General features: G+C 41.9%; 4 protein-coding genes across 8 annotated transcripts; 3 read left to right on the forward strand and 1 right to left on the reverse strand.

The window, feature by feature from the left end:
* Positions 1-15,823: 15,823 nt before the first annotated feature.
* Positions 15,824-26,565, forward strand: APELA (apelin receptor early endogenous ligand). Its single transcript, XM_044430833.1, has 3 exons — positions 15,824-15,931; positions 19,004-19,093; positions 25,467-26,565. Exons 1-2 carry the CDS (start codon positions 15,856-15,858, stop codon positions 19,090-19,092), a joined length of 165 nt encoding a protein of 54 aa, XP_044286768.1. The 5' UTR covers positions 15,824-15,855; the 3' UTR covers position 19,093; positions 25,467-26,565.
* Positions 25,431-55,048, reverse strand: TMEM192 (transmembrane protein 192). 2 transcript variants are annotated; one of them, XR_006414808.1, is made up of 7 exons: positions 54,931-55,048; positions 49,581-49,721; positions 47,936-48,200; positions 37,922-38,056; positions 33,525-33,627; positions 32,285-32,851; positions 25,431-25,441 (listed from the first exon to the last, which is right to left on the reverse strand). XR_006414808.1 is itself a non-coding variant. In XM_044430832.1 (6 exons), exons 1-6 carry the CDS (start codon positions 54,982-54,984, stop codon positions 32,728-32,730), a joined length of 822 nt encoding a protein of 273 aa, XP_044286767.1. In that variant the 5' UTR covers positions 54,985-55,048; the 3' UTR covers positions 30,533-32,727. The 2 variants fall into 2 exon arrangements, 1 of the variants encoding a protein (XP_044286767.1); XM_044430832.1 differs by lacking the exon at positions 25,431-25,441 and having other exon boundaries at positions 30,533-32,851.
* A 4,574-nt stretch (positions 55,049-59,622) lies between these two features.
* KLHL2 (kelch like family member 2) lies at positions 59,623-99,562 on the forward strand. The gene is made up of 15 exons (XM_044430857.1): positions 59,623-59,782; positions 67,392-67,517; positions 69,743-69,849; positions 71,441-71,562; positions 78,255-78,417; positions 82,958-83,067; positions 87,450-87,566; positions 88,831-88,980; positions 90,488-90,605; positions 90,830-91,027; positions 91,574-91,675; positions 94,930-95,058; positions 96,135-96,275; positions 97,684-97,827; positions 98,577-99,562. The coding sequence occupies exons 1-15, from the start codon at positions 59,754-59,756 to the stop codon at positions 98,603-98,605; spliced, it is 1,785 nt and encodes a 594-aa protein (XP_044286792.1). The 5' UTR covers positions 59,623-59,753; the 3' UTR covers positions 98,606-99,562.
* A 5,094-nt stretch (positions 99,563-104,656) lies between these two features.
* On the forward strand, positions 104,657-117,996 carry MSMO1 (methylsterol monooxygenase 1). Of its 4 annotated transcripts, none has more exons than XM_044430986.1 (7): positions 104,659-104,700; positions 105,637-105,701; positions 106,561-106,862; positions 111,794-111,942; positions 113,655-113,781; positions 115,033-115,187; positions 116,999-117,996. In XM_044430986.1, the coding sequence occupies exons 3-7, from the start codon at positions 106,611-106,613 to the stop codon at positions 117,204-117,206; spliced, it is 891 nt and encodes a 296-aa protein (XP_044286921.1). In that variant the 5' UTR covers positions 104,659-104,700; positions 105,637-105,701; positions 106,561-106,610; the 3' UTR covers positions 117,207-117,996. The 4 variants fall into 4 exon arrangements, with proteins under 4 accessions (XP_044286922.1, XP_044286921.1, XP_044286925.1 ...); XM_044430990.1 differs by lacking the exon at positions 104,659-104,700 and adding an exon at positions 104,759-104,893; XM_044430988.1 differs by lacking the exon at positions 104,659-104,700 and adding an exon at positions 105,103-105,152.
* Positions 117,997-121,896: the final 3,900 nt, after the last annotated feature.

The raw sequence follows: 121,896 nt of genomic DNA on the forward strand, positions 1-121,896 counted from the left end.
CCTAACCTAAATATGTAAAGACAGAATGAACTACAAATAAAATAACTTCATACTGGGAGACCCAGAAGCAACATGGTGCCACTAAATATCTTGCAATCTTCTAAATTGGGGATGAGAAACCTCAAGCCTACAGGCCAAATTTGACCTTTGAGACCACCAACCAGCCCATGGGACTTAAGGGAAGGCTCTTTTTTACCTCTTTTCACTGAAGGAGAAACATCCCTGCTGTTATCTCTCCAATGTTCTCTCTTAGTACACCCTTACTGCTCCAACTGAGAGGGTGAGCAGCATGTTAATTGCTCTGCTAGCCTTACATCCTCCCCGGTGAGGAGGAATGCAAGGCAGATGAAATCACGTGCCTCACTCTAGCTGGCACCACTGTCAAGGAGCTGGGCTTGCTCCAGAAGAGCACTCCCCAGCTGTGCGGGATGTGTCTGTGCCCCCCTGACATCATCCAGGCTGTGGAGGGCTTAGTGAGCGGTTGTCTGTCCCTCCATCCTCAGTTCAGCACCTCTGTTTTACCTTCAGCAAGAGTGGTGAATCAAACAAAATGAATTCATTCTTTGATGAAAACACTCATTTACATGGTGACCCAGTTTGCAGAGCATGGCTGATTCAACATGCATTATTTAACCCTTGAACTGCCCCAGCAGGTGTTGCAGCCATTTTGACTGTGCAACCTCTAATCAAGCCAATGTGGGGAGGGTTGTGTCATCTAAATTGAGATGTTGTTGAAACATGGTCCAAGGTTTGTCAGAGGAGTTAAGTGAGGGTTGCTTAACCCTAAAAACCCCACAATGGTTGAGTTTGGAAAACACTGTCCTAATTGGCACAGTTTGGGGTCTGCAATCAAAATGGTGGCTGAACATTACCAGCAAACACCACAGCTCATTGTGGATTAATAATCAACAGTGAGCTGGCCGTGTTATGTGAACCAGCCCTGTGCTGGATACTACAAAAATATTATTCTTCCCACAGGAAGACTATGGAAACTTGAGAAACGTGTAGCCTAAGAGGGCCTCCGAGTTGCTCTCATTTATGTATAGTGGTTATCTGTTGATTAAGCTGCATGCCAGAGATTTGGTTTTAAGAGAATAGTTCTTGGTCCAATATTTTAGTAGCCAACAGTATCATCTAGACTTTGCCATCCAGTTACTTTCTCCCCCTTCTGTAGTACCTGGGTGGCCTCACATTCCAAGAACCAAGGGTCAGGTTTTGACATCTCCTACTTTCAGCAACTCCACTGCCCAGTCAAAACATTCTTGTGGGATAAGCTGAAGACAGCTTTCCTGCTTCCTAGCCCACAAAATTAGACACTCTAAGGAGCCATTTCATCAAGCAGTTCTGTAACACGACATGCATTGTTATTGCTTTCCTTCTTCACAGACTACAATTGAACATACAAACCCACCAGCTACTGCATTGCAGCAGCATCTGCCACTCTAAATTATGTGAGTACAACCAGAGGAGCTGTGATGAGAAAGTAAAAAACAGGCATTTATAATGACTGGAAGTACCAAGGCCATTTTTTATGAGCAGCTGGTCTAATAAAGGCAACTTTATTTGTGGGGTGGGGTGGGGTGGGGTGGGTGAGAGAGAGAGAGAGAGAGAGGGAGGGAGAGACAGAGGCAGACCCAGTTTCATTAACTTCATGTATCATATCAGGACCATGTATGTTATCCTGGATGCAATCCTGTACATATTACCTGACAGTAAGCTACATTTACATATAGATATTTATTTCTTAGCAAATAAATACAGGATTGTGATGTCAGGCAAGGTCTTTCTCTCCATCAATGCCACATTTGAAGCTGCCCTTAGAGTAGCTAATCTTGCTACATGAACAGAGGCAATGATGTTGTCCACACTTCATGGCAACCTATTACAGATAACTAGACGTGGCGACATGTGAATCTGGACCACTTCCCACGTCTGGCTTGTTCATGGGCAGCATGCCATCCTGCCAACCCGTCCTTGGAGCTGTTGTATCTATAAAGACTTACTATGTGACCTGAACCCGGGTGACTGATCCCAGGAAAAGGACAAGTGAGTCGTGCAGCACCAACACCAGCAACGTTTGCTGCTCTTGCTGAACTTGTCCAGGCCATGGGCAGTGACAGCCACTCTATCAAAGGCCCAGATGGCCTTTTGGAGCATTGCTGGCATTGTCTGCCCTGTGCTGACCACAAGCCCTTTCACACTCACCATGGCTGCTTTCCCTCTTTACCCTTTTCTGCTTTTCTTTTAATTTTTTTAAAATAGAGATTGCTTTTTGCACTCTCCAAAGTGAAAGCCAGTGACAGTCCATCCAAAGAACCAATATTTGATTTTTTAAAAGTCCAATATTTACACAAATGTTTCTTATTTTGCTTTGCTTTGATTGGTAGTTCTCAAATGCAGAGGCTTGCTCATCAGTGCTCTGGGTGGGAAGCATCATCCATAGACTTTGACAAAGCAAGGCTACACATAGGTTAATTTGTTGTTTGGCTTCTGCACTGCCATATGGCAAGCTATCAAATGAGAGATGAAGCTGCAAGGGGATCTTTGCTGGTGAAAAGGGGTGAAGTGTAGATCACCCATTTCCGAGTGAGATGTTTTAGTTCTGGGGATTGGACTTATCTTTTCTCAGTGACCTCCATCTTTTCTCACCCTTTTCCGAGACTGTAGGTATTCAGGAAAGTGAAAAAGTACAAGCCAACCCATTTATAGGAGCACAGTGTTTTGACAGCTGTCAAAACTCAGGCCTCCTGTAAAATGAATTTTGACAAAGTCTTAAGGGGGTTTTTGCAGAGTCATATGCAGATTTTGTAGGCACAGTGCAAGGAGAGGAAAGGCAGGTCTTCCTGTGGAATTCCATGGGATGCCTGTAAGGAAAGAGCAGGTGACAAACCACAGTGAACCTGATCAGCTGTTTGGCAAACTCTGGGACATCTCAAGAACAACACACACAGTATTGTTTATTTGTAGGATGAGTTGATATGTCCCATGAACTCACCCAATGGTTTATGTGACCCACCAATATGGTCTTCCAAATATGGATGCTTTGCCTTATTCACGGGATATCTTCACTCATAACTCTGCTTCATTTTATCACAGCTTCTTTTGTCTTCTTTTCTCAGGGCATATGTCCATTAAGGAGAATAAGGCAGAATAGCTGTCCTACACCTTCTAAGTGGTAGCACAAGACGTTCTCCATCTGAAAGCAACCTATTTTTGCATTTAGAAAACCATAAACTGTCTTTAAAAAGTAATTATTTGCTCTCTGCCTCAAACCAAGAATGTGCACAGCCATTCTGCACTAAGCAATATGCAGTGGTAAGTTATTACAATCATCTGGTTCATTTGCTGAATGCTTACACAGCTGTTAGTCCTCCGTTGGTTAATGGATAACTGGCATTTTTCAGTCAGCTATCAGCAGCTTGAATAATTTCAGCCAAATGATTTGGAGTCACAAAACCATCAAAATAACAGGCAGGTTTCCACAGTCATTTTGACCCACAGTAACTTAAACAAGTCAATGTGTTCTGGATACCTTTGGGTACCAGTTCCATAGGTCAGGCCCCACTTGTGGGTTGTCACATCATCTGAACCCAGCAAGAGTAGGAAAATAACAAACCACCCAGAACCCTAAAACAGCCTATGGGTTCAGTGTGGTTTGTTACTCACATCCTCTCTGCTTTTGGATGACATGACAGCCTGCTAGCAGAGGGTGGGTAGGGTTACAGAACAGGCACCCACAGGTGTCCAGCAAGTGTGGCAAACCATGGAGGCTGGCCACTGTGGATCAAATGATCATGTGAACCAGGTCAGAGTGTACAATGTTTTTAAATCATTAAAATACAAACTAAAAAAGCTCCCCTTAAATTTGAATGATTTTTAAATCTAAGAGACTTTAGTCAAATAAGTATGAACACCAAACAGCTAGTTCAAAGTACAAGTACCCATTTTATATCAGCAGACTTTACAAATTCTGGAGGAGGACTATATCAAATAAATTTGCATACATTAATATATGGTGCTATTTACCAGTAAAACCAAGGACAGTTCAATTAATTTAAAATGATGCTTTCATTTCAAGGACAACCATTTTCACCTTGGATCAATGGTGTCTTACCAAACATGATACAGCTTGATTGGCAAAACAATAGAGTGATGCCTGTCCTCAATTCATTGTTCCACCTCATTTCAGGGACATTGCCCACCATCTCTAACTCCAACTCATAATAAATCACATTCAGGGTAGTAAGCATAACGACTACCATCTGGAAAACTATGCAGTGTGTGAATTATGGAAGCAGGGATGTAGGGGACTCATAATGAAATCTAGAAGGCTCACTAGAATGTTAAACAATCATGATTTCCTTGTGGTCTTCTAAAAAGCTAAGGAGGCAATGAAAATGTTCCCTCTGCCCACTCCCCTATAATTGGAGCACGGTAACAGGGTTTCCAACCCCAAATGTTGGAATTCAAGCCTGCTTTGGGTAGGTTTCTGATGGATATTTGAGATGAACTTCAGCTGGCAGAAACCAGCCAAGAAAGGATCTTGGATCAATTAAAATGTCAAGGTGCAGCTGTTGTGAAGGGCCAAATACTAAGTTGGAGGATCATTTGAGAAAGAAGTGAAATAAAAGTATCACTATCATAATAATGCCTTTATACAGGTGTGAACATGTCTGGAATACAATTCTGGCCACAAAACCTCAAAAAGTATATTGCATGCTGGAAAACGGGCAGGAAGGAAGCACCAACATAATCAAGGTTACAACTTTGAGACTTGGTTTTTTTAAAAAAACAACTTGTAAGGGGTGATATCATAGTCATGTATAAAATTAGGCATGTTGTGAAAAATGTGATATTATTTCATGATACTAGGTCCTACCAGAATGTTGGAAGGTGGGATACCTAGAAAGTAAATGGATTGAAAGTAGGGAGTACCTAACCATATGAAGTTGAGGGGTGGAAATTGTGGGGGTGGGAGGTTCTGTGCAACTTAAATTATCTATATCGGAGTAAGCAACTTGTGGCCCTCCAAATGTTTTGGCCAACTGCTCTCACTAGATCTAGTCAGCACAGGCAATCATGAAGGCTCATAGGAGCCTTAGGCCAAAACCCCTGGAGGGCCATCAGTTGTCCTTCCTAGATATACTTAGTGGGGAGTTCTCCTTTGTCAAATGATAACCTTATCGTATTGTGGCAGTACCATGCAGTTATAATTTGCACCCTTTTGATGCAAGTATGTAAGCTATAACTCAATAATGTAACAGATGGAAATGTTTTTCGGATGGCAGTGTTTGGTCAATAGTTCTAACCCAGTGGTTTGCAGAATTATATGAGAATCTGACTGTAGTAACTCGCTGCAATCAGATTGCAACCATCTGGTTGCCACCAGTTTCTATGAATATCCCATGTGCGGCATTCCTAAGAGATGTCTTTGCATAAAAATACTGTTATACATATCTGTAACGCAACTTGATGGCACATGTGATAGTTTGACAACTTTGATTTATCTAGATACTTAGGAAAGCACATCCAAAGTTTGAATAGAAGCCAGAATGGGATAAAAACAATTTGGGATGTGGGGGGAGAAATTACATCAGCTTATTTGTGTTTTATATATTTCTGGAGGAAATTTAAGCAGAGGAGGGAGAGCAAGAAGCTTTGGATGATATGGATGGATGATGAAACATACAACTCCCTTGGAGCAATAAATTACTTTTCTTGTTTTAAACTGCTGATTGTTCTAAAGCAGCAGCAGCAGCTCCAAAGCAAGGATGGATTTGTGTTGTTAAATTGTGCTGTAATGAGATGGTAGTGCAAGTGTGTGTTTGCAGCCAGAAAACAAAGCCCTCCAATGCAGTATCTCTTTGCCACTCTGGTGTCACCCAGATGGGCTGAACTACAACTCCTATCACTCCCAGTCAGCATATCCAGCTGAGAGTGGATATTGAGGATAATAGCCCAAGTAGTAATTTTAATTCACTATTTAGAGTCCCAAGGGATCCTTCTGTAGCCAAAACAATACCCCCACACAAAAGGACAGCATGAGCAAAACCCTGAGGCATGAGGAAGTTCAAAAATTAGGGGAAAGGAATAGAAAAACCACAAACCTACCAGAGGTGAACCCATACGAAGTAGATTCAGAATGCAGGCTGGCTGTCAAGCATGGAAAACTGGGATGAGGGGAGAAAACTGGAGGGGAATGAAATGGAGTGGCTGTAAGAGGGGAGGGGAGGGCTAGTGGACTGGAACTCAGCGGAACTGTTCCAGGCTGCAACGTTCTGTTGCAGGTACACGTGTCTGCACTATCGAAGGTGTGAGAGGGGAACTCCTCACCACCATCCCACCAAAACAAAACTTCTGTCACGGTCAGTCACAACCCTGGATAGGGAGGAAGAGAAGAATTAGTCCAAACAGGCTGGGTAGTACATGCCCCATGCGCTACATGGGGCCCTCATCTTTTTTTGCATCTGTCGCATACTATGTCACCATTGCATTGGCTGCAGCAGTGACCGTGGCACCCCACCCCCCAACACAATTTTTCAACAAAATCAGGAGTGTGGTAAACAAATGCTTAGTTGAGAAGCAGAAACTCACTTCTGGAGCCCTTTCAGGTGCATGATTCTGCTTTTGAACTAGGGATGCCCCTTGTTTCCATGCAAAAATCACAAGGTAGGGAGCAGAAGCTGTTGCAGTGTTCATGTGTGTGTGACGGGGGCGGACCCCAGGGGATTCTGGGGGGAAATTGGTTCCAGGACCCATGTAGGTTGCTCCCCCGTTGCAAGCAAAAGAGACTACTAGCACAGTTGAAATGATCCATTCACGTTATGTATACACAGAATCACCCACACGAGTGGCTGCTTAAAGCACACATGTATGGGGATGTGGCATATGAAGAGGCTTCCTGTATGGGTTACCCACAGTCAATCTTCTTTTTTTCCTGTTTATGTTTGCACAGTAAAAATGGTTTTCCTTCTCAAAGTGTGTGGGAATTGGTCACAGGACTGACTTGCCATGAGAAACTATCCTCATGCGGCTGGTTTCCAATTAGCTGTGTGCACGTACAAAGAGAAGAATGAAAACAGACTACGGAGAAGAGATGTGTCTCCCCAAACAACCACCTGGTGTGATCCTCCCATCTGAAAACCACAAATTCCTCTCTTTGGTCATGTTGTGGGAAAAAGCATGTTAAGAAATGAAGGTTTGGAAGTGGGTGTGAGCATTTATACTTTTTTCTGTTCACATTGTGCCAAGGTAATTGTCTTAGGTTGTACTAGGCATAGATGCCAGCTGGAATAAGGACGTAAGAGCTACTTTGTCTTTTAAAAAATGGACAAAAATGTATATAGTTCCACTGCAGATTGTAACACAAAAGCTGTTTTACAACTGGTTTTGAATTCCAGGAACCCCCTGTTGTTTCCACTTCACTCTTGCCCTTTGCTCAACCCAGTCTGATTTTGTGAATTGCGTCTACACTGGCAGACTGGGCCATCTTTGGGTGTGGATTGTAAACAGAGACTAAATCATCTGTGTATTGATTCTTTTTCTGTCTTAGAAATATCTTTATCATGTCTTTTCATCATTATTCAGCAACTTCTGCAGTGTTTTTTGTACTAAGGATGCTACTGATCCTTAAAAACAGACCAAGCATGGGAACCGATGATTTCAGTCTAAGAATGGTATGAATGGTGGCTATCACTGCCTTTGGTGGTAGCAAGTTCCATAGTTCAGGCAGGGGCAATATTACACAGTGTTTTTCTGAAGGCCAAGAGAGCACAGACTCAGGATCTCAATGATCAAGTCAAATGAATAATTCCCCCTTAAAAAGTTTCACTGGTAAAGGTTTTAGCAGAGGACAAAGGTTGTATTCTCTCTGTGTCTTACTCCCCCCATCACCCCCCAAGCTTTGACAGTGACATTAGGAGATGTTTCTTACCCAGAATGGACAAAGAAACAAATCTGGCAGAAAGATTTAGCAGCAGGTCTCAGAAGACAGGAGCCAGAGATACACTCAAATGGCCTTTTTGCTTTCTATAGAGGGCAAACTCAATGGAGGAAGCTATCAGGGACTTCCAATAAAACCTGGAGAGAAGATTCATATGTAAAATGTATTTGACACCTTGAGGCAGGGGTGGTAATTGTTCTTAGAATTTAGAACAAGATGATGCTTAAGACTGACAGACATAGACTTACAAATGTAGATATTTTTTGACCAGGGTTTAATAAGCAATCATTTTATCTGGCTCTACATGCGGACTTGATTTCTGGGCAATAGTGTTGCTTTATCATTATTCAGAGCGATACACAAATATTCAGTTACATTTACAAAGCCCATTTGTCTTCCTCTTTGGATGGAAAACAAAGACCTGAAGTAAACAAGAATACTTGTGTGTGTGTGCACCTCCCACAGTAAGGTAGAGGATATTTTATGTTGCAGCCAAGAATGAAGGGCAGAGTGGGGCAATTTGCTTCTGTTCTTCAATGGAAAAAGTATCTTTAGCTAAAAGAGCTAGTTCATGTTCTTCTAAAGTTAATGGACCAAATTTTACAAGTCTGCCAAGACTTTTATCCTCCTGGCCAGTTGCTGGGAGTGGAAACTATAAAGTCTAAGGGGCAGAGTTTGGCGTATGTGTCAATGTGCTCATTCTGAGTAAATGTAGGTACACCAATGAACTAACAGTAAGGTGGGAAGAGAAACCCCATTTTCTGTGTTGTACACTAGTATCAATGCTGGCACATTCTAAAAGAAGTGTACAAAGTTGTTTGTGTTATTTTCTGTCATGCTGCATGCATACACATTTCCACCTCAGTCAACTGCAAAAATCAGACTATAGTAAAATCCATTACAAAGAATCCAGGCCTGATTTTGATCTTCTGATTACTGTGTAGGGGCTGCTGTGAAAAAGATAAATTCCATAATTAGGAATGGAATTGAAAACAGAGCTGCCAAGATCTTACTTCCTTTATACGAGTCTATAGTGCAACCACATTTAGAATATGGTGTACAGTTCTGGTCACTGCAATGGCAATGGATGACAGCTAATTGAGCAGGTAGCTCATATTCTGTTTCCCTCCTAGACGCTACCAGAGGCAGCCTTCTCTACCTGGTTCACTCCAGATGACTTGAATTCTCCCAACCTGGTGCACTCCAGATGTTTTGGATGTCAACTCTCATAAGTGTCAAACCGCATGGCCTACGGTCATGAATCTGAAGTGCACCAGGTTGTGTCTTCCAAAAGTTCTGGAGGACCTAAGCTTAGGGAAGGCTGCCCTAAGTTGTGCTACTGAAATAGTAAGTCAACTAACCCTTTAAAGAGAGAAAGGTCCAAATTGGGAGTGGGGCGGTGGGGAAAGGAAACTAGTTTCCATAACTAGTTCCTGTGATGCGATTTCTCCTGCCTCTTCCCTCTACCTGCCTGCAATGTGAAATGGAGCTCAAGAGCAATTTGTCCCAAGCTGGTGATGCAGTGATGGAAAAGCTCACTCACATTATTCACTGGCTGCCTGACATAAATCTGTTAGAAACACAGCATACTGAAACGGGAAGATGTGCAGGTTATATTATGTTTTGCTGAAAGACCAGTTGCTTCAACAAAACAATGCTTAGATATATTGCAACACTTCAAAGAAATTTAATTTAGGAATTTAATTTAGCAATAGGCCAGTATTCCTTGCTTGGCTTTCATTTATTTTTAGCTTGCAGATTTCTAGCCACAGTCAGCTAATTCATATTGATATGGCCAATGAGCAGATCCTGAGAACATTGGCTGCAATGCTGTAGTGCAGAAGATTTCATTTAAGAGTTTAGATTTAATTCTAAAAGTTTATATTCCATTATTTGGTTTAAGCAACAATTCTATGGCAATAAGCTACTTCTAAAAGAGAGTGTAGTTTGTCAGGGTACAAAACCTTCGTCCTATAGTACTGGTAGAATTTATTGCACTAGGAAATCTTATTGCCATTGGCCCCAGAAATCCAGCACACAAATCAATGGGTTTATGTTTGTGTACCACTGTACTTGGGATTCAATTTCTATGAGTACTTTAGAAATTGTATCAGTGTCTCCTGAAGCTTTACTGTCAGGATCATGTGAAACAGAAACTCTTTTCAGACATCAGTCCTTGGTGGAACAGACTTGCACAGGGGGCGACATCGGAGCAACAAGCTCCATCTCTAATTGTGCGCACTCATTTCAGTGCCATTCTGGAGCAGGGGTCTCCAACGTTTTGAAGTTAGTGGGAGCATTTAGAATGTTGAGAAAGTGTCAAAGGTACAAGCAAAAAATTGCTGCCGTGGCAACATTCATAAAAATGACTGTTGTGATGAATGTGCTGAGTCTCAGAACACCCATTGCACAGAATAGCAAACTGAGGGAACTAAAAGACATGCAATTTGCCTAAGAACCTGAACACATGGCAGAGGTGGGATCTGAAACCCCAAACAAAAAAGCACTTCTTTAAAACCACAATCTGCTTATTCTTTTTATAAATTACTGCATTGCAAAAAAAACCCTCCTCTCCCTTTTGACCACACAACAACCCTGCAAAGTAGGCTAGGCTGAGGAACAACAATGCCTAGTGAACTTTTGGCCAAGCTGGGAGTGGAACCTGGATCTTCCAAGTCCCTATTGAACACTCTTTCCACTTTGCCATCTTCAGTCTCCCTACTTCCTCTTCTTCCTCCAGCAGAATCTTCCCCTAACCCAGCCTCAGTCTCCTGGTTCCCCGAAGCATCCCCTCCCCATTTCACTCTCTCTTGCTGCTTGAATCCATCATGAACCATTTTTGATGAGTGAAGCCAAAGTTGAAGTTGTCTTGCTTTCTCCACACTACGCCTATCAAGTCTGACCATCAATTGTTTTCATTTACCTTTTAGTCACAAGGGAGCCAGTGATCACCCATGGCAACCATCACTGTCCTGCTTCCCTATATCAGGGATGGCGAACCTTTTAGAGAACGAGAGCCCAAACTGCAACCCAAAACCCACTTATTTATCGCAAAGTGCCAGCACTACAATAAAACCTGAAAACTGTGATTTTAGTTTAGAAAAAAACAACTCACAACCAGTTCAAGCAATATATATATATATCCTTGGTAGCGCACTGACCGGCCATGTGAAAGCTTGGACGAGTCACAACTAATGAGTCGCAGCACATGTCATCACCTGGCGCTGCTACTCCTTTCCAAGCATGTGCATGGCCCCTATGTGCACTGTTATCCAATGCTTGGCTGCTGGGGCGATGCTGGAGCGACTTAGCTTGTGTGCTGACAGAGAGGGCTCTGAGTGCCTGCTGCAGCACGCGTGCCATAGGTTCGCCACCATTGGCCTACCCCTACCCTGGTGCACACCCCTAACCCTAATATAAGATCAAAATTCCATTGGCAAGAGAGAGATTTTGAAAAAGCCTTCCTTGAGGAGCTTTTTCTGCATAGCTCATCATTTCTGCCCATTCTAATCACATTCTAATCGTCAAAACCATGCCAGGACACCTCTTTTTTCTAACCCTAACCCAGTCATTGTGAACCTTTTAGAGAACGAGTGCCCAAACTGCAACCCAAGTTTATTGGGCATTCCCAGTAAACCCACTTATTTATTGCAAAGTGCCAACACTGCAATAAAACCTGAAAACTGCCAGTCTAAGCAAAATATACATATCCTTGGCAGTGCACTGACCAGCCATGCAAAAGCTCGGACGAGTCGTGGCTAATGTGTTGCGCCTTGTGACATCATCACCTGGCACCACTACTCCTGAGGATGCACAGGGCCCCTATGTGCGCTTGTTATCCAATGCTCAGCTGCTGTGACGATGCTGGGGCGACTTGGCTCACGTGCCGACAGAGAGCTCTGTGTGCCCACTGTGGCACACGTGCCATAGGCTCGCCACCACTGCCCTATATCCATCTGGGGCAAAATGCATGGAAAACAAGGTGGATGCTACAGCCAAGATTTCCTACTTTTGGAGACACTAACTGAATTACACTGTGCTAAATGATCATCTGTACTAATATTGTGTTATACTAATATTCTGTTTAGCTTTATGACTGAGGAGAAAATACTGGTATGTGGGTATCAGAAAAGTGCATTTATGGCATTTCCTGTAATTAGGATAAGCTGAGAACCAGTGCAATGTAGAAGAGATAGCGGGCAGAAGGTTGGACTGGAACTAGAGACACCTGAGTCTGAGTCCCCACTTGGCCGCGAAGCTCACTGGGTAACACTGGTCAGTCACTGACTTTCAGCCTGCCTTCAAAGGGTTCTTACCAAGATGAAATTGGACGGGGGCTGTCGAGTATGTAGGGTTGTACTCCTCCGAGGAAATGTTAGGATACAAATGTAACAAATACAATCAATCAAATTTATATGAAACAGTCATTTGTTTACCTATTACATTTAGAACTTGCATTATTTCCTCTCACAAGAGTCCAACAATTGGCCAAGAGTCAGCTAGTGAGCTTCAGAGATGAATGGGGACTAGGATCTGGGTTTCCCATATTGGCTCTCAAGCAAGAGCAGTGTTGTCCACAGTGTCCTGAAGTTCCTGTCCCAAAGTAGTTTATATTGCCAATTTAGCACTAGGTACATGCTATTGGTTTTACCGCATCTCCAGAACCCCTTGGTGACATTACATTCCCACCCCATTTGTACATATATTGCCATGCCACCTCATCCTGCCCAAAATTTTGGAGAAATGTTACTATATAAAGATGGTGAACTTTTAGTAGATGGGCAGAGTAATCCTGTGGCCTCTGGACAGTATTAGGGTGCACTAGCATCCTCCGCTTTTCCAGAGCTGAGCAGAAAGGAGCTCTGACCTTAGAGGTGGAGATTCACACTCAAATTGCCCTAATCCTCACAGCTAGTGTGGAAAGAACCTGTTCCAAATTCCTACTGGACCAATGTATTTGTTTGTTCTAAATCCTGGAGACACCTCTTTAAGAGGTCCTAGTACTAATTTCTTAAACTCAGGACACAATACTACTGATGTTAAGATAGAAACAATTCCTACAACTCCCAGTGGGTTCTTCTGTTCAAACATGCTCAGGATAGTAACTTTAGTGAGTGAAAAAATAGTTTCTTGAGGTGAATCCCGAATTAGGCCTTCGGGACCACCCTATATTTTTTCAGAGCAGCTATGAAGGAGTAGCAGGCAAATGCTCTCTCTAAAAGGGAAGAGCGACCACCAGACAACACCAGTGTTTCTAATTTAACTTAAATTTGTCATGCATTAAAGTGATCTTTATTTAAGGCAAACATCCAGCAAAATAATCTGCTATTTCTTTTTGAAGAATTTCTTATATTTGTGGTCAGTGAACACACACACATTCATTATAGCTTGTGCATTGTTAGGACAGTCAGGACATGCAGGTAGGTGTTGGAAGGAAACCACAATGGCCAATTCTAACCAGAATCGGAGCAATGGAATATATGGTCAAAAGTGTCCACCTTCATGGCTAACAAAAGGAATAGATGATTGACCACTTAAAAGAGCACAGAGCTCTATACTTCCTCCAGAAGTTTAACAAGCTTCTTTCCTTCTCCCTCATTCCATGTGCAAATGCTCAAGTTCAAATGATCCACCCTTTTGGAATACAACTCCCATAACTCCCTACCATTGGTCCCGCAGGAGGGTACCATGTTGCCAAGCTTTCCACCAAAGAGATTTAGGTAAGACTGGGAATGAGAATAGGCCTGCCTCAGAAAAACTGTAAAGTAAAATGTCCAATAAATGCATGTAAAACTAAAACAACAAACTCATTTTGTCTATGATCTTGCTATTTCACGAAATGCTGCATTGTGGGACTTTATATGGTGACATTACTGGCTTGCTTTGCAGGACTAGTAAGTGGCCTTGTCTCTCCTTGAAATAAAACCATTATCCTTGAAATTATTGCAATGGCTAGCAAAATACAGTAGCAAAGTGGTCATCATTCAACTTCAGAAAAAAAAGGTAAAAGAAGGGATGGAAAAGGGAGTGAAAGTGAAGAAAGAAGTCATTTGTAAAAAAAAGAAAAGTGGTGCAACCATTTGTTTCGGTACAATACAGATGAATCTAAAAAACAAGGGTTGCTACATTATACATAATGTTGTGCTCACCTGCTCCATTCCAAGGTCAAGATCAAGGCAACTGGCTCTGCAACTTGGAAAAGAATCCAGCTGAGTTGCAGAGGACTTTTTGATGTCACAAATTTGCCTCCCTGGAGCAGTTCTTTCCCTCCCTTCCTTTAACTCTTGTATATTTGTTGTCCTGCTATTTTTACTTTCCTACCTTCCCCAGCCTGGTGCTCTCTGGATGGGCTGGAGTACCACACCCATCATCCCCAACCAACATAGCACAGGGAAGGCTGCCATCTTTCTTTCCTACACTATCTCCCCAGTCTGTTGTCCCTGTGACCCACTTATTTCCTGTATCTCATGGATTCTACCATCTCAAAATGCACAAAGCCTACACAGAATACATACTCCCAAAGCCTGATTCTCTGATCTCTAGTATGAAGAACTTTTAAGGATTGGGGAATTAACTCAGGATTGTATCTGATGGCCTCACTGCACTAGCACAAGGCTTTCTGGTTTGCACAAGTGCCATTTTTATCTATGCACAAGTGTCAGAGCCAATACTCTGATTCCACTTGTGTACTATGTATTACACACATTGTGTGATGTGCTGGGCAATCTGTTCCTAAATCATTGAACAATTCATTATAACCTCAATAGACTAGGTCTTGCTTGTACTGGTTGTGCTAGATCTAATAACTTGCAACCACAAGTGTAACAAAGCCAACCAGGACTTCTTCCACTAGCATAAAATTGGCCATGTGCCCCAATCTGTAGTGCTCTTTACAGATTCAGCAATTCTTATCTAGAAATATCTTTGTTCACAGGAAGCAGAAAAGATGCAAATAACAGAGACACTGTATTCCTTATATTAATACACAGTGCTGCATACATCTGAATTATTAAAATCTGTGGTGTGATGTGCATGACTCACTTAAGAAGTGGTGGCGGTTCTGCACTAGAATTAAAATTATGATTTGGGTGGAAGGTGCTATTTTTTTCTTTAATGTGACAAACTTTATGGACAGTCCTCCAGTCAATGCTTGGGCCACACACACGCACGTGCGCACTAAGTCATTTTGGCTTCTTAGAAAACACTTGCCGCTGTCAAAGATATGCATTAGCTTGGCCCTTTTGCATTCTACTCGGCCTCCACAACTTTGAATAGATGCTCTTTCGCAGCTAGTTGAGAAGGGATAAAAATTTGTGCGGTGAGGCAAACAAGAAGGGGCCCCAAGTTGCTTTGGGTTCTCTTAAGCTTGCCTTTTCAGAGCGGGACAAAAGATACAACTTCCTACCCCCTTCCATGGCGTTTCCGCATGTGGGACCAGCATGGGCAAAATGCAGCCGAGCATAAACAGTTACAAATAGGAAGAGGAGGAAGAGCTCTCCTGGCTTGCTTTGCATATTTCTCCTTGCCTGGAATGCATCTCAAGAGAAGTTGGACCATTGTTCCCGGGGAGCTCCTTGTTTCCCCAACGTTGACAGAAGCTGCAGTTTACACACTGACTCCCCCCGCCCTTCCTGTTGTTGGCTTATGGAAAATAAGTGGGAGTGACAGAGAGGGAAACCCGGGGAGGCGCTGGCCACAGTGCAGGAAGAGTAACCTTGCCTTCTGCAATCGTTAACCTTGCTGGAAAAGGCAGTTGGTTGTGCCTTCCTCTGAGGCTGGTCAGGAGAATGTGAGCTGAACCAGAGAGATACTGCAGACGGGCGCACATTTCCGGGAGGGCGTCTCATTCGCTGCGAGTGTTAGGAATCCCGGATCCGTGCCGGGGGTGGTGTGGAGACCGCACGCCTGCAAGCATGAGATTCCAACGGCTCCTTTGGACCTGGCTTTTGCTCCTGACTGGGATGCTCCTTATCGACGGACAGAGGCCAGGTGGGTAAGACTTGTGCGCTAAGGATGGTGCCTGCTCCTTGGATTTCCCTATATAGCGCTTGCATATCTGTGCTGCTACGTTTGCCCCCCCCCCCCACCCCAAGCCATGGTATGGTTTAACCCATACCTCTCTCTAAGGCAGCAATCGTAGGCACACTGACCTGGGAGTAAGTCCCATTGAACTCGATGGGACTTACTTCCGAGTAGGCAACAGATAGGACCGCGCCGTGAAAGAATGGAGAGTGCTGCGCTTCAGCCTCTGCATGCACCTACCTTCTCACGTGCAGTGCAAACCCGTTTCTTTTGCTCGCTCGTTAGAAGATGGCAGGTTAAGAATGAATTATGATCATGGCAACATCAGGGCGTATGGTGCAGCATTAAACGCTTTCGCGAAATGGTACATTGGTCTAGGCTTGTCCTGCTGCTTTACCGTAATTAATGGAATGGGAACGGGAACTGTACGTTTGGTTTTGTTCTGTTCTGCTTGAGACCCGTCAATTCATCACTTAAGCAATAGAGCCATAAATTGAGTAAATTGGAACGGCCGAGGAAAAAAGCTTGGATCGTGCAAAACCTTCCGAAATAGCTGCTCAATGCATGCATGTTTACCGTTTTCCATTAGAAATTATCCGTAATCATTGACTAGTATCTGCCTGAACTGAGCTTTTATAACTTTCGAGGATGGTTTAATAGAGCTCTGATTTTTGTATGGAGGGGGATAGTTTTGAGCCTTTCTTCTTCGCTCAGTCAAATATACTGTCCCAGATTCCGACAGCACTCAGATTTCAGTATTTGAAAGCGCAAAAGGTAAAATTAAAAATGTTTTAATAAATAAATAAATAAATAAATAAATAAAATTTGCCCCGGTGTACAGAATTTCTAGAAAAGTAAATGTTGCATAAATACCCTACCTGCACGCCAACAGTGGGACGATTCACTTTTCTGATTAAAGTGGATATCCCCAACCAGTAATTCTGCAGCCATTTCATTAGCAATAACTCTAGAGCAAATAGCTTGGAACAGATGGTAGCCCTGGGCAAAAAGGAGCACTGCGCCCCAGCCCCAGCTGGTGATCAGCATACTTCTCCAGCCCTCTTCAGCTGGCAGGAAAAAAGTTGAAAAGTGAAGCAGGGGTAGGCAAGAATCAAAGAAATATTCCACCACAATGCCAACCTGTCCGTTTACAAACTAACAAAACCACTAGAGTCTTCCCCCCCCCCCCCTTTCTATGGGGAAAAGAGAAGAGAGCCAAAGGAGTGAGTTATCCAGAAGTCATGTGGTGCTCCAATCCTGAAAAGCCGTTCTCTTAATTACAGTGTAGAGAGGAAAAAGACTTGCTGGGGATGCTTTTCTGGAATGTTTCTAAAGCATCCAGGACCCCACAGAGGACTTAGTGGGATCTGGAGTAGGCATGACATTGGGGATCTGCCATGAGGGCCCATGCGGGTGTGTGGGAAGTGGGGTGCAGAGGACAACAAGGTACACAGAATGTAAGTTGGGATCCCCCATTTGGCAGGAGTCCAGGGCAAGTAGCCCCTGCTAGCCTTCGGCCAGCTTGTGGGCAGCTCTGGCAACATCTGGCAGGATGCTGGGACAAAATACAAGATTTCCCACAGCATATTCCCAGGTTACTTAAAGAATTTCAGGCTTCTAAAAATACAGAAGTCATTCAGGGTCAGAGCATCCTGCTGTTCCCAATAGTAGATCCAAAGGTGTTGGTAATACTATTGCATTTGGATTTGAGATTTCTTTTCAGGAAAATAGGCATTCTGGCTGCACACTTGGGAGACAGTTTACTAAGGATACCCAGTGACCATAAGTGGAGATTTGCATGTTTCCCATATCCCAGTCCAGTTCTCTGTCTTCTGCAATGGCCTGCAAAATGAACTGTGCCTCCTTCCTCCCTTTTCAGCAGCTCAAGGCACCAGGATGCATCAACGGTGCTTAGAATTTATTCAGCACATTCTCTTAAATGCTCAGACAGGGTTTGCACTGTGTTGCAATAACCCTGTCAGGTAGGCCACTATTACAATGCCAGGGCCAGAACAGACATTATGTTTACTCTAGAGTTGTTGCATAGATGGCAATCCAGATTCTAGCATGAGGTGCCTTTAAGAACTGGACTGGGGCCCCTCCACTTACTCTAGAGTAAAAATGTGGGGAGAGGTAGTTGCTAGACACAGATTTAAAGTAATGTCTTTGAGCCCCCAAGGGGAACAGTGAAGCTTACTGGATTTCTGTTGTCCACAAATGTAGTTTATCTTTTGCAGGGAACTGCAAAATATACTACTTCTGGTGGTAATTCTCTCCTGTTTTCAAGCACTGTAGTACTGATATTAGTCAGGTGACTCCTATCATTATTTATTTTATTTTCCAAACACCTTTTCTCATGTAAAATGCTCTCTAGGTGACACAGAATGTAAGAGAAAATACATAAAATCCTTAAACCACTAGTTTTTTTCTGGATGAATGTAAGAACTCTTATTTTCAAACATTTTATTTCATGTGCTAAAGCCAAATAACACAATCCAGTTACATGTAAACTCGTATTAAAGTTTAGTGGATTGTCCAGGGCAATCTTCTGCATGCTTACTCCATAAATTCTGTTCTGTTCATTGGGACTTATATGCTAGTAATAAAGCTGCAATCCTGCACATACTTACATGAGAGTAAAGCCCACTGATTATAATGGAATTCACTTACAAATTAGCACACAAAGTATTGCACTGTAAGGGCATTTGCATTTAAGTGGATCATGCCCATTGCCAGCTAAAGGTTCTGTAGTTACACAAGTCTAGCAAATGGTTATTACATGTGGCAATATCTGATTGTGGAAGATGATTTCTGAAGGAAAAAAAAAACAGCTTAGCTAGTGGAAGCCCATCAATGAACTTTTGTGCTTCTTAATTAGAATGAAATGACAGTATCACAGTAGGAATCCTGTCCATGCAGAAGATGGCATCCTGCAGCAAGTGGGCATATATGCCTTCCAAAAATATGTTAAACACCTTTCCTGCTTACCTGCGGTTATTTTTGATATCTTGACTCTTTTAATGCTCTCCTATCTTCCAGTTAACCTGGCTGCAAGACGAAAACTGCACAGACATCACTGTTCCCACCGGCGATGCATGCCACTGCACTCTAGAGTGCCGTTTCCATGAGGTATCTCCAATTCTATTGCTCTTGGGCTAAATTTAGGCATGGCGTATTCATAAGTGTGTGGCAATAACATCAGGCGCCAGCAGAACTGGGCTTGCCCAAGCCTTGCCCTGTAGCATTGCTTAAGGAACACTGTGAGGATAAGTGAATTGGTCCTCCAGAATATACCCATTTCCAAATTTTCCTTTCATTTCCAAACAGTCTGGGGAGGGGGCATTTTGCTAACCCCAAACAGCAAACAATTTCCTTTGGGCTCCATTCTTCGTGATTTTATTTGTCCTGAAAATAAGAGCAAAGGGGAGGGAGCAGAGGGGGGGGTGGGAATGAACTAAAGGGGGAAGCAGCATAATAAAAGTACTTGTATTATGTGAACTCCAGGGCATGGTTCCAAATGAGTGAGTAGTACTGGGCTCTCTGTCAATTATTTCACTCTCTGAGTGAAGCTACACAGAGAAAGGGACTCATTTGACGCCCCGCTGTCCTGCTGTGCTTTGCTACAAGACAGAGGCAAGTGTTTCCTCTGCATCACCCATGCAATGGCAAATATTTTGTGACTATGAAGCCTGAACTATGTACAGCCCCAGTAGAAACTCTCCTATCAAAATTAAAGTTAAAAATAACATGGGTAAAATTGATAATAAATTGGGTCACTTGAGCTTGCTAAATAGCAATGCTTTAGTCTAATCTTTCCCAGTCTGATTCTCTCTGGATGTGTTGCATGGCAATTCCTATCATCCCCAGTCAGCCTGGTTGGCTGGGGATGATGGATCATCCCACACACCCAGAGCGAACCAGGTCAAGAAAGGTTGCCTTAGGCCGAATGTCACTGCATGCAATTTCCTTCTAGTCTACATGCAACAAGATTCACATGAAACTGTCAAGAGTTTAATGCTCTTCTCTAAGATGTTCATACTTTGTGTTGGTTTTTTTACTGGTCTCCTCTTGTGCTTTAACAGTAGCACGTTAGTCCCCATGTCACAGAAAGCAGCCCTGAACAACCTGACATGGCGTAGCTACCCAGAGCAGTTTGGGTGTGGTTAACAAACACACACCCCACTGAGGCAATGACACCAGGTCTGGATGACACAAGCCACCCTGGAGCAAACAAACACACCATGGGATGTGTGTGACAACACACCATGGGATGTCCTGTCATGTGGACCAGGCCACAGAAATGTAGCAGCCTATAGCAAGAAAATGACAAAGGGCATGTTGGCCATGGCCATGCCGTAACTTTTATGAAGACTTTCTGGGCAGAAGCTGGTGGAGGAGAGGGAGGAAGTAAGCTTTTGCAACAAGCAGACATCCTCTACTGTTGGTCTCCCAAAGATACCACATGCAGCCCATTCTTGTTTGCCTATGATTGGTTCAGTTGGCCACCAAACTGGTACCCCATCATTGGGTCGGGTAAGTTGCAAGGTATAAGGGTGCTTGTCAGCTATAATTTAATATAAAGGAGACAACAGAATGGGCAGGTGGGCAACTTGTAGCCTTCCAGATGCTGTTCAAGTACAACTCCTGCAATCCTTAGCCAGCATAGCCAAAGGTGAAGAATGATGGGAACTGATATTCAACAACATCTAGAAGGCTTCTCCTTCAACAGAGGAAGTCGGAGGAAAGTAAACACAGGGGGAAACTGGGAAAGAATAGGTGTGATTTTAGCCATACATACTTAAGCTAAGTTACAATAGCAGATGTAGGATTTTGATAAGGGCTTTAGAAGCAAAGGAAAAGTGGCTTGTAAGGAGATACATCTGGGAACCCTACACTCCAGAAAACAGCTGATGTTTGTAAGCCTCAGTAAACAAAGCACACACACATACAGTATCCATCCAACTATAATCTTTGAGTATGGACTATGTTATAAGTAACAAATGTATTTTAAAGTCTTGGTGACTTTTCCAAGATCCAAACTAGCTGCATCAATGTTAAGAAATTCATTGGATGCATACTATTTAAACAGATGAACAAACAAACTTTTATTACCAAGGCCCACCTGCGAGTTGATTTCAACAGAGAACAGATTGACTGAGAGCTCTCAGTGGTGTCAGCAGAAGGATATCCAGCCAAAGCAATCACATCAGGTCACTGAGAATATAGAAATTTAAGAGCAGGGTAGAATTTTAAAGAGGATGTCTCATTGAGCTACTGCTGCAAAAGTAATCCAGTTCTTCTCACTTGCAATGTTTCATGACTGTGTAGTTTCTTACTGTGTCTTGAAATATTATGTATTTGGGTTAATATTGCAAGACCTGGGTGATAAATATGAGCTTAGGTGGATTCCCTCCCCCCACCTCTTTTCCAGAAAATCTACTTGCAAGCCTATTCTGTAGCAAGTTCCACTGTGGGAGCTGCTTGCTCATAACAAGTGGCAGTGAACAGGAACACATGCTCTTAACTGTAACATGGTGTAGAGATATGATTTTGAACAGCTGAAATGGCTTGCATGTCAAGCAGAGAGAAGGGTGGGACATGGTTCCAACTTTCCCATGAAAATTTCATGGCATCTGTCTACACTGATAGGACCTGGCACTTGCTGCTGTGAAAAAAGCAAATTGCATGTTGGGCATCATTGGAAGAGGAATCTAAAATAAACTGTCAATAACATTCTGTCCTTAAGCATGTTAGTGGTGTAACCATACTTGGAATACAGTTCTGGTTACCACATCTCAAAAACGGTTACCACACAGCTGGAAAATGCTCAGAAAAGAGCAACAGAATAATCAAGGGGCTGGAACAGTTAGGAGGAAAGCTTACAACATTTGAAGCTATTTGTCCAAGAAGTGTAGGCAAACACAATAGAAATGTGCAAAATGATGCATTGTGTGGAGAAAATCTATAGGGAGTCATGCTCCTCCCTAATACTAGAATGCTTTTCACCCCTGAAGCTAAAAGGTGGGAAGTTCATGGCAGATAAAAGAAAGCGCTTCTTTATGCAGCATGTTACTAAGCTATGGGATTTGCTCCTGTAACATGTGGAAATGACCACCAGCTGGTATGGCTTCAAATGAGGATTGGACAAATTAATGGAAGATAAGGCTCTTGATGGTTACTGGCCATGTGGTTAGTGCTCACCTATATGTGTTTCTGCATATGACAGTACCTGGGAAACACATGAAGGAAAACATTGTTGCACTATCCAGTTTGCTGACTTTTCATAGGCATCTGGTTAGTCATTGTGGGAAGCAGGATGCCTGAATAAGTAGGCCTTTAACCCAGTCCAGCATGGCTTTTTTAGGGGTTGGACTCAATGTTAATCTATGTACAGTGCATTTACTCTATGTAGGACTAATATTGGATACAACCCTACATTTCTTTACTGTGCATGAGTTCACAAAGAAGGCAGTTACGTACAGAATCCATCTATTTTTGAAGCTGGCTACTCGCAGGAATAGTAATTTTCTGAAACGTTAAGCAAGTGCAGAAGCTACCCATGGTTCTGAACTGGCCAATAAAGCACTGCTACTGCCCCTTGGACACTGAGCCACCAGAGAAACAGACATTTGAGCTCCTCCTGTCTGTTTTATAGGCAGTAGCATTTAGGATAAAACGGAGCTATGCCTAACAAGAAGGCTCCTCCTAGACATTTCCCTGCATGGCTATTAAGGGCTGCTAATGCACCTTCAGCACTCATTATTCCAGTTCCATTGACAGCTCATGAGGCTCAAGACTATCCTTTTGGCTAACTACTTGGAAATAAGAGTTGTGCTAATTTTCACACAATTGTCAGTGTTGGAGGAGGGGTGGAATTACATGTTAATGCAAGGTTTATTAAGTCTGGAATATATGTTACACTCTTCCAATAATAAAGAATTGCTACTTAAGCACTTCCATCGTTTGATTTTGGAAAAGAAAAACTGAAAGCTCCTAATGGAAGAAGGGTGGGGGACTCAGCTGAGCTCTCTAATGTATTCAGCCATTGCTCTAGCCTCATTTTAAGATTACAAAAGAAGCAGATGTTTCCCTGCCAGACTTTTTACTGTTGCAGCAGATTTATAATGTGTTTTTAAATCCTGGTCTGCTTTTGGAGGGTGAGGATGAATTGCCTGCAGACAAGATCAGAAGGTCAAAACCATGTCATGGCACTCAAATGGAAGTAGGCCCCATTGATTTGAACATGGAGCAGAAAGATTAAGAGCATTGATACCATGTCATGATCAGGGTACCATGGACTCTGTATATGGCACCTGACAGTTGTATATGCACAATGCATGTGAGCCTCTGTTCACAAGGAAATTAGGAAATGCATTATCATCAAAAATGAAGAGCTTATGAACTGCACTGTGCCAAACTGAATTCTCAATGCATAACGACCCCAAAGCTGGTATGATCTTGAGTGCTTACAGTGCAAAGGCTCCTGTAGCAATAGATTAATATACAGAAGTAACAGATTTGCTGGTTTACAAACTAGCAGGGTTGGTAGCCACTCAGGTGCATCATACTAATGACACTTTAAATTTGCTTACATAAAAAGGTGTCATTGCAATTTATAAACAAACTGACCAAAAGTAAAACAAATTGATCAATAGATAACAATATCAGAATATAAGCATTTCTTATTTTCTGGAAACATCAAGTATAATTGTAGCAGTTTAAATACCCTTCAGAATACCTAGGAGATGATACGAGAAATATTCAGGTTAGAGCATCTTAATGTCTTTTCCAAACTTTTACAACACCTGATGCTTCCTACAGTTAAAGAAGTAGTAGAAATAAGGGATTTGCATGCTTTCGAACTGCAAGGTTGACAGGAGCTGGGATGGAGCAACGGGAACTCACCCCGTTGTGCAAATTCGAACCAGCGACTTTTCGATCAACCAGCCCAGCAGCACAGCAGTTTAAACCACTGTGCCACCTACATCCCTAGAAATAAGGGATGGATGTCAAATATTTAAATTGTAAATTGATGCTAGTTCCATCTTAATTCAACAAGCATAACTTTCCTGCTCTGATCAGAAATAACTGGGAAAATGTAGCTTGCTACAAGTGGTAGGGATTCTATTGGAAAGCTCTGCAACAAACCAACCCTGATTGTATGGCAATTCCTAGGGTTCCTTTGGGAGACTGAATATTAAAGCAGCATTGTCTGCAGTGTAGAGCCATCCTGAAAAAAAGGGAAGTACTTATACATTAAAAATAAATAAGACTTGGTATTGTTTGTTGCAGGTAGGTCCTAGGATTCAAAAGGATGAAGGCTGTTCTATATGCAGGAATGCCTGAATCGTGTACTGTGACTTGAGGGCCTGTCCAATCCTATGGTTCTGTCTTGCTTGAGAATGCATTTCCCTTTTCTCTATAATACAGCAAATATAAAAATGATAGCTCTTGTAAAACATTTACTACCTAAGCATGCAATATGCCTTTTTACAGAGAGGAAACTGAGCTACAAGGGCATTGGACATAATGTTCATTTCAATAGAAAGTTCATCAGGCACTCTAATAAAGTCCCAGCCCCCCCTCCCCCATTTATGGCAAATTTTCTGCCTGTTTCACAAGCAAAGTTTTTTGGACATGCAGCAATTCGCATGTTTGCTCAAGGACCTTCTAAGCACCTCAGTTAAACACAAACTTGAAGACTCCTCTAGGCATCTGTAAGCAGCAACTGTTGTTTGAATAATACACCTATTTAACTTGTTTCTAAACAAAGTGTGAGAGGATAGGGCAATTGTATCCTGTTTACCTGATCAACCCCAACTGGCACAAGCAAACTGGCGATGGCTCCTCATAAAACCATGAGCATTCTGATGCTAATAACACACCAGAATAGAGTATAAATGAACAACCCCCACTTTTCCTTAAATGCAGCACATACTGCCCGATGCAGGTTTATAGTACATGATACAGATAGCTATTTTTCTTGGATAACAAGTGAGGAATATTTGCATTTATCCATTATAGCCCCTTGCAGTCACACAAGAAATCCAGTTGTCCCAGTGTTGCAATAATAAATGTGAATGGCAGTTGCGTTTTTTTCCTGGCCACCAAAAAGTCAACTGCAATTAAGTCTTTTGTGTGAAGCTCACTTCCAAAACATCAATTCTACATCCTACTGCTCTTAAAACTTGACAGCTCTACATATACAAATAAACTCTGCAACAGAATGTTACAATGTATCCTCACATCCCAACAGGAATATGCCAGCTCATAATTGTAGGCAATCATGTCATCTTTCAGGAAACTCTGTTCCATTCTCTTTGTATTATTTGTTGGCTTTCTCCCAAATGATACTCTACATTCCACAGCTGCTAAGCCAGCTTGGACTACATTGAATGGTTTGTGGGAGGGATGTTTAGTCTTATGTGATTGTTTAAAAGTTTGTGTGGCTTAGCTTTTCCCAAAGCATACTGATACCTTCCTCTTGTTTTTTGTCCTCTAGACCTGCCTTGGCTACAATGCTCAGCACCCGACTTCACTAGTAGAGTGGTATTTTGCTTGTTTTGGTAAAGAAATGTTGACTATCTCAGTACAATAATTTAAAATCCAGTTCAGTTTCCACTCCCTCAGAACACTGTCTTTACCAACTGCTGGGACAAGAAATGAAGAAGGGAAGTCCAAATGACAACATTTGATAGCAACACTGTTGTAAGTTAGGCAGGTGTCCCATAAGCAATTATCAGGAAGCATTGGAAAACCTTAATATAAGCCTGTTGTAACAAGCTTCACAGAGGTTTAAGGTTTCTCTAAACAGGGTGGAAACAAGGAAGAACAAAGTGGTCCTGCCTGGGAGCTCTGGAGAATCATCAGTGCAATACGATAGCTATTCTTCTTTGTGTGTCAACAATGCACTCTAGTAGCCAGGAAGCAAACTTTACAATATTAGAACAGCTATGGTGTCTTTTAAATAACTATTGGTGTCTTGTGTTTATTACTTAGCCATTCATGTGTCTCTCTATATATTTAATACCCAGCTAGGAATATGCAAGGATTAAGCTATTGATTCATAAATATGATGGTTAATATTGGTAAAAATGTATATGGGGCTATTAAAACCACAGCTATTCAACTCAGCTGACATTGCTAGTGCATTCTTATTTTCAAGTGGAAAATTCTTAAATACTAATTAACCTTACCTTGAAAGGCATACATGTATCTTTGAACTTTTCTTTGGGAGTGCAAAGGTTTATCAGCTAGAAAACTTTGCAGGACCAGGATCTTAACAGATTTGTTTTCCTTTACATATCCTCAAGTGTCTTTGTACTAATTTTAACAAGTTTACAGCTATTATAGAGCATATGTTGAGATTCATTTTTTTCTTTAAAGCATGTTTGTAACTGTATATGTTGTAAAAATTATACTTCAGATAGCATAGTCATATTAAAATGTGTACATTTTTTAATTTTTGTATTCTGTACATGAAAATTACCCACATGCAAAGACAAATTAAATATGTGTGTAATCTGTTTATAAATTTCATTAAGGGATCAATGTAAACTTTAATAATCTATAAGGCAAAATAAAATATAGCTTGAATCATGCTATTTCTTTGATTTTATGCTATTTGGATGGGTGGCTGTCTAGATTCAAGTGAAATAAGAACAAGTAAAAGTATATTCCACCCCCCCCACGTACTCACACACACTTGCACAGAAATAAAAAAAATGCTGTTTCTATGTCAACACATTGTATTTCATATACGTTAGTTAAAACATTGGGTTGGATCCAGATTTAGCCATCTTAGTATAGCCCCATTCAAATCAATGGACCTTGGCTCAGTCATGATGAATTAGTTCTGTCCCAGTCACACCAGCTGCTTATTTGTTTTCAGACCCTAATCAAAATGCTGCCCTTTGCCTTTAAAGCCCTAAATCAAAGGAGGGCAGCATGTAGCCAGACCATGAATCGCATGCCACCTACCACGGCCATTTGTGCAGATATCACTGCCATGCTTGTTTGTGCTAACCCCACCAAAAGTCATGGTGATTCAGCTGAAAACAGGCATGCTAAGGTGCCACAAGACACTCAGTGCTGGAACTAGAAGAGCTGCTGTCGCTGCCTGTAATTGTTATGAAGGTATTTGCTCCTTCCTATAAATAAGAACAGACCAAAGCAGTCGTGGTCTGCAGCAGATCTTCGCATTTAGTTTATTTATTTTTCGATTTATATCCTGCCTTTTTCCTACAAAGGGCTCAAGGCAGCTTACATCATTCTCCTCCATCTTATCCCCACAACAACAACCCTGTGAGGTAGGTTGGGCTGAGAGTCTGTGACTGGCCCAAAGTCACCCAGTTGGCTCCATGGCCGAGCGGGGACTCGAACCCAGATTGTCTGAGTCCCAGTCCCACGCTCTTAACCACTACACCACACTGGCAAACTCCTCGTGCATCACCCCAGGACAAGACATAAAACAGCACCTTCCTGAGCAGGAGTTGCATCACACCCACAGAATACTTTCAAAGGCAACCTTAATTTTTTGAAGTGTTCATACACAGGGATGCTTTTTGTTATTCTGTGCCTCTTGTTCACCCGTATTGTGTAATGTAGAGACATATTTGAATATGAGCAACATAAAGGTGTTGATGCATCACCAGTTGGAATTAAGATTGCTGGGAGAAATATCAACAACCTCAGATATGCAGATGATACCACTCTCATGGCAGAAAGTGAAGAGGAACTAAAGAGCCTCTTGATGCGGGTGAAGGAGGAGACCGCAAAAGTTGGCTTGAAACTCAACATTAAGAAAACTAAGATCATGGCATCTGGTCCTCTCCTTCCTGGCAAATAGATGGGGAAGAATTGGAGGTAGTGACAGATTTTATTTTCCTGGGCTCCAAGAACACCGCAGATGGGGACTGCAGCCAAGAAATTAAAAGACTCTTGCTCCTGGGGAGGAGCGCTATGGCAAATCTAGACAGCATACTAAAAAGCAGAGACATCACCCTGCCAGCAAAAGTGCGTATAGTCAAGGCTATGGTTTTCCCAGTTGCAATGTATGGCTGTGAAAGTTGGACCATAAGGAAGGCTAAGCGCCGAAGAACTGAGGCCCTTGAATTGTGGTGCTGGCAGAGACTCCTGCAAGTCCCTTGGACAGCAAAGCAATCAAACCAGTCAGTCCTAGAGGAGATCAACCTTGATTGCTCTTTAGAAGGCCAGATCCTGAAGATGAAACTCAAATACTTTGGCCACCTAATGAGAAGGAAGGACTCCCTGGAGAAGACCCTAATGCTGGGAACAATAGATGGCAAAAGGAGGAGGGGACGGCAGAGAATGAGGTGGCTAGATGGAGTCACTGAAGCAGTTGGTGTGAGCTTGAGTGGACTCAGGGGAATGGTGGAGGACAGGAAGGCCTGGAGGAATGTTGACCATGGGGTCACGATGTGGCGATGGGTCGAACACGACTTCGCGACTAACAACAACAACAAAAGGTGTTGGAAGACTTGGGGCAGAGGGCGGGCGGGAGAGGAATCAAAAAGACAATTCCTTTTAGGATATAGTCCTAACCTCAGTAAACAGTCAAACATGGGAAGGAAGCCCTCAAATAATTTTCTCAAGCAAATGGAAAACCAATTGATATGTTTTCTTTTGTATAGTGAACATGTGTTTTCCAAAGTCTAGTATTTACACACAGGGAATGTGGTCAGTCCATAGGTCAGTTCTGTCTCCCAACACATTGTAAGACATCTGAGGCATTTAACCAGTTCCCACAGTGATACCGCTTTTATGTCTCTTAAGTTATCTCAGGATTAGGCTATAGATAGCCTTATCAAAGCAGAATTACCCTTCACTGATTTAAAAAAAAGTTGTTTCAATTGAGGGTTCTATAGAAAATTCTCTAGCAGACTGTATTCACATTTAAGGCCTTGAAGTAACTGGGCATGAATGTTTTATGGAAACTTAACTCTGCAAGTTCATAAAAAAGGAAAAAAACAGAAAACATCCACAGATGCCATGGAAGCATGTGTATTCAGACATTTACTTACTGCATTTGAAGCTTTCAGCTTTTCAACATGTCTTTTAGTTAAGGAATTGTAAACACACTTAATAAAGAGCAGGGAGCACTTTGATAATGAGGGAGTTCAAAATGCATTAGATAAATCAGTTAAGCCTAACTACATTAGTTTTTTTAAAATCATTTTAATGGTACCTTTGGATGTTTTCCTATTTTTTCCTTAGAGAAGATTAAGCCAATCCAAAGATTTCAACCTTTCATCACTGAAGCATCATCCCAATGTTATTTTGATATGTCCTCTCTGGGGCATAGAGACGAAATATTTTTACCTTGGAGTCAAATATATAAGAATTCAGTTTTGCTTTGCCTTTTAACCCCAACAGCATAGCAATGAAAAATACACTGTCTGTATTCCTGCACCAATAACAATTCATCTACAGTTCTAACTTTATATCTCATGTGGGTGAGAAACAATAGATAATGGAAAATGGCAATAAGGCTAACTAAAGTGAGCTGAGCTTCAGTTTTGTTTCCCAACCATTGTTATTTCTAAGTCCACCACCATGAGTTGAGTCAAGGAGTAACACTTCTACAAAGTTTCAGCACATGTACCCATTCAAGGTGGGCTCTCAGAGACATGGACAAAACAAAAACTAAGCACATGCACTCAGTGTTCTGGCTACATCTGAAAGGAAGTGTGCTGTGACTGAAAGGGGCATGGGTATGAGAGGGCTCTTGAACCACTGTAGTTTCCTGGAAAGTAACTTGTCAACTTTAGATGTGAGACATCTGTGTATTGATTAATAGATAGCTACGGGGCTGAAACATGTAATCCCAGTTTTTTCTCCCATCACAGGGAGAAAAAACCTCTCCTGGGGTTTGAACCTCTTTCATCCTGGGGCTCAAATTCCACCTCACAGAAGTTATAGGTAGGCACATTCCAGTGGTTGGTTGAGTCACAGGCAAGATAGGCAGGCCCCAAACAGCAGTATTTTTGGGAAGCTACTTAACAATTTGGGGGCCTGAGAAAGAAAACAGAAATGAGGAAAGGAGGCATGGTCATCTAGGGAATCTTGGACTGGGATCCAAGAGAAGCAAATGTGGACCACACCGCCGAGGTTTAATAATACACCTTTGATAAATAAAGGCTCAGTTGTAACACCTGCAGTGGACTGGCAATGATTCTGCAGCTGGAGTAAAGCAGTTGGTTTCATACTTTTAAGGCTATTAGAAATGGGCTTCATTGCAAATGAAAACAGTTTTTTTTTTAAAGCAAACAAACAGCATCTGGGTACAGATTCGGCTGGGAGAGGACATCTGTAAAAAAAAGCAGATTTAACAGACTAGCCTCCAGATGTGCAAATTCATGAACAGGTGAGGAAAGGTCAATATTCTGGAAACAATACTTCAAGCTGATGTTGATATTCTAATAGTACCAGGCTCTTAACTGCAATCTGCTAAGCAACCAGCTCAAGAGAAAACCAGGTTTTTGCTACTTGTAAAGGCATTGATTCTCTTGCATCCTGCATCAATACAAAGCCAAAAGCAGCTTTACCTTTAATTAGTAATAATGACAGGTTTGTTGCATTTTATTATTATTTCACCATATTTAGTACAAATATATTGAACAAGTTACGAACAAATCACATCAAAACCTGAGTGTCTTTCAAAAGGAAAGTTATATATATTCCTTCTTCAGCTTCTATATAAAATCCCAGCTGTGTTTTTATTGCACAGCCAAAAAGAAAATCACCTGTTAGTGCTAGAAGTGGCCAGCTGCAGCATTCTTACAATGTCCCTTATATACTATATATGTGTTTCACTGAGCAATGAAGTAACAGTCAGTTCACACCAAGTATAACAGAGTAGGTTGCTTTTGTTCTTCCTAAACAAGATCAGAGCACATGTTTAGAGTTTCCCCAATTTTTAACATCTTTATCCTTCTATCAAAAAATGATCAGAATATTCACAGCAAGAACAGGCTTTGTCAGCAGGAAAGAGGTAAAGCAGACAATGGGAAGCTGTTTATAGTTGGATGGGGAACTTACAAATAGAACATGTCCTAACAGTTACCATCTACAAAGTTCAATAAAATCTAGCAACCACATGGCCAAAGCAGACTATGTGAACATTGTGCTAACCATTTACCTTTTTTTTTTGGGGGGGGGGTGGGGGGGACAATGACATTTTCAAAGACATCAAAGGGAGAAATTCAGTGTCACATGTGCAAATGTCAGCTAACACAATGGGACTTTGTCCTTCTCTCAGCTTCCCTCCAAACCTGCTCTAGATCTCACAACCTTCTCAAGCTGATCTCTGAAGCTGCTATCAGTACAGCAGAAGATGATTCTACCCAAAATATAAAGTATTTGCAGCAATAATCATAGCGAGTTCAGAGTGGAAGGGAAATAGTACTTTCACTTTTAAAGTTTAGTTTGACCCATTTCCAAAGTTCAGGATACAGAAACTGCTATGAACAAGGTTTTGTTTGTTCTGATTTGCATACATCTGATATGCATAATTTTAAAAGATATAGCAGAAGTAGTTTTCCTGGAGAAAAATTTAAAGCTGTTTAAGCAGCACACACACATGGTTTGTTCACAGTAGAAGCAGTTCACTGATTTCCTAATGACATCACAAACACTTAGGATGCAAACACTTTACCGGCAGCTTGTTAACGTGTACATTCATAAATATATACACATGCACTTTCCCTTAATTATGCTCATTTATCTCCTACGAGTAAGATATGCAGAAATGCATAAGTAGCTTGTAAAATAAAATCTGAAGGCAGCAAGAAATTAGTGTTGATACCTTCATTACGCCACAATTTCCTAACCATGGGATTTGAGAATTCACATGTGAACAAACCAGAGAATTTTCAGGTCATTCACCTCTTCTTTGCATATTTGTGTTACACATTATTCTAACTGATACAAAATCTGTTTTATCTATATAACTATCATCAATTAACCACTGAATCCTTCAGTTCTTTACATCCTTTTTTTCAGTTGTGCAGGGCATCCTTCACCAACTTGGGCAACTCCCAACAGCCCCAGCCACCATGTCTAATGGTCAAGAAACCTAGGAATTGTACCTCCAAACATCTGGAAGGCGCCATGTTGGGAAAGGTTAGTGTAGGGCTTTGCCTGTATTTCCACTGGCATTAGTCACTGAATTTGCAATGCTATTTTGTCATTGATGTGTCTACACTGGTGGATTCAACAAGTTTTTGATGGCGACAGACCTTTTCGGACATTAGACAACTTCTTAGCAACCCATCAGATAGATGTGACAGCTTTGCCCACCAATAACATGATGACCTTACTGTTTACAATACAGGATATTACTATTTTGATGCCTCAGAAATTAGGGTGTTTTCTCTATGTTAATTTGTGAAAAGGACCAAATCCCAAGCTACTACAAAGATCTTTGGCAATTTGCTATAGTTTCAATTAGAGAAGTTCAACAACCATTAACAACTGACCAAGGAAGAGTTTTTCCTAGCTAATGTCATTTCCTGTACTGCAGGAATTTTTGAAAACACTTTTTTAAAATGAATGTCCTTTAAAAACCAAGATGTTTTAGCACCGAACCAGAAGAGATCAGCGAGCTTTTCAGAACCTGGACTGCAGACCTGGTTCGCAGATCAATTTGCATAAGATGCACATTCAACATTGAAAGGATGAGTCAAGATTAAGGTCATTCCAGTGTTTTCCTCTGTTGTCCACCCACCATTCTGTGTCCAAAACTAGCCTCTGCCCTGCTGGGAAGTTACCGCCAACAGTTTCTTGCTAAGCTGGGCATTGTGCCGTCGAAGGTATTCAATCACATCACCTTGTTTTTCAACTATTTCTTCCAAGCTTGAGGTGTCCCTGAAATACAGAAAATTCATGCCAAGTCTTTCTTACGGCATTATTTGTTGCTTTACTCCTGAAAAGTAGGCATAGCAACTTAGGAAGCTGCTTTAAACTAAACCAAAGCATTCATTCATAATGATACTTGACAGGAAAAGCTTCTCCAGGGTTTCAGGTAGGATTCCTTCCTAGTTCTACCCAGAGATGCCAAGGTTTAAAAAACAAGAGATGCCAATGGGACCTTCCACATACACAGCAGATGCTAGTCCATTGCACTATGGCACCTTCCATTAAGTTATACCACAGGTGGTCCCTTACTGGTTTTCAACGCATTCCGATTCTCTGAGGCTTCCTTCTTTATTATCAGTAACAATGAAATCTAATCTAATATGAAACTATCAGACTGCAAAGACACAAGAACCTGTGCCAAGGATATAGCTGTCCCTAAAGAGTTTTATATAGATATGCCATATCCAATGGTCAAATGTAATACAGCATGTCTCATGAACCATTATCCACAACAATACCAAATCACAGAGGTATCCGTTGGGTATATTGCTATAGCATAAAATAGCAGCACAGCAACTGCTGATACCCATTAAGAAATCTATTCCTAGTTGCTTTCAGTATGAGCTTTCCAATAAATGTCATTCTTGACCAGGTACATAGAAATAACAACTGCAGAAGTTACCTGAATCCAATTTCTGAGGTTACATGATTAGGATAAGCATATATCTTCTCTTCTTCTATTACATCAGGTCTTGGTTTTGCCCGATTAAAATTGCTTACCTTCACTATGATTAGAAAAGGGGAAAAAACACTTTTTAAAAATGTGTACAAAGTTCTCTATCCTGCTTCTTCCCTGCCCCCCCACAAAAAAGTTGTTCAAAGCAGCCAACAATTTCTAAAGCAGATATCAAAATAAATATAATCCAACATTTAAATCAGATTACCAGATTAAAACAGCACCAAGAAAAAATACCAAGGACCAAAATAATAAGTTAAAACAGAATCAAAATCTTGCTTAAAATGTTTTCAATGGCTGTAAAGGAAGCGGAAAGGGAGTTAAGCTAAGTTCTTGGAGCAAGGAGTTCCAAAAATAGGGTGTCACCAAAAAAGAAAAGAAAGGCCCCCTTCCATACTGCTGCCAACTATGCTCCAGAAGGCAACAATGCACATGGGCAGGGCAACAGCTCATCTGAAAGGATGGGCAGATTCGCACAGGAAGAGACAGGCCTTCAAGTGGCCCAATCTCAGGCTGTTTAGGGCTTTAAAGGTAATAAAATCCAACACAAATGGGATGGCACCACAAATAGGAAAAAAGAAAGGGGGGAACTTTAGGTTCTGGGGGCTTATTTATTTAAAAATGTTGGCCCAAGGCATTTCAGCAGCATGTAGTCTACAGTGATTCAGTAGAGCATCACCTGTATTGGTAAATCATTGTAGGAAACATGCCCCTGCGGAAGGAGCTTGTGAAATATGTTGTGCAGACATTTTAAAAAGAAAGAAAAATTATGAGCACCTGGAGTTTCTTCCCCACTTTTTCCTTTAAAGGTAATAACCACCACCTCTAAAAACTGATCTACCGTAAGACAAATAACTAAATTGAAAATGCTTTGTGCAAACAGACCTTTCTTCTGGCCTTGTTCTGTACACCAGGGAAAGCTGACTTGAGTTAAAGCACACAGAAATGGAGGGGAGTGGCCGCAGGGAGAAGAATGCTAATACCATATTCTTCCAGATCTTGACCTCCCCATTCAAATGTGTGTCAGGTGGACTGTATTATTTCTGGGTTGTCTACAAGTAACATGGTTATTATTTGCCCTGTTTACACAACACCATCAGCATGCATGGCTCTTTACACAGGACCCTATCACAAGGAGCTTACAATTTAAAATTTGATACATAAATAAGAAAGGAGGAGGGTATTAAACTGAAGACAGCCAAACACAGAGACAGTAAGCAACTCTTTCTCTTACATGTGCTTAGGCTTGCTTACAGGTGGACTTATTTATCCTCAGTGAATTGACAGCAGCCCTTGATTACTGAGCCCTGCCTTTAGAACATACACTCTGCTCCAAAAATGTGCAGACATAGTCTACATGGTACCCCCAAAGTTATTTTATCTTCTCAGCTACTTATACTAAAGTCTGACATCAATGTCCTTTTAATCTGTTCACATACCAGGGAGGAAGAGTTGAAGCACTAAAGATAAATATATCCCCCTCACTTTATGGGAAATACAGAATGTGGAATGGCACAGATTAGAGGGAAGCAGGTTTCTATGTTTCTACACCACTTTGGACAGGGACAACAAAGGTTTAGGGAGGTTAAGCTTATATACCATCATTTCTTTCTTCTCTATTCTAGTTCCTTAAATATGTATTTAGAATGTGTGTTTGAATTTAGCTGTTCTCTTTAGCAAAAGATGATGGAAAGCAAACATACTGGTGGGGAGTAAGTTATTATTTTAAGATCTATGTCCACACTACACTTCATTCTCGTTTAGTCAGTCAGCAACTTTCTGTGATCAGGACCTCTCCCACCTAGGATTGCTTTACTAGACCACCTGCTGTGCAGAAGCAGGTTGCATGAGTGATCAGAGGAATAACTAAGGCATGTGTGTCAGCAAGATATAATCTGATGACTTTAACTCCCAACCCACTTCAGAATTCAGCTATCTAAAACTGAGTAAGATTCCTCCAGCTAATGCATGCCAAAAGATTTAAGGCAAATGCAAACCAACAAGTTTCCAAAGGATTCGGGTATGCAATTCTGGATACGCATTGGAAGATGAACAAACAAACAAACCAAGTTGGAAAAGCTCAGGACTGATAATGATCATGAGATGGAGATAAAATCTTTTACTTCAAATCCTGCAAGACTAACAGCAAAACATGAAAAAAGTTATGAGACAGATGGGGTACAAAGCATGAAACAGACTATGTAGCAGGACACATTCGCAGGCAAGAGAAATAGCAGGGAAAAACTTTTGCAGGCAAGACTACAAGTTGAATATTAAATTACACAGATACCATACAAAAGTCAAAGAGTGCATGCAAAGAGATTCAATTACTGAGATGAACAAGACAATGGTCTAATAATGGACTAGTTTTAAGGTAATGTTCAGGCAGGTTTTTGGCATGAACCTGGCCTATCATTTACAAGCAGTATATTCACTAACACTGCCTGATCACTCCTGCTACAAGCTGAAGCAACTGAACTATGGATCTTCCTTCTATCCATGGCTGCATGTGAGTCAGGAATAAGCCAGAGTCATAAGGCCACAACAAACCATGACTGCTGACCCTGGATTGTTAGAGGGAGAGACAAGGAGGCATTCCTGTTCATACATAACAATAAACAAACCAGTGATAGCACGTCACTGGCTTATTTAGCAACTCCCTCATGCAGAAAGAGCAGCTGGGCAGCATGCAATTCATTCATTACATCTAAATGAGTGAGAGATGTCTTTGTCACCATGAAGCCCATTCTAGAATGAGACTGAGCCCATTCTAGAATGAGACTCCAAAATTAGAGGTTCGTGGTGGTCTAGTGTAAGGGCAAAATGGTAATACCTATATAAAATCATGCTGTTTCTATTCTTCTGGCAGTAGCGACACAAAGGCAGTACCCACACTGGCTAAGTTGATCCAGTTCTACATATGCAAATCAAACTACTATCCTATGTAAAGGGTAGCCCTGAAAGTTGGCCAGGTTCATGCTTGTGACAACATACTGCCTTCTGAAGTGCTCTCAGTGCTGAACTACAAAGAAGCTCAGAGAGCAGAAAGAGAGACTGACACAGAACTCTCATGTTAACTCTGCTACCTTAACATAAAAGATAATTCCTGTAATATAGAAGTCTAGTCCTGTGTGTGAATACTTAATCCATAGACTGCTGGCACTACTTAACGTCTCTCAGGCCTGGCTTTAACATCAGCACTGTTACAACATTCTTCACCCAGTTCCTTTTTGCAATATTTTGTGTCACATTAGGGCTCTCTGTTGCCTTTCAAGGAATTTCAGCCTTTTAGAAAGAAGTAGCTAATGCACAAAAGCTACAAAAATAGCAAATGACTGATGGTCAGAGGGGAGGTTTCTGAGGAAATTAGGAAAACCAGATTAGGACCTTCTAAGAGCTAGTGTTAAGCCCCACGTCTAGTGTTTTGCACCCATCTCATCTATATCACGTTGAACTTGAGATTTATTATTTAACCTATCCCATGTTTCCTCCAGAAGTAGTACTCAACCTGGCTAATAAAGTACAGATTGGAAATAAAATCTTAGTTAAAACATAAACATAGATATATGAGCAACACAGCAAAATACACAGCAATAAAAGAAATAAAAAGCTCACAGTTGATTAGAACCGTTTTCAGCAGATCAGCTTTTATGCCAAAGGCCTGCCTGAATACAATTGCTCTTGCCAGCCAGCGGAAGGACATGGGACTGTAAATTGTGCAGGCAGCTCTCACCAGAAGCATCTTGCCTCCTTCCGCAACTACCATATGTACAAAAATGAAGAGCCTTGCACTATGTGGGCAGAGATGGAGCTGCATATCAGTGCCAGGCAAGAAACCCCTCGAAACAGCTGCTCTGCCACAAAAGATGGCTCTCACTGCCAAGTGAAGAATTTTCCCTATCAACAGCTGCATCTTGTGTGCTCTCTTTTTGTGCTGTAAGCTGCCCTAAGCCCTTGGGATAGGGCAGCACAAACAGAGAAACAACATTTTAGTGTCATGCAAACAATTGTGTTTGGTGCTCTCCATCTGAGCATTTCTAAGGATGACTGCAATAGCAGAAAGTTAGAAACGGTTGAATACATTTCAGCATCTTCGGTTCATCCTGCTGTCAATAAGCTTTTTGAGCATTTTAAATACACATTGTTAGCAATGTAGTACAGAATAGTGAAGAACGGAGTATTATTATAATACCATACTCCTCCTGACTTCAGGCTATTAATTTTCTGACCTTTACTACCAATCTTAGATCAGACTACTTTAATCATGCATCTCCCAAAAAAGGAGGGGGAATCATGTGACCTACTGCTACCTACAGCACGCAATACCATGCAATAATTCTTACCTGTGTAGACAACCAGGCATATCAATGTACATATTAGCTCCACGCTCAATATTCCAAGAATGAAGCAGAGATACATTTTATTGTGGTTGAGAAAGGAATGCTGTGCTGACAATATCAGGAGTAAGGCAGCATTGCCTATTAAAAAAACAGATGTGAAGGTTAGAAACTCAGCTAAGAAATTACTCCAGGTGGCTCAGTAGTACCACCCCCCCCCACACATACACAACTATACAAAGAATAAAAATACCTCTGAAGTAACAATCAACCCTGCTAGAACTGACTAAAAAGAGACTGTGCACTTTGTTCCTGGAACTAATTGGGCTTTGTGCAGATAAACAGTAAAGCCACCTGTCCAGGGTCTGGATTCAGCCCGCTTTGTCTTGAACCACTGTCTGATAGGACTTGCTGTTTGAGCGAGGATACTGGACTGGGCTCTCTGGGAGAGGTAACCACCACACCAATGCATCCTTGTTACAATGGGCCCTTGTGTGTATTCACGTGCATACAAGAAAAATTTGTATTTAGGCTTAAACTAAATGTTGCATAAAGAGTGGTTTACATGTTCTTACATTTACAAACTTTGTGTGACATCTGTGGATCTGAGTAGGCCAGAGGGCTAGCTTGGTTACTATGCATGGGAGACTTGTGGTTGCTTTCGTTATGGTGGCTTATGATGGGCAGCTTTCTGGTGCTACTGTGTGGGGTGGGGAAGAGAGAAGATACCTTTGTGTTGACTGGCCAGGCAGGTCAACAAAGATGACTGGGAGGAAGCTCTACTGGAAACACTAGGAGACTTCAAAGGCCAGGGGAAGGGGCCTTGCTTATAGTGACTTATGATGGTTAGGAGCAAAATATCTGCCAACTGCACCATACACATTCAGGAAGGAAGGATTATTTTGAATTTGCAAGAAACTCCATCATGCCCTGTATTAAATTCTTCCAACTGGAGCAAAGATACTGAAACCAGCCTTTTCCAACCTGCCATCATACAGAAGGTTTGGAATTTCTCTTCCATCAATCCCATGCAGCAGGGCCAAGGGTCAGGGATCCTGTGTGTTTTAGCCAAAGACATCTAGAGGACACCAGGTTAGGGAAGTCGGTTCAAAGCCAGTAACCTTATCTTTATTCCCAGAGCTCTATCTAGTGGCCATACCTCAATATTGCACCTACAGCATGAGAAATGGTGCAATGATGTTAAGACAACCAATTCCATCTCTGGTTCAGACAGCTGATGAAACATAGAATCCCATGTTTCTCCTTTTAGAAAACATGGGAGCTTAAAATGTTAGATACCGGTATTGTTTTCTCCCAGTCCATTGGTGCTGGGTATGCCCAGTTAACAGGGTCTGTACATTATGATAAGCTATCCTGAGAACAGGACTGGGCTTGCTGTAGCTTGTTCCTCTGCTCAGTTCTCCAGCAAGTACCCTATGCTTCACTGATTGTTCAAGTCTCAGAAATCTTCCTCCAGCCTCTCCTGGCATTGCAGCGCTACAACTGTACCAGTCCATTCTCCTCCACGAAGACCCCAGTGAGGTGCAGCTCCAGAGATCTTTACTGAGAAACATGTTTTGCCAAAAAATGTTGCCACCACAAGAAATGGTAAAAAAAAAACCCTACCTTTTATTTGGAAGGCAGTATTGGGCCTTACTTGTATGTGGGGCATTGATGAAGTGGTTGCTGGTTCAAATGGGAAATGCAAGAAACTGGACTATAACTGAGGAGAGCAGGGCAAAGGGTGATGAGTTTTTGAAAGGAAGTTATAAATAAAATTCTGCCAAAATAGAGAAGCAAGAGTGTAGACAAGAAGCTGTAAGCTTATTATTCCCACAAAAGACCCTTCCTTAATGCTAGTTTCATTTCTCCTTTTAAGAATGTTACATCCTATAAAGCACAGAGGTTTATTTATGTAGAGGAGACAACCCAGACTACTTATGCAAATATAATACAGATTAACTGCAGTTGATCACCTGCAATGTATAGGTTAAATAAAGGCCTAATGGTTGTTGTTACATGGTCTTAAGTCATCTCCCATCCTATGAATGAATGCTTTCCAAAATGTCTTGTCCTTGACAGCCCTGCTCAGCTCTTGTAAGCCCAAGGCTATAGCGTCCTTTATGGAACCAATCCATTTCATATTTGGTCTTCCTCTTCTGCTTTCAACTTTCCCTAGCATGGTTGTCTTCTCCAAGGAGTCTTGCTTTCTCATGATGCACCTGAAGTGCTACAGCTTCAGTTTTGTCATTTTTGCTTCCAGGGAAAGTTCTGGCTGGATTTGATCTAGAATCCACTCATTCATCTTTTTGTCTGTCTGAAGTAGTTGCTAAGCTCTCCTCCAGCACCATGTTTTGAACAGGTCCATTTTCTTCCTGTCCTGCTTTCACACCCATACATAGTAATCAGGAATACAATGGTGGGGGTAATCTTGGCCTTTCAATTGATTCTCTTTTCTAATTCCTTCATTGCTGCTCTTTCAAGTTTCAAATCTTTCAATTTATTGGTTATTGAGTCAAAGTTTAACAAAGTCTTTCACAATTTCAATTTCTTCACTGTGACACTAAGATCATATAAGTATTCTGTAGTCATTATTATACTTTTCTTACTGTTCAGATGCAGTCCTGTTTTTGCAGTTTCTTCTTTCATCAGCAAACAAGCTTTGAAGAGATTCCAGAATGGTGCAGGAGGTATACAAAGGTGGCTACACTTTAAGGTAGGCTTATAGGGAAGGGATGCTTATAGGCAAGCAGGGAGAAATGCTACAGCATTCCACCTGATTCTAGCAAGTGCAGTATAGGCTGATGGGAAAGTCACTTCTGCAGTTTTAAGTCCTCAGTGGTAGTACCCATGTGGGCACCCAATCCACAGATAGCTGAATTGATATTTCTAGTGTCTGCCCAAGTTGCTGATTCAGAATCTACATTTTAGGATAATAGTAAGGACTCGTTCACTCACCCACTGATGACAATGGCATTATTTTCAGCCCCTGGTCACAGCATCTCAGGGTTGATTTCCCTTGCCTCACATATATCAGAATCATTAAAAAAAGTTGGAAGGGGCCAATAAGGTCCCTGGGTTCAATGCCCTGATTCCCTGGAACCTGGTACAGTGCTGGAAGCTGTGCCTGAAGTGTAAAAGCCTAATATCCAGGAGTAAAGGGGTCACACGGGGAGGCTGTTTAGCATGTGGGGCAGGCTGGTGAAGAACCTGCCAATGGAGAGTTTGTTTGTCAAAGCTAAAGTCCAGGAGATAGGTATGTCATGGCTTCTCCACAGAACAACTATGTAAGCCTATATAGATCTCCCTTTGGAGTCCACAAGTGCCTGGACAACTGTGCTGTAAAGGCATTTGCAGTTGAGAACTCCCCGCCCTGCTTGGAGGAGCAAAAATGCACATGAAAGTGAAATCTAAAGCCCTCTCTACTCAAGAGAATCCCAGGTTACAGAAGCTCCTGTATGTTCTTTATCCCATCTGCCACCTTTATGATATTGGTGAGGAAGAGCTTATTCAGAATGTGCAATGTCTCTCTGAAGATTTTACATGCACTAGACTTCCCTACTTTAAAGGTAGTACTGAATGGGAGGCACCCAGTGCTGAAAGCAAGTTTGTAGATGATCAGCCCATACCTTTTTTATTACTGATATGGATTTCCACATCACTGTGTCTAAATGATGGCCTTTTCAAAAGTTGCTCGGGACAAGCAGAAAATGACAGAAGATCTGGGATCATCCCAAGCATACATGTCTAGAAATTATCCACACAGCTTCAGTGGATGGGAGTGACAGCCGGCAGACAACGCATCTGTCTGTGGTGGGCTCCTGCAGCACTGAGGGAGCAACTGTGGCATTCTCCATCTCCTTCCCTGGAGACAGACATTTGTATCCCCTGTAGATTGCTGAACAGCAGAATAAAAATTGCTCCATATATGCCCTCCCCACCTGGTCTCTGAACTTGCTGCATACGTAGTTCCTTCCAAAGTACAGGACAGTGGGGGAAGTAGCCACATTTTTGCACTGATTCAGCAACTAACAAGAGTAGCAGGACAAGAAGGCGTCAAAGGCCTGAGAAGTGTACAATTTGGATTCAGCTTCTTAGTTTGGTCTTGGGGGAATGGGACTGAGTATTGGATGTTAGGAGGCAGGGAAAGGTGAGGGTTTACTGGGGCCTGAAAACCACACTCCTCAACCCATGCACTCTACAAGCTGCAGGGGGCCAGTCTTGGTTCACAGACTAAATTTGGAATCCATTCTGTGACAGGCACCTGTGAAGAAGCAGGCACCATTCTCAAAGTTCAACTATGACTGTCTAAGAATTTGGATTATCCAGGGTGGGAGGAATGAAGGTAGGAGGAGAGAGAGGCAGAGAGGCTGAAGAACCAGAAATAAATGCTTCTGAATGTGGGAGCAGTGATCACGATTCAAGCCACCCACACACAGCATCCCAGATATACCACAGCAGGTGTAAATGCACCTTTGTGCCTAATGCACAGTATGCACCAGGTCCTGGCAGATGGTTCTACGTTTTAAGTAAGTAACGATACTTTCCCCGCTACAACAGGAATCCATGGTGGCAGGCATGCAACCGAGCCGTTCCAAGCTTTCCCTTTTGGTTTCCTGTGCACCAGTGGAAAGCCTACGGCACAATAAAGCTGCCTTTTGTTATCTAGAACTGTCCTTGAAAGCAAAATAACTCTTACTTTTAAGAAACCAGCAGGAATGGAAATAGGGTGGCATGACAGAAGGGGGGGAGTTACTGAGCACCAGTACTTCTTCTATTTTGATATTCTTCTTCCATCTGGGCCCCCATCAAGAATGTGGTTGGTTATGAGTACTCCACTGGTATCCCCGAGGCACTGAGTCTTCCTCTTCCACCTTCTGCAGTGGTGGAGGGCAAGCAATGAACCCACTATGGGCCCCACTGGAAATACAGGCAACTGAGCGGCATCTTCACAAGGACCTGGGGAAGAAACACTTGCACTGGCATACAGGGATCTGCCATGTGCAGAGCTTGCCCTTGATGTTTCTGCATTGCTCCATGCAAGGCTGCTTGTCAGTGATGGCTGTTTGGTTCCCCAAACAAAGCTGAGGTCTGAGGCTGCCAGGTGTTTGTGCATCGATTCGCCCAATTGCTTTTACCTTATCCTCCAAGCTGACCAGATTTCCACTAGATGCTTGCTGGCTCTTCCTGCTCATTTCTTTCCTGAAAGGGGCTCTGGTTTTGCTCCCCTGCAACTTCAGCAGCTCTGACCAGATCTCTTGAGAGGAGCACCAAGTTGTTTTTACGTTCATTGCACAAGTATCCTTGGTCGGCAGCGGCACCTTCCCCACAGGTTCTTCTTTCAGTTCCCTGGGCCCTGTTGTAGTGCTGGTTGCTTGGGCTGCCCTTCTTCAAGTGCAGTTTTCGGCTTCAGCTTCTTCCCCATCCCCTCCGTGCAGAACCTCAGCCTTCTCTCTTGCAGCCTAGCCTCCTCTCAGGGAAACCCAGCTTGGCATGGGGAGACCCGACTCTGTGAAGAGGCATGCCAAACCACACTCCTACCCTCACTTGAGGCAGTTCAGGAAGCAGTGTCCCTGTGAGCTCAAGTCCCAGATCTTCCAGTGGTTCTCCGGCAGGAGTAAGTAAATCATAAGCACATCTAGATCAATAAGACTGTCCCTGCTTGAGGGCAGCTGCCTGAGCACTACAGGCAGGAAGGGCCTGATGTCTCGTGGGTAATTTTCCATACCTTCCATGTGGAGGTTCCATGCCAGATGTGTTTCCCTTGGGAAAGTACTCCAGACCACTCCCCGAATAGCTGTGTTCAAGCTCCTTTTTCCCCTCAGAATATATCTAGGCTCAGGCATCCCTTTCCTTTTCTCTCAGCAGAAGGAAAACTGATTGAGCTTCTTGCACTAGGGGAATACGTTGCTGGTGAAATTGTCCCCTGAAAGCAAGCAAGCTGGTTTCTAGGGAAGCACGGACAGACGTAGATGTGCTGCTGGCTCAAATTGGAATACTTTTTGGAGCAGCCCAAGATCTGAGGGTCTCAGTATACTTGCAGATGGGGCACTGCACATCTTGGGAATACTGGAAATAAGACTCAGAATGTCTCAGTGTGGCTGGAGAGGGGAGGACGATTCACAGCCTGGAGACTGGAGGCTCTCCATAGACTGATACTTGACATTCTTTGGGTGGCTCAGAAATCCTACTGCCAGCAGTATGAGCAGGCATCAGACCTAGCACAATGTGTTACTAGGCAGACTTCAGGGAAAAGGCCACTTATGAGCAGAAGAGTAGCAATGTTTCTGGCCCCTCTTGCCAACAGATTCAATAGGACTTTTCAGCAAATCATGATGAAATCAGCCTCCCAGGTTCAGATGACTTAGCAACCCACAATGGTCATGATAACCCTCACCACAAGCCATGGATAGTCAGGATGGCTTGTTCACAAAAATTAAGCCACTCTGCACCAGACACACTAGGCTTACACAGCACAACAACTCATCAATTAACTGCCCATGATGGACTGTCATGTTGTGTGAGCCAGAACTGTTCAATTCAACCAAAAGAATACTTTTTTCCAAAGGCGAGCACATTCATTTAGTACTCATAAACACAGTTCCAACAAGTGACTAGAGGGCCTGATTCACATGTAACAATATGGTTTATTTACTACATGGGTAGTTGCTCTAACCAGCATTTATTTAGAAGCCAACTGAAAAACTGTGGTTTTCTTTCTCAGGTACAGGAAGGATAGTTTGCTGTTTTTTCCCTTTACCTTTCTCTTGCTTCCTCTTTGTAACACAAATGCTTTTCTGGTGCAGCTGTGCTGACAGGTGAAGCGAGGGTGTTTGTTCGATTTTACTCTGCTCTTGTCTGCAACCACAACAAATCATCCCTCATCCACGATCTGATTGTGAATGAGGGGGACGACCTGGCTTGCATAACAGAGACCTGGGCGGGAGAGGGGGGGATGTCTCCCTCTCTCAAATGTGCCTGTCCGGGTATCTGGTCCAGCACTGTCCACGCCTGGAGGGGAGGGGGGCTTGCTTTGGTTTACCAAGCTTCCATCTCCCTCACGGGGCTTCCAGTCCCCTCGAGGCCGGGTCTAGAGTGCCTCTACTTGGTGTTGGGAGACCAAGACAGATTGGGGATTCTGTTGGTGTACCATGTACCCTTCTGCCCAACAGACTCCCTCTGCCTTAGCTGACGGAGATCGTCTCGGACCTGGTGTTGAGGACTCCCAGGATGTTGGTCCTGGGGGGCTTCAATCTCCATGCCGAGACTGGTCTGACCGGGGCGGCTCAGGACTTCATGGCCTCCATGGTGGCCATGGGGCTGTCTCAACATGTCACAGGCCCAACCCATGAACGTGGACACACACTGGACCTGGTTTTCTCGACGGGGAAGGAAGAGGGTGATCTGAGGGTGAGGAATTTGTGTCTGACACCCGTTATGGTCAGATCACTTCCTCGTGAGGTTTGAGCTCAAGAGCGGCCTTTCCCTCTGTAAGGGTATGGACCCAATTGTGTTGGTCTGCCCCCGGAGCTGGACGGATCCGGATGGATTCCTGAAGGCCCTGGGGGAATTTCCGGTTGACAAGACTGGTGCTCTTGTCAAGGCTCTGGTTGAACTATGGAATGGGGAAATGACCAGGGCTATTGACACAATCGCTCCTAAGTGTCCTCTCCCACCGGGCAGAGCCCACTCCCCCCCTTGGTATACACCTGAATTGTGGGCGATGAAGCGGGTTGGGAGATGTCTAGAGCATAGGTGAAGGAAATCATGGGGTGAATCTGACTGAACACACTTAAGAGCCCATTATTGGGCCGATGCTGTGGCGGTGAGGGCGGCGAAAAAGAAATTCTTCTCCGCTTCCACTGCCTCCTCACAATGCCGTCTGGCGGAGTTTTTTCAGGTGGTACAAGGGCTGGTTCATCCTGGCCCCAAGAAAGACCCTGTACTGCCCTTGACAGCCCGCTGTGATGACTTTGCCAAGCATTTTAAGGAGAAAATCGCTCAGATTCTTCATGAGCTGAACTCCACTAGTAATTCAGAGCCTTCAAGGGAGGAACCAATGTTGCCGTCTGGTCCTAATTTATTGGATGAGTTTCAGTTATTGCGGCCTGATGATGTGGACAAGGTGCTTGGACAAGTATGTCCCACCCCCTGCCTATTGGACCCTTACCCATCTGGGCTACTTAACAACGCCAAGCACGGGATAGGAACCTGGATCCTGGAGGTCATCAACGCCTCTCTGAGGGATGGCCAGGTACCTGTCCCTTTAAAGGAGGTGGTAGTCCGACCAGTCCTAAAGAAGGCAACCCTGGATCCAGAGATGGCCACCAATTACAGACTGGTGGCCAACATCCCGTTTTTGGGAAAGGTGTTGGAGCGGGTGGTGGCAGGACAACTCCAAGCACTCTTGGATGAAACTGATTATCTGGACCAATTTCAGTCTGGCTTCAGACCCGGGTATGGTACTGAATCTGTCTTGGTCACCCTGTATGATGAGCTGTGCAGGGAAAGAGACAGGGAGAGTGCGTCCCTGTTGGTCCTCCTGGACCTCTCAGCGGCTTTCGATACCATCGACCATGGTATCCTTCTGGATAGGCTAGTGAGACTGGGGGCTGGAGGCACTGCTTTTTAGTGGTTCCGTTCCTATCTCAATGGCCGATTCCAGAAGGTGGTGCTGGGCGACTATGGCTCTGCACCATGGCAGTTATGCCATGGAGTTCCGCAGGGGTCCATTTTGCCCCCCTTGCTATTTAACATCAACATGAAACCGCTGGGAGAGGTCATCAGGAGGTGTGGGCTGCGGAATCATCAGTACACTGATGATACCCAGCTCTACCTCTCGTTTTCAACCAATCCAGGTGAGGCAGTGGCTGTACTGAACCGGTGCCTAGCCAAGGTAATGGGCTGGATGAGGGCCAATAAACTGAAGCTCAATCCAGACAAGACGGAGGTCTTGTTGGTAGGCTGTTCGGGCTTCGGAGAAGGGGACTTTGACCTTGTCCTGAATGGGGTTGCACTCCTTCTGAAGGACAAGGTCCACAGCTTGGGAGTGCTCCTCGATCCAAAGCTTTCACTGGAAGCTCAAGTAACAGCAGTGGCGAGGAGCGCTTTCTTTCAGCTTCGGCTGATTCACCAGCTGCGCCCCTACCTGGAGAACGACTGCCTGGTGACAGTGACTCACACATTGGTAACTTCCCGACTAGACTTCTGTAACGCGTTCTACGTGGAGCGGCCCTTGAAGATGGTCCGGATACTTCAATTGGTGCAAAACAGAGCTGCCAGGTTGCTGACGGGGACTGGGCATTGTGCTCACATAACTCCAGTCCTCCGTCAGCTTCACTGGCTCCCCATTGAAGTCCGGGCCCAATTCTAGGTGTTGGTTATCACCTATAAAGCCCTTAACGGCTTGGGTCCTGGTTACCGAAAGGAGCGCTTACGTCCATATGTGCCCTCCCGCCCCTTGAGACTGGCTGCAGAGGCCCTTCTCCAGGAGCCCTCCGTGAAGGACATTAGGAGGGTGAGTACCCGGAAGAGGGCTTCCTCTGCGGTGGCGCCCAACCTATGGAATGTGCTCCCCAGAGAGGTCTGCCTGGCACCCTCATTATTTGCTTTTTGGCACCAGGCCAAGACCTTTTTATTTAAACAGCATTTCAATTGTTGATTTTATTTATTGATTTTAACAACTTTGGCCAGGATGTCTCCAATTGCATTTTATTGCATTAATGATATTTATTTATTTGTAAGCCACCCCGAGGCTTAGGCGAATGGGGCAGCATATAAGTCCGCTAAACAAACAAACCTCTGTAGCCTGGTGAAAAAACCCAGAAACCCACCATGTATATATGGGTGAAGATGACTATTCAGGCAACCTTGTCCCAAATAGGCCCCAAATAGAATAAAAGTTGGTACTAACCAAGTTAATACCAGCACTTTGAAATGAGCACAGAAAAAGGACTGGAATTCAGAGTAGTCAAAAGGTTAAGAAGAACAGACAAAACTCTATGATAAGTTTAGGCTCACCTGTGGACTGAATTAGTAATGGGAGTCTTTTGAGATTTCTTGTAGTTCGGTAGATCAGGAGATAGCCTTTTCTTCTGACCATGCTGTGATGGAAATGAACATACCGTTCAAGTACCACATACAGGATCCAGAGAATTACTTTGGCAATGATGATAACAGTTTGCACTTTAAGTGGATAGGTGTAATTTCCAGGACAGATGTCTTCACTTGAATCAGAATAAAAACAAGACACCCCTGCCACAAAAGCCAAAACAACAAAAGTAACCTGAGGAAGCAAAACAGAAATCAAATCATTAATGTTTGTAACTTTGTAGGGGACTGGAGCATCAACAAAGCCAAATACCACCAGGATTAACTGCCATGTTTAATCTAACTTATTTTACAGAGCCATCTCCATTTTATTAAGTTATTTCCATGGAGAGATTATTCCCATTAAAAAAAGTTTTCCCATTGAAAGTCAGTCATGACACTATTCCGTCAAGAAATTCTTAAGCTTTCCAATGAGGCAGCAGAAGTAATATTAGCCAATTTCTAAAAACTCCACTAACACCATCCCATTCTAGCCTAACCAAATAGCTTGAGTGGGTGGGTCTTACTGCTTGAAGAGATTTATAACAAGCCAGGAGCCTGTGAAAACCTGAGGAGCTCAGACTTCCTCATTCTCCCAAAATGAGCAAATGGGGTTAGTGAAAGATTAAGGAAGGGATGGTAACAAGAGCAAATAACTAGAGTACTTTAGGGCAAGGACCTGACTGGGAGAGCAGATGATGTGTGTGTTATCCTAATTCCCTCTATTGTCAGGGAAAATCTTACTTATCAAAAGGGGGGGGGGGGAGAGAGAGAATTAGCCCCATGAAGCCAGAATCCATCCCCCTTTGCTTTTGTCACTGTTACGGAAGGAGTAGCTCTCATCTGGGGAGGAGCTTGTTGTAATCTCATTTGGTCTATACAAAGCAATTCCGTTTTGCAGACATGGGACTCTTGAAGCATACAGAAATGCCTAGTTCCTCTCTAAGTGACTGCTTTCATTTTCTTAATTGGTACAGAACCACAGAGCATGATCTTGGAGGGCAGGATTGTGCAAACTTGATCCTCAGGGGTTAGGACCAAAAGGGGCAAGGAACCAAGTGGATGGGGTCTGTTTTATAGAAGAGGGAAGCACAGAAGTATTGCCCTTCATTTTCATGGGGAAATGTAAAGCTAGGATCCTTGTTGCCTGCTTGCCTACCATCACTCCCTATAGACACAGGGCATTTTTCTAGTTTTTAGTAATGGTCAAGTTTTTCCTTAACTGAATTGGTTTAAGACTTCAAGGTGTGAACAAAGGATGTTGCATTCAGGTCCATTGTTTCAGCTTTCCGAAGCCTGCCTGCCTGCTATGTATAGGGTCTTCCCTTAGCCTCAAAAAAGCATATTGCCCTAATGACAAGGGATGACACCAAAAAGGGCTCAAGGGAGACAAATCTGGGTGTCTCTTCTATCCTTTGCTGATCAAGAACTAGGACAGTACTGTAACACACTCTTCTGCTGGCAAGAAAGCTGTTGAAAAGGTAACACAAATGGTGTTAGGGGAAGAAGCTGGTGTCACTGCCCTTGCATCTGCACATCTTTGCATTTCTGCCTAAAGAAGATCCTTGTAACTTACATGCAAAAGCAATAACACATTTGCAAAGCAGACTGTAGGGATGGTGTGGAACTTGGGGTGCAGCCTGGTATGCAATGGTGAAAGGAGGGCGGCATCAAGTAGAGGATCATCATCCACACTCTGTGTTATCTCCAGAGATCCCTGAAATAGATTTAACATGGCATTTAAACCAAAAAGCCAAGATAACTTTTTACACTTGGAGAGCAAGGTCGCTGAACTAGCTATATTTGCATAGTCAAGTTTAATTTGCTTACAAAACCAGGATTCTTCAATAAGGACAATTCTAAAATATTTTCAGCAAATCCTATAGATGTTTACTTGGAAGCAATTCGTACTGCATCCAGAGGAATTTATTCCCATATGCGTAGGACTGGAGAGACAAGCTGCAACCCACACACAGTTTCCCCACTCCCCATCCTGTCTTTCCCTTGTCTTTGCCCTTTGGAATTCTGCCCACCTCCACATCAGTAGGATGGCTCAGTTAGGCTCTTTGTATGACTTCCAGAGGCATATTGTCCTGTTGGTACTAGTGTAAGTTGAGACTGTTTGTCCTGTTTGGCAATAGCACCTATATATGGCTTTAGCACAAGTATCTCTGCTCCTGGAAGCTTTACAAAAGGTTTAATCTTTGAAATAAGATGTTTTCTAAGAATTCCGACTGCATACATGCTTTCAGGCTACAGGATTAGCTCATGATGCAAGAGCAAAGGAATTGTCAAAATCCTAAATTATGAAATAATTACAGCAGACTTCACAGCTCATTTTTGGAAAACCAATCAGCACATCCATGAATAGCTAAATCAATGAAGCGTAGAAGCATGCACCCCAATATTTTACTTATTTTAAGCTGTGTATGCACTGCATGAACTGTTGCCATATCACATTTGGAACTGCATGATCCAGCTGAAACCCAGAGTTTTCATAAATCATTTAACAGTAACTGCATAGTCTTTGAATCCATGTTTATACAACAGAACACAAACAAATGATCTATACAATAGTGCTATCAAATTCACCTTGAGTCTTGCTAGTGCAGAAGGTAATTTTGTATGCTGTTTTACAAAACCCTTAATGAGCTTAATAGATAGGCAAAAACCTCAAACCTGCACTTAGTCTATTTTTCCTAATCAAATATTTTCCTATGTTAATGCAAATTTTCCATTAACTTCTTGTAAAAGGGAAGTGAAATGATACCTCCAACATAATTATTTAAAATATTCTCATGTTGTGCCATGAGATTTACTTCTTTGTAGACAACCCCGTGACTATACCTGCAAAGCTGATACCTCACCATAACTCTTATAGGGAACAGTCCTTTACCAATAGGCAGTGGGGTAATTTAGACTACCTAAGTCATTAAAAAGACTATCCTCAGCATGCTACTAACCCTTAATTGTTTGATTTCAGAATACAGATAATTTGTAGATACTTCTAGCTCTTTGTTTTTATAACACACCACTTATTATTTGAATAATTTATTATTGGAGGTGGGTAGAGACCTGTTCTCCCCTGCAGAGGAAGGCAGGACGCACTCCAACGGAGCAAAGCTCAGGGAACCAAGGTTTCATTTAGATGCCAGGAAGCACTTCCTGACAGTTAGGACCCCGAGGGTATGGAATGGGCTTCCACGGGAGGTAGTTGAGGCCCCATCGGTGAGGGTGTTCAAGGAAAGGCTAGACATGCACAAGGTGAGCATGTTGTGAGCAGAGCTGGCCGGAGCCAGTGGTCAGACTAGATGGCCCGGGAGACCCCTTCTGACTCGTTGTTTCTATGTTTCTAAAATGCTTTAACTTCCCTACATCCTAAGATTGCAGGACATTAAAAGAACAAAATGAGCTCCAGTACAATAAACCATTAAATGCTCCAATAAAAATGAATGAGAAATGTAAAAAAACAGCAGAGAAACTGCACAAGTAACATAGTAATTTAAATACTTGTGCAAATAATTAAATATCAACCTGGCACTAAATTTACAGAAGTGCTGCCTGCAAATGAGTAGCATTCCAGAGCTGAGGCACCATGAGGATCTCTTCCTAATTCCTACACAATGAGTTTCCCTGGGAAAAGAACCCAGAGAACAGCCTCCTCTGACAATCTGGAGACTTGGGCAGTTGGTATAGGGAAAGGAGTTCCTTCGGAGATTTAGGTGCCAAGCTCTTTAGGGTATAAAGCTAAGTACAGCTCTTCGAATTGAGCTTAGAAGCAAATAGGCAGCCAATGTAAGCCTAATAATTGGCATATTATTGCTTCTACAACATTGCATTTATACCCCACCTTTCTTTCACTTGTAAGTCACCTTGGGTTCCTTGCAAGGTTGCCCTGCTCTTCATTTTATCACCACAACAACCCTGTGTTGTAGGTCAGGCTGAAAGGCAGTGAATGGCCCAATCTAGCGCCCAACCTATGGAATTCACTCCCCAAAGAGGTCCGCCTGGCACCGTCGTTACTGGTTTTTCGGCGCCAGGTAAAGACCTTTTTATTTAAACATCATTTCAATTGTTAAAACATATGATCTGGCCAGGGCAACTTCTTCTTCCTTCTCTTTCTCCCCCTATATTTTTATTTTATACTGATAATTTTAATTTTATATTTGTAAATCAATGTATTTTTTGTATTTTTATATTTAATGGTAATTTATTATGTACTATTGTATTTCAATGTATTTTATCATGTTGTAAGCCGCCCCGAGGTTTCGGCAAGGGGCGGCATAGAAATGTTATAATAATAACAACAACAACAACAACAACAACAACTATGCTAATACTCTTTTAGCAGGAGTGCAACCTCAGAGAATCCTCTGTGCTATTAAGGTAGTATATAAATGCAAATAGTAAATAAATATAGAACAAGATAGACAAATCCTATCTTATACAAACAGCCTTCCCCAACTTGTAGAGGGGTTTTAGACTTGCCATCCAGATGTTCTGGACTACTATTCCCATAATTCCAGCTTACCTAAATGGTCAGGAATGCTGGGAATAGTAGTCCAGAGCATTTGGATGGCATCTGACACTAGGGAATATAAAATCATTGTGTGTCAGAAAACAAAATAAAGGATTATCAGAATTATAGCTATGATACAGCTTAAAGCTAGATTCCACATATATCCACTTAATCATCATTCTAGGATGGTTCAGTGAAATTCCATGTATCCATGCAAGATACATACTTAGGCCCAACATGTGACACACCTTTCTTAGGTTCCCATAGCTCCCACACCTATTTCTTCTACAGTACTTCCTTGACAAGGCAGGCATAGAACTGACAAGTTTAAGCAAAAACTAGAACATTCTGCATTGCCATTCGTATTGCCAAATTAAATTTCCTAGTGAAGCAACAAATATCCCAGAGCGGGGATATAAATCCAACAGGAAAACAATACTTAGAATTCAGAGAATTGTTTAAATGTTGCATAGATGAGGATGTACCTACACTGCTTTTCCCAATTGCAAGAGGCAGCGAGAAGTCAGTTTTAAGAGTGCAGTTATATACATGCATACTCAAAATTAAGGCCTACTCACAAATATTATAGTCTGTATCTAATTGATATTTTGGTTACATCTTGTTCTAACTAAGGTTTTAGCATGCAAAACATGAGGAAAAAACACAGTGCAAATCAAAATCTTTGGTTGAACCACTAAGTTCTTAAACATTGGAAGCCAGCATTTGAATCTCACAGAAGTCTTTGTCGGATGCAGTCATTCAATGCAAAAATGCAAACTATTGCAAGGTCATCATGTGAGGCAGGTAGTTTAGCACGGAACAGAAAACTACCACCAGACACATCCTCCCCCTTAAAATCTACAAAAAAAGGAACCTCTTTTCCCCCAGATCACCCTTATTTTCACTCTTATTTTTGATGTCACAGGCCAAATATGAAATACTGCTCCCAAACACAATTAAGTCAGGTGTGACTATATCCCAATCAAAAGAAATGGCAAAACTTAGTACTGTTTTCCAGTGGGATTAAAGTTTAATTGGATGCAGGTGCAAATAATACAGTGTCTCATGTTCCTAACCTCTGTACAAGTTTCAAGCAATTTTGGCCAACTGAAACAATCATAGCTAGTTTTGTCAAAGCGTGGGGAAACTTCTGCAGGAAAACCTGTGAACCCACTAGGGAATACCAACATTGCTACGTACATTCATCGATTCATAGAATAGGAGGAACTGAAGGTGCCAAGAAGGCCACCGGGCCCAACATCCTGCTGGCGCAGGACACCAAGTCACACCACCCCACTCAGATGACTGTCCAGTTTTGCCTTGAACGTCTCTAGTGTGGGAGAATCCATGACCTCTCTTGGCAACAGGTTCCACTGTTGGATTGCTCCGACAGCTAGCAATTTTTTCCTGGTGTGCTGCAGTTTAAGTTTGTTTTTCCATGTCCTACACTCAGGGATAAGTGAGTAGAGGTATTTTCCTTCCTCTTTGTGACAACCTTTGAGGTACTTCTGGAGTGCTATCATATCCCCTTGTAGTCTTCTCATCTCAAGGCTAAATGTGCCCAGCTCTCTCAGCCTCTCAGCATAGGGCTCGGTTTCCAGACCCTGGATCATCTTTGTTGCCCTTCTCTGAACCCTTTCTAGTTTTTCTGTGTCTTTTTAAAACCTGGAAACCCAGAACAGAACACAGTATTCAAGATGAGGTCTGACAAGTGCTGAGTAAAGGAGAACTATTACCTCTCGTCATGGAAATGGTGTTTCTATTTATGCATCCCAAAATACTGTTTTTAAGTACTCACTGCATTGATTCATCCCTGCACATTCAATGAAAAAAAACTGGCACAGTTCAATCTTCACTTTATGGCAGCCTTGCCTAATTCAGTGTATCCACCCAACAAGATGTACTGGTCTGCAACGTCCATCACCCCAGCATGCATGTGGGTTGGGGATGATGGCAGCAGTAGACCAACGCATGTGTTGGACAAGACTGTGGTATGACTTGTTTAAAAAAAAAAGTCACATGCCTCTCAGCTAGGTTAGCTGGAAATTGGTGAGTTTCGGTTCAACACATCTGCAGGCAGCAGCTTGCGCAAGGCTGTCCCGTGCTCAAAATAAAAATCACGTGCCTCTTTCCATTTCCAGGGACAAGACCGACTACGATTCCCCGCGTCATATGACCGAAGGAGCCTGCCTATTCCATCGCTGCTACGCGTCCGCCTTGCAAACCGACTCCAAAGAGCGGCATTTAATTTGCCTCGAGAGCAAATTAATTAGCACGCTCATTCCCACCTGCAACTGCCTGCAAAGCCACCCTGGCCAAATCGCGGGGATCTCGGGCTGCCCTTGGGCGCCGGCGACACGACGCTGCAAGCGCGCGCTTGGACGCGACCTCCGCCGCCCCGACTCACATTATCCTGCTCCCGTGGCAGCCGTCCACCCATCCCGGCCTCAACCCTCGCCATCCTCGGCGGTTACCGCGGATACTTCCGGTCCTCCAGCTGCCCACACCCTCCTCGCTTGCACGAAACAGCCCGCCCCCGACGCCCTGGCAATGCACTGTCGCCTCCGGCCCTTTTCCGCCCATAACTCCGCCCCTCTCACCAACTTGCATTTCTAGTGGAGGAGGTTTACCGTTAAAATAAGCGCCTCTCTCAATAGCTCCACCTCCTCCACGAGGTTGCAAATTGAGGTCAGAATGCGATGGTAGAGAAGATCGCTGGTGTTAGTCTTGCTGAGAGTAGACCCGTTGAAATAAACAGTTTGCGTAAGACTAGCATTGGAGAGAGAGAGAAAGCAAGTCATGCATGCAATTATAGTCTTACTGAGTGTTAACCTGTTGAAGGAATAAGATCCAAGTTACGTGTGTCTTTGATTCCGCACAGTATAAAGGCAAATAGTTTTACTCCTCAAATGGAGCAGCTGCAGACAGAGAAGCAGCAATGACTCTGGAATTGTTGTGAGCACGTGCAATCTAATGGTTGGTGGGTGGTCCTTTCTGCTCTTGCATCTAGAAGTCCAAGATTACCTGGAAGACTAAGGACAGCAGTCTTATTGTGGTTTATACATATAACCTCTCTGCAATTCTGGTATTTCTCCTGCCAACTGCAAAGGTTTGCATCCTAAAAGGATAAAGTGGAGAGAGCAAAAAGAGCATTTGGGTGATTATGAGCATTGCCTTGGCAGATCGAGGCCAAGAGAACATGACAATTACAGTTATTTCTTGCTCCTTGTCCCAGACATCTGAGGTGGAGATTCAGTACCACCTAACATGGAAGTTGTTCTTTTTAGCAGTTTGCTATGGATATGACTGCCCTCATATGAATTCATGTAATGCATTCTGCAAGGGACTTGAGCTATCCCATGGCCACCTTGTGCTGATTTAATTCTCTATTGGTTCCGGAATGTACTGCCAATCAGCTTCAAAGTACCATCCTAGTATTACTCTTGTCCCCACAGGTCTGGCTGTATATCCTCCACACATGCATTCTCTGCAGGAACTTTCTCTTTATTTGCACATTTTTCCTCCAAAGCAATGGTTCTAAAGGGCATTAGAGGGCTTCATCCTCTGCCTGCAGGGATCCTGAGGGCCCACCATAGTGCGAGCATTTCTTACTGCCCTCCCTGGGGCTGATGGAATGGGAAGCGGTATATGTGGTGATGCAACCATCATCATGAGTTCATTGGCTGCCTTTGTGCAGGCATGTCAGTGTCATTGCCAGCAAATGATTTGTGGGCACTGTTGATACTTAATTTCCTCACCATTTTTGTATTTTCTGTTTGCATTTCCTCTCCTCTCTTCAACCAAGTATACACTGGATACAAGAGCTCTTCTGACAGTAGAGAGATGGTATATCTCCTCACTCCACCCTGGCATAATGTAACTTGCAGAGAGGATCACTCTGACAATGTAGTAAGAAACAGTGATCATGGATGTCATCTATTCTCAAGCAATACTGTTGATTCCTAGAAGTAATACTCCCAATTCCCATCTGTCTCTGCATTAAGGTCAGAAGATGCCCTTTCTTGTATCCCATCTATAGAAGTGTATTATTCTGCTAACATTTAAATAAGAATTTACAGTTAGCGATTTCATATAATGCTTAAACTCCACATACACTCGCTGTCACTTTCTCTCTGGAGACTGTACAGCACAGGGCAGGAAATCAAGAATATACATGTGAAGTATATTCCTGCTTTGAAGTAAGAAGCATTCCAGTTTAGTGCAGGCTGAATTCTACAAGCCATGAGTACTGTAATCAGAAGTAAGTCCCACTGAGTTGGTGCTTAAGATTTCAGCCTGAAACCATCATTTCCTCATCCCCACCCCGAATTGAGACCTATTTGATTAGCTGGCTTGAAAAATATATTGACTGGTGTCTCATTTTGTTTATTTTTGGTTTAAAAACTAAACACTGAAGAGATGGGTCTACAAAGATTTTAATTATTTGTGATTTTCCTAGAACAAAAAAAATGAATAAACGATAGAAGTGAAGGCTGAAATGAATACTGGCTATGGCAAAGGTACTATGACTATGAGAGACCAGAAGATGGCATTATACCGCACACAAAAATAATTTGATCTGTATGTAGATTGTAAATATGTACAATTAATATTATTTACAAATTCAAACCTCTGCATCTCCTTACTATTTGCATAGTAACTAATAAATCATCCCTCCCATAATTTTCATTTATTTTTTGAGTACAGGACCCTGTAAATACAGATTAGAGCAGAATCTGTATTGATTGCTATATATAAACACTTAACTTGCAGGGGGCATTAACAGCTGAGATGCACGGAAATTATCCTTCTGGAATTGCATACCTAGAATTAGGGAATTTTTGGGTGCCATGTTATAACTTCTGTCCTTTCCCCCTGATATGGAAAACCAGCCACCAACCCGTGTTTCCCCTTTTTGCTTTCCTTGTTGCAGTGATACCTTACACCCAATTTGCTGGACTGGGAACAGCTGCACAGTGCTAAGATATTATGTGCACACATTTGGTGGGTGGTACATTCTACTGAAATGGAACTTGCTCTGATTTACTTACAAATAAACATGCATAGGATCACAGTGGGCAGGATACACAATAAAAAGTTGTGATACTGGGAATACTGTATTTGCTGTTGCTCTGGAGGCTGACTGCAGCAGGTCACTCTTGGTGAAATGCCATCATGTACTTGGAGTAAACTAGGCTAGCCCCCTGAGAGTACAGAGGTGAGGATTCCCTGGGTGAATTCAGCACCAACAATAAGTATGCAGCGATTCCCTCTAGATTGTATTATTCCATAACAAGAAATACCTTGGTTGTTTTATTATATTTATTACCAGTTTAGTGTACTGTAAGGCACAGTTCATTCAAATGCCATGGACAAACGGTAGGGCTACAAACCTTATGTTACAGTTATTAAAAAACAAACATTAGGAGACAGTTTACAAAACAAAAGAAGTTCAGGAAATGCAGAGAAGACACTGTGTACATGCTTGAGGCAATTTCTCATTTACTGGAGCTACATTATTCCTTCTTCAATGGCTGTCAGTGTGAGTCCAACCAAACTAGACTTGAAGTTCATCTGTGGGTCAGCTGTTTTCTTGATTCAGGTTCTATGAATCAACTTTGGAGGACTTCCTGTGGTTCATTTTTTACAAAGTTCCACAGTGAGAACCAGCATGGTACTGTAGATAGTGGACTAGACTTGGAGTAGAAGGCATTTAATGCAGTCCTAATTATGTTGGGGGAAACTGAAATCCTATATCCACTTCTGTAAATTCCCACTGAACTGTGTGTACAAGATTATATGGATACAGGGCTAAGATTCACTGATTTCCTTGAGATGTGGAGTGCAAGCCCAATGTATCTTTACTGAGAAGATTAAGCTTGATGGGGCTCACCCACCTGTAAGGGTATTTAGGGCTGCAGTTTTATTTCCAAAGTCAGTTTAGGTTTGCAGTTCAAAATTCAAATCTATGCTGTACCATGAAGATATATGGGTGGCCTTGGGCAAGCTAAGCCCTCCTAATCTGACATACCTCACAAGGCTTTTGGAAGGATAAAATGGAATGATCCAGTTACACCACTGTACCCCAGGCTGGTGTTCTCACATCAGCCCGTCAGCATGGCCACTGACTATGAATGCTGAGAGTTGTAGTCTAAAACATTTAGAGGACACCAGGTTGTGTAAGCCAATTTATACTACCCTCTTATCATTTATTAATACTGTGTAATATAATATATATTAATATAGTGCCATCAGGCTGGTGCTTTTCCAGACAGTGGAAGATCAGGTCCCTGCCTGCAGACCTTACTCACTGAAGAAGTAGGAAAGATGGAGAAGGAAGACAGGTGGAAGGAGGGAAACAATACAAAGATGGTCATTAAAAGGACAATGCCATATCTAGCGAAAGTCCAATTCTGATCTTCACGATGCCCAGTTTTTGAACCTAGTCAAACCAGCATACTTTTCAGTGCCCATTGTTTATTACTATCTGCCCTGAGATTCACAGGCAATTTGTGGCAAGTCAATTTATGCCTATCCTCTCTCATTCGCACATGCATCGGACTTTTCAGCCCCCCTCACCAAGACTGGTTGGAGCTGGTGGGAACTGCAGCCCACAACATCTGGAGGGGCTTGAGTGTGAAGAAAGCTTTTCGGCGAAGGGAGCGGCTCCTCGTTCAGCCAATCATTCTTAAAGCAGCGAAGCCCCCCCACACCCGGCTTTCGCGCTTCCCGTCCTAGTCCGTCCAGTACCCCTCGATCCCCAGCACCGGCCGCTTCTCTTGCAAGCAACGCGCGCCCCGAAGACCAGGCGAGGAAGAGCTCGCACGCAGGAATCCCTCCTCCTGCTCGCCCCCTCCAAAGTTGCGTGTTGACGTCACCCCCTTCCTGCAAGGATATTCGTGTTAGGTCCGCTCCGCCCGGACCCCGGAAGTGGCGGGCTGGCAGAGCCTGGGAGAGAGAGAGAGAGAGCGCGAGCCGAAGCGGCAGCTGCGAGGTATCTCCGCTGGGCGGGGGCAGCGGCGGCAGAGGGAGGCGGCGGAGGCGGCGGCTGTGTAGTGGCGCTCGCCGGCTCGCTCGCGGGAGAGGCCAGGCTGCTCTAGTCCAGGCAAGCCTTGCCTCTCTCTGGGCATTCCGCCGGGGCTGTCCCAGCGTTCGCGGCTGGAATGGTGCTGGCGCCGGCGATCGGTGCCTGCGTTCTGAGGAGGGAGCAGCCCGAGCGGAGGAGCCGCGATGGACATGCTGCTGCTGCAGCCGTTGGGGTGAGTGTCAGGCGCGCGGCAACCAGGCGTGGACGCAGAAAGAGGGGGGGAGAGTAGCCTTTCCCTAACCTTGTGCCCTTCAGATGTGCTGGACTACAACTCCAGCTCCTTCTTGTCAGTTTAGCTGGTGGGGGGATGCTGGGAGTTGTGGTTCAGCGCATCCGGAGGGCATGGGGGCGGGGAGAGGGAAGGCTGGTGCAGGCTGACAGAGTTGGCCACAGCCGGAGGGCAGTGCTCTTCTGTCACGTCTGCTTTCCTGCAAGGTATCATGTCTTGAGCTAGGCCTTGGTTCCACCACCAATACAAAGGCTTGCTTCTGAAACATATGGAATAATGATTTCGGAGTATCTGACCATGTGCAGAGTGTGCTTCCAGCTCCACAGCAGCCTGTCTGGGGGCACCTGAAGCTATAAAGAGTAGGGCAGTGGCTCATCTCAACAGGTGTGAGAGAGCCGGTGCTATGTAGTTATGCCCACGATGATAGCCATGCCTTATTTGGCCTGCAAGTCCAGATTTGTCCCTAACCTCAGTTCTGTAGGAGCTGGTTGTGGTTGTTTGTCTGAAAGAGGCAACATGCACTGTGTGGTCAGAGGTTCCCTCCTTATGATTCATATATTCCAGGGCAGGAACCTGATGTTTTCAACAGCTTCAGGGGATGAACCCTAGTTCAAATGTAAAGAATTATGCTAAACAAAACTTATAATCTAATTCTAGATGAGAGGGAACAGCTGGCAGGCTGGCCTGCTGCCTTCTTGTGTGTTTTGGCTGTCCTTGATGCTAACCCATCTGTCTGTGCTAACCCAAGCTCAGTGGTGAATCTGAGACAGACTAAGGCAGGGAGAGCCTTAAAGGAGTGTGGAGTTTCCCTTGTTCCTTCACTCTTTTTTTTCTCTGCATAAAGTTGATTACTTTTCTTTCCCCTTCTGGACATGGTTTGAATAACTAATAACAACAGATGTCTAGCGAGCATTGTGCCAAGTCTTTTATAATGCCTAGAAATGGTTGTCTCTGCCTGGGATGGGTGCAGACTTGGTCTGTGTGAACTGTTTCTCTCTGGCATGGTTTGCTGCTAATGACCATCCATTGCTTGTACTTGCTCCAGTTTGCATGCCACCATTTTGACAGACTTGGAAATGGATGTAGCCGTGGCACCATCTGGTCCTGTTGTTAGGGGCATTTTTTAGCTTGTGCAACCTGAGGCTGGTGACAGACTGCTTGGACAACTGAGGCTTCCCGTCTGTTTTTCTGAACCTTGCCCCTCTTGGCTACTGAATTCTGTCAGAACACAGTTTACAACTTGGATATTAATGCTTCCATTAACTGTTCACAGGGTGTTTCTAGCAGTCCTAAAGAAGGGCCCCTGTTGCTGAGGAGGGGCCAGTTCTTAGTTCCCTTTTCTATGGAGAAGTACTGCCCTGCCATCAATCTATAATGTCTGAGCAAGGTCTTAGAGGAAGTCCTGTCTTGCTGGTTCCGAGCAGTTTTAAATCCATTCTAGTCTGGCTTCCAGTTTAGGTTTGGGATAGAAACTGCCTTGCTCAATGTGGTGGATGACTTGGCTGTGGGAAGGGATATGGGCACTTAACTCTGTACTAATTCTCCTGGACCTCTCAGCACCTTTTTATGCCATTGACTATTATATCATTCTCTCTAGAATGGGATCTGGGGTCACAGTGTTGCAGTGGCTTCAGTCCTTCCTGGGTGGGGGAACCCAGATGATGGTAATGGGGAGCTTTTGTTCCATTTTGTGGCTGATGACAGTTGGGGCAGGGTGGATAAAAATAAATGATTTTTTTAAAATTAAAAATTGGACTTTTAAATTTTAAACCAGATTTTTTTTAAATTTGATTTTTTAATAAAATGCTTTTTGAGGAAAAATCAATCTAAAATAGTTTTCTATTTAAGATAAATTATACTCCAAAGGTTATTCATCATGAAATAAGCATTAATTTTTAACTATGTAGCTTGAGGTTGTATATTCATGCAATGTTTAAATTTTGGGGTAAATGATTTCCATTAATCCGTTCACAATGTCATGCTCTTCCAGAGGTTTCTGTAAGAGTATTGGGCAGTTTTTCTATCTAGAATATATTACCACAGATGCTTGGTTTACAGTGCTCCAAACTGAATTTGTGTCTGCAGGGATCACGTGCCTCTTCTTCACAGCAAAAATGTTATAAAATAAACATACAGAGTTGAGAAAAAGACCTTAATCCCATTGTTGTTCTGCAGACCTATGTATACAGAATCAACCCCTCACCTCTTAAGTGCTAAGTTTCCAAAACTTCAATGAATAGAAGAAGATTGTAGGGAGTGGAATAGATCTGCACAAGAAGCTAAGTATGAGGATGGAGGGACAAGTAGTTTAAAAAACTCCACAATTCTTTTGATCTTTTTGTGCATAGCCTGAGGTTTATCATATTATTCTTTTCCTGGAGGAAAAATCCTATAATGGCAGCAGGCCGTAAAAAAGACCTAGTTTGGGAATATTTTAATCAAGTCCGTCTACCTATGGGTAAGGCAGGCAAGTGTGCAAATTATGTGGAAAGCCATGATTTAAATCTAGTATTATTGACTAGTGATTTAAATCGTGATGGGTTGTCCCATATTTTGCCTTTTCCCCATGCTTTTCAACATCTAGATGAAACAGCCTAAGACATCCTCGATGGTTTGGGCTGAGGTGTCAAAGGTGTACAGGTCTGCCACTGTTTTCCATCATCTAATCCTAGACAAGCAGCTGAAAACCTAGATGGGTCTTGGAATGAATGAGGGCTAGCAAGCTGAAACTTTATCCAGATATGATTGATCTGTGGGTTGGGAAATCTGCTAATCTAGATACAGGTTTAGATTTGAATCTGGATGGGGTCACATTCTCAGTGATGAGCCAGGTGAACAATCTGGGAGTTATACTGGACTCAGCAATTTCTGTGGAGGCACATGTGGCAAGAACTGCAGTAGAATCTAGAAAAAGCTACACTGATATGTATCTTCTTTACGTCCAGGACAGATTACTATAATATGCTCTTGTGGAGGATTTGGAAGTTGCAACTAATACTTAATGCAAAAGTTAGAAGATTTGTAGGAGCTAAGCTTTTCTGTATCATTAACGTTGGCTGCTTGTTAGTTCTGGGGTCCTGTTTTGGCCCTTAAAGCCCTAAATGGTTTTGGACCATGTTATTTGAAGGACCACCTGCAGCTGTATGAGCCCAGCAAAGCACTGAGATTGGCACTAGAGGCCTACTTACTGGTCCTCAAGACTCAGCTTTTGAACTCTCCTTCCTAAGCGAGAAACATATGGTTTCATCGTGACTGACTTGAAAAAAACCAAACCCTGAAGATTTATTCCAGTCTGCATTTGATACTTAAAAATCATGAGCTGCTTCTGTGTGTGTGTTTCTTGTAATTGTATGTTCATGTTTTTATAACATTATAAGCTGTGGTGTGAGCCTAGTGTGGAATAATAATAATACAAATATAATCAACAACACCAATAAATAAATAAAGGGATATAAAATGGTGGTACCTTGACATTGGAATAGTCTCACATAGTGCCTCGCTTGGAGAATTTTAAATATTGGGCCACAGCCTTCTTTTCCCCATGCTTTTAACAGTGGATTTGATACTTCTACTTCTGAGGCTGGTTTATTACTGTTTTTATCTCCTGCTTCTGTGTGTTGTTTCTATTATTACTGTTAATTTGTTATTAACTATGTTTTGTAAGCTGCCTTGAAAATACACTGCTGCAGGCAAAGAAAATATGATAGGGCATAGGTGTCTTTCCCCATGTTTCTCCAACCTCATCTTCCAACTGAAAGAAGTGGTTAGGGAACATCAGGGCAGCTAAATATATAATGTATAAAGATAATAAAATGTGTGCACTGTAAGACATGCTGATGTACAAAGTGTGCATGTGCTATAGGACCCACCATTTGCTTTGTTTTTCTGATGCACTGTCATCTCTATAAGTATACAGCGTATAACATAGCCCTAATCATGTTTGGCGGTTGTCTGCATTAGCCCTCACCTGAATTGCTGAGAAGCCAAGTTTGGTGGTTTTGTGGCAGTGGGGAGAAAAATATTGGAGAGGATGGGAAGCTGGGATAGAAGCAGATGAGGCAGCTCATAAGATCTCCTGTGATTTTGAGGGGATAGAGAACATGCTTGAAGAAATTGCCCTTTCATAAATTACTAAATTGTTCAATAATTTTCAGTTTAAGTAATGGATACAATTTGTGGCCCAAAGTGATCTGACTAATGGTCCACATAGTCCACCATAATGTTTTGCAGGTGGGCTACTTTAGGAGTTAGCTTTCTAAAAAAACAATGCAAAACAAAAAATTAAACCACCTGCATTCAAAAGCTACCATGTTCAGAGCACCCCCAGAAAGACATATAGCTAGATCTGCAAAGAGTCTTGCAGCGTCCTAAGTGCTAATGCATTTATTATGACATAAGCTTTTGTGGACATGAGCCCATCTCCATCTTATGAGGCATGTTATAGTTCATGAAAGCTTATACCAGAATAAACGTGGCAGTTTTTAAGATGCCAGCTGGTTGTGTGTGTGTTTCATGCAGCAAACAAACAGCTTTCCTCTGGATACAATTGGATGTTTGTCTGCTTTTGAATTTTTTACACATCTTCTATCCCCAAGCTATGAGTCTAGTTGTTATTGTCTAGTCTAATGATTAAAAATGGCATCAGCCCCCTTCTCCATCCCACCTACCAAATTGAGCATCCTGGTGGAGTGGGGAAGAACATTGTGCTGGCTGTTGTCTTATAATCGGGCATCCTCTGCTAAATGTTAATTTGTTTATCAGGATGGATTCCTGGAATAGTGGGTGCCAGGAGGCAGAAATGAATGCCAATTGTATGTTACCTCCTTATTAAAATGAGTTATTGGAACATTCTGAGAATAGGTTTAACACAACATCATTCTGAAATGTAAAATAATTTTGTTGAAGAAGTCACACAAATATTGCCAGGATATTATTTTTTTGCATGATCATCTCATGCAAAAACATATATGACAGTAGCAAAAAGGTTGCAGAATCCTTGGGGTGAACTTTTGTGCTCTAGGGTCTGCACATGCTTTCAAAGACTGGTCTCCCCGCCAGTCCTCCTTCCAAGCAGATGGAGACTGGAAGTTTCTGACTACAGGCTTTATCACATGGGTCCTCAAACTACAGCCCGCGGGCTGGATCTGGCCCGCCATGCCCATTCATGTGGCCCGCCATATCTCGCCATGTGTGGCGAGGTGCTGACTTGCTGGCAAGGACTTCGGTTTGGACTCGCTCGGAGAAAAGGATCTCCTTGCGAGCAAGCTGGCACCTTGCCGGGAGATCCTTTTCTCGGAGCGAGTCCAAAACGATCTCCTTGTGAGCAAGCTGGCCCCCAGGGCACCAGCTTGCTCACAGGGAGATCATTTTGGACTCGTTGGGAGAAAATGATCTCTGCGCATGCATGCCCCTGCCTTTCTGCAGGTGGGCACGCCCTTGCCCCAGCCCACGCCCATTGTTGGCACCTTTCAACTGCCTCCCTGTTCAAAAAGTTTGAGAACCCCTGCTTAATCATGTTGAATGGGCCAACCAAGCTGGCCTTGTGTTACAAAAGAAGTATTTCTGAGATCATGAGCAAAAGACCCTAAGGAAAGTTAATGAGCCAGCTAATTAGGGGAATGGTGTTCATGCCAAGAAGTGGATTCCAAATGAAATCCCTCTATTCCCTTCCTAGCCAGCAAAGTTAACTCCACCCTCAGGGAAGTTCCTGCTGCTGCTTCTGAACCAGAGAGTGGGAATGCCGGGCACTACGCCTTTGGTCTGCTCTCTTGATCTGGCACCACATGATAGGTCTGGTTATGTCACATAATCCTGATTTTGTAACATCTGCCCTTATGTCAAACATTTGCTTATTCAACAGTATTTTTCCTAGAACCAGAAGTAGTGTGGTTCTCGCCAGGCTCTTGGCTTATCTTGGGGCAAGCTGGCCTTGGCATTTCAGCTATGCATTCTCACCCCACCTCCCAGTACAGATTCAGACTCTATAATTCCCTTGGAATGCTGCATTTTGGGAGAAGCAGTCCCAGTTCCTACACATGGTTAGGGAGAGGCAGTATGAAAGTTGTCCCTGTGTCCATTCCTTCTTCAATATTCTTGGGTACTCTTTCTGTCTCCTATCCTCTGCATGCTCTAGAAAAGACTATAGTGTTCTCAAGGGTTTGCAGATGGTCACTACTGCCTATCTATAGTGGGTTGCTGAAGGATCTGCTTATAAAAGAGCTACTTGATAGTGTATGTTTGTTTATTTTATTATATTTGTGTCCTGCCTTTTTTTCTTCAAAGAACTCAAGGTCATTTACATAATCCTCCTGCTCACAATTTTTATTCTCATAACGGCCATGTGAGTTTGGTTAGGCATAGAGTCAGTGACTGGCCTAAAGTCACTGAATGAGCTTTGTGACTGAGAGGGGTCTAGAACCCAGATTTAAGTCCAACACTCTAACCATTACATTGTGCTGGCTCTCACATTGGCAGTTAATATCTCTGTTTTTGACACTATGGAGCTAGAAATGGCAGCTTTGTAACAATCACTTTTCTTTGGTGTTCAACCAGAGTATCTCATGAGGATGTAAACCATGTTCTTTTTGTTCTAGTCCCCCACTACAATATTTGGGCATGGTTAGAAGAAATATCCTGCCTTCTATTGTTCTGCATCTTTACTTTGTACTTCTACTTTGCTTAGAAAGCCATTTAGTTAAGAATGACTAAATTACTTGATAAGATACAAAGGATGGCGCACTGTGTAAACTGGGCCACTAAGCTGTCCCATGGTAGCAAGTAGCCTCACTTTGTGGCATAACACCTGTGTTTGCTTCTCTACTCAAACTATTTACTTTTGTGTAATAATGAAAATGATGAATTTTAGTTCAGAACAGTTTTGTTTTAGCAAGTAAGATATTTTCAGTGATTGTCCTCTCCATTGGCAGCTGTGGGTGGGGGTGTTTTATGTGTATGTAATGCCTTGAAACATCATGATACTTACAAGGCCACTGATATGATTCAACTATCATGATTATTTGCAGGGACAGGAAAGTTGTGGTGTTGGATTTTTTTCTTTTAGGTTTGGCTAAAGTACCAGTATTCCACTCCTGGCCCTCCAGATGCTTTGGTCTATAGCTCCCTTCATCCCTCACTGTTGGCAGTGCTGGCTAGGGGTGATGAGAGTTATAAATAAAAAACAATGTAGGCTACACTTCAGCTGAAGGGCACATCAATTTTACATGTTTTTCTGCATGCTGTTAACACATCTGTGCTGAGTATCCTGCAGTATACCAATTTAAAATTTATACTTGCTCTGATTGGTTACCAGTGCTTTAAATCCAAAGATATTTACTCTTAGGAATCTTTCCATACAGGTGCAGATAGAAATTGCTTGGGATTCAGGTTATATGTCTCAGGCATCAGGGGAATATTCAAATAAAAGTTCTGAAAGCATATTTCACTTGGTTGACTTCTGGGAATGTCGTGGGAGTAGCAGAGGTATAAGAAGTAAACCTATATTTGTGACAGACTCTCAAAAAAACAATGACTGAATTAACTTTCTTGTTCGCAGATGTACCAAACTGTGCCAGCAGAAGCCTCTGGATCTGAAAGATGATAATACTGAAAAACACTGTCCTGTTACAGTGAATCCTTGGCATATGAAGAAAGCTTTCAAAGTTATGAATGAATTAAGAAGGTATTACATAATTCCTGAACTACAGCTACATCTTTTGCTTATCTGGTTAATGGTTTTTGAAGTAACTTTGCCTCTTTCATATTTGCTAATATTGCAAGTAACTATGCCATTTTTCTTGCTAATGCCTTGGTAATACACACAGCTTTCTACAGACACAAGGTACATTTACATTTCAGGCAATGCACCCTGACAGTAAGCTACAGTGGCTGGTTGTTGGCGAAACAACCCACAGTGAACTTGACAGATGATTGGGCTTCACTGGGTTGTTGCCCCCTCCTTCCTCTTCCTCCCCCTTCAGTCCCTGAAAGGTATCCCAGGGGACAGCACAGGAGGGGCAAGTTGATTTCCCACTGTGATCATAGGCTGTTTTGTGATCATGGGTTTTTTAACCTGTAACCTTTTTTCCCCTTCAGATCTTGAAAATTAGCTGTCAAGTTGGCTTTTGCACTTTCCTTTTTGATAGCTGCTTTTAGTCTTTTCAAGTGATCCATCAGCATCTTAGAGTAGCTGCATGTGGTTGTCAAGCCCCACTTTTTAATATCCCCTCCAATTTTTGCAAATAACTGTGATTTTTTTTAACCACACTTTGTGGGTTCCTTGGGTAGACAGTGTACAGGAGGGTTCCTGTTGACAAAGCACAGCAGATAGTCACTCTGGGCATTGCCTCACAGAGGCTGCACATAAGTTTATTTTCTCCTTTGGTTAGATATGACAGCTGTCTAAAGGTGTTCATTATCTTAGCTCGCAAAAAGGGTGGTAGATCATTCACCCACCTACATGCAGAATCCTTGGGTTTTTTTCTTTCTTCCCCCTTGCTGCCTGGCCATTCTCTTTGACTCATTTGTCTGAATGATGTGTTCACTTTTGCACTTGTTCCACCTCAAAACATGAAAAGGGGCGAACCACCCCATTTACTTGGAGAGGCATCAAAGATAAAACTCAATTTTTCAAGTGGGTTTTAGATGGCTTTTTTAATCCATTGTATAAATAGACAATGTGTGCCCTATGCATAAAAGTACTGCTCATGGAAATCAGTTGCATGTGTCTCTGTCATGGATGCTTATATGCGTATAAAATATGCTGTTTTAAAAGAAACCCTTCCTTTTAACGGCTGCCAAAAGTGAGTGCTCCTGTAAATATGTTGGGTTATACTGTTCCATGTTACTGAGCTTTTGAAGGCTCAAGAAAGGGTGGAGAAAGTAGAGGGCACTGAGAGCTACACTTAGAATGTAGAAGATCTCCATGCAAAAGGGGAGGGTGAACTTTTCATCCTGTTTCACAAGCAAACTCCTCCTCACAGTTTACTTTCAGTTGACAGCTGCCTGAAAGCACAGTTACCTATTTGAAACTGTCTGTTTCAATATCCATGGATAGTGCCTGCTTTGATAGGCAAAATTTCACATTTTGAGTAGTTGGGAGTTACATACTTGTGCAGTTCTGAACAACTCACCCCTCATTTTTTAAAACTGACTTTTAAATTCCTTCCTGGTATAAAAACAAACAAACAGAAAAGTGATAGATTGGGAGTGGCTGCTCCAATGTACTGTGGTACTTCAGATCACAGAAAAAAACAAGGAAAGCCATAACAATTGCAAAAGGGATTGTGCTAACAGTAGGAGGGAAAATAGGTTCTGTCTTGCAGCTCCCTGGAATACTTGTGAGAAGACCAAGGGGGAAGTGGGGAATCAACTTACGGTGAGTCTGATTGTTAGGTTTGCTGCTGAGTGTTCCATGAGCAACTCACATTGTGTAACTTATTTGCAACATGGGTTGCCATGCCATATAAATGTGGCCAGTGTAAACAAGCATGTTCTGGTTTGGGCGTTTTTTTTCCTTGTTGTCGCTAGACAAAATTTAGAGCCCTGTCACAAAGCAAGCTTTATCTGAGCAGTCCAGGAAGGATGGAAGTTTAATTGCTGGCAGGAGAGAGAAGGGATTAAGAAACTAGCAGTGCCTCATAGGATGAAGGTAAAATTACTGGGTAACTGGGTACAAATGAGACATGAGAGGCACAGTTATATTAACGTATCACCAGCAAGAGGAGCAGTGCAGTAAGCATCTGCCTCTTCTGTTTATTTTATAAGGTTTTGGAGAATGAAGATGTTTACCAAAGCTTATTCGCAAGCAATATCCTTCATCAAACTAGAAAAAGTATGTTTGCTGTCTTGCATATGTTGTGTTTTATTATAAAATTCCTGTTTTTCTGCTGTCTTTTTCCCATGTAGTCAAAATTTGCTGTGTGATGTCATGCTAGTAGCTGAAGACATGGAAATTGCAGCTCATAGAGTTGTGTTAGCAGCTTGCAGCCCATACTTCCATGCCATGTTTACAGGTACCACACTCCTCTTCTTGCTTGCTACAGATACATTGGGGAAGACATAAGCAAGATATTTGGGAGGCTGGAAAAATGAAGGGCACTGTAAAATGTTTTAATAAGTCAGTAGGTCTTGAAGTTGATTCACACATACATGCACCACCAAGCAAATTTGTGTGAACTATATCCCATCAGGAGTTGATACTAAATATGAAAGTTTCATTTGATGACTCACTTATATGTGTAAGATCACTTGGCATTCATCAATAAATAAAACATTCCTGCTCAAATTCCTGATTTTCAGGCACAAAATACTGCAGTAGAAGTAAATATAGAAATGGTAGACACCAGCTACAGTTTTTGGAGGCGGAAAATGTTAAAAGGTGTGGAAGATTTAATGTGAACAGTGAACAGTTTTGGCATCTTACTCCTGGAGTGCATCTTCTAGTGTCTTTTTTAATAACTACGCATGACAACTTAATTGTGTCTCTTGCCATATGTTTTCTGTGCCACCTGTATTTTTGCCTGTTCACTCTCTGCATTGATCATGCTGTGGTTTTAGGCAGGAATGTCAGTGGCTTTGCAGGATGCAAGATTACTTAAATTTGGGTTGTCAGCTCAGTTGCTTGAGTGGACTACAGTGTGGCTTATGGTAAATGATCAGATGCTATCAGGAAAGGGTGTCCAGAAAAGGAGCGAGATACTACATCTGTGCTACTGTATACATGTAGCACCTGGGTAGTTGTCAAGCTCAGAGAGAGGTGTCCTTCCAACCTTATGTTCCCTGACTTGTAATTCTACCTCATACTGTGGCCCTTGAGTCTGGGGATGTGCTGTGAGTTGTAAAAGCTGCCACTGAGTAGCATTGCACTTCTGCACTATTAAGTAGCCCTAAATTTTCTGGCCTTGGTGACTTATTCTAAATCCATTTTTGTAAACATTTACTCTGGCACTACAGATGATTTTTATGATCAGTGTTCCAGTCTCCCAAGCTGGTACAACATTTCCCCTTTCTTCCAGAAAGAGGTGAGATTGTTTAGAGCAAGCCTTCGTCAGATGCTGCAAATCTTAACCTACTTGTGCTGTGCTGGAATTTACTAAGATAGTTTTTACTGATCTCAACTGAACTTACTAAAATTGATTATACCAAATTGCTGGTGTTCTCTTGTGTGTGCCATGTGCAGCTATCATGTGCGCAGTTCTATGTGCCCATGAATTTTCTAGCTGGAATTATGAGTAGATTTAGAAGCTTGATGCGAACTGAAGGTTTTGAAAGATTTATATAGCCTGAGTAACTCAATTTTGTTGTAAATCTCCCAGACAGTTTTGGCTGTAGGGCTGTATAGAAATAAAATGAGTGAGGACATAAATAAATAAATTGAAGTTAATGCCTTAATTTTTTTTGAGTACCACATGATTGTTGAGAGGTAGGCCTGTCTTTCTAAAGGAGACTCTAATCCACATATAGCTTCATTCTGGAGGATTAGATTTTTCTTTCTTTCAGAGGAAGTTGGGAGCTGAATTTTTATGCTATGTGATAAATCTGTCTGGTGATGCCAGTTGTCAGTATATGATTAAATTAACAGACCTATACAACTGTGTATTATAGGTGAAATGAGCGAGAGTCAGGCAAAGAGAGTTCGAATAAAGGAGGTTGATGGCTGGACCCTTAAGATGCTCATTGAATATGTTTACAGTGGGGAAATTCAGGTAACAGAGGAAAATGTACAGGTGAGTGGGAGGATTCTTTTAGCTCATCCTTTAACAGTATGTGCTATGACACAAACAGTAAGGCAGTCTCTTTCCCCGATAAGGGTAATGACATTTATTTTTAGATTCTTAGTCACAAGATGGATATATGGATTTTAATAGCATTTACATGATCTTGTAGTGCTGCTTTCTTTAATTTAAAGTAATTGATATCTGACTTTGACTTTGAATATATTTTCTCTTTTTCATCACCTGCTGTATTATAGACCTCGACAAGCTGTTTTGTAATTGTGCAGCGAATGTAATGGCAAGTCCCAGAAAAGCTAGACAGAGCGATAGTTTGAACGCATCATATTTAAAATATGCTACATTCAGATGTAAAATCACTGCTGATACTTGTAGAACTTTTTTGTGAAGAAAGTGTTAAGATTTGTAGCCAAATAACTGAGCAAAACAGAAGCTTGCCTGCATCATTCCTAAATCCTTTATGGAATTGGAGTTGATGCCATGTCTGATAATGTTGTTTTAAACAGCTTTGTACTAAAAGGAAGTTGCAATTGCTTGTTGGAAAAGGTGAGAGAAGATTTCATTCAGAAATCACCAAGAAATTAATACCAGGCTAACATTTCCATATGCTAAAAGATGGTGTAAATTAGGGACTTTTCAACATAGAGAACATGGTGAATATGGCAAGAGTACTGTATTAGAACCTGAATGTCTTAGAATAGGGGTGTTGAATCTCAGGCCAGTTCTAGCCTGCCTGTGGCCCCACTCCAGCCTTATATGATCCCCCATATGGTCACCTCTGCCTTAGACTATAACTCTCCCTGTCCAGTCAGGGTGACTTGTGAATAGGTAAGAAAACAGGAGAGAGAAAAGCCTAAGATGAAGGCTTGCATTTAGTTTGAAGGGAAGTATGGGCTCTGCTGTTTGCATCCACTCAATATGCAGTCCAAAGGAAATGGAGTGAATTGGCCAGAGAGAATGCATAGGCAAGAGTTCTCTGAGAATAATTTCCTCTCGCCATAGCTCTAAACTCCCTTTGCAGCTTAAGGGATGAAGCAGCAGGAACTGCATTGACTGAGGAGCCAGTGGGCAAAAGGAGAGTAATCCTATAAGAAGCTGTAAGGAGTCTTCTTCCATTGCTGCTCCCCTGAATAGTGGCTTTGGTTGCATGTGCTCAGATGACATGACAGCCTCTTCAACAACTGCTAGAAAACAAGCCATGGGTTGTCAGCATGATTTGTTGCTCACATACAAGCCACCCTGTGGGTGGCTGTGTTGTGTAAACTCAGTCTATATGATTGGCTGGGATTGCCTCAGGCAGAATCCATCTTCTGTTTCTGTTTCTTTTAAAAAGTAGTTCCAAAGCTGTAGATCCGGGAGAGAATAAGCAGTGAGTATTGTGCCAACTAAGCAGGGGATTTTTGGAAATACTTTTATTACTCTTTCTGTAGCAATACCTTTCTGTTTGTATTTTGTCCTGACCTATGGCTTTAAAACTCAGAATTTTGAATTGAAAATAATTAAAGGGTTTTCATTTACAGCTGTGTTGGGCACTGGCATTCTCCAACTAGCAGCATGTCAGTAGTACTCAGACAGCGCAGCCTTGTAACAATGCATCAGGATTCATTAGATGTGAAGAATGTCTTGGCATTCATCCTATCAGGCTTCATCCCGTCAGGTGTTCTTTAGTTCCTGTTGCTGAGCCTGCAAGGTTGTCCATAGGAAGCATTGGAAGGGAGCAGTAGGCCTGCTCTGGATGACAGCTGAGCTTTGGATAAATCCCTGCAGCTGGCTCATACTATGCATCCCTGTGGTATCTAGTGTGATTTTAATTTTTGGAAGCTACGCATGCATGGGGCACACTGGAAGAAATTAGGTGGAGCTGCAGGTACAGAAACCTGAGCATTTTCAGAATGCCGCCTCCTGGAGATCTTTTTCTACTTGCCAGTAATAGACTGAGCATTCTGTCCCATCTGTGAAATGTGGCAGTTTATACTCCTTTTCAAATAATGGCATAAATGCTCTTTATTTCTACTTGGGAACAAGCAGGCCATACTTGATAAAAGAGTGTTGCCACTGTGAAAGGTAGAATGACTTCATTATATACAATTCTAGCTGCTATTTGTGTGTGTGATCTCAGTGATCTAATGATCTCTTTTACTGCAGATTGTGTTCTACTTCCTGTTGTTAGGTATGACTTGCCAGTATTTTTCAGCTCATCATCTAGTACAGCATGTAGCATTTCTAACAAACTGTTTGGCCAAATGTTCACTAAACACTACAAAATGTCTCAAGCTGTTGAGTAATCACACTTATCTGCCTCAATAAGGATTTTAACACCTAATAACTTACTGGATTAAAAGAAATCTTTAATGGACCTGATGCAGTTGGCATAGATTAAATCATGGCAAGTAGCACCATTAAAACCACTTTCTTTTTCTCTAAAAGTGGCCTTTCACATGTATTTGGAGCTCTCTGGTTAGGGTCTGCTCTGTGGCTATTTTGAGGCTCTCTAGATCCACTAGTTGCAGTTTAACATTAGGGCATGCTGGTGGTGGGGTGGGGAAAGGATGTGGCAGGATGGGTTCAACTTTTGACATTTTCAGTAGCTTGTATTTTTAGGGGTGCATTTGAACTGCATTTTCCACATACTCCATAACTTATAGGTCTTCTGTACCATTTAATCATTTATTTTGTTACTTTAAAAATATTTCAAAATTTCAAACAACCAAATTAGGACACAATCCTATACATTTTAAAACAGAATTCTGGTTGGCTAGGGAATACTAGGGTTTGTAGGACCTCATTCTTTCCAAAGAAGTACCCTTAGTTTCCTTAACCGATTTCAACAGACATCTCAATTCTACAAGAGCTAAGCTCAACTCATTTAATCTGGATCCAGCTATTTGTATCTATTTCTGGTCTATACATCTGAAATTCAAATTCTGAAAGGGTTCTAAGGTATGCAGTCCATTGCATTATATGAAGTGTGCCTTTTTCCTTCCAGTGTTGTAATATTGGCCTTTTAGCTGTCCAAAGAGCACAGAGAACACATTTGTGCTTACCCCCTGATAACTTTCAGGAACCAAGTAGATAATTTAAAAGAACATGTACATCAGTTTAGATATATAATCACCTCTTTCCTAAGGTAACTGCTGGGTATTGGTTGCTTGAAAGAAGTATTAGCAGTATTCCCTCCAGGAATTAGCCAACTTAGACAAATGCTTATTAAAGGAGCCTTGTGGCATCTAAAGGACAACAGATCAGGAGTGTTTTCTGTATAATGTGTAATCTGAAATCCATAGATACTTCAGATGCAGGAGCCAAAGCAATGATCCATTGATTAAGCAAAATGGGACATTCAGTTCCTTATTCCTAGTTAAGATCTCATGTAGCATATTTATTCTCCTAATTATTAACAAGGAGATGGATTGACTCCATAAAGGAAGCCACGGACTTGGATCTACAATAGTTGAGCAGGTCTGTCATGGATAGGACATTCTGAAAGGCTTTAATTCACAAGGTTGCCATTAGTCGGAAGCAACTTGATGATACATAACAGCAATGTATACATAGATCATGGGTCTAGCTGATTAGCTTCAGTAAGTGATTCCAGTAGTGAAGGAGATTCTGAAGTTGTAAAAATGGCAAGGCCAAAACTAGATGTATAAAAGCAATATGGTTGACAGGAGCCGTATAAACAACAGAAAACACTCTGATATCTGAGAAGAAGGTCTTACTTCAGATTCTCCCATCTTGAGAAAAGATCCACAGCACTTCATGTTTTCAATGTCAAGGCTTCAGCATTCAGAAGGTTGAAAAGGGAGTGGATTAGGATATGATGTGAGGAGATGAAGTGCCTTAAATTCACAGGATCAGAAGATTTCATGATCCTTGAATGTACCATCAACACAGAGAAAACTAAAATGCAGCACTGGGATTGTCACAGATAATTTCCTTGTTATTTTTCACAATGGCAGGGTCATAGTTAAGGGTTAGGGTTAGGGTTAGGGAAAGGAAGGAAAGAAGGACTCCATTCCTTCTTCCCTTCTGCACTCCTCCCTTCTGGCAGGAGTCTGGAAAGGCTTTAGATAAGTCAGACACTCCAGCCCCTGGAAAGTTGAGGAGGCCATCTCAGCTGTGTGTGATTAAAAGAGCATTTAATTTGGCCCACAGTGAGCAAAAAAGGGCAAATGAGAAACAGCAAAGCTCCATACAATTCATTGAGCTTTTCTCACAGGAAAAAGAATACTTTTATCTTTTGGCAGATACTTATTTATAGTTATTGGTCTAAGTTCTTGAAGGCTTCACAACTATTAATAGTGTGTTCATGGGAAGTAAGGAGGTAGTTCTGCTGACACACCCTATGAAATATAAATGCCAAACATGTCTTTGCTGTAATCCCTCTGAAAATACAGAATCAAAGTATTTTAAAAGATCTATAGCAGAAGTGTTTTGCAGAGTAACTTATGGGAGCCTTTCCCAACCTGGTGCCCTCCAGATGTATTGGTCTATATTGGCTATCATCCACAACCAGCAAGACAATTGAGCATGCTGACTGGTGATGATGGGGTATGTAGTCAAATGCATCTACACTTCACTATTTTGGGGAAGGCTGAAATAGACCATATCAGTTAGACCATATGGAAATAGACTATATGGAAATGGAGCCTATGGATAAAATGTAAAACCCTAGAACAGGGGTGCAAAATGTGCGGCCCTCCAAATGTTGGACTTAACTTCTCATCATCCCTCACCATTCGCTATGCTGGCTATGGCTGATAAAAATTGTAGGGAACCATCTTTGGAGGGTCATGTGTTCTCCACCTGCAGAGGGCATGCAGTCTATTTATGAAGAACTCCACATAAACAGATAGCAACTTCTTCCTGAAAAATGTTAGTGGGGTTTGAGCCTTGCTTTGATTAGTTCCTGCATGCTTTAGACAGACTTCACAATTAAAAAAAATACTAATGCCAGTCTCTTGAATTGCTGCCAGAGGACAGCATGCAACATGGCACAAGCCCAGTTGTAAACTGCTTGGTAGGAAGGAGACAAGTATGAAATTGTTAGACAGGGTTATCTATGCAGCATACAATGCTTGGATTTCAAGCAGAGCTGAAAGTTGATTGCTAAAAAGTCATGTTTTAGGAGACATTATTCACTGCTTGTAGTGAGCTGTTCCTAAAGTAATTTACATCTGAAATGAATGAGTGCTAATAGCATTCTTGGGTGAAATGTAAAGTGTTAGCTTTTAGCTTTGTGCTACAGATGTCAAAATGTATTTTTAGCTGTCTCCAATGCCACCCACCCACCACTACAGCTGTTTATCTTGACTCTGCTTTCTTGAAAGATAGTGCAAACATGAAGTATTTCTACTTGAGGCAATTTCTGCTGTTCTATGTTGGTTCACTGAATTCATTAGAATTTGAAAGCATCAATTTTAATCTGTCATTGCCTATGGAGGAGTGAAGTTGAATATGGACTAGTAACTACCTGTACCCTTTCTTGCAAAGGCATTTCTGTTAAAACTAGCAATCTTTTGTCCTGTACTTGAATTACAAAATACAGCATGCAAATATTGGTTGCAGTAGAGATCAAGAGTGTGTATGTACAGTGTAACCAGTTTTGTATAGTAGATGGTACATGGAAATAGAGTGTAGGCTCCAGTTGTACTTATCCCTCATACTAATTAGGCAGCTGTGAGCTCATCCAGCAAATAGCAGTGTATATCTTTCTCCTTTTGATATGAAAGTTTTAGAAATAGGAAATGCATGCAAATGCAATCTACTGGATGAAAACCTATTGAGTGTCACAGTCCTCTATTGAACCTTGGTGAATCCTCTAGAGTCTGTGGCTCTCTAAGTGGGTACCTGGAGATTTGACAAGTACATAATCTTATTTCTCCTAACAGTCTGATCTGAACATAATAGTAATGATTTCCAGTCCTATAAAATGTAAATGACAATTAAAGAAAACCAGTCTTTGAATTCCCTAGGCTCAAATTACCACTTTCCAACCTGGCTCAAAAGTTCTGGAAAAATATTTATCTTCCTGTCTTTTCTGCCTCAAAGGTTATTTGAAGCATCTTTTAGGGTACAATCAATGGTATGTTGTAGTAACTTGCATTTATGGAACACCTATGGCTGATGGCTATCAAACAAACCAGGATTTGGAGCTATGTTTTAAGACATGTGACTTCTGAAGTCATTAGCCATTGTTTCATAGTTCAGACATAACAGGAAACTAGGTTAACCTAGCTTTCCAGATTGTTCCCCTGCTCACACATAGGGAGAAGTGAAGTGGGACCAAAGGTGTTGCATGAAGTACACCAAGTTTATAAGTATCTTGCTTCATAAGATGGATTTTTGAATGCAGCTTGTAGTTTAAGAGGCCAGATGAGTAACTGCTTTTCTTTAGTGATCTATTTCTTGGCAGCTAAACTGGATTATAAAGCTAATGAGGATATTAACAAGGAAGTATAAGATGAATAGAAACATTAGTTGTAAAATAACTTCCCCAGAATAGGTTCTGTAATAGCAAGCTTCATAATACACTAATAAAGCAAGGAGGAGACGTTAAATTCCGCCAGTCATACCTATCTGTAAAGGCTAATACTTCTAACGTGTGCATTATTGTCAAGTTTTTTACGTCTTTTTGTCAATAATAACGCTGACTTCAAGAACTCACTTAGTTTTGGTTATTGTAGGTACTTCTCCCGGCAGCTAGCTTGTTGCAGTTGCAGGATGTAAAGAAGAGTTGCTGTGATTTTCTGGAAACCCAGCTCCACCCTGTCAACTGTTTGGGCATCCGTGCTTTTGCTGACATGCATGCATGCACAGACCTTCTGAACAAGGCCAACACATATGCAGGCAAGTGCAACACCAATTGTAAAAATAATTTGGTCAGTCTGCAGTATTGTCCAACATGGTTGTCTTGTAACATTAAGTTCAGAAACATAGAACTTAAGCTAAAAGTTAAAGTCCCAAAGCTGACTATTATAAATTTTTGTAGGCACAAGCAAAATTCACAAAGCAGCTGGGAAGCTGAATAAATTTCAAAACTAATACAGGAAAGCATAGTAAAATGATAGGAACCCATACCAAGATACAATTTGAGTACAGACAACTAAGCACTTAGAATTTTTCATTTACCCAAAATGTTGTTAATGTAGTAACAGTATATTGACAAAATTATATCTATAATAGTTACAATAATGGCTATCAAAAGGCAAAAATAAGTATAAACATAGCAAGTCAGCATCTGTGTTTGGAAGAATGTGTATCTGTGTTACTATGAATGTGTATCTGTGTTACTATGTTTACAGTCCTAAGGCCTGGCACCATGTTAGCTTCCCTCCTTTTCTTTGTGAATATGCTAAACCAGTTTCTAATACTGCCCATTTAAGAGGCCAGTATTTAATTCGTTATTCTATGAAACATAAAGAAACCAAACCACCTTTTCCATGTTTCCTGGTTTACTGATTTTAATCATGTACTCATTTTGAAGGGCATTCATTCACAGGGTCTCCATAAGTTGGAGATGACTTGACAGCACATAACAGCAACAACAAACTCAAAAGCAACCATTCTATGACTATAAAGTTTTAAGTTAGGGATTCAGCATTGGGAGTAGCAATGTTGGAAATAAAGCTGAGAACTGGCATGGAATTCAAGAAGCTGCAGCATGCAAGCCCCATGGCATTCCTGATCTGTCTGAACTGAAGCAGTAACTTGCCACATTGAGATGACTGTAGATGACAAATGATTTTTCATGGTGCTTCAGTTTGTTGCCCAAAAAGAGCCCTGAGGGTGGCAGGGAAACTATATTTCTGGTCTACAAGGAATTGCAGGGGAAACTGAAGATATTCTTTGCTTACTGAACATTTAGTCAACACTTCGCAGATCAAATGAGCAAGTCAACGTGTTAATTAAAACACTATGCTAGTTCTCTTCTTGAAATCTTCACGAGAGCCAGTGTGGTTAATGTGTTGATTTGCTCATTTGATTTGCAAAGGCCAAAGCAGGTTTGTGGTTTGTTCAGTATTTGGCTGCACTGCTGTATTCGAGGACTTCTGTATTTGAGGAGAGCATCTCAAATTCTAGTTGCTTATTTCAATCTTTCAAAAAACCAAGTAGGATAGACACCTAGACTTTATTCTTGAATCCTAGAGGCTATTTCAGGGGCACTGTTGAGGAAAATTACAAATATAACTAATTCCAACTTGTGTATAATTTCTCCACTATAACCCACCTTGTATAAATTTGTGCCCATAATTAACTGTGGAAATTTATAAGAAGGACTAGGATAGGGACTATAGCAAGCAGGCAAATCAGAATAACCAATTCAATTCTTCATTATGGGAAACTTTTCCATTCATTGTTGGATGTGGCTACAAACAGCCTCATGGCTAATGGGATGGGCTAAAGGTCTAATAAAAATCTCCCACAGAACAGCAAAGTCCATATCACTTTAGCATGAACTGTGCCTATTATCAGTTCTCAGTAGCACGTTAAGTCTCATCAGATGTTGGCTGCATTCTAAGTACTTGTGGCAGCCACTACCTAGATGATATATTGGAGGCAATTGGCAAGGGCATGTAATTATAAGTTAAGCCCTGGGATGAGGTGGTAATTCCTGCTCTATTTATCAGTGCAACGTTTCGCTAAATATTCTTTAAATCTGAGCAGAAGTCTTTAAAGCCAGCGTTTCATCAAACCAACCACCAGCTGGTACTTTAAAGCATTAGCTTCAGTTGCTATGCTATTTTAGCTTTGTTACTATGGTTTTTATTCTTGTATGTGTTACTGAAATACACAAGTCAAGCTGATGAGATATTTGAGTCTCCTTTGTTCGCTTCAGTTGTTCTGCTTGCCTAGTAAGTAGAATCATGAGACTTGGATTACTACAGTACACTATTACTAAGGAGATAAATCTTTCATATATTTATGCTATTTGTGCTGAAAAATTCCCATGATTGTCTTGTTGCAAAAGAACAATTCCTTCCCCCCCACATCAAAATAATCTCAGTGTTATCATAAAGATAGACTTGGTCTTCTCCCTAGCAGGAATATACCTTCCTCTTCACATCACTAGAGAGGTTCATCAGAGTCAATCAGGGGAATACTGTCACCCTTGGGGAAACAACAGTCACTGGAAAAATGAAACAAGCAAACATCTCTTTCAACATATTTTTCTTTCTGTTTATCCCCAGGTTTTATTTAGTAAATTGGTCTCTGCTCTGTGTGTGTGTGTGCGCGTATGCACACACACATGAATATGTATGTACAAGAAAGGGTGAAAGATGAGGGCTAAAACTTTATTTTCCTTTCAAAGCTGCTCTTCTTGGTTGGGCGCCTTCCATATATCTCTTCTCATCTTGAGATGGAGTCTCTAAGTTAGATCTCTTAGAGCCTACTTCACTGGCCAAGGCCTTCCTGTGCCTGAAATCAGGACAGCAAGATATTCTTGGTTATGGTTTCTAAGCAGTGTCAGGGAAGTACATGGTAAACAGGTTGGCTCATCATAAATTAGATTTGTTTCAGCATTTGGAATGTACTGTTAGTACCTGAAGTATTAAACAGAGAGAGAACCTTGCCTCTCTCATATTACTGATAGCACTTTTACACAGCCAAGGTGTAGGGAAGCCTTGTTATCCTCCTGCCTCCACATCCCCTGTAAGCAGCAGATTGGATTAAGTGGTGGGAGGCATGGAAAGGTCTCTTCTGCTCCATTTCTGATTCTCAGTCCTTTATTCAGACCATTGCTGGTGGGTGTGGGGGGACAGCTGTTTGCAGAGCTGAAATACAGATAAGTGTCAGAAAATTCCTTTCTCACTTGTCATGCCACACAGCTTTGGAATGTTTTATAAACCAGATGCAAAGCGGAAGTGGTGAGCAGGTGAGAGACATGAGTTTGCCCACTTCCATGCAGTCATGTGCTAATTAATTGGTCAATTAACAATTAATTAATTGTTGATACGTGAAATTGGGTGCACTTATTTCCTCATTGCTAACAGTACTGCAATATCTCCTGGCTTTTCGGCCCTATGTGAATACTCCCCCCACCTGCCAGCTTTAGGACCCAGTGTCTTCAAACTGAGGAGGCTGAATCGGCCCTGTATGACCAGTTTAGGTGCATTATTCAGTATACTTAGTTTAGCTGTGCCTCTTTGCTTACAAAAGGAGATATATTAAACAGTCCACAGGATCTCCTAGGCAACCAACTAAATTCTGAACAGGTGGTCAATCATAGCATTGCCTCTTCAGATGTCTTGTACTATTTCCTGGGGAACCTGGGGAGTACACAGAGGAATTGTGTATGAGAGTGTGAGTGAGAGAGAAACACCACTGCTGGGTTTGAATAGCAGCTCCCCTTAAGAGATTGGCCCCTCTGAAACCAATGAATTAGTGATGGATTGTTTTTGTGAATAATGCCTCTGTTTTAGTGTTGCATTCTTTCAGTCAGCCATGCCCTCTTCCTTCATAATCTTTTCTGTTTCTTCTTCCACCCAGTAAGCAGTGGCTCCCTGTACCTCTTCTGCCAACTGTATCAACAGTTAGGGGCTACTGAATATTCCTACTTCTCATTGGATTGTTTTTGGGGTTCCCCAAACCCAGAATCTTTTTTCGTGTGGGGGAGAGTTCTTTTGAGTTCTTCAATTCCTGTGTGGTTGGTGCTATATTCTCTGTATATGCTATGTAAGGTACATGCCTGCACATCAGCAACAAAGAAATATAGGGCAGTTCCCCAGTTTTAAGACTGCAGAATACTCTGACTGTCAACCTTCTGTCCTTTCTATCTTTAGATGATGTTTGAAAACCTTTATTTCAACCAGCTCTTCAAATGTGGTCAGCTGTTTTTAAAGAATTGTAGGTTCTGCTGCTTTTAAATGGTGCCTTTTGCTAGCCTTGCTTAACATAGTAGTGTTTCATTTTAGCATTTGTTGATCTTTATTTAGATGTAGTACTTGTTGATCTTTATTTTCACTGTAACCTGCTTTGGAAAAGAAGTTAAAAAAAAGGTCACATGTTTCTTGGCCCTTAGGTTCTGTTTCCTACTGCTGCGGTAGAAGCAGGGTTCCTGCACCAAACTTGTTTTTTAATACCTGTGTCATCTTTTGTAACAGTGATCTTATTGTCAGTTATACTTCTAAAATGGAGGAGCATTTTATATGAAAGGCTATCATTCCATACTAATCAAAATGGATTGGTTTTACAAATTCGGCTTCCATGCTGTAAAATGCACTAGATTGCTTCATAAACATGAAGTCTGCACTGCAACGTATAGTTACAGCAGCTGGAGTGGAAATTAACTGTGTATTTACTGAATCTCTATAAAGATGAAATTGCTCTCTTATTACTGATAACATTCCAGTAGTGTGTGTGTTTAAATATTCCCCCTCTCAAACAGAGCAGCACTTTACTGAGGTCATACTTGGTGAGGAATTTCTGAACCTTGGTGTAGAACAAGTGTGCAGCCTAATATCCAGTGACAAACTGACAATAACATCAGAGGAAAAGGTAAGATAACTTCTCCCTCATTTGGAAGTAGTTTTATGGATTGTTGAAGCCAAATCAGATGTGATGGAACAATCATTCACATGTCCATTCAATTACTCCTACTAAACTCTATCAATAAAAGCAGCAATGTGGAAAAGTTGATTGCTCTCTTGCTTTCTTATTTATATTATTTATGTATTAGATTTATAAATCACATGCTTCACCTTCCAGGCACCTGGCTTGATGTTAAATAAAAAATATCAAACCTTCAGTATATGCAGGACCAAAATACAATAAACTGTGCTGTTAAAATGGAAAAATGACAATCCAACCATCCATTTTTTAGTGGTAGAGTGTCGGACTGGAAGTTGGAAGACGCAGGTTTTAGTTCCTGCTCAGCTGTGAAGCTCACTGGTTAACTTTGGGCCAGTCGCTGACTCCCAGCCTACCTTGCCTCAGAGCTATGAGAATAAAATTGACTGGAGGTGGAGTATGTGTGTGCTACCTGGAGTTCTTTGGAGGAAAGGCAGGATATACTTTTAAGAAATAAGAATAAAATTAAAAGGAGCTTTTTTTGCCTTCTCTGTCAGGTGGTGTTCCTAAAAAAGTCCTATCTCGGACCATTGACCTTGCCGCTCCAGTTTGCATAAACCTTCTTTCTCTTTCTCATATTCCCTTACTGCACTCTGTCTTCTCAATTCTGGCTCCAGTATCATAAAAGAGCCAAGAGGGAAGAAATGACTACAACAAAGGCGTGGAAGGCAAGCAAGACTATGCGGGGGTGGGGGGAGTTTGTTGCACTTTTAATGCATTTTTTAAATGGTTAAGCCTCTCATCCTCTGTGGATGAAAATTAACATATGCCCACCACTATCATATCAGGTTTGGCTCTGAATTTTGTTCTGGATAGGTTTTACTGATCAATCATAGGTTGAATTGACTTGTCAATTAATCAGTATACCAAGTTGTAGAAAATTTACAATCATTACAATTTTTATTGTTTTCTAAACAAAGCACTGAGTATGTAACAGAATTCCTTTTAGCTCTCCTTACTCACCAAACAGAGTAACAACGTCATAACAATATAAATGATAAAATATTACTAGTCTAGAGTTTTTTTCTTTTAAAGGAGAAAAAAGGGAGGGAGGAAAAATGGAAAACAAGAGGAAGAGAAGATCAGATGGGAATGGTGAAAAAGGAGGGGGAAAGGCAACATCAGAATTAGGCCAAGAATGGAATAAAGGTGGCTAGTCACTGCTCAAGGTAGAAGCAATAATATTCCTAACAGCAGAAATGAACAAAAGCTGAAAGGTGCAACCCCCAGACCTTCTCACATTTACTTATTGTTTCAGGGTGCTTTACAGTAAGGGAGATAAGCTGGGTTCAGACAACATGGTAGGAGTGTTGTTTTTGAACTGTGAGTTATCATTTTGTCTGAAACCAGCCAAGATTAAAAAGCTCGGGTTGTTAATCCTGAATGACCCCCAATTCCCAAACCAACAATTAACCATGGATTCTTTTCATGAATTGTTTGTAGTTAACAAACCATGGTTTGTTATCTTGGCTGGGTTCAGAAAGCATGATAACTCACCTTTTGGTAGTCTGTGGTTCAGGGAGGACCTACCGTCAACACATACACAATCCCTGAAGGTGGGTTATCATGTTGCCTGAAACTAACAGTGAATCAAAAAGCCAGTAAACATCACGAAACAATTACAGAATGAAAATAAAAATAAAATAAGATGATATATTTTCAGATAATAAGCTCTGGGCATATATGGAAGCAGAAGACATCACTTAAGTCCTAGATGAGTCTCTGGCAGGTGGGCAGTGCCATAAGTGAGATGCTATAATACAGAAGTCCCTCTCCTTTGTCACTTCCCCCTCATCACAGATGTTGGGGACATTCAGATAAAAGCTTTCAAAGATGATGGTAGCACATGTGCTGGTTGATGTGGAAGCAGACAGTCCTTCTGTTCCTTGGTTCAGACTTGTATAGGTTAATCTGAAAATCAGCATCACCAGTCCGAATTGGGCTCAGAAACTGTCAGATTACCAGTGAAGTTCTTTCAACATGGGCAAGATGGGTTCCCAACAAAGGTTCTTGTTTGTATCCTGGGAATTACATTTTGTAAGAGAGCCCTATGTATAACATTTGCAGTAGTCTGGTCTAGAGATTTCCAGAGCATGGATAAATGGGTTAAGAGGATAAAAACACCCTAAATAAAGAGGAGGAAACAGTATGCAAAGATGGCATACAGCTAACCACCCAAGGCAAGATCATATGACATTGAATGTGGGCTGAGATGTAGACTAAGCAAACCACGTGCTGAGTTTGGGCATATGGAGAAGCTGTTGTGATGTTTTGTTTTACCACATGCCCAGGTCGTGTGTGGGTTTCCTCCCTCAGTAAGGGCTGACACTTTACTGCACAATCATAATCTGACTCTGAGACTTGGCAGTGATGCAGTGCTATCAGCCCACATCTCGGCCTGCTTTTAGAGTTGTGTAACTCTTATCCTTAAATTAAATGCTCAGGTTTTTCAGTAGCCTAACTAAAAGTTTAACAAAACTTCTAGGAAGCATCCACATAGAGTGCAACTATGCTTAGTACGGTAGTTTTATATAAAATCCTCCGCATAGTAAATTTAGGTAGTGAGTGCCAACAGGACTCTAGCCAAAACAGAATCAAGTTTGTTTTGAGAATCAAGTGGGGAGGTATCTGCATACTCAGAACAAAAGTACAGAAACCTTTGCAGGAAAAAGAAAGTCCTGGAGAGTTAAAGAGCATCTAGTGAGAACTGAATAAACTCATCTAGCCACAGAATGTCAACTGTCAGTTGGAAAAGAGGAACAGAAAACTGGGTCAGGGGAAATGGAATTGCCTGCAGAAGACATTGCCAGCTCCTGAACAGGACTATCCTTATTAGTAGATGAAAATACTGTGCAAAAATTTTTGCTGTTCACATTTATAAATAAAATAGAGCTAACTGCCCAGATTTTTAATTGATTCTACTGCATAAATGGGCACCATCCAGTGAGTTTCAGATGACTGTGATATAGAAATAGAATAGATAAATCATAATGAGGCATTAAAAGTGCTCTTATACTTTTCGTTAGTAAGCTATCTTGAGATCCAGTTTGGATAAAGATGGGATAGAAATGTTTTTAATACATAAATAAGTGAGGTAAGTACCACTGAAGTCAGTGGAACCTACTTAGAAGAAGACATGTATAGGATTGTACTGTAAAATAATTAGGGCCTTTTAGCAAACACATTTGTAAATATATCTGCTTGGTTTTCTGGAAAAGAATAGCAAACAAGAAATTATTGTGGTTTCCTGGAGCTATGGATAATGTGGCTGTCTTGATAAACTCAGCAATAATTACATGGAAAGGTGTGTGTGTGAGTAACTCGTAATACCTTCAGTGTGTTAAAAAAAAAAGACAGTATCTCTCTTCCCCTGTGCCATACCCAGGAGTGGTATGAAATGAAATCCAGTACTAGAAAATTGCTTTCTTTATAGTTCAAGGTTTTCAAATTAGCATCCATGCTCAGTTTCTCATTAGGACAGTCCATAGTTTAAAAAGATGTGATTTATTAATTAGTTAAAGTCAAATGTTTAATAGTTATAAATTTAATGCCGTCACATATTGCCAAAATCTTAGTATGTGTACCTTTTGAAGATTAGTGTAAAAATTATAATTTACTTGACAAGGGTTTCCACTCTTGGAAAAAAGCTACCTTAAGTATTATTACAGTAACACACCTGACCCAAAATATCAAAGTATTCTGTCAGTAACTTAGAGCTCAGTTATTAAGATCTTCCCCCTTCACTGTTCAATAGATGAAGCTAATTCAAGCTGACCACCTTTGTTCTCACTTTTATAGCAGGTATGCTGTTGAGTCACATTAGCTGAATCTCAAGGCTTGTTGGTGTGGTAAATACCTGCTGTAGAAACCATGATGTTATATAGTTCATATCTGCTTCTATTAGTAGCTTCAATTTTGAACCCCTTGCTGTGACCTCTTCTTGTGCCTCACACCAGTCAAGGAAATATTCTCAACTGCTACCATGTCTTGTTCAATCTGTTGGGATCTCCTGTGTCTTGAGGAGCTTTGATAAGCCTGGTTTTGTGTGACCTTTCTAACTCATTTCTAGGATTAGCAGATTATTTGTAGCAGTAAAAGTCTGGATGTCACTGCAGATAAGTTAGCAAATATCCAGACTGGGGCTGTTTTGTCTGCCTCTCTAGCCTCTGCTGGTGTACTGGCCCATGGTGGAAATTTCTTTGTCTTCCAATCTGAATTCCAGAACCATCGGAGCAGGACCCATTAATAATGTGTGTGTCTGCCCAGATAGCAAGTGTGCAAAACTCATAGTGTTTCTTATGTTGTGGAAGGTATTTGAAGCAGTGATAGCTTGGGTGAACCATGATAAAGATGTGAGACAAGAGCTCATGGCACGGCTGATGGAACATGTCCGCCTGCCATTGCTTTCCCGAGAATATTTGGTTCAGGTAAGTAAAAAGTAAGCATTTGTGTACTTTTCTCTCTCCCATGCTTCTGTAAGATAACCAAGCTGTTTTGTAAGTGGGTAGACTAATAACAGTAAGAGTAACATCTGTTGGATAAAGGCAAGGGAAGTTCTAACCATGAGTAGCTTTTCTAGTAAAATAGTAGCAATTTACTTCAATTGTCTATACGTTTGGAGAAGCTATTTTAAAATGTAATTTTCCCCCCTTGTTTCTGTTGTGCCTTATGGTGAACATGAGACTTTGAAAATATTTTAATAGTTGGAAAGATACAGTGCTCTTAATTTGAGAAAAAATTGGGTGCAATCTTATGTCCTTTCCTCAGTCTTGGAGCTGAGATTCCAGAGGCCAGGCCTCTGCCCCACCCCTCACAGCAGGAGCAGAAAGACCCCCCCCCCCCATCATAACTAGGCTTCAGTGCAGTTCTGCCAATTCCTGTCAGCACTCCTGCCTCCTCCCTTCTATCCCTCCCTGATGCTAAATCCAGATGTTCGAAAATGACCCATCTAGAGAAAATATAGAGTGCATGGTGCTGTGCAGATCGCCGCCACCACGCTACACAGCTTGCTTGGTCGATGCAAGTACATCCTTCTTTAGCCCAACTATCAAAACTCCCAGATTCAAAGTATTCTACTTCAAATCGCTTTTGCTAAAGGATCTGAATGGGCAGCTATACCTAACAAAATTCCTTGATTTATACTATACAGCTGTGTGTGTGTGTGTGTTTTTTTTTTAAACATTTGCTGCTGGTGTCTTCAAAGGCAAATGTATTTATATACTTTAGCAGTACCTGTTTTTTTTTAAAGCATCTTAACAAATTAGAAATATAAATTCTTCCAGTTTTGTTTCACTTGGATTCATTTATTTGACTAAGTTAGCCTGATGTTTTCCAGTAAAGTTTTGAAGAATTATTTACATTGAAAAAAATTACAGTATACTCTTACAAACAGAATTCTAAGTTGTACTTAACAAATAAAAGATACAGTTTACAATTTTGCAGGTTATGACTTCTGTATGTTCTGATTTCTGGTATGTCAGTATCCTTCTTGAATATTTGCCTCCAATTCATCTTTTTTTTGTTTCTTTGTTTTGGTGTGGAAAACATTGTGCTTCTGTTTCTGATAGAACAAACTGAAAAGACTTGGCAAACAACTAGTACTGAAATAGGAGCTGCACTCTCAACTTATTAGTCAGTCTACAGTTTTATTGCAGAACTTGATAAAACTGTATCTGTATTTCTACCCTGTAGAGAGTTGAAGAGGAGGCACTTGTTAAAAACAGCAGTGCTTGTAAGGATTATCTTATTGAAGCAATGAAGTACCATTTGTTACCACTTGAACAAAGAGCTCTGATGAAGACCACACGGACAAGGCTCCGAACACCTGCCTGCCTTCCAAAAGTAAGGTCCATCATGGCTGGCTTGCTTCTCCTTTACATTATGCTAAGTGCACTTTCCGAGGAAAAGTTAAGCACGCAGTACTGATGCAACACATGTGGTCATTATATTAAAGGTTCTGCCACTCAGAATAATTGAAGGTATCAAAGCAACACCATGAAATGATTAAACCAGAGAAAGAGGTGTGCCACTATCCAATTGCAGCCAAATGGGTTCTGCTCTATTTTAATGAGTAAATGAACTTGAAGTACAGCCTAAAGAAGAGTTTTTAAACCTTTTTCGGTCCAAAGCCTACATTCCATTTTGGAGATGCTTTCAGGGTAGGGCACATTTGAGTGGTGGGTGGGACAAAAGGAGTAGGGCTAAAATGAAGAAAATCAACAATTTTTAGTTTAAAATTCTTACTGCCCTAACTTGTATGGAACCTGAAGGAAAGACATTTCATTGTTTAGAAAGAGATGGGCAGTTCTTACTTTTCCTGCACAAAAGTCAGGAAAACACCAAAAAATTGGTTGGGGAACGGTGGGTAGAGTCATGTAAATAGGGCATGGTCATCTGGGGAAGTCCAAGGACTGTATTGAGAATCCAGATGGGCTGGATTTATTTATATCCCATCTTTTTCTTTTTTAAAGAACTCAAGGTAGCTTGCATCATTTCCTCCTACTGCCCTCAACCTTATCCCTACAACAACAACCCTGTGAGATAGGTTGGGGGCTGACAGTCTGTGAGTGGTCCCAAGTCATCCAGTTGACTCCATAGCTGAGCAAAAACTAGAACCCAGATCACCTGAGTCCCAGACCCATGCTCTTAATCACTATGCCACACTGGACCTGGACCTGAAATTCCAGAGCATCCTTATTTATTAATTTCATACTGTCAGATTTTATCAATAGGGATCTACTTATACTTTTCCTACTTGAATTTAATAGTATTCATGAACTGTTGTCTTTCTGAATCCAGTTGGTAACTGAAATATTAGAATGATTGCTAGGACATGCCTCCACATTAATAAATTTGATTATGATAGTTCAGCAAATATATCTGTCCTGTTATGAGCATATACCTCCTAGTCAATGTTGTTCATGATACTTGGAGCCAAATGCATGACACAAACAAAGACTGTCAGTTTCCTTAATATGAAACTCTTTAATAGTTTTGCCACAGACCATGGAGAAACTTTTCTCTCCCCCTCCCTGCAAACATTTGGGGTTATGTGGGTAGGTGATATAAGAATGGAAGAAGGTTATCTTCAATTTTGTACTGGGGTCTCTGATGGTAGAACTGAGAATCTCCTTGGGGCAAACAATCTCAAAATAAAAGGGCAATGCAAGATATTGAAGGACTTTCAAGAACTGAGAGATATATATCTGAGCTATAGGAAAACAGGTGGCTGGTTCTTTCTTTGTCATATTCATTATGTAACAAATGATAGATTATCCATTTTAATTTTTGGTTTCTGTTCATGTGGATGAGCAATTGGGTTACTTACTGGATATTGCTTCCTTTGAAGCTGATGGTGGTGGTTGGAGGACAAGCGCCCAAAGCTATCCGCAGTGTGGAATGTTATGATTTTAAAGAAGAACGTTGGCACCAGGTTGCTGAGTTGCCTTCCAGAAGATGCAGAGCAGGTAACTACATCTTTTCTTAAGTTGAAGATCTTGCCTAATTAGCTTCTGCCATATTGTTGACAATATTTAAATCCAAGTCAACAGGTTCCACTGAAGAAAGATGAGTTAACAGAATTAAAAAGCATGCAGCTCTTATGTTTTTAAAATATTGTTTGTAGAGACTGAAATCTTAAATATAGGTGGTGAAACAGGCCTCTTTTCTTTTGTTTTTTCTTTTCTTTCAGGAGTAGTATACATGAGTGGCCTTGTCTTCGCTGTTGGGGGTTTCAATGGCTCTTTGAGGGTTCGAACAGTGGATTCATATGATCCAATAAAAGACCAGTGGACAACTGTGGCTAATATGCAGGACAGACGAAGTACTTTGGGAGCTGCTGTATTAAATGGGCTTCTGTACGCTGTGGGAGGATTTGATGGAAGCACAGGTATAAAATCTTTTAGTAATACTATACTTCCCCATTTGGGTGTTTCTTCCAAGGAGACGGTTTTCAGATTGTGGAGCTTTTCTGAAATCACAATTCTTGTTAGCCTTTTTCTTTAAAGCTAATGCTTGAAAAACTTTGGGATGTTCATCCCACCCTGCCCAAGAAACACCTTATAACATAACACCAGGTATCTATGCTTCAGCTAAGACCATAAAAGATCTACCATTTGTAGTATTCTGAATATTCCATTTTTCCCCCAGGCCCTTACTATGATGTTTTCCATTTTCAACACAAAATTCTTATTTACCCACAGTATATAAAATTCATAACCTACCCCCCATTATATAAAAAACAAATTCTGCGTGAGTTCTTCTTTAAGTGTATACACACAGTATTTCACCTAAGACCAGCAATCTAATGCTACTATCTGTTAATAGCTAAATGATGTTTGTTTATTCATGAACTAGTTCACAATTTTGAATGTTTATGAAAAACTAGATAAATAATACTTTCATTCTATCTACTTCATTTGCTACTTTATTACAGGACTATCCTCAGTAGAAGCATATAATATGAAGACTAATGAATGGTTTCATGTGGCTCCAATGAATACAAGGAGAAGTAGTGTTGGTGTAGGTGTAGTTGGAGGTAAGATCTCCTCTTAGAACTAAACTGAATTTACTGTGATTTACTGTGCAATTCAAAGAGGCTACCCATAATCTCAGAGGATTATAGGAATCCTGTGCAGAGTGGGAGGAGTGCAAAGGAAAAGGTCTCCTCTCCATGTTTTCAGCTGTGCAAAGCAGCTAGACAGCCTATTTTAGCTATCTAGCTGTGGTGCTTCAGAGGTGAAAGCAAGGAGTATGAGATGCCACCAGAATACTTTGTGTCTTGGTGAGGCTGGTCCCCTCCCTGCCCCCAAAACCCCTTCTACAAGTAACTCCTGCAGCCTTGGAGAAGCAGTGCTGGCTCTCTTTCTGAGCTAGCAGCAAAGAGGGAGGGGGATTCCAAGCATGGATTCAGAGCTCTTTTCCAGCCTCACACCTGGGAATCCAGCACTGTCTAGAGACCATAGAATTAATGTTTAGTCTGTTGGTCTGTCCTTCCTTGCTTCCTTCCTTCAAACTTTGAACTGGCCTACATCTGAAGTTCTCAGGGTGATGGACATAAATTAAAAACACAATAGAATTCAGTTAAAACAACATAATACTAAGGGCAGACATAAGCACTGTTCAGAATAACAAAGACTAAAATATTTAACACATCAGACATTAAAAAGGTTTTAAAATATCTACAATGCTACAAACAGCTCTAAGACACAACATTTATGATACATCAAGGTAGTGGAGTGATCACATAGCTTGTTAAACATCCTGAGAGAATAAAAAAGTCTTTGCCCAGTGCTGAAAAATCAACCAGGTGGATCTCTCTGGAGGAGGCATTTCACAATTGTGGGCTACCTTTGAAAAGGCACATTCACAAGTAGCAGCCTACTGAATCTCAGTATTTAGCAGCACTTGGGAAAGGGACTCTGATGATCTCAGAACTGGCATACAGCTGTATGTGATGATAAGATCTTTCATATATTGTGCACTATGATGTGAACTGCTTTATAACTTAAAGCTAGCACTTTGAATTGAGCCTGGAAATGAACCAGCAGTTGTTATAAAGTATGGATGTAACATATGATGTTGACATGAATTCATTATTATTTCACAGGAGTGCAATTTATTATAACCTCTGTGTGCTAATTGTAAGTGCAGAATTATTGTTGAGGGTCTGTCCATATAAACACAGTTTTCTCTCTTGGTCAGATGAGTCTCAGGCACACCTGTTCAGGTAAGGGAAATAAGCTAGTTCGATGGAGTAGGAATGATTTAGACAAGTTTGCACTGTGCTGGTCAGATAGTGTAACATCCAATTCCAATCAGTATTCTTGCTACCATATTTTATACTATCTGAAGGTTCAAAGACAGTTTTCTTCACAATCTTAAACCAAAACACAAGTGAGCAAAATTATAATTAAGGTTGAGAGAATCAACAATGTTCAAGATCGCCATAGATCTGAACTCTGCTTTGCAGCTCTGGTCACTGCACTCCTGTGTTCAGTTGCAATCTGTTTCTCTTTTTGATCAAACATGAAAAGTACACATTTTGGTACCCCCTTTTTTGAAAAGGTGCATCCAAATGTGCACTTGCCCTCCATAGACTAGAATGTGAACATTTGTAATTTTTGAGAAATGTACCCCTTTTAAAGTGCGTATTTTTAAAAAACTGCATATTTTCAAATGCAAGGACAAGTTCAAGAACATCTAAACTCCCCCACCACCAAAATGTCCTTGCATTCATAGGTGCGAACAGGGAAAATCCAAGTAAAAAATGATGCAAAATGAAATTCTTGTACAACTCTACTAATAACTTAATGAAGGCAGAGTGCAGTTATTAGGCTTCAGATGCAGTTATTAGGCTCAGGAGTGCCCTCTGCTGTGTCCTGGTGATGTTTGTTTCCTATTCACCCCCCCCCCCTTCTTTTAAGCTTTACTTGGAACTAAGGAAAATTGGGAAGGTATTACCAGCCATGAATTTGAGTTACTATAAGCAATAGCTTTTTGCTGGCTTCAGCTGGAAAGCTAAATAGTACTTCTTCTGAAATAGCTGTTTAGGTTCCAAAAAGTATTCTTGAATAAATGAAAATTAACAATTAGACAATTTTGATATTTATTCATTATTTGAATTGCAGCAGAAGCACCACACCTCAGCAGATGAACAGCCTGATTAAAGGCTACCTTGCTTTCATTGAGCATCCTTTTCAAGTTTTGAATATAAAAATTGACAAATTTGGTCAGATGGACTGAAGAGAGGAAGTCTGACTTTACTAACCCTTCAAAACTTCAGAAATTGCCCCTTTTTTACAAATTAGTAAAAATTAGGATTATAATGTTCAAAGGTTTGTGTATATTTCAGAGATAAAAGATTCCACGATTAGTTTAGCATACTACAAATCACTTTGACAGATAGCTTTATTTGGGTAGCATGTTACAACACATATCACAAAACAAAATGAACATTTCCATTTAAAACAAACAGAATTGTTAAAACTGTTCCAGTTTCAACTGGACACAAAACAAGCTTTCAGGTATGTTGTTTGTTTACCATTAGCTTGCTAATGTAAAATTCCAGTATCCAAAATAATACAATAATCCACATATAAAATCCTTACTGTTTTATGCACAGAGTAACATAATTTAGGTAACATATTTGAGGGCAAAAGGCTATTGAGTGGCTAGTAGCTAGATTGTTGCCAGAGGAAGGGCAGAGAGGATTTTCCTTCCCTGTCCACCTTTTCTTCTGTAGAGGACACTTTGACCCCATCTAGTGGAGTTGTGCTGGCAGGAGTGGGCCAAAGAGTTGCGGGGGGGGGGGGGGGGGACATAGGATACAACATATCCAGGCCTTTCTCTATCATTGCTGAACGTGGTGACGCATTGGAAGAGGTGCCACTGTGGAACTTTGATGGGTGGGTGGGGGCAGTGTAAAGATTGGAGCAGGGAATTCCACTTTCCAAATTGTAGCTCTGTCTGTTGCCTCATAGGTGTACATTTAATCTAGTAGATAATAACTCTAGTTTAAGAGAATATGAACACATATGATCTACAATACTGTGAATGTTGACTACAGGATTGTCTCCTGTAAATAGTTTTACAGTGTTCACTATTCAGAACAAAGTGCAACTGCCTTGTATGCTTAACTCATTTACATGATCAAAATCTGCTATTTAAATCTTCTTAGATTACTGTTTCTTGGTATAATCCTCAGTGCCTTTTGCGGAAGACATACAGGATATTGTGACAATCTACCTATGTATATAATATATCTATGTAATGTATTAATTATATTTCTAGGTATGCTGTATGCAGTTGGCGGCTATGACGGTGCATCACGTCAGTGCCTTAGTACAGTGGAATGCTATAACTATAGTTCAAATGAATGGACCTACGTTGCAGAAATGGGCACTAGGCGTAGTGGAGCAGGTGAGCAACGAAAATGCAAACTTGAGAACTGTGTCATGGAAACCTTTGAAGGCAAATAAATGCATGAAATCTTGGTGGTCTCTGTCAATCAGGAGCTGTGTTACTTTTATTCCAGGACTAGCTTAAAACATCCACTGGGCAGCAGATTACACAAGTACGCCTCAATTGTTTATACATACAGTGAGTCTGAGGGCAGGTCTCTAGTTTGCATGTGCTTCCTCCATTTTGCATATATTTAACCTCTGGACCAGAAAATAATTGCACTTATCTCACTGATCCAGATGAATTTTGGCATCCAGGTCTTTATTGCAGAATCAAGGAAATCTCATGATATTGCACAGTTCAGGTGGCGCCATTCTAGAAGTAGGGAAGGGTGGTTAGGTGCACAGAGTAAAAGATCTGCCACCAGATATAAACACCCCAAATTAGCTGCCAGGTATACATAATCCATGTATGGAAATAAGGTTAACTTTTATGGCATGAGGTACCCAGAAAAGCTGCATGAAATACATAGTGTCTTCATAGATGGCTACACTTTAGTGCAGGTAAAAGATATAAAGGCCTTCTTAAAGTTAAGAGATTTTTTACATGTGTACCCTTCTGGATTGCAGTTTGTAAATAATACTACATTTGTGGTGCTAACAGGAAGCATATGAAAGGTACACAGTACTGCTCTATCTGTAGTTTTCTGTAGCTAATCTTAAAACTGCTGCTTAAACTCCTCTGCTTTTCCAAACTGATTTGAAGTTTTAATGGAAGAACTGGTTGTTTTCTCCCTGCCTCCCTCTCTCTATATATAATGAGAGAATATATATACAAAAGAGGTGTGTGTGTGTATTCTTTATAGTGCTACTGAACCACCTTTATTGTTCTAAGGATTACAGAAAAATGTGTGAAGAAACTTTGAAAGCTGAAAATACTATGTGAAACTTAGTATTTGTATGACTTCTGTTGTAAATGAAAATATTTACAATTCCCAATTCTCAAGGTCTGTCAAACTTAATAACATTTCAGAAGTGGACATTTGGGCTTTCCTTAACAAAATGCTAACTGCTTTTATTATTTGCTCCTTACAGGTGTTGGTGTCTTAAACAATTTATTGTATGCAGTAGGGGGTCACGATGGCCCTTTAGTTAGAAAAAGTGTTGAAGTATATGATCCAGCCCTCAATACATGGAAGCAGGTTGCAGATATGAATATGTGTAGGAGAAATGCAGGTAAATATTGCAACTGGCAATGAAATATTTCATATAATATTTAAATAGACAGCTATGGAAGACATCGAATGCCCATATTAGCACCTAAGGTATATTTCTGTACCTGATAAGATCTGGCTTTCTTACTGGAAAAACTGAACAATATGTGCAAAGATATATGCACCCACATTCCTCAAAGTGAATGGCTAAAGTCTGGATACATTGCTGCAGTTTTGGATGTTGAAAAAAATGACTAGCCCCAAACACAAGTAAAATGGAAAAATATATACAGTGGTACCTTGGCTCACAAACTTAATCTATTCCACGATTCTGGTTAATGACCCAAATTGGTTATGACCCAAGTCAAATTTCCCCATAAGATTCAATATAAATAAGGGTAATCCGTTCTGGCCCCTCCGAATGTGGTTGTGAGCCAGATGTTGGTTGCAAGCCAAGTCAAATTTCCTCATAAGGTTCAATGTAAATAAGGTTAATCCGTTCTGGACCCTCCGAATGTGGTTGTGAGCCAGATGTTGGTTGCAAGCCAAGTCAAATTTCCCCATAAGGTTCAATGTAAATAAGGTTAATCCGTTCTGTAACTATTTTTTTTAATCAGAAAAATTTGAAACAAAGTGACAAAGAACAGCAAAGTACAGTACAGTACAGTGGAGAACACTAACCTAGGTGGGGGCGGGGGGATATTATTGTTGTGAAGGAGAGTCCCCCTCCATAAGGACATTGGGGAGATCTCTTTCAGGGGTTTCCTCTCTTTGTCTCTTAGCTGCAGGTCAATTTTGGTGAAAAATCTGTCTATAGTCACTTGTTTTTTCCTGCGCTGTATAACCCTCCAGAAATGAGAGACCCGTTATTGTTCAACAGATTCAACACTCTGTTCATTACATTTATGTCGGGGTGGTGCTTCTCAAAGAAACCCTGGCATGGGTGCACTCCTGCAGGAAAGACAGGCGCAATCTCAGCCATCCCCCCTCCCCCAACCAGCACGATCGTGGCCATCTCCCCCTCCCGCCCAACTGAGATGGCCAGGATTGCAGTTGCGTTCGTGCAGGGAAGATGTGCATGATCACGGGTGCGCTCCTGCAGGAAAGATGGGCCCAGCACAGCACAGCCGTGATCACGCATGTGTTCCCTGCACGAATGTGACTGTGATTGTGGCCATCTCCCCACTCAGCGGGGGGAGGGGGGAGGAGATGGCTGTGATCTTGGTCGCCACCCAAAGTGGGGTTCGTGACCCTAGTCAAAAATTTCATGAACATTTTTGAAATTCATGAAATTCGTGAGCCAAGGCATTCGTGAGCCAAGGTACCACTGTATCCTCTTTGACAAGTAAGAACCTTGCATTTACAGTCATAGACTGCTAATCTTGAAAGGCCTTAGAGCTTGTGATACATCTATTTCTGGTTTATAATAGGAGTTTGTGCTGTGAATGGGCTCTTATATGTAGTTGGAGGAGATGACGGATCCTGCAACTTGGCAACTGTGGAATATTATAACCCAACAACAGATAAATGGATGGTTGTATCATCATGTATGAGTACAGGAAGAAGTTATGCAGGTATTTATTATTTATTTTTTTCTAGATTGATTTTAAGGGTAAAAGCCTTCACAGTGTTGTTTAGATAATACAATCCCATTCAAGAATAAACTCAAGAGATACTAGTAAAAATCAATACATTCCAAGATGTGAAGATCACCCCTTACTAAAGATGCTTGAGGGTTCTTGGAAAGGGATGACCTTCACCCCACTTTCAGCAGATTTCCAGCAGCCGGCTTCTCCTCACACTTAAAACCAACAATACATCCTTTGGTTTGAATAAGGAGGAAAACAAACAAAAGTAGGTGAACTATGACCTTGCCCTCTCTCCTTAATGATTTTCAGCAGGTGACCATTTTCTTTCTATTAAACCCAATGGGCAAATTGCTCCATTGGCTTTAATAGGAATAAGCAAGCACCAAAGAGAGGAAAGGAAACTGAAAGAATAAACAGAGGCAGAAAGATGGCAGAGTGAGTAGCGCAGGATGTACATTCTTGCATACATACAAATACAGGTAAGGTGGGCTCCCAGCATTTGTGATTGGTGCTCACCCCCTTACAGAGGCTTATTTGCAATGATGCCCAGAGTACTTTTTCAAAACTGTAAGTTTTGAAAAGTTAGCAGGCACTTCTTTGCACGATTGTTATGACAAAATAATGCATGTGTGTTGGTTTGAACACAAGTACATTCTTGTATTAGGGCAATCATGTGGAAATGTTCCATGAAATCAGAGTTCAGATTTTACCCCACCATCTCTCTCTCCCTCCAGGTGTTACTGTTATTGACAAACCATTGTGAAATGTTGGCATATTTTTTCACCTTAATTATGCACTAGAACCAAGCTTTAACAAGTGGCATTGAAGTGATCAAGCATCAAAGCACTTCTCAGCTTGTAGCTGCGTAATGGGACACATCGGATGCTGTGATCTGCTACAATTAAGGATGAAAATGAAGATTATTCTAGGTTGAAGCAATGTGTAGCATTATTTGACATTAAGCTGCATCTGACTAAGATGTAGTGAAACTGTATGGACCACAGTACTTATTTGCTAGATATCTGGACAAAACTCCTTTCTTAAGGACCAATCATGTCTCTCATGGTTGACTATGGATTTTTTTTTAGTGGAAGATAAAAGTAGTGTGTCCTAGTGAAAGTAAACTTGTCTTTCTTCCAAAGAAAAAGGAAATATCCATGAATTACAGGTTTTCTGGAGGGATACTGAATCCCAGCTTAGTAGTACAAGCTGGCATGAGAACCTGGTTGCTTTTCTAAATCATTTTTGGTTACAATATTATTGTGTGCATATTTAAATGTGTGTAAGTCCCTTTCCTTTGTATCCATTTGGAACTTGATGATACTATTTATAATTGGCATGATACTTTGAAGTATGCCAGTACAATGTTGTAAAACAGAGGTGTATATTTTGATATTTACCAAAACTAAGCTTTAAAACTAAGAAATGCCACAGAACATGTAATGCCAAAATGTTTTTAACTTACTTATTGGTGATTCTTACTAAGATCTTCTTTGTTTTCTTTGATGTATCTATCTTAACTCAGTCATAGGGGTTAATACCTGGCATGGACATAATTGCAGGTTTTAAAAGAATGTATGGAACTCTGTTTTATTTGCATGGCATTTAAAACTATTCCTGTGTAATTCTAGCTGCTATTAAAGACTATGTACTGTATGTGAACATGTTCAGAAAAATCAATTAATTCATTGATGAATTAAATATGACCAAATTATTGTCATTTTGACCTATTTTCTTTAATAAAACTTTGCATATTTGTTTTTCCTAAAATTTGTTTCAGGCTTATCTAGTTATACTGAAGAAGTCTGGTTCATCTTTGGCTAATCAGATACTCTGAACCTCATAAGATCATGACCACTACTTTGTAGACAGATTGAAGGAACTAGCTATATTTTTTTGGAAAAAATATTTTAAATATTTAAAAGCCATGGTGACCATCCTCAACTTACATAGGTTGTCAGATGAGAGAGCAATTTTTCACCTTTCTTGGGATGCTGTGGAGGCCTTCTTGGAGATTTCCAGACGGTAGCCATGTACATTGTAGTAAAAACAACAAAGTTTGTGGCATCTTAAGGACTAACAATCTGGCACTAGACCCATCCATTTCACCTTTGTTCAGTATACAAAGCTGAAACATTTGTTGTAATATCCATACATCTGATGATTTTACAGTTTATGAAAACAAACCAACATAAAGGTACTAAACTTACCTCTTAAAACTTTAAGAGGTAAGATTTTGTTTTTCCTTGGAGATCTTAAAGAAAGGTTGCACCAGCATTTGTTAAAGGCATTCTTAAGCATAGGGTGGCAGAGTACATAATTCACAAGTGCTTAAATTCTTTATGGGGAGATGGATATTTTGTGAGCATTACGGCTACTCTCACAAAAAGGCTGTCATGGGAGAATAGTAGGACTTACATCCATAGGGTTACACTCAAAATGGTTTAGATATAAATATTAGAAGTCACTGTTTTGAAACTTTTAAACAGCAAAACAAACAACTATGTCTACTAACCATTGATAATTAGTCCTCTGTCAGTCTCACTCATTTTAAAGGGGTTTTGAACAATTGGACACTGACTTTAAGGTAAGGCATATGTTGTGTAAACTTGTGGTTCTTCCACAGCCTAGTTCTCATTGAAGAAATGCACCTGATTCTTGGCTGCCCTGTGATAACCTCTGGATGTTTTGAATAGCAACCCTCACCATTCCAGATGCAGGAGCTGAAAAGAATTTAAGTCTGAATCATCTATTTGAGGAAGGTTGCTATGAAACGTATTTCTTGCAAGCTCCTGTTTAAATCTCTCCCTTCATGCACATGTGTCCTCAAGCCCCCTCTCCAGTACAGAAAACTAGATGCTGGGCAGTGGGGGAAGCTAAATCCTACATTCTTTGGGTGGGGTGTGTGCTGTGCTTTTAGCTAGAGAAGTCGTCGTTTTCACTATCCCATCAGATAAGGAGATGATGGTAAGACTCTCCTTCTTAACCAGTAATGCAATCTAAAGCAGTGGTGGCTATTCCTAGATGTTCCGGGCTTCTATTCTCAGCATTCCTGATAGTGCAGCCCAAACCATTTGGAGACCTACTACCTTTTGTTCGCCCCTGTGATAATAAAGCTTATCCATGCTTATGGCAAAACAAAGCCGCTTTGAGACTCAGACCCATCCGTACCTGTATTAATTTGAAGATGGGCTCCCTTTCCCAGCCTCCCCCTACAAAAAAAGGAAATTAAGAACTAGTTAATACAATACCCCATTCTTTATAAGAAGATAACAGTAACAGCCTCTTCATGGATCACTGCCTTGTCGTGGTGAAGGGGCTTGCATAGCTCAATGAAGCTATGAGCTATGCCGTGCAGGGCCACCCATGACGGACAATCATAGCAGAGAGCTCTGACAAAACGTGATCCACTGGAGAAGGAAATGGCAACCCACTCCAGTATCTTTGCCATGAAAACCCCATGGACACTACCAAAAGGCAAAAAGATATGACGCTGGAAGATGAGCCCCTCAGGTCGGAAGGTGTCCAATATGCTACTGGGAAGAGCAGAGGGCTAGTACTAGTAGCGCCAGAAAGAATGAAGAGACTGCGTCAAAGCTGAAAGGACACTCAGTTGCAGATAGATCTGGTAGTGAAAGGAAAGTCCGATGCTGCAAAGATCTATACTCCATAGGAACCTGGAATGTAAGATCCATGAATCAAGGCAAGCTGGATGTGGTCAAACAAGAGATGACACAGAACATCGACCTCTTAGGAATCAGTGAACTAAAATGGACAGGAATGGGTGAATTTAATTCAGATGACCATCAGGTATACTACTGCGGGCAAGAATCCCTCAGAAGAAATGGAGTAGCCTTCATACTCAATAAAAGAGTAGGAAAAGCAGTACTGGAATACAATCTCCAAAATGACAGAATGATCTCAGTTCAAATCCAAGGCAAACCATTCAACATCACAGAAGTCCAAGTCTATGCCCCAACCACTGGTGCTGAAGAGGCTGAAGTTGACAGGTTCTATGACGGCCCACAACACCTTCTAGAATTAACACCCAAAAACTGATGTCCTTATTATGGGGGATTGGAATGCTAAAGTAGGAAGCCAAAAGATAACCGGAATAACAGGCAAGTGTGGCCTTGGAGTACAAAATGAAGCAGGGCACAGGCTGGTAGAATTTTGTCAAGAGAATATGATGGTCATAGCAAACACTCTTTTCCAACAACCCAAGAGACGACTCTACACAGGGACATCACCAGACGGTCAACACAGAAATCAGATTGACTATGTGCTCTGCAGCCAAAGATGGAGAAGCTCTATACAGTCAGTAAAAACTAGACCAGGAGCCAACTGTGGCTCAGATCATGAGCTTCTTGTTGCAAAATTTAGATTTAAATTGAAGAAAGTAGGGGAAAGCACTAGGCCACTCAGGGATGACCTAAATCATATCCCTGATGAATATACAGTAGAGGTTACAAATAGATTTAAGGAATTAGATCTGATAGACAGAGTGCCTGAAGAACTATGGACGGAGGTTCGCAACATTGTTCAAGAGGTAGCAACTAAAACCATCCCAAAGGAAAAGAAATGCAAGAAAGCAAAGGGAGAAAGAGAAAGATACAAACAATTGAATGCAGAATTCCAGAGAACAGCTAGAAGAGATAAGAATGCCTTCTTAAATGAACAGTGCAAAGAAATAGAAGAAAACAATAGAATAGGGAGGACCAGAGATCTCTTCAAGAAAATTGGAGATATGAAGGGAACATTTCATGCAAAGATGGGCATGATAAAGGACCAAAATGGCAGGGACCTAACAGAGGCAGAAGAGATTAAGAAGAGGTGGCAAGATTGCACAGAAGAACTATACAAGAAAGAGCTTAACGTCCCTGATAACCACGATGGGGTGGTCACTGACCTCGAGCCAGACATCCTGGAATGTGAAGTCAAATGGGCCTTAGAAAGTCTGAGCAACAACAAAGCTAGTGGAGGTGACAGTATTCCAGCTGAGCTATTCAAAATCTTAAAAGGCGATGCAGTAAAAGTGCTGCACTCAATATGCCAGCAAATTTGCAAAACTCAAGAGTGGCCACAGGATTGGAAAAGGTCAGTTTACATTCCGATCTCAAAGAAAGGCAATGCTAAGGAATGTTCAAACTACCACACCATTGCACTCATTTCACATGCTAGCAAAGTTATGCTCAAAATCCTACAAGCTAGCCTCCAGCAGTATGTGGACCGGTAACTTCCAGAAGTACAGGAAGGATTTCGAAGAGGGAGAGGAACTAGAGATCAAATTGCCAACATATGCTGGATCATGGAGAAAACTAGGGAGTTCCAGAAAAACATCTACTTCTGCTTCATTGACTATGCTGAAACCTTTGATTGTGTGGATCACAACAAATCGTGGCAAGTTCTTAAAGAGATGGGAGTGCCAGACCATCTTATTTGTCTTTTGAGAAACATATGCGGGTCAAGAAGCAACAGTGAGAACTGGACATGGTACCACTGATTGGTTCAAAATGGAGAAAGGAATTCAGCAAGGCTGTATACTGTTGCCCTGCCTATTTAACTTATATGCAGAGCACATCATGAGAAAGGCGGGGCTAGATGAATCACCAGTTGGAATTAAGATTGCTGGGAGAAATATCAACAACCTCAGATATGCAGATGATACCACTCTCATGGCAGAAAGTGAAGAGGAACTAAAGATCCTCTTGATGTGGGTGAAGGAAGAGAGTGCAAAAGTTGGCTTGAAACTCAACATTAAGAAAACTAAGATCATGGCATCTGGTCCTCTCACTTCCTGGCAAATAGATGGGGAAGAAATGGAGGTAGTGACAGATTTTATTTTCCTGGGCTCCAAGATCACCTCAGACGGGGACTGCAGCCAAGAAATTAAAAGACCCTTGCTCCTGGAGAGGAAAGCTATGACAAATCCAGACAGCATACTAAAAAAGCAGAGACATCATCCTGCCAACAAAAGTGCGTATAGTCAAGGCTGTGGTTTTCCCAGTTGCAATATATGGCTGTGAAAGCTGGACCATAAGGAAGGCTGAGCACCAAAGGATTGAGGCTTTGAATTGTGGTGCTGGAGGAGACTCCTGCGAGTCCCCTGGAGCACAAGGAAATCAAACCAGTCAGTCCTAGAGGAGATCAACCCTGACTGCTCTTTAGAAGGCCAGATAGTGAAGATGAAACTCAAATACTTTGGCCACCTAATGAGAAGGAAAGACTCCCTGGAGAAAAGCCTAATGCTGGGAACAATGCTGGGAGGGCAAAAGAAGGAGGGGACGGCAGAGAATGAGGTGGCTAGATGGAGTCACTGAAGCAGTTGGCGTGAGCTTAAGTGGACTCCGGGGGATGGTGGAGGGCAGGAGGGCCTGGAGGAATGTTGTCCATGGGGTCGCGATGGGTCGGACACGACTTCGCGACTAACAACAACAGTAACAGGAAGCCTCCCTGGGAGCAAGTTCGGGTTAAACCTGTACCAGGTAAAATTGGCCTAGAATGTTGCGGACGTGCTCCCTAAAACACACTCTACGGTTTCCATGAGAACCTTCTGCTCAGGTAACGTTCCGCCCATTCATCTCCCCTTCATCGCTAGACCGACTCGCCATCCGATTGGCAGCCTGACGAAATCTGACTATCCTCACTCCATCCCGTCAGCCAATGGAAGCCCACAATACCTCCTGTGTTCTCTGACTGCCGCACGCCTGACTGTAACGGAGTCCTGCGTAACAGCCAATCGGAGCGGCAAAGGCAGCCCTCTGCGCCCAATCGGGGAAGCGTATTTCAGGTCCTGGTGGGGAGGGGGCCTTTTAGTTTGTTGTTGGCCGTTCTGGAAGCTGCTCGGAGCTCGCGGAGGTAAGTGCTTGGTGGCCCTAATGGGAGAACTGCGGTGGCTTGCGGGGAGGAGGTTTCTGCCGAACGGCTCGGCCGATGGTGTTCTTGCTCCTTTTCTACGCTGCATGGGAAGCCTGGAGCCTTTGTGCTGACTGAGCCCGACAGGGGGGCGTGAGGGCAAGAGCCCTTTCTCGCTGTGGCTTTCCAGCAACTGGTAAGCAGAGCCATGCCGACATGGATCCTGGAGGCAGGGCATGAGTAGAGACGATAGATTCTTCTTGGTATGAGTGTGCTGTTTAATACTGCAGGTGTTCAGTGGGCAGCTTCTCAGATGTCTTGTTAAGCTCCCCCCTCTTAATGTCCGGTCAATGAGGATGGAAACGCATCACCTATGAACTGAGAAGACCCCCCCCCCCCCGATGCAGTGGTATCCTCAGGCTCAGCGTTTTGCTGTTCGTTGAGAAGGTTGACCTGTAAGCGTTTGTGCGAAAAGGTGCCTCTGCGGCAGGGCTGAATTTGTTTCTCCTGGGGCTTTTGTTCTGTTTCAGAAGTGATGGAATTTGCATTTTGGCACATGGTACTTGGTAAAAGACATTAAGCAGCAAGTCAGTTTCTTTCTGTGTAACCCAGAGAGCAATATATATGGGGGAAGCTTTAATCTTGGGAAATGTGGATATATTGATTCCCAAAGGTAATTCTGTTTTTAGGTTAGAAGTATACTCTGATTTTCAAGCTCACTAAAGGCCTTTAAAGTGTCCTCCCTTCTCTTCTATTAGCTGACGCTTCTGATAAATTAAAATGAATATTGTTGGCCTTGGTGTTAGCAAAATGCTCTTCAGAATTATTTTCCCACTTTTTATTTGCAGCTTGCATCTCCTTTGTGCAAGCTTATGCTTCTGTTTTCCTCACTTAGGCAAGATTTCATTTTCTGAAGTGACCATTTCTTTTCTCTTACAGTTTCTTTGAAGCTGATTGTGAACTGTTAGTCACCTTATGCTTGGTTCTACCTTTCCTCACTTCTGGTAGGCATTCCAAGATTCTATTATGGTGGCTTTGTGCATGTTGAAAGCAGGCCTTGAACTCTCCATTTCAGCTTCCTTTTTACCAGTTCCCTCATTTTAGAGAAGTTTCCTCTCCTGAAGTCAAAAGTTGGATTAATTTGGCAATTTTCCACTTATATGTAGATAATATGAGAGCGATATTTTGTTGAACCAATTGAAAATAGTGACCACATTTCATGAGGTCCTGGGCAACCCTCCCTGTCCCATTAAATCCAGGATTGCCTCTCCTATGGTCACTTCCATGACCCATTTTTTCATGGCAGTCAAGAAATGTAACCTCTTCACCATGACTGGAACATACTTTTTTCAGTCATTGTACGGGGAATTGATATCTCCCATTATTACCACACATTCTCATTTGGAAGCTTCCCTGATTTCGTTTTCCTTCTCAGGATTGCCCTGCACATTCTGGTCTGGAGAACAACAGCATGCTGCTAGTATAAATTAGTTTTGGAGCCCAGTATTTTCACACACAACACTTATGTGGTGGAGAATTCAAAGCGATATTTTCTGATGTAGTTATGTGGGTCTCATGATCCTTTAGTTCTGCTTCTCATAATCTTATATCTAGCAAATCTCTCTACCCCAGATCTTGAAGGTACCATGCACTGCCCGTGAATAATGCTGATTGGGAGCAGAATAATTGTTTTCACTGTTATTGTTACATAGCTTGGCTGTACTGTTCAAACAAAACCATCTGGTAGTTTCAGTCAAAATTTGATTTGGTGATTTACCTAGAATTTCAGTGTATTTTTAGTGAGCAAGATTTCTGCATTGTTCTGCTGGCTGTTCTCCTAAAATAAATTCTGATGTTTTGCAGATCCATTGAAATCCTGTGGAAGTTACTTGTGTGATGTTCCAACACTAAAAATGGCAACTAACAGCAGCGGCATATTGAATTCTGCATACCTGGCAGTAGAATATGTGGACTCTTTCTTGCCGGAGAACCCGTTACAGCAACCATTTAAAAATGTTTGGGAATATATGCTAAATAGCTATACTAAATTCCAGATTGCAACCTGGGGATCACTTCTCATCCATGAACTTTCTTATTTTTTACTCTGTTTGCCTGGATTTGTATTTCAGTTTATACCTTACATGCAAAAGTATAAAATACAACAGGTAAGATGGAACTGATTATACTCCTGATCTGGTTCTAGCAAGTAGCACAACCTGGAATTTCCCAGCCTACAAATCCCCCCCAACCCCGCCCCCCCCAGTAAAACTTTTTGTCACACCAAGGCTGTATTGGGGTGTCTGCTTAGAAAATTAGTATCACTTGTTTTGCTTTTGTTTTGTTCTGTTTTGTTTGGTAAATCTGGACTAATTTTCTCAATGCAATTCTTACTGTTCATATTTTGGTGAATGTGGGCCAACTTTATGCTAATCACTTTAGGCTGGTGTTTACTTTTGAATATTGCTATTTCTAAAATTGCTGATTCCCTGTCTCAGTTCTTTGGTGCTGTTGGGAAAACTGGTTCCTGGCCTGTAAGGTTTGTTTACATAAGGGCAGTGATTTTTGTTTTTCCTTGATAAGGAACTGTGGAAAATGGAAGGATGGTGACCCTAGAATTAATTACTAGGTGTATGTGGAGGTACTGATCAAAGCAATAAGGGGGAGATGATGCCAAGTTTAATAAGGTGTATACTATGGAATAATTGGCATTGAACAGAATGGTGATTATTTATTTATTTGTACTTTCATGTATATTCTGCCTAGTACTGTAGTCTCTGAGTAAATATGCACAGAACTGTGTAAAATAGTAAATTAAAGATGGGGATCCCTTTGGATCATTGGTTATGTCCCTTGAGGAACTAATTGAAAATTTCAAAGCTGTTAGAACACTAGAGGGACAATCTGAAGTAATCTTTGGGCACAATGCTATGACCGAGTCCCAGACCCTAACCCTGGGAAAGCACTTGGTGATCATAACTGGGGCTCTGAATTTGGAACACCCTCTTCTCTCCCCACAGCTGGTGTAGTTCTTTGGCTGTCCACTGCAGTTCCAAAGTCACAAGTGCAACTTTGGAGCCAGCCCAGTGGTGGGACAGGGAGAGGAGGAACAAGGGTTCACTCCCATATAAGGTTTCTGAGTGGCACCTCAGCCCCTACTCCTTGTGTGCAGGGAGTGAAACACGTAGATGGCCAAAATCAGCTATCTACACGTACTGAAGCAATTCTTCCACATTCTACTGGATGTCTATAATCCTTCAAATTTAGAAGGGTGCCCTTATTGGGTGGTGCCCTTACGAAGTTTTAGTAGTACAGTGTTTATGAAGTACTGTCAAGGAAACCTATCTTGGAAGATAAACCTATAGGTGCAGTTTATCATGTATTATAGTATTGATAACAAAGCATACAAAATATTAAGTCAAATCATTTTGTGGCATGCAGCATGCCAGTGATGTTTCTCCAATATTGACTCATTGTGTTTCAGTATTGACTCATCGTGCTTCCACTGTTAACCTGATACAGAATATGGTTGCTCATCTCTGAAATTAGACCACCACAAGTGTGTCATGCTAGTACAGAAGAAACATAGAAACAGAGGGAGTCAGAAGGGGCTTCCTGGGCCATCTAGTCTGACCCCTGGCTCCAGCCGGCTCCACTCATGACATGCCCACCATGTGCATGTCTAGCCTATCCTTGAACACCCTCACCGATGGGGCCTCAGCCACCTCCCGTGGAAGCCCATTTCATACCCTAACTTCCTGGGATCTAAACTGAACCTTGGTTCCCTGAGTTTGGCTCCGTTGGAGCACGTCCTGCCCTCCTCTGCAGGGGAGAACAGGTCTCTGCTCGCCTCTGTGTGACACCCCCTCACATACCTGTATGTCGCCAACAGATCCCCTCTGAGTCTCCTCCAGGCTGAAAGAGCCTAGTTTTCTCAGTCTCACCTCATACAGCATTCCCTGCCAATCAGCCACCAAACTTGTGGCCCTACGCTGCACTGACTCTAACCTGGCTACATCCTTCCTGTAATGAGGGGCCCAAAACTGAGCACAATACTCCACTTGTAGGCACACCAGAGTGGTACAGAGTGGTAGTATTACCTCTCTTGATCTAGAAGCCACACTTCTGGCTATGCAACCAAGGGTGGCATTCACCTTATTTATTTAGAATATTTATATGCCGTCCTATTGTGAAAGCCTCAGGACGGCTTACATAGGTGAAATAACATAAAACCACTGTATCTTGACCACTGCATCACACTGCTGTCTCATGTTTAGCCTGCAGTCAACCAGCACCCCAAGGTCCCTTTCACAAGTGCTGCTCTCCAGCCGCTTGTCCCCTAACCTGTACCCATTCCTATGCCCCAAATGCAAGACCATACGCTTAACCACATTGAACGCCATCCTGTTGTCTCCTGCCCACTTCCATAGTCTGTCCAAATCCTTTTGGATCTGGAGTACCTGCTCCTCAGTTGTGGCCACTGCCCCAGTTTTAGTATTGTCTGTGAATTTTATCAGCAGACTGTTCACCCCTTCTTCCATGTCATTGATGAAAAGATTAAACGGGATCCTGCCATCCTGATGATTCCCCGCTAATAGTTACCCTCTGCTTTCGGTCAGTCAGCCATGCCCTAATCCATTGAACAGTGCATTGGTCTATCCCAAAACTCCTCAGTGTCTCAACCAGGATATCATGGGGCACTTTCTCAAAGGCCTTGCTGAAATCAAGGTAAACCCCCACCCACTGCATCCCCTCCAACTAGCCACCTTGAAACCTTGTTGTAGAATTCCACAAGGTTTGTCTGGCAGGACCTGTTATTGCGGAAGCCGTGTTGTGCGGCCTCCAGCCTCCCTTCCCTATCTAGCATCACTAGATCTCTCGCTATTATGAGCCTTTCCATTGTTTTTCCTTTCCATTGTTTTCCTCATCCTTGGCAGCACACTGACAGGCCCTGCGAATGCTTGGACTACTTGCGGCTAATGAGTTGCAGCTTGTGATGTCATTGCCTGGTGCTGCTACTTCCTTCCGAGCATGCGCATTTACCCTGTGTTCTGTTATCCAATGCTCGGCTGCTGGGGTGACTTGGCTCGCATACCAACAGAGAGGGCTCTGGGTGCCCGCTGTGGCACGCATGCCATAGCTTTGCCACCACTCCTCTTTAGCTTCTAGGAAGCGATGTGACCTGCATGTCACCGCTGAGTGAGTCTCCCAACGAATATCGGGGAGAATGAAATATCCCATAATTACTGTGTCCCTCCTCTGAGAGATCCTTAGAATCTGATCTGTCAGGACATCATCCAGGGGCTCAATTTGACCTGGAGGGCGATAGCATACCCCCACTGTCAGGTCCCTTTCCCTGTCAAAACCTCTTAGTTTCACCCAGACTGCCTCTACCGAATCCCCATCTGTGCTGCATTCTATCTCAGTGCATCCTATCCCTTCCCTGACATATAAAGCTATGCCCCCACCCCTCTTTCCCCTCCTGTCCTTTCTAAACAGGTGATACCCCTCTGTGTTTACATTCCAGTCTTGCCTTTCATCCCACCCAAGTTTCCATGATCCCCACCAGGTCATACCCTCCTATTCCCAGGAGAGCTTCAAGCTCTTCCTGCTTATTACCCATGCTCCTAGCATTGGTGTACATGCACCTCAACTCCTTCCCACAGCTTCCTTTCTTTGGAGTCCCCAGCCTCTTCCTTCCTCCCATCTTCCCTGATATCGGCCCTCTCTTTGTAGGAGTCCTGTCAGCCCCTGCACTACCTCTGAAATCCTGGTCCCAGAGCCCTGACCCTCTCCCCACACTTGTCCAGTGCGGACAAGTTTTGGGGGGCCTGAACCCCCCTCCCACCCCTGGCTCAGTTTAAAGTCTTCTGGACAAAGCTCGCTAGAGCATCTCCAAAGGACCTTTTCCCCATTCTTGTGAGTGCAGCCTGTCCCTTGCCAGAAGTCCATTGGCAAGAAACCAGGTGCCATGGTCGAGGAACCTGAAGTGTTTCTTCTGGCACCACACTCTAAGTCGGTCGTTCACTTCGGCGACCCTCCTATCCCTGCCTGGCCCAAATCCCCGGACCTGTAAGATAGATGAGAAGGGCACTCGGGCCTTTAGGTCCATGAGTTTCTTCCCCAAGGCCTCAAAGTCCCTGGTGATCCCACCCACACCCTGCCTGGTTACCTTATATGTCCCCTCATAAATCACCAGAAGCGGCTGGTGACCCCTGGAGTGAACAAGACGCTCCACTCTGTCATTCACATGCCGGATGCGTGCGCCTGGCAGGTGACAGACCTCCCTCTCCTCAAGGTCGGGACGCCACACCGCTGCCTCAGTGCCCCTCAGCAGCGCTGTACTGACTTGGCTGTACTGACTTGGTGTTTGAACATCATGCTCTGTTCAAACTCTAAAGCTATAAATGCCTTAAGCCTTACATATGGCAATTGCTTTATTTTGACCTGCAAATAGCAATGGGTACATTTCTAGTGTTGCTTCATTACAATAAACCTAGATTATATAGACAGTCATAGTGCTGTTTCCAGACTTGAAGGACAAATTGGAACAGGCTTAGAAGTGTATGTATTCCAACAGCATCTTAATCTTCTTCTTATTTTCACCTACCTTAAATCAAACGGTGCCAAGACAGAAATCCAGACTAGGATGGTAGTTGGCTTGAGAATCCACACAGAGATGCAGATCTGAGACATTGATAGTCCTAGTCAGTGGTCCACTTTCCTTTTCCCAGCTTATTTTGTGTACCTGTTATTTTTTATTTACCCCAAATCTTTTGCACTGTTGGGCAATAACAATTTATATTTCTCTGAACAGGCATGACTGAGCTTTTGTTACATTTTGCCAGCCTGTCACAGCCATTCAGTCTCCAGGCACTGGGCCACAAGTCCAGTTACCCTGATCATTGGCCATACTTCTTGGGACTGATAGGAGTTGTAGTCAGACAATATCTGTGGGCCCAAGGCAGGGTGAAGCAGCTTTAAATTATAGCTAGTATTTCTTCCATTGTGTATATGCAACTTGAATACCAGAATCACAGTGTTTTTATATTGTTTTATTGATAAAATATGCATAATATATACTTTTTTGTTGTTACAGGATAAGCCAGAAACATGGGAGAAACAATGGAAATGCTTCAAAACACTTATGTTCAATCACTTTTTTATTCAGCTGCCTCTAATATGTGGCACTTACTATTTTACAGAATACTTCAATATTCCCTATGACTGGGAAAGTATGCCAAGATGGTAGGTAGATGGAACTGGTTAACAGCATTATACAATTATATTGTATAAGGCAGTCTGTCCTTTCTCAGTGCCTTGCAAATGTTTTAGTTTGCAGTTCCCATTATACATAGTCAACATGCTAGCAATCATAGCCCAGCACATCTGAGGAAGGGTGGTATATGACATTTTACTTAAACAGAGAGTTGCATCTTTCAAGTACTGAACTATCCTAAAAATAGGATAAACTGTCTGTATACTCTGTACCCTAAACTATTCAGTAGCATATTGTTCAGTGGTTTCAAGCTGAAATTTTCCTGTAGATCATAAACTGTTCTTGTCAGTAGGATGTGATTTATTTTTTCTGATAATATCACAAAATTTGACAATGCTCCTTGCATTATTGTATAGCAAAGCCAATACAACTTTTGTGTCTCTAAATGGATGAATGCTTATTTCATTTGAAATATTTCTTGGGAAAAGAGTAGCAACCCATCCCATAAGCATCTATATTTTTCCCATATATTAAATTTTTAGATTATCAAATTTTGGCCACATGTAATACACTGCAACCCAGCTACATGTATTTATTCGTTTAAAATACTTGAGGCTGCCTTTAAGGAAAAAAGCTTCTTAAGCTAAGCTTGCTTCTAATATAAAAATATAAGCAAAAGACTTCAAATCATTAATAAAATCATGATGGTGATACAAACATCCAGTTTACTAAAATCCAATTTGTAATGTACATTGTAAAATCTATCATAATTCTCTGTGAGTTGAGCATTGTTTCTGGCTGTGCAGTTTCTTCATACATTTTAGAAACATTATTTGTCTGTTTTGTTTTCAAGCACATGATAACAAATGGAACTATGCTTTTCTTCTCCATGAAATGAATGGAAACATAAAGAGATAATTTTGTATATGATATAATACAGAATCCACAATTTAAGTAATTCTTATCCACCCTAATCTTGCAAAGTGCAGTATACATAAGAAGGCCTAAGCAATAATTTAACTCTGCTGATTGTCCTCACATTTTAAATCCTGCACATATTTAGACAAAAATAGCAGAGTGTGAGCAAGTGTGGTACAGCCAACTGGGCCAGTCACAGACCCATCTCACAGGGTAGTTGCATGGGGGATATGACAGAGCAGCAGGAGGAGAATTGTGCAAAGAGCTTTCAGTTCATTGGGAGGAAAAGTGGGATATAAAATTTTTATTTATGTATTTATTAATTTTAAAACTCCCAACATCTCACAGGTAGCATCGCTGGCTTCAGTGATGTTGGGAGTTGTGGGACTTCTGTCTAAACTTAATTTAATTTGGTTAATTTATTGGCTGTGTTTATTATGGTGTGTGAGGCTATATTTCATCATGAGATATCTATTTTATCTCATTATTGTTTTATTGTATCCAGCATATTTTATGCTGTTTTAGCATCTGTAAGCAGCCCAGAGAACCTTTGGCTTATGGGACAGCATAAAAATGGAATAAAATAAACACACACAGGATTGCACCTTAACTGTATCAGGTTTCTGCATCTTACTGAACACACACACACACACACACACACACACACACACACACACACACACACACCCTCTACCTCTTCCTTAAAGTCAGTGTAGTAGTGGTTTTATGGCCAGAAATATAGCTGTCCAAGAAAACGGTTGATTTGTGGAAATGGGTGGGCTCTATGTTTTATCCTTGCCTCAACAGTTTTTCTCCCACAAAGGTATGTGCTGCTTGCCCAGTGTTTGGGATGTGCTGTGATTGAAGATACCTGGCATTATTTCCTGCATAGGCTGCTGCATCACAAGAGAATATACAAGTACATCCACAAAGTACATCATGAATTTGTTGTATGTATTAAGACTTAAGTTTATGGGTTATATACTTAATGCATGAGTCATGAGTGGGTATAGATATTTGCATAGGCATGTGTTAAGTATTGGCTAGGGGACAAGGAGAGGGAGCTAGGAGGCATGGCAAACCATTTTCATCAGAGGGTTTTTTAGGACTGTAGTTGCTCAGACTCTGTAATTGCAGTGATATATCTCAGCCAATGCTAGATTGCTAAACACAGAAACAGTTCAGTGCATTGCATAACGCATATTTTCCCATCCAAACAATAGCTACAGAACACATACAGTAATCCTTTCCAAAAGACTGTGATCCTTCCATTGTGGGTTGGGAACATGGGATTGAGCTATACACTAGATCCCATTATTATCTAGCTTATTCTTAAATTTGATTGGCAGCAAGTCTTCAGGTTCTCAGTTCTGTCCATCACTTACTACCTGAGATCTTTTATGTGAAGGTGCCAGAAGTTGAACCTGTAGACATGTGCATGGAAAATCTATGATATATAACTAAGCCATGACCTCTTTCTGATGGTTCCAGCTTGCACTGGATGGTTTTCTTAATTTATGGTGTAAAATGTTTTAGAGTAGAAAGCTTTTCTTGAGTAACTGACTTCAATTGCTGAAGTAACATTTCCAATAGGAACATAAAGCCTTCCAGAGATTCAAGCAACCTCTTCAGCATGAGCATAAAAGATGCTGCTGAATGAGTTGCTTCTTGTTCTCTATATTTTTCTGGTGCATCTTAATATGCCTCTTAACTCTCCATTATATACCACCAAATGGCTATGGTACTCCAGGAGCAGGTTGGAGTTGTTAGAGTAAAAATCCTTAGATTTGGAGGCAAAGTTAACTCAGTGATCCTGTGGCCCCTAGACAGTGGGAAGGGGGTGCATAGGATAATTCAGATTCCTAGATTCAGGGTCAGAGACAGAACCTCTTCAAAAATGGCTGTCAAGTTAAAATGCAGAGCTGGAGTGGAAGTGTTGGAAGGTAGAAATGACCTTCATTGCCCCTCTTGCTCTGCACTGGATGCTTGTAAGCCTCTGACTTAAGGGACTTAAGCACAAATTGATAGGAATGAATCCTCAGTATAACAATTGCTGCCTTCTCTGCAACAGTAAATGCAGAGTGTGAATGTGAGAAAGGAGAAAATATGTTTGTGAGATGTATAGTTTTCAAACTTAAATTACTTATACAATAATAGTAACTCTGTGTAGCAAAATAGATACATTCTTCCTTCTTCTCTAGGCTCCATTTGGAATGCAAGCTGAATATGCACATCCTCTAGAAACACTTATCCTTGGGGCTGGATTTTTCATTGGAATAATGGTCTTTTGTAATCATATGATTCTTCTGTGGGCATGGGTAATTTGTCGCTTGATGGAGACTGTTGATGTCCACAGGTAATTTCTTTTTGTTGCTTAGTTTGTTCTTTGTTTTTGCGGGCAAAAATACAAATGCACCAAGCAATAACTAAGTTCCTTTTCCTGCTCTTAAGCATTGCAAACTCTCTTAATTTTTATTCTACAAGTGTGAATTTAAGGGGAGGGGCTGTTGGTCAGTAGTAGATGGCATGCATCGCATGCAGAACATCCAGGGTTTAATCCCCAGCGTGTCAGGATAGCCCTAGCCAAATGCACTCTGAAAGCCTGATGAGCTAGTCAGTGATCTGTTTTCCAAGAAGGGGTAGTTGCCAAGACCTAGTGGTTGAGAGTGTTCATGGAGTGACTGTGATGTTGGAATGTGGTAACTCTGAATTGTTCAGGGAATAATGAATCACTTGTTAAGAAACCATCCTGGACAGGAGCAGGCAGCATGCTCGCATACTGCCACTCAGACTCCAGAATCCATGAAGCCGGTCAGTGTCAACAATGCTGAGTAGATGGGCCAAGGCTCTAAGGCAAGGTGCTAGGCTCCTTAGTCTGGAATCCTGAGAACAGTATATAGAATCGTACTAAGAAGCGCCACCTAATTTAGTGGAATTTGCATATGATTAAATTTACATGGGCTTACAGTGCATATTGTTCTTCAAAGAGCAAATCTTCACATTCTCAGTCACAGCTTACATGTTATTTTTTAACTGAAGTTCCACATAAGTGGGCTATAAAGCCTGTTCCATGATAATTCGCAGTGCAGTTGATAATTGTTTGATTCAGGCATCATGAAAAACCATGTCACCCAGAGAAGCCAGTATGAGACTTGGCCTCACATGCTCCTCAACATTCATGTGCCACAGAGGAGAACAAAGCTTCCACATTTGATATTAAGCTAACCACAGTTACTGTGAACCAAGCCAATAATAGATTATAATAATAGTATATTAATGTTCTAGCAAAAACTGGAGTAACTCCAGATTTAGCATAGCTCCAGATCCCACTGTCACCAGCTAAGCTTTTCTTGTTCTGGCTCATTCCACTCAGATCAGTTATCAGATCTTATGAGCAGAGTTTTTCATACAGCATGCTCTTGGGAAAACAGATGTGAAAACACTAATTCTGTTTTAAAATGGTACTTGGAAGGTATGGTTAGACGCTCTTAAAGATGTCTATAGTTCTTTTCATTGCTTAGGTCAGGCCTAATTCAGAGCATGACAAAAGTTTAGATGATCAGAGCTGTCAGCCAAATTAAGTACTTTTATGTCCAATTAGTTTTGGTGAAAAAGGTTTAAGTACATTCTTATTTAATACGACTTCCATTAAACCTCTTCCATTAAACCTCTTTATGCTTCTAAAATACATGGAACTCCATGGATTGTGTTCTAACTCATCTATCGGTATTTTTCTTACTCCTGTGGAGGCCACATTCCTTCAAACAGCTAGCTCCCTCCTCTGCCTAGTACAGTGTGTAAAAGATATTTACATAATCTTCACATGGATGAATGTATAGCATGTATGAGCAATACAGAAATAAGGGGCACACTCCTTAACTCTCTGAAGTTCCTTACTTGTGTAACTATAACTGTAGAAGTGTATTGTCCAGTGGCATAGTCTTTGAACTTTAAAGGCTTTAAAAGCAAGTCTGTACTGCAGCAAGTAAACATCTGAGGCTGCAGCCTCATATCCTGTTATAGGAACTAAGCTGCACTGAGTTCAATGGGACCTACTTCTGAGTAGGCATGCCTGGGAGGACAGTGTTGGCTTTTAAATTGTGTTCTTGGCAGAGAATCTGGGAACTGTCTGCCTTAGCACTGAAATATGCCTATCTTTCTCTCTAGTGGCTACGATATTCCTCTGAATCCTTTGCATTTGCTGCCTTTCTATGCGGGGGCTCGCTTTCATGACTTCCACCATATGAACTTCATCGGCAACTATGCATCAACCTTCACGTGGTGGGATAAACTCTTTGGGACAGACTCTCAGTACAACTCTTACACCGAGAAAGTGAAGAAACAGGAGTACATGGAGGACAAGAAGACAAAATAAGGTTTCCCTGGAAAGAGAAGGGGGATGAGGAACAGTCAGCAGTCGCAAATAGCTGCCATGTGCTTTTAGTTAAAACTGAAAGATTTAACACATGTTGCAGTCCAAAGCAAAATAATGCATATAACGGAAACCCAAGAACAAACCTACTGTATATTATCTATCTGGTGGGGAAAAAACATTAATTGCTGCATCTTCCTAATGGGAAAATATTTCTATTTTATACATAAATGAAATATATATTTAAATAAAAGGTAAAGAGAAAGGCCTTGCATTTGAAAGTTTGCTAATAACAATATATCCATTAGAGTTTGATATAATTATTGTAATGTTGGCAGGAATTAATGTTCAACTCATGCTAAATGTGTACAAAGCAGTAGTAAAAGCTGATTTTGCCAGTTTTCTAAATGTGAGTTACTAAGTAGAATTTCCTTGGGAGCAAATATGTTGGAAGAGTGTTTTGGCAGATTTGCACATGGTAATGTCAATTTAAAAACCTGAGTCTGGTGTTAGACATTTTTAGATTTGAGAGAAGCTTTTTTCCCCCTTAATTTGCAATGAAGCTATTTTATTTTACTGAATTTACTCTGTCATTGTATTTGGTGTTTCATATAACTGTTTGTAAACTACTGAATTACTGCTATATTTTGCACTCCTGACTGGCAGAAGAGTAAAAATCAGATCATTTCTACATGTATCATGTGAGGGATAAAACCAAATTAGGTTTTCAACTATATTTCCCTCTTCCTTTGGTAACTTACCACTTTCAGAAAATAAAGAGACTGATCTTTGACTGATGTGTGCTTATTGTATTTACAATCCTCCTTTTTCCTTCAGGGAGTTCAAGGCATCTTTCATTAGCCACATCCTCTCCATTCCTCACAACAACTTTGTGAGCTAATTAGACTAGCTTGTGAGTCACCCAGTAAGCTTGTGACTGGGTAAGGACAGCACCCTAATCTTCAGAGTACTAGTTTGACACCAATTGATGGCAAAAGAAGTAGGGGACGGCAGAGAATGAGGTGGCTAGATGGAGTCACTGAAGCAGTCAGCATGAGCTTAAGTGGACTCCGTGAGATGGTGGAGGACAGAAAGGCCTGGAGGAGTGTTGTCCATGGGGTCACAATAGGTCGGACACGACCTTGCAACTAACAGCAACAACTGTACCACACTAATTTGAGAATATTAGATTCATATGGAGTAACTGCTGTCGAGCAGCATGAGTAAAATTTTCTACAGCAGTCACTCTGGTAAGCATGAATTGAAAAAGCATAGTGTTGATAGCAGCTGTTCATACTCTGAATAGATAAAAATCCCTGCTGACCTATTGGAGAAGAGGGTGGCTACTGAAACTAGACAGCATAGGCTATAGTTTTCCCCAGCTTTATGCCCTTGCGATATTATACAAATTGTAACCTACTACTTCATGAGGGCAGGAGTGTGGAGAAGGCTGATAGAAGATTGCAGTTCATGTCACCCTTGAACACAAGCTCAATGTCTTCTAAGTTAGGGTTTTGTTTGTGTTAATGGGCATTGTGGATCTATCATGATAATAGCTTACATTTGTTGTTAGGTACACCTTTGTCAGGGCATCATGGTTGCAGGGCTATAGTATGTTCTTGACCTGTTCTCTTCCTATGGTTCATGTAGACTTCCCTTAATTCAAAAAGAGAAGAAATGGCTGATTGAGCTTTATATTGGAACTCCAGGTTTCCTGGATGGAGGCTTGAGCCAGATGAGCATGAAACAATGTAACCCCTGTATTTGAACCCAGCCCTTCCGGTCTTGGGCTGTACAGTATTTTAATTTCTCAGACAAGATACAAGAGATGTGTGTGTGTGTGTATGCAGGCCAATGGACAGGCACATTTTTAAGCCTTCACTCAACATGTATACTAGTCCCTGGACAAGCAAACAACCATGTGATTGCAAGCATTCTGGCTTCACTGAAGAGTTTCCTGCTAATATTTAAGAGAGAGGACAAGGTATCCATTAAAAGGAAATTAAAGCCATCTAGAATCTAAGGTCAAATGCATCTAGCTGTAGCAACGCTTCTAATGAAACTGATGAAATCAAATGGTATTGTATTACCTTCAGATGTATTATGTCCTTGTGCATCTCTGGAATTAGACTTCTTTATAATAGCATAGAGAACTTTATAAGATTAGGCATTGCATAGTTAATTTAGCAGCCAACTTTACCCACAGGGTTAATCTGGCAAGTTTACTTCTCTCTTAACTATTGATTTTTCTGTTTTCTCTGTTTAATGAACTTTGGGCCTGCAGGTGATGATACCTTGAATATACAAAAAGTCTTGCAGTAAAATACACATTTAAAACATCATGCTATATTGAAATAGTTCAAGTCATAGGCTTTATATAAAACAAGCTTTTCAGTGAGCATATATATTCTGGGGTAGTCCAAGAAAATGTTCATTTATTTATTTATTAAAACATATCTATGCCGCCCCATTTGCCGAAGCCTCGGGGCGGCTCACAACATAAAGTAAAATACAAAAATAACTATATAAAAATAACAATATAAAATAAATAACAATATAAAATAAGTCGTCCTGGCCAGATAAAATAAGCAAATACTGTTAACAATTAAAATGACGCTTAAATAAAAAGGTCTTCGCCTGGCGCCGAAAAACAAATAACGACGGCACCAGGCGGACCTCTCTGGGGAGCGCATTCCATAGATTGGGCGCCACCGCAGAGAAAGCCCTCCTCCGAGTACCTACCCTCCTAACTTCTTTCACGGAGGGTTCCCGGAGAAGGGCCTCTCCTGCAGATCTCAAGGGGCAGGCGGGCATATATGGATGTAAGCTCTCCTTCAGGTAACCAGGACCCAAGCCGTTTAGGGCTTTATAGGTCATCACCAACACCTTGAATTGGGCCCGGACTTCAATGGGAAGCCAGTGAAGCTGACGGAGGACTGGAGTCATGTGAACATAACGCCCAGTCCCCGTCAGCAGCCTGGCAGCTCTGTTTTGAACCAATTGAAGTATCTGGACCGTCTTCAAGGGTAGGCCCACGTAAAGCGCGATACAGAAGTCAAGACAGGAAGTCACCAGCGCATGTGTCACTGTTGCCAGGCAGTCGTACTCCAGGTAGGGGCGCAGCTGATGAATCAGCCGAAGCTGAAGGAAAGCGCTCCTCGCCACCGCTGTCACCTGAGCTTCCAATGAAAGCTCCGGGTCGAGGAGCACTCCCAAGCTGTGGACCTTGTCCCTAAGAGGGAGTGCAACCCCATTCAGGACTAGTTTAAATCCACCCTCTCCGAAGCCCGATCCGCCAACCAACAGGACCTCCATCTTGTCTGGATTGAGCTTCAGTTTATTGGCCCTCATCCAGCCCATTACCTTGGCCAGGCACCGGTTCAGTACAGCCACTGCCTCACCTGGATTGGTGGAAAACAAGAGGTAGAGCTGGGTATCATCAGTGTACTGATGATTCCACAGCCCACACCTCCTGATGACCTCTCCCAGCGGTTTCATGTAGATGTTGAACAGCAAAGGGGACAAAATGGACCCCTGCGGTACTCCATGGCATAGCTGCCATGGTGCAGAGCCATAGTCCCCCAGCACCACCTTCTAGAATCGGCCATTGAGATAGGAGCGGAACCACTGCAAAGCAGTGCCTCCGCCCCGCAATCCTGCTAGCCTATCCAGAAGGATACCATGGTTGATGGTATCGAAAGCCTCTGAGAGCTCCAGGAGAACCAACAGGGACGCACTCCCCCTGTCCTTCTCCCTGCACAGGTCATCGTACAGGGCGACCAAGGCAGATTCAGTACCGTACCTGGGTCTGAAGCCGGACTGAAATGGGTCTAGATAATCAGTTTCATCCAAGAGTGCTTGGAGTTGTCCTGCCACCACCCGCTCTAACACCTTGCCCAGAAACGGGATGTTGGTCACTGGTCTATAGTTAGTGGCCATCTCTGGATCCAGTGATGCTTTCTTCAGGACTGGTCGGACTACCACCTCCTTTAAAGGGGCAGGCACCCGACCCTCCCTGAGAGAAGCGTTAACCACTTCCAAGATCCAGATCCCAATCCCGTGCTTGAAATTATTTATTAACCAAGATGGGCAAGGATCCAGTAGGCAAGTGGCGGGACGTACTCGTCCAAGCACCTTGTCCACATCATCGGGCCGCAATAACTGAAATTCATCCAATAATTCTGGACCAGACGGCAGCATTGGTGTCTCCCCAGAAACCTCTGATTCACTAGTGGTGTCCAGCTCGTGACGAATCTGAGCGATTTTCTCCCTGAAATGCATGGCAAAGTCATCACAGCGGGCCTTTGAGGGTGGAACCCGATCTTCCTTAGGACCTGGACAAACCAGGCCTTGCACTACTCGAAAAAGCTCCGCCGGACGGCATTGTGAGGAGGGAATGGAAGCGGAAAAAAACCTCTTTTTCGCCACCCTCACCGCCACAGCATAGGCCCGATAGTGGGCTCTCAAGTGTGTTTGGTCAGATTCATCCCGTGATCTCCTCCACCTACTCTCTAGCCGTCTCCCAACCTGCTTCATCGCCTGCAATTCAGGTGTATACCAAGGGGAAGAGTGGGCTCTGCCCGGTGGGAGAGGGCACTTAGGAGCGATCGTGTCCACAGCCCTGGTCATCTCCTCGTTCCACAGTTCAACCAGAGCCTCGACAGGAGCACCAGTCTTGTCAGCCGGAAACTCC

This window comes from Varanus komodoensis, unplaced genomic scaffold, assembly GCF_004798865.1.
Source record: "Varanus komodoensis strain SLA01 unplaced genomic scaffold, ASM479886v1 scaffold21, whole genome shotgun sequence".
In the NCBI taxonomy this organism is placed as follows: domain Eukaryota; kingdom Metazoa; phylum Chordata; class Lepidosauria; order Squamata; family Varanidae; genus Varanus; species Varanus komodoensis.

Excerpts from the sequence above, each read along its gene's own strand:
- MSMO1 (XM_044430987.1), top strand. The coding sequence starts at position 106,611 with ATGGCAACTAACAGCAGCGGCATATTGAATTCTGCATACCTGGCAGTA. Across the intron at positions 106,863-111,793 it reads AAAAGTATAAAATACAACAG|GATAAGCCAGAAACATGGGA; the intron begins GTAAGATGGAAC and ends TTGTTGTTACAG. Across the intron at positions 111,943-113,654 it reads TGGGAAAGTATGCCAAGATG|GTATGTGCTGCTTGCCCAGT; the intron begins GTAGGTAGATGG and ends TCTCCCACAAAG.
- TMEM192 (XM_044430832.1), bottom strand. The coding sequence starts at position 54,984 with ATGGCGAGGGTTGAGGCCGGGATGGGTGGACGGCTGCCACGGGAGCAG. Across the intron at positions 48,201-49,580 it reads ATGTGTTATTGCTTTTGCAT|GTTACTTTTGTTGTTTTGGC; the intron begins GTAAGTTACAAG and ends TTGCTTCCTCAG. Across the intron at positions 33,628-37,921 it reads ATGCCTGGTTGTCTACACAG|TGAAGGTAAGCAATTTTAAT; the intron begins GTAAGAATTATT and ends TTCTAATCATAG.
- KLHL2 (XM_044430857.1), top strand. The coding sequence starts at position 59,754 with ATGGACATGCTGCTGCTGCAGCCGTTGGG. Across the intron at positions 91,676-94,929 it reads TGGTGTAGGTGTAGTTGGAG|GTATGCTGTATGCAGTTGGC; the intron begins GTAAGATCTCCT and ends TTATATTTCTAG. Across the intron at positions 97,828-98,576 it reads TACAGGAAGAAGTTATGCAG|GTGTTACTGTTATTGACAAA; the intron begins GTATTTATTATT and ends CTCTCCCTCCAG.
- APELA (XM_044430833.1), top strand. The coding sequence starts at position 15,856 with ATGAGATTCCAACGGCTCCTTTGGACCTGGCTTTTGCTCCTGACTGGG. Across the intron at positions 15,932-19,003 it reads TATCGACGGACAGAGGCCAG|TTAACCTGGCTGCAAGACGA; the intron begins GTGGGTAAGACT and ends CCTATCTTCCAG.